Genomic DNA, 144,179 nt, shown 5'->3' on the forward strand with positions numbered 1-144,179 from the left:
ATATATATATATATCTATATATATATATATCTATATATATGTATGTATGGACAGCACCTCATTCCCAGCAGCTCGATTATATCTGCCCCTGTGTACGGATACAATTGCATATACAATAAAGAACAAAAAATGCCAGCTTAATACAAGCTTTTTGACACAAGACCCTTGGTGCTGGCATTTTTTGTTCTTTATATATATACTGTTTCAAAAAAGCACTCTATCGTAGTTTAGTGGTGGGTGCTTGGTCAAGGGTTTAGCATACAAAGTTTAGATTGGACCAGCACTCCATTTGTATTTTTAAAATGATTTTATTGAATTTTCACACGTATTTTCCAACGGGGGGCCCAAGGGGGGCCAAAACGTTGGAAAATACGTGTGAAGATTCAATAAAATCATTTTAAAAATACAAATGGAGTGCTGGTCCAGTCTGAAATCACAAGACCGCTGGCGGGGACTGTCCTCAGAAGGCTCCCCATGCAAGGCCAAATACCACTATTTGAGGCATTATATATATATATATATATATATATATATATATATATATATATATATATATATATATATATAGAGTAGACAAGAAAAAAGGCAGCACTCGTTGTATCAAAAAGTGAAAAAAGTGTATTAAGTTAAAAGTTCATTACATGACCTGTTAATGGCAGAACATCTTTCCGCCTGCACAGTGAGTGCTGCTAAATACTTGTCTTTTATATATATATATATATATATATATATACAGTGGCGTAACTACCGGGGGAGCAGGGGGTGCGATTGGGCCAGGGCCCGCACCCCATGAGGGCCCCCCGGCAGCTCACGCGCCACTGAGTTCTTCAGTTATTGCGGCCGTTTCTGGGTGTGCGGAGGGGGGCGGGGGCCCGGCTGCACGTCCCGCGCCAGGGCCCGCCCCCCTCTAGTTATGTTTCTGTATATATATGAGGCAGTGGATTGTTGTTTAAAGTTAAAAGAATTGTCATGGTTTAGGCTGTAATGCATTATGCCTATCTGGACAAGTTATTATTGCCTTCTGCTTATACAACCAAACATGCAGTTCAGAAATATGTGTCTTGCTATAGTACCATCTCTAACCGGTGTTCCAAGATCAAGATATAAAGAAGAAATATTTTAGAACACACATTGAAAAAATCCTATGGTATGTCCCGGTTGGTTATAGATTTGTCTGTGGTTATTTGCAATGCTTGTGCTAAAATAAAGTATATACTTTTACGTCTGATTTTTCTTTAATATTTAAAGTAGAATCCCATGTTGTTGATTTAGTGAAGAATGTCTGATATTCCGCACAGCAGAAAGAGCATTTTGTAATAGACAAAAGCCATTCATAGTTATAGGAAATTTGCTGTAATAAAAAGCATTTTGTCATATGAAAGCCTTCACACACAATATCTGTTAATGCTGATTCCTGTTCTGTAATTGTTTTCTAGACATGCCTCCAATGCTGAAGGAAATCCTGAAGATTAAGAACTACACTTTTTACTGCCAGTCATGTGGAGAGCTCATAATCAAAGAACAGTAAGACATTCTAATGTACTATTCACAGAATATAATGTTCAAGATTCCTGCTAAAATTGAGCATGCTGTGATACAAAATGGTACATGCCTTCAACTGTCTGATGCTCCTCAGTGTGTGAAGGCTCCAGCCCTACAGCAAGGCTCAAAATGTCATTGTGTCAAATTTTGATTTATGTGGTGCCAATTATGAATGTAGCCTTTTTCTCAGAGCAGAAATACAAAAGGGAGTACATGATATTATAGCATAACAGCACGAGTAGGATTCTATGACTTGTGTGAGTATGGGCTGACTGGAAGGGTAGATAGATAGATGTATCTTAAATCACCATGGAGCAAGTTGTATACTATATCTGCACTAAGTTCTCTGGGAATGCAACCTACATTTGCTGGCAAAATTTGGGTGGATGAGAATAATGGAAGCAACAGCTATGAACAAGGCTTGATGGGCGATGCAATATTTGCAGTTATCCTAAGCTGAAAAGCTATCCATGCTATCAATTAGCTGTTGCAAACAGACTATGATCTCCTGAGAACCAAGGGCCATTTGGAGGTTGGAGGTTGATCTGTCTTTTTTTAGACCTGCGGCCAACTCGTACCCACTTACCCTAAGCCTGACCCAGATCTGCTTGCCTACCTTCGAAACCACATGGATTTCCACCCAACTCGCCCCCCAAAGTCACCGATCGCACCGTCTGATATTTACTTTAGGAAGCCTAGACTTTCATCTGTTACCCCTGGAATTGTTGCATGTAGCCCACCCCACTGCAATGGATCAGGTACCTGTAGGCCACCATAAATCTAAAGCCTAGACTTTCATCTGTTACCCCTGGAATTGTTGCATGTAGCCCACCCCACTGCAATGGATCGAGTACCTGTAGGCCAGCCATATATTGGGCACATGAAGTATAATCCGGCTTTATCACATTGTGGTTATTCTGTGGGTACCCAACCTGCTGCAGGACTCTACTTCAAACTACATGACCACAATGATATAAAAAAGGGTATTTCAGCTGCATTTATGTGAAGCATAAGCTCAATAATGAAGATGCATTTTGGTATGGAAGGAATGCCCATTGTTGCTCTGGTGAAGTAACCTCATCTTTAGACTTGAATGGTGCCCTCCATGACCAAGTTATCATTAAAAATCAAACAATTCCCTGGTTTGTCAAGCAGTAACTTTTGAACAAAGTGGCTCTGATAATTTATAGATTTATAATACACAAAAGCCATGAATATCCTGTTAATTATATCCTTATAAATGGTGAGTTCTGATGTCATCAGTTATAAACGGTGAGTTCTGATGTAATTTTAGTCACATGGCTCACTAAAACTTGTGTATTATAATAAATAAAGTACCCCAGTTGCAAAATATGAGGTTATTAGAAGTTATATTAGAAGATATTAGGAGTTCCATGACCTGTATATGGTCATGAAACATGTAACTTGTAATATCATTATATTTTACAATATGGGGTACTTTATTCACTATATATACAACATAGTATGGGAAATATAACCATATTATAAGTGCAGAACCAGTGAAGAATTCAAGAGCGTGCTGTTTAATTTTGGAATACCATCCAAACCTTGGGCTGTAAGTAGACGCTGGCAGTTCTTTGTTAATAAGGGTTAACAGGTGTAGGTATGTGCTGAGGCTAGTGAGTGGGGAGAATGAATTACCCAGTGAGCAGGAATCCAAAAAGTACATTCTCTCTGTCAGTGTCAATTCTGCTGCTTGATCTGATAGTTTAACATAATCCAGTTTGTAAAACTTCCTCAGATATGTTGATTTATGGCCGGTGTGGGAGTAATTGAATCATCACTTCATTGCCATTTCAGAAGGAATGTGGTGTTGTTTGTTACACTGGAGGTTTTGTTTTGATTAAGGACGTTTCAGTTACTGTACAGTACTGACAGATGTTGTGCCTGCCTGATATATGGGAGGAAAAGAATGAAGAGGCAGCACTTCTACTGCTATACATAACGAGAAGTGTTTATTAATAATAACCGCAGCATGCCTTCCTGCTAAACAGAGGGCCTTCTGTGTAGAGCATTAATCAGTACCCTATGGCTTTACATCTCATGCTGAACTACAATACTCAGCATCCAACAACAGCAGTATCTGATGGTGCTGACATTCATAGTTCTGAGTCAGTTGGAGGGTGGCAAGCTTCTGAACAGGGACGTAAACTAATACTTTATAATGCAAAAGAAACATGCACAATATAGTACTAAATATGTACATAGCAGGTTTACTTTAAATATTGTAATGTTAAAGCTAGCAATGATTATCCGAAATTTGTGCTATTATATGCCTGTACAACTGATGAATAAGCACTTATTGTGACCGATTCTGCAATTTTTCTTATGTTTCATGTTGTTTTGTTTATGACTTAAAGAGATGACCTAAATGTTTAGTCTGTTTTCATTGTATGGAATTATTTTCAGGCTGCTGAATAAATATAACTTGTTGTACATAAAACAGAAATGGCCCAGCAAAAAGGGACTCCTATGGGTGCACAGCAGCTGATGTGACCAGGCCATGCTGTAGAGAATTTTCAGGGACCTCAATTGGGTATTGTGACTGATTTTTAATAATAAAGGAAACCTAATGTTGGTGCACAATAAATACCTATCCTCTTAATTGCTCCAGCACATGATTTCCTTCTCTCCTCTTGAAGCAAATGCTATTAGGACAAAGAAAGTGGTATTCTATGGGGTGCTGTTTGTCCCAAATACATTCCCAAATACATTCTGTATAAAAATATCACTATTACAGAAAATGAATGGTCTCACATGGTATATAAGTATTTGTGACCATATACACAGCTACAAAAATATTCAAAAGACTCATGTTGTGTGGCGTAACTAGAGTGCGCCGGGCCCCCCTTCAAAAAATCTTCAGAGGGTCCCAGCGCACACCTAACCCCCCCCCCACCCACTTCCTGTCCTGCCTCGGCCCTGCCCACATCCCACCACGACTCCGCCCACTCCTGCCCCAACTTGCTTCCCCCTTCCTCACAGATAAGACAGTGGCTGGCGAGGAGGTTTTTTTTTATTAGCAAACCCTACAGTCCGGACCCCCCTGCGACTGCGGGGTCTGCTTCCTGTATAGTTACAACACTGCTTATGCCTATTAAAGAATGAGAACAAAATCTGGTTTGTGCACAAAAGAATATCATTACATTACAAGATACATTCTGTACTCTTTATTAACAAGTAATCTTCCTCAGATACGTATAACCTCCATGTAACAGCCGCAGTTATGAGTAAAGTTACTTACAGAATGATTTATGTAAAAAAAAACTTGGACAGAATATATAATGCTGTAACTTACTAGTGCATGCCAAGCTAGATTTTAATCACAAAATAAATGCTTGTGACAGAAAGCAAGATTTTATAGTATAGGATTCATTCTATCAACAAAATAAATCTCAGTTTCACAAAACAGATAAAGTATCCATTCTGTGAAGCAATACTGTCAGTTTACTGAATCAATAAGAACAAAGCTTATAGCCCTATAAAGCAACAAGATAAAAAGTTGCCAGCTCTATTCCACATGGCTGCATCATCCCTAAGGCAAAGGATACTATCTGGGCTGCTATAGATGGTGCCCTGTGCTGCATAGTAATAAACATGAACAAAGAACAAAGTGCTATTAAACACTACGGGGCAGATTTACTAAGCTTGAGGGAATAATTCGAAATGAAAAAAATTCAAATTTCGAAGTATTTTTTTGGGTACTTTCGACCATCGAATTTGATCGAATCAAATGATTTGAACGTTTCAAAGTAAAAAATCGTTTGACTATTCGACCATTCGATAGTCGAAGTACTGTCTCTTTAAAAAATACTTAGACTTCATACTTCGCCACTTTAAACCTACCGAGGTTCAATGTTAGCCTATGTGGACCTTCCCCAGCACTTTTCTAAGGTTTTTGTGGTCGAATAAAAATCTTTCGGTTGATCATTGATCGCTTAAAATCATTCAAATTCAATTTTTATTTGATCGTTCGATCAAAGTATTTGCGGTAAATCCTTCGAATTCGGTATTCGAATTCGAAGGATTTTACTTCGAGGGTCGAATTCGAGGGTTTTTTAACCATCAAAATTCGACCCTTGATAAATCTGCCCCTACATGTCCTTAAATGGAAGTTCTTACAAATGGCTGAGAAATATAATGCTGCCCTGATAATGATTCTAGAGAATGAAAAGTATGCAAAACATAAATATGATCATTTTAGGTGATATGGCTATTCTTATTGTTGTAACATGTTTATATGGGCATTTTGGTTAAGGATATTAATGCTGTTTTGCCATTGTCTTTTGATTGATATGCCTGTTTCCCTCATCCTGTCTAAGCTGAGAAGAAGCATGGGGCAGGCGAGATGTACCTGCCATGTTATAATAAATGCGACAAAAGTCCCGTGAAAAACGGGACAGTTGGGAGGTATGAAATAGACATGTCTTTTGTATATTTTTTTTATCTCTGTGTATGGTCACAAATACTTACCTGCTAAGTCAATAGGGCCGCGGCGCATGCGCAGATGGTACTGCGCAGCGCTTAAAAAAAAACTTTTTTCCCCCCCCGAATTTAATCGGGAGAGGGGACTGTCCAACACTGTTTGGGACAAACGGCACCACATAGTATTCACAAGGGGTGCTGATTTCTAAGTTAACCCCAGTGAATGCAATACCCTATTTTCCCCTGGTCTGGTCTTAACAAATTGGCACCCAGGGCATACCATTTTACTTGTTTGTCTATATACAAATTTTGGAGTCACATATACTGTTAAATATACCACTCCCACCTTTTATCTAACTCCCCTTCCCCTTTAGGACAATCCCAATGTATATCTTTATACCTAGGGTTGCCACCTGTTCGGTTTTTCTAAGGCCTGTTTGGGTCTCAAGTTTCGACCTTGTGAAAACTGAACAATAATCTGGCCAATAAAGGAATTATCAAGCGAGGTTAATTTTTTATTACAGAAACAAAAAAAAACAAATCAATCAATCAAAAATAATAAATTGTTTTTCCAAATCAGCATTGCTGTATTTCAGAGCTTTCTGGAAAATTGATTTCTGTATAATAGATCCCATACCTGTAATTAAAGCATTGGGGTTACTCATCAGGCAGAGTATAGACAAGAGGTTGCCAGCAGTGTGGTTTTGATCTGGACATCAAAACTTTCTTTCCGGTTCACAACACTGAGAAAACGGGATGGAAATCCAGCCAGTGGCGTCTAAGTGATGCGATAACCCCACCCTGATGTCATTACTCCATCTAATTCATTGTGCCTGTGTCGTTACTGCTCTACCTTCAAGGTTTGAAGATTTTGCTGAGGTTTGCGATCTTGCCATGGCCATTGAGTACAGAAAAGATTGAAATTTTACCTGCATGGCCTTGATAAAGGGCCATACGGCTTGAAACGTTGTTACATTTGTCCAGATGATTAAGCCGTGAAGTTACAATAAAGGCTTTTTTAAATAATATTCATGATTGGTGCTGTCTACTACAAATTCCCAGTTTATCATTGCATTTTAAAGACTCTAAACAGCCTTCAGAATAGCATACCTTCCTATCTGCATTCAGTTGCTTGTGCCTCATGTTCAAATGGAAATCAATCTGGCATAAACAGTAGGTATCTATTTGAAAGTATTCACAGTCAAACGAGCTGCAGATTTCATTTTGTGATTTAGGGAGAAAACTATGAGTAATTTTCGAGATTAAAAAAGGTATGTTTTTACCTTTTCTAATCCAAGGAGTCGCAATTTGGGTTAGACAGACTTGGGGGCAAATCCACTAAGATCCAAAGTTGCGCCAGAGACAGCTTTGCCGCACTTCGCCAGGCGTAGTTTCGCCAGCGCTACGCAAATTCACTAAAATATGAAGTTGCACTCAGGGAGGCAACAGTAGCGAGGTTGCGCTACTGTTACTTCGTCAGGCAAAGCAAAGTTACGCTAGCGATGCCTAATTTGCATACGGTGCGAAATTAAAATATAATGGACGTACATTCTGCAGCAACTACATTACACTACACAAGCCCAGGAAACCTTTAAAAAATAGAATAAAGGTGTTCTATTGCCCTACACATGTGCCCACTGTATCGTTGAGGAAATGTAGGGGGGAAGGAGGGTACCCCCAAAAAATTTACGCTAATTTTTATACTATCACCCTTAAAAAAGTAAATGAGCCAGAGTTTTTTGGGACTTTCAACTATTTAAACTATTTTTGGACAAACTCCTATCTATTGTATTGAACTTCGCCTGGTCCGTCTGACCTGGCAAAGTAAAGTCTGGCGCAAGAGGTAATGTTCAGAAAAATTCGCAAATAAGTGCATTAGCGTAGTTACGTCCCTTTGCCATAGCGCAACTTCGCCTGGCGTAAGGGTGCGAAGTAGCGCTAGAGTATGTCCACTTAGCTAGTGAATTTACGCCAGCACCGTTAGTAGGCGAAGTAACAAAATGACGTCACGCTGGCGAATTTGCGCTAGCGTTAGCCACAGTTTTACTATTGAGTGCTATTCTCATATCTAGCTCTAGGTGGGGCAACGGAGCATTTTAGCAGGGAGCTGTTATCTGGGTACCTTCCCATTCACAGAGATGAATTTTTCTTTATACTATTATTATTTATACTGTTATTATGATTCTACAGATTGTGCGCGTGACGTCATTGCATTGTGTGCGTGACGTCAGCATGTCGTGTGTGTGACGTTGGCGCATGACGTCACTTTGCGTGCTTCCTCTGCACCCTACCCCTCACCCCCTCAGCTCTGTCAACAGATTTCCTATGGAACTCCTTGGTGGAGTGGTTAAAAAAAAAAAAAAAAGTGTAAAAAATAGGCACCCCGAGGGCCGCCCCAAAACCATGCCACCCCAGGCACATGCCTTCGGGGGCCTTAATATGAATTCGGCCCTTGGTATGCCTGTGTACAAAAAAATATATATTTTTTGACAGTTTAGAACAATCTTTAAGAAAATGTGTTGCCTTCATTTGCACTTTTCGCTTCAAGTGACTTTAGGGTTTAGATAAAAAATACAGATCCACATCTTGCAGAATTCAGAACCAGATTTACTTCCCTTTTTCTCATAGCCTGAGCCCACAAAGAGTATCTCACACAAACCAGTGACAAGGGCTTGTTTCTATTGAAGAAAAATCTATACTTATCTAGGTGCAGCAGAATAACTGGACCCTGTGCTTTGGAACAGTATTAGCATTTTGGAATTTACAAAGCAAGTAAATACGGAAAGTCAGCCTGCTATTTGTAGGAAAGTAAACTCTATACCTGGAAGAGCTTCAAACAACTTAATGATTTTCACAAGATGCCAGCTTTATTCAGTAGTACGTTTTGAATAAAAATGGTTTATGCTATTAGCATATTGAATCTGTGAAGCCATAGAAGCAAACTCCAGCGATTCCTAATAGAGCTAGCATTTTCCACTAGACTTTAACAAAGTCAAGAATGTGTTGAAATTGCTGCTTTTCTATAGCTCTTGTACTCATTATACACTCCTGGAATATTTTATATACTTGCAGCTCACCTAGGGAGAGAAAAAAACCTTGTCTTAGAAAATTAACTGCACACCAAATAGAAGGAACTACATAACTATTCAAAGAACTTTCAATGCACTATATAATGTTTAAACAAAAGATTCTCCTAATCATTTTTTGTTTCTCTATATGATGTCTGTGTGTGTGTGTTCCCTATCTGACAGTGCACTGTGATTTACTTACAATGCATTGCTTTGTTCTGTTTACTTTGAGAAATAACAGCTGTAAGTAAAATAGTACATGCATTCTTTTAGTGTTAATTATGCACTCTGAAGGGTAAAATCACATAACTATTACAAGTAAGGACAATTTTTGCAATGGTTATGTGATTAAGTTCTTCCTCTGAAAGCCCATTAAAGGAACATTCTGCAAAACAGTTCGTTGGTTAATTTACTTTGGCAGTAATGTAAGGTGCATATTACAAAGTAAGTTATTAAGTGTTCATTTCAGAGAAGGTATGGCTCGTATAGTCCCTTAGATGACTTTTAGAGGACAAAAAATGCTCATCTAAAATTAATGATTTTGCTAAAAACAAAAAAAACACTTGTCAGCATTATATGTTGAAATAATCTCAGCCTTAATAACTGCAGCCCAGTGTGATTACTATTAATATTTTGACATATTGCTACAGGATTGTGTAGGTAAACATCTTTGTCAGTGCATCTGCTGGTGTATGACTCAGTTGTGCTCCTTGTGGAGCAGTTGTACTGATGACAGCATATAGCTAACTAGATCAAAGCAGTGGGCCTGCTGCGATTAACTGTGTCCATTGGACTTTTCAGTAATGTAACCTTGCTCACCGCTCTGTTAAGACAAGAATTTCCCAAAATGGCTGGTGCAAAACCTCTATTAGTATCTACTGTACAGAAATAAATGAATGAGGCATGGCTATTTTAGGCACAAATAATGGTTACTTATTAATTTGACTATCCATTTGAGATGCAGTAGTCAAGCAAATCTGTCAGATTATGGGAAAGTTAGTTCAATATGTTCAAGTACTTTAGCGTAATGGTAATTACAATTCTTGGAGGCAACAGTAAAGTGGTTGGAAATTATTTTTGTGGTATTAGTGTTAAACATTTATTCAGGGTTAAAATGGATTACTAACTAGAAGATCTACTTCACCACATGCATAATATCATTATATATATCATTATATATTATTCTTCCAGAAATATACTGCTGTTTTGGGTGGGGGAGGGTGTCTGTGTATGCCGAAATAATCCGAAAGACCTGGAAAAATACATCTACATTAAATTCTCTTTTCTCTGTAAGAGAATCAACAGTGTCAGTGACAGATTGTTGTCTGAATGGTCTGCTCCGCCCTCTACTAATAATGGGGAGAAGTACACCTTAAGGTTTTCTGAGGAAAACATTTTCCATTCCCAAAGCTGTGGGGTGCAGGGTGTGTGAGTGCAGGGTGCGTGAGAGGGATATAGTGAGAACAGTGGAAAGAAAAGAGGGGCACACAGCCTCCCACATATTTTAAAGGCTTAAATTCAAGGTGTTTGTTGAACCTGATCTGCCTGTCCAAAACCATTCTTTGCTTGCACTGGTGGGCAAAAATGATCTTTTGGTGTGCAGAGAGGTGGGTGGGTCAGAATAATAACTAAATGATGTATTTTTACACAAAAATTGTATGAAATTTGTATGTGTCACACTGAAAATGTGCTCAATAGAAGTTTGTAACAAAATAACTATTCGCCATGCACGTTTTTATACTCTTTGCAACTTTTATTACATTTCCCCCTCTTAGAGTTCACTTTGGGTGGTTCTCTTCTTTACCAGTCATATGTGGAGTTCATTTTCAAGAAAGCCTATTGAAAGCCTATATGTGTGAGATGGCAAACTACTAAATATAAACCTTCTGTTATACAGTAAGTATTATAAGTAGGCAAGAAAGAACAGAATACACCATTGGAACTGTTACTGAATTACCTGCTGGCGCATAGTTAAAGCCAGTTTTAGTAAGCCTCACCAACCAGACGGAAGATAGCATTTAGTGCTGTTTGAAGCAAGCATCTGACTGGTTGGTTTTGGTTATAAGACCACTAGCAAATTTATTTTATTATATTACCCCCATGGTTATTTAGTGATGGTTTAGAACTATTTTGGCACAATCTGTCAACTTGGCTAGTGTGAAACTCACATTGCAAGCAGCCTGTGCTACCCACTGAATTTACATTATTTTTTCCTGGTTCCCTGAAAAACGTAAAATGGCAGTTCTACTGCACTAAAAATGATGGCTAGACAACATAAAGACTTGCAGAGTAAGGGGCCTAAAAAAAAAACCTTCACCAGTGATGTTGCTTATAGCAACCAATCTGATTTTTGTTTTCTTTTCTACCTCTTGGGTGACTGTTGAAATCTAATTGCTGATTGGTTGGTATGGACAACATCACCGGTGTTTTTCTCCAATGTTTTACACAGCATGATAAATAGGTCCCTGAGTGTAGGTTACTGAGCAAAGTATCTTTGTACTATGCACATGGGCAAGCTCTTTGCTGTTATGTGTGTTGTAAATGAGACCTTGTAATGCCCCAAGAGATGCCTTGATGCACAAAATAATTTGCTATAGGGAGGCAGTAAAAGAATTATCTTGAGTACAGGTGAATGTTATCCCCCAGAAAAGTTGAACTGCATTGGCTCAGTAAAAATGGCTAAAGGGCAGTTTCACACAGGGGGCCATAACAACCTGCTGAAAAATACTCATGCCAGTTTCAGCCCCTATGCAGGCAGTAGCCTCCTCTCCTTTTCGTATTTGGAACCATTGTGTTGGCTACAGAGTGAACTCACTCATCAGATTTTGGCACGAAATGCAAAGTCTAATGTATAGGTCTCTACCACATTTTAAGCTGCAGCAATGCTACCTTCTTTTAGAAGCCGTCGTTTGACTAGGGGACATCGCCCACTGCTTCTTCTCTCTATCTGCCTTGGCTTGCACATGGTAAGCCTGTCTTTGAATATGTGTATAGTCAGTGATGGAGCAGTGCAGTAATAAAAGGATATATGGAGTTGTGTGTGTAAATGCCAGGGAGAGGCCAGGGAGTACTTCACATTTTGCGAAATGTATTTTGTAATTTTTAATTTAAGGCCTGATGAGTTCTAAAAAGGCCTGCATGTCTGGCTCTGCTTCTGCAGGAGATTATTTACTGTATATAAAGTTGCAGCTTCTACAGCACATCATATTTACAAGTGTGGGGTAATGGCACATTAAGGGACACATTTACAAAAGTTCAGGCCTTTTCTCCTTTGCAAATATGAGTAAAATGTTTTTTTCCCATTGATAAAGTCAAATTATGCATGAGAATTTTTCACACAGTTCCTTATTTGCACATTTTAGGAGTTCTTATCATGGCAGTCTATGGCTTAATTGTATGGGGAATAAATTGTCAGCAGTAATAGGTAGAAAATATGTTAGTTCCCTGGCAAGATAAAGTAAAGATTTTAGTTAGTGAACCATAGTAAATGTTCCTTAATATGTTAATGTGTCTAAAGCATTATAATTTTTGCTGTTTCTAGACCTTTAACAAAATATTTTGTCATTTATATGTTATAATATATTATAGAACACTTCTTTGCTGCTTATAGAAATGTGATATGTAGTATAAATGTAGTATTAATTTCACATCAGGTGCTTAGTTAAATTGGTGCATGTTTTACTCCATAGTCCCTAGTGTCTCTTACAAACTAAGGGGCACATTTACTATTGGTCGAATATCGAAGGTTAATTAACCCTCGATATTCGACCGTCAAAGTAAAATCCTTCGATTTTGAATATCGAAGTTGAAGGATTTACCGAATTCCCTTCGATCGAACGTTCAAAGGATTTTAATCCTCGAACGATTTTCCTTCAATCAAAAAAAGCTAGTAAAGCCTATGGGGACCTTCCCCATAGGCTAACATTGGTGCTTGGTAGGTTTTAGGTGGCGAAGTAGGTGGTCAAAGTTTTTTTTAAAGAGACAGTACTTCGACTATCGAATAGTCGAACAGTCGAACAATTTTTAGTTCGAAGTGTTCGATTCGAAGTTGAAGTCGTAGTCGAAGTAGCCAATTCGATGGTCAAAGTAGCCAAAAAATACTTCGAAATTCGAAGTATTTTTTATTCTAATCCTTCACTCGAGCTAAGTAAATGTGCCCCTAAATGTGTCAAATATAAATTATGTGATTATTTCATTTTTATGTTCTTAATTGTATTCTCAGCAATAAAGAGCACACAAAACCATATTTAGTTCTGGAAGCTTTTTATGTGTTATTTGTGTGTTCCTTTTCCCAACAAATCTAGTATACTTTAATAATTATTATTAGTTGCTTGCCCAAGGTTTAAGGAGAACTCCCCCCCCCCTGTTTCCCCTACATAAGTGTTAATACCTGTAAATTCCCCATAGTCTTTAATTACCCCTTTGATGCAGTGTCAGTGCAGGGCAGCTCATGTGCGTCATCTTCACCGATTCCGGAATCTTCGGGTCCCTTCGGCAATTCCCGCGGCTGTCAACTCATGCGCAGTTGTTTGGGACTGTAAAAACAGGGAGGGGGGTCTATGAAGGGTAGGGGTTTTCATTCGTTTGGGGGTTTAGTTCTCCTTTAAAGAATGTTTTCTGGGAGACACTTTCCTTTTGTTGAATAAAGAATATATTTCAGACCCCCTTGTAGAGAATAATGAGAAGTCATCAGTTCCTCGTTTGGCTGATGCTAATGCCTTGGTAAGTTATTAACACTAATGACATAAACTAATTGGAACATCCATATTGCCCAGTATAACTTTATTATTCTAAATGAGATTTATTTTAAATGGAATAGAACAGTGTAATCTTTCTCACTTAGTGTTTCCAAGTTTTTTGTCAGATATCATGTGAAATGGATTAGGGGAAAATAAGGTTGTAGTTAGTTATTAATTATCTTGATTATATATTGCTTCCCATCCATGCATGTCATCACAGGAGTGTAAGGAAAGTAAAGGAGATTGGTTACTTTCAACCCTTTCACTCCTTTCATCCCTTTGTTTAACACGTTTCCTCCAGTATCTTAAATCTGTAGAATTTTTAGATTTTTAAATTAGAGGAACAACAGATGCATATCTGTATAGCATAACTGCTATATTTTTTGCACCTTGCACCCTGCCCTGCACTTGGGTGTTAATTCTTCAGAACGAAGCCCCCCAAAACCTTTGTTGATGAATGCTGTATTTATCGGAGAAGCAATGTATTAATGGATTAATGAAGGGTAGGCTGGAAAACATATTTGGGAAACCCTCCTCGCTTGTAGTAGATGGTGCCAATGGCTGTAAAATACAGAGAGGCTGGATTTAGTGCAAGGTGCAAAGCACAGGCCTTAGGTTTTTTAATACCCTATTCATAGGAATAATACACCCCACCACACATTTCCTGGAACCATATGTTGCTAGGGTTTCCTACCAGGGACACTGCTATCCTTATAATTTACAACAAGGGTACATTATACATTTTATAAGACTCAAGTCATAGATACCCTGTAAATTATATCCTTGTAAACGGTGATTAGTGATGTCATCAGTTATAATCTGAGTTTAGTGATGTAATTTCTGTAACGTGACTCACTGAAACTTGTGTATTTTAAAATAGGAGGATATTAGAAGTCTCTTTGAAGTTCCATGATCTGCATAAAAACATTCAGCCTTCAGCCGGGGAGGTTAACAGTCTCATTGCAATTAAATCCCCCTAAGTTGGCTTCCCTGTGAAATGGAAGGAAGACCTACTGTCCTTAGATGAAGATAATTGTTGATGAAGTCAAGTAACGTGTAACGTTCCTCATTTCTACAATGGATTGTCAAATGCAATGCAAAATACTACATCAACTGGCTAAGATTTCCCTTATCTCAGTCAAAGATAAGCTAATTCAATACAAAACCTTTAAAACCTTTAACCATCTATATATTACCCCTAATAAGTACGGGTTCCTAATGATACTTGTCCCAAATGCAGAACTGCATCGGCAGGTTTCTTCCTCATGATTTGGAATCTTGTCTCGAGATTCTACGTGTTTGGAGCCTTTCCTAAAGTAGTTGCTCCTGTAACTTTCCTACTGGGAGTGCTAGATGATATTATTCCTCTAAAATATTCCAGGCTAAGGATCAGAATACTAGTGTTCTATGCAAAAAAAACCCCATACCTATGCATTGTATGACAATAGCACCTCCTACACCCAAAGCTTAAATATGATCCCACTATGAAAACTGAAGTATGTATATAAAGGTAAGTCCACTAAATCTAACAAGATATGGGTCCCTGGTGTGAGGAGATGCATTGGCCGACCAGTTGCCTTTGTGATTTGTCACAAGCTCATACCCTCAGATGTACCTCGGTTGTTGTATTATTAATATTTTTTTTAATAGATTTTATTCATGCATTTTCAATTGTAGCATAGTACAAATTTTGAAAAGAAACAGAGACGTCATTGTTAAAATTACATCTACTGGATAACTGAGCTTTCTATTCAGGTTGTAAATATTTTGAGGGCAGCAGAAGAGCACATGGTTTTGGTACATTGGGTATTGTAGTGTAGAATTATCTAAAGAAGTACTATTGGCATCCAATTAACATTCAACCAGGGCTTCTGGATTGGCATGCAGCCATGGGACCCAAATTTTATCAAATTTACAGAGACACCCAAATTTAATAAAATATTGTAAGCCTGCATGATTATCCGCAGACAATTTTCCAGGGGGGGGGGAATGGGCAAGTTAGCTAATATCACATAGGGTAGCATCCCACTGAAGATGAACCTATTTATGACAATGCAGAAGATTACCTATTTAAGGCTTGCCTTAGGTTAGGAAGTATAAAAAACTTTTTGTGTTGTTGGGAATTAAATTTACAAAAGTTCCTGGAACTAGCTGGAGATATCAGCAGTAACGTAACTAGGGGGCGTGCCATGCCACCCTCCAGAAGAGATCTTTTTCAGCAGTACGTGTGCACCGTTGGCGGGCCTGAGGGGGTGCAGACCCTGGTGTGATCACACCCACTGCACCCCCAGTAGTTCCACCACTGGATATCAGGGTGGGACAACTGCCCCCTCTTGTCCCCTTCTGTGGACACCCATGGAAGCCTGAACTGAGGCCACACACAATGTATCAGATATTTTCAGCACCTTGGCTTTTAACATATTTCTTAATGGAAAACCTGCCTGTGTTTAATATGTAAATGCAAAATAAAAATTTGTCTTTAAAAAAAAAACTGAATATGTTTGGAGAAAAAAAAAAATAGGCTACCCATTTGTGTCAAATTGCTTGAATCTTAATAATTGATTTGCCCTTGAAAAAATATATACATACTTTTTTATTTTTTGGTAAAGTAGGCCAGTGCTATCAATAACAATTGCTTTTCTTCCTATTGTGCTATTGATGATTATGCAGTTTGCTGTACTTTTGCACAACTTATTAAAAACGGTGTAAAATCACACAAGAAAAAGCTGACTTGTCAGCTGAGCTAGTAATAACCTGATCCCATGTGGTGGGTGGCAGAAATCTGCTAACGTTTCTGTGCTATAATTTGAAATGTTTAAATGGAACGGACATTACATTTCTGTTATAAATACACATGCCATTATGCCTGTGATTAAATGATAGAACCAGGGCTAGCAGTCACTAAATTATCCTCTGCCCCTCATCCCATTGCATTGCATCTCTTTCAAACAGGAGAGAAGACTGGCTGTATCTTATATCAGGCACTGTGGAATTGGAATTCAATTTAATATACTGAAAATAGTGGAAGGTATTTTGGAATGAGTTGAGTGGAATGAAGATTATTTTATACTTACGTATGAGACAGCATGGTGGTGCAATGGTTAGTACTGCTCAAGCCTGGACTGCCAATCTGTAGATTTTCTCAAATGCCAGAGGGGCTGCTTTAAGATGCCATAGACAGTCACTATTTATTTTTCTGGTGGGGAGCCATTTGAGCCTGTGAGTACTTGAAATGCCAGTGTGAGGCAGCCGGGACACCTGCTGCCTCGTCTGCAGAGACGCCTGCATCCGTCTTCCAAGGTGGTTTGCAGTCCTTCTTCCAGGCGTGCGTTCGTTCGGCGCGCATGACGTCATTGCGTTTTGTGTGTAATTCAAATATTTAAAGGTGCCACGTAGGTCTATAGTACATAGTTCCTGGGTGCACTTCTAGACTGTATCTTTGTTCCTTGACCCTTGCCTCTCCTTCACCACTATTGTATTGCTGCCTGAACTGACCTTTGTCTGTTACTAACTACTGACTTTGTACCTGGCTGACTGGTTTTGACCCCAGTCTTAGCTCTAACCCCATCCGTCCTGTCACACAGTTCTCTTGTCTGCCAAAAACTCTTGCCTTGGTTCTCTCACTTTAAGACCTATTGGCATCCGAGTAGCGGAGGGCAGGGTTGGACTGGGCTGGCAGGACACCCGTAAAAAGACCTGGTGGCCCCCGGGCTCTTGTGGGCCTCTCCGGACCAGATCCGCACCCAGATAAGAAGGCTTCTTCCTGCCTCGACCTCCCTTTTTCAGGAGGTAGTGGGAAAAAGATTGTTGTATGCGTATGCGCACAGGCACGTCGGCACATGTGCACACACACATCAGCTTGTCAAAAAACCTAAAGTCTACATCATAATACCCCTTTGATAAGTAGATTATACTATACATTTATTCTATTCATTTTCCTATACTGGAGTTCTGTAACAGGTTAAACTTTAGCAGAGTTAGATCTATAATTCACTTTACAAATATGTTTTCAAAAATTCAATTAAATTCTAAAAGTAAAAACTGGCTCTATATTGGACATTAAAGGGGTTGTTCAGCTTAAAATGAACTTTTAGTATGATGTAGAGAGTGATATTCTGAGGCAAATTGCAATTGGTTTTAGTTTTTATTTGTGGTTTTTGAGTTATTTGGCTTTTTATTCAGAAGCTCTCCAGCAATTTCAGCAATCTGGTTGCTAGGGTCCAAATTACCCTAGCAACCATGCATTGATTTGAATAAGAGACTGAATATGAATTGGGGTGGGACTGAATAGAATGAAGTAGCAATAACAATACATGTGTAGCCTTATGGAGAATTTGTTATTTTCAGATGGGGTCACTGAAGTCAGGAAAGCTAAATAATTCAAAAACTATACAAAAAAATCTGATGATCATTTGGAAAGGTGCTTTGAATTGGCCAGTGCAAATTACCCTAGTAACCATTCATTGATTTGAATAAGAGACTGGAATATGAATAGGAGAGGCCTGAATAGAAAGATGAGGAATAAAAAGTAGCAATAACAATACATTTGTAGCCTTACAGAGCATTTGTTTTTAGATGGGGTCAGTGAGCCCCATTTGAAAGCTGGAAAGAGTTAGATGAAGGAAAAAATTGAAATACTAAAAATAAAAAAATAAAATAAATAATGAAGACCAATTGAAAAGTTGCTTAGAATTGATTATCCCTATAACATATTAAAAGGTGAAGGTGAACCACCTCTTTAAAATGTTATTGAGCACACGTGCTAGAAATGTGCAAACATAATATGGAACATGTTATCCAGAATTCTTGGAACCTGAGGATTTCTGAATAAGGAATATTTCTGTAATTTGGACCCCTATACCATAAACCTGGTAAAAAATGTATGGAACATTAATTATTATTATTATTATTATTATTATTAACATGTATTTATATAGCGCTAACATATTGCACTGTAAAGTAAATGTGATTATACAACTAAATCACATGAATTATATACATAGAACATATGGAGTTACATACATCACAATCAATACAGGTACAAAAAGGTGAGGAAGGCCCTATGCAAAAGAGCATACACTCTACAGGGAAGGGAGTAATACACAAGGTGTGGGAGTGGGCAAGATCGAATTAAGTGGGTGAGAAATGTGGTGCTGTATGTGGTGTTGTGTTTGGTAGTTAAGCAGAGTGAGGGTAGGCTTCTCGAAAGAAGTGCGTTTTAAGAGATTTCTTGAAAGCAGAAAGGTTGGGAGAAAGTCGGACAGACCGTGGGAGAGTGTTCCAGAGGAGGGGTGCTGCCCTTGCAAAGTCTTGAATGCAAGCATGTAAAGGAGGTAATGAGAGAAGAGTTGAGTAGCAGGTCAGTAGAGGAGCTTAGTAAGTGGTTGGGTGAGTATATAGAGATGAGTTCAGAGATGTAGGGTGGGGCAGAGTTATGAAGTGCTTTGAAAGTCAGTGTCATTAATTAGAACTTGATTCTGAAAGGTAACGGAAGCCAGTGCAGGGATTGACAGAATGGCTAAGCAGAGGAGGAGCGGTTGCTGAGGTGTATGAGCCTCGCAGCAGTGTTCATTATGGACTGGAGAGGTGACAGTCTTTGGAGGGGAGGCCAATTTAAAGAGAGTTACAGTAGCTGTGATATGATGAGAGAGTGAATAAGAATTTTGGCAGCATCTTGGGTGATAAATGATCGTATTTTGCATATGTTCCTTAGTTGGAAGTGACATGATTTAATAAGTGATTGAATATGAAGAGTGAATGACAGGGCAGTATCTAGGATAACCCCAAATCCAAATGGATTGTTTTGCTTCCAAAAAAGTGGTGGCTCACCTTTGTTAACTTTTAGTATGTTATAGAATGGCTAATTTTAAGCAACCTTTCCATTGGTCTTATTTTTTTTAAAGTTTTTGAATGATTTGCCTTCTTCTACTGGCTCTTTCTTGCTTTGAAACAGTGACCCCATATAAAAATAAATGGTCTGTAACATTTATTGTTATTGCTACTTATTATTACTCATCTTTCTGTTTAGACCCTCCCCATTCATATTTTAGTTTCTCGTTTAAATCAATGCATGGTTGCTAAGGTAATTTGGAGCCTAGCAACCATAATGCTGATATTGCAAACTGGAGAGCTACTGAATAAAATGCAGAATAACTCAAAAACCATAAATAATAAAACATGAAAACCAATTGAAAATCGTCTCAGAATATCACTATTTACGTCATACTAAAGTTTAAATTAAAGGTGAACAACCCCTATAAGGATTTATTATATCTTCAAGTACAAGGTATTGTTTTATAATTAAATATACCAGTAAACCCTAGCGCTGCAGCTGCTATCCTAAAAAACAGAGAGCTTCTAGAGCTTTTTACTCTATTGACAATAAAATGCCTCCTTAGCTTTTCTTCTCCTTTAAAGCAGAGCAAGCTAAAGTTCAGCCTGGGCTGCAGATAGAAAAGAGAAACATACTATATTCTTTTTCTAAAGGTGTTAAATGACATTTAAGTGGCATTTCTCAGCCTTCCAGATATCAAAGGAAAATACCAAAGTCATTTGCAGACGATGCAAGGCAATGCTGGGAGAGAAAGTGTCATCAGGTACATTACATAACACTTATTCAAAGCTGAAAATAAAAATATTCATTAGTAACGTGCCATTTGTACATTCAGAAAAAGAAATTAATAATCTTTCACACTTTGTTGCTGAAATTGAACTATAGAGAATGATAATTCACCATCCCTTCAACTGTGATGAACTTATAACTTCAATAGCAGATTAGTAGTCAGCACAACTGCAACTCACTTCTTTGGCTGGGTGCATGTCCTCCAATGGCCACCTCCCACTGGTAATATTAGCGAAAAAAGTTAGTCCAGCACCCACTGTTTAGTGAATAAAACGGCCTTTATTGGACCAAGGGCATTACAGCAACGTTTCAGACCTACTGGTCTTTTATCAAGCTTGATAAAAGACCAGTTGGTCTGAAACGTTGCTGTAATGCCCTTGGTCCAATAAAGGCCGTTTTGATAAAAGACCAGTTGGTCTGAAACGTTGCTGTAATGCCCTTGGTCCAATAAAGGCCGTTTTATTCACTAAACAGTGGGTGCTGGACTAACTTTTTTCGAACTTATAACTTCAACCAGCCTGGCTGAGAATAGAGGGACAGTTGGCTATGTATTGTTTTTCAACAGCAAGGTCATACTGGGATATATATATATATATATATATATATATATCATTCTCTCTCTCTCTCTCTCTCTCTCTCTCTCTCTCTCTCTCTCTCTCTCTCTCTCTCTCTCTCTCTCTCTCTCTCTCTCTCTCTCTCTCTCTCTCTCTCTCTCTCTCTCTCTCTCTCTCTATATATTATATATATGGAATTTATTTCAATAAAACTTGATTTTTCAGAAGTATTCCTGTTAAGTGCAGGGCTACTCAATAAATCCACCTATGATAATGTCCGTGATTGCTACAACCAGTATCTCCCTGGCTCTTTTCTGGACTCTTGTAACAATGAACTAGATACCAACTGATTGAAAGACCTGGAGGAGACCCAATACATCTTACATTGTTTCACAAGTGATCTATCCAGAAAACAGAAAAGGATAAACAAACATTGCTTCTAATTGCAATTACATTTATAAATAACTTCAATTAAAAACATAGAATTCTTTTAGATTATTATCTAGAATAACATTTTCATTAATTATGGGGAAAACAAAATCAGTTTTGGGTAGAGGACGTTTGGAAAAAACTTAAAAAAAAACCCTAGCAGTTGAAGACTAGCAAACTATTCTAAACCTTGACTCATTTTTGCATATTAAAAATTTAACAAATGAAACATTGCCAAATGAGTGGATCTTGCCCTTATTTGGCCCAAACATGGTCACCTTAACATTGCATGGAATATAAATGTGTAAAAGAACAAGTTATATTATTTATTCATTTTGCTTGCTTTGTGCACTAAACAGTTTTTACTGCAAGATCAAGTGGCAATTGTTTTCTATTTGTAGATACTATCAAGTACTATATCACAGAAATAATGATTCAGCCATCAAGTCAAGGTTATTACACTAGCTCAAGGTAAGTGAAAGCCAAACAACACTTCAAAACATATGGGTTCTTCATAATTCAGTATTGCAAAATGTCTGATTTGATCAGTATCTTTGCATGGTCATTTTGTCAATGTGCCAGTGTTTGTGTTACAACTTTGTTGAAAAGGGCATATTCAGCCGCTGCTATGGTTTTTCTGCTGCTCACTTTGACAGATCACATAAACACCCACAGACAACAACTGACTCTTAAACCTTTGAATACAGTCTCACAGAACTCAATACTCCATGAGTAGTGGAATAGACCCCACTTGGCTTTGTGCATCTACCTAACACTATGGGGCCCATTTACTTAGCTCCAGTGAAGGAATAGAAGAAAAAAACTTTGAATTTCAAATTTTTTTTGGCTACTTCGACCATTGAATGGGCTACTTCGACCTTCGATTACGACTTTGAATCAAACGATTCAAACTAAAAATCGTTCGACTATTCGACCATTCGATAGTCGAAGTACTGTCTCTTTAAAAAAAAACTTTGACCCCCTAGTTCGCCACCTAAAACCTACCGAAGTCAATGTTAGCCTATTGGGAAGGTCCCCATAGGCTTTGCTAACTTTTTTAGGTCGAAGAAAAATCGTTCGATCAATGGATTAAAATCCGTCAAATCGAATTATTCGAAGGATTTAATCGTTGCGGTAAATCCTTCGACTTCAATATTCGAAGTCGAAGGATTTCAATTCGGCAGTCGAATGTCAAGGGTTAATTAACCCTCGATATTCGACCATAAGTAAATTTGCCCCTAAATGTATCTCCTAAATTACCCCTCTAGCAAAATTATCATAATAGAGGCTTGGTGGCAGATTTACTAAAGAGTGAAGTGGCTAACGCTAGCAACTTTTCGCCAGCGTTGCCACCCACAGGGACATCGCCAATTCACTAACAGGTTCAGGCGCCAAATCGCTAGCGAACGGGACCATCGCTAGCGGCCATTTGCACTCTATCGCCAAGCAACTTTTTGTTCTGACGAACAGTCGTTACTCCGCAAATTCACTAAAATGTGGATTTTACTTAACGTTACTTCTTTCATCAGAGTTGCCTTCGCCTCCTCAGACCAGAAAGTGCAATGGAGTAAATAGATCTTCCGCAATCTTTCACATTGTATTTTGTAAAAAGCATCAAAGTCCAAAAAACGCTTGTAACTTTTTTTTTTTTTTTTAGTAACCGGCCTCCCCCATGCATTTTGCAACATATGGAATATTAACTTTACAGTGGGCTCATGCGTAGGGCAATAAAATAACTCTATTGTCTTTAAAATGGTTCCCTGGACATGTGGTTTAACAGTGAAAATGTTAAGTATTTGAACCAACAAATACAGCTATAAATAATATAAACAGCCCGCCCTATGCAAATTGACCTGATTGCAAGATCACTAGCAAATTTTCGCATTTCGGCAGAAATGAACGCTAGAGCATCTTCGCTTTAAAATGCTCACATTAGCAAAAGACCGCTAGCGAAAAGTCGCCAGCGTTCAGCGCCCAGAATGGAACGCCGCATATTAGGGAATTAGCGTTGTCTGAGCGTATATATGCGCCTGGCAAAGTGTTGCGCTGGGTGCGAATCGGGCGCTGGTGAATTTTCGCTGGTTAGTGAATCTGCCCCTTGGAATTTTCCAAATTTGAGCTTATCTGTAATTTGGAGCTTTGGAGATATTTACATTTTTATCAGGATTGTTTTTGTCATCCACATGAATTTATGTTTCCTTAGTTATCATCAATTACTGTCTAATTATTACAGAGAAAAAATCTGTAAAAAAAAACCCTGATTGCTTATAGAAATAGGATTCTATGGGAATGGTTTTCCAGATAATACATCCCATCTGTTTTCCTCAGCCTAGTTATAAGGTCCAGACACAGACCCTTACACACAAGTTACCCTTCAGTCTGTGTATTTACTATTGTATTTTATTGTAAATAAAAATATACATTTACCCGTCCTCCTAGTGAGACTTAAGGGGTTACTTACGCAGTCTAGTAATGATGGGCAAACTGGTTGCAAGCTGCTGTGTAATGCAGGAAATAGTTTTGTTTGTTGTGCAACATGGCTCCAAATTTGTGAATTACTGTTGGAAAGGCATGAAATGATTTAGAACATGGTTACTTTCCTGACTGTTAACAATCCCCATCCATGGAAAGTCTTAGATCTATACAGTAGGGTGCTGACAGCACATAAAGGAAATGGATAATACAACACATTTTGTTTCTCTTAATGAGGATTTACTTTTAGCAGCTTGTTTGTATCTGTGATAGTTATTGTGGCTACACACTGCGAAGACTAATTTTTGTTTCTGCAGAAACATAAAAAGCATTATATTGCAGCTTTTTATGGAACACTCTACCTGTAGGAGTACTTTTAGGTTCTGCCTTCAGAATTCAGATTGCAAGCTCTTTCTTTTGGTAAGACATGGTTTTATGTTTACATTATGCTGGCAAGGGTAGGATAACATTTTAGAATCCACAAATATCCAGGTCACTGGAAAGAGGTAGGAAAGCAAAACAGATAAAAAAAAACACACATGCACATAGTAAAAATCTTCACCATATTCTGTTTCATCACATAACCCAGCATACCCCTGTCAAAGCATCCTGGGCAATTTGGTTTAACAAAACTTAAAAGCCAAAGGTTGAAGATTCTTAGGATATATATTACTGAATTAAATAAATTGTTACTTTCTACTTTCCATCTAATGGGGAATGAAGGCAATTTATATAAATGAGGTACCCAGCAGAGCCCCCCCTCCTGAACCAGACCATGCAGAACCCCCATACTTCCCCATTAGCTTAAAGAGAGGCTATATCTCTAAATATTGCAGGTCGTTCTAAAATGATATCATGCATAACATTCAATATCGAAAACACATGTATAAATAAAGCCTTTTTATGCTAATTCATTAACTGAATTTATTGAGGGGAATGATCCAAAGTTACATATTTGTTGGTGGCGATAGTATGTGAACTTGTAACTAAAATTTACTCTTTTGGGCAGCAATAACTGAAATTATGCAATGCTGATACCTGTTGAATCAGTCCTGCACATCAACTTTGAGGAATTTTAGGTCTTTACACAACAGCTTTAACTAAGAAATGTTGGTGGATGCCTTCACGTGAACTGTCAACTTCAAGTCCTTCCTCGTCATTTTTATGGGATTACAGTCAGGCCTTTAACCATGATACTGCCACCATCATGTTCTTCTGCTTCATGGTAAGGTTAACAGTGAATTGTTTCCATTTGTTTTTTATATATATATATATATATATATATATATATATATATATATATATATATATATATATATATATATATATATTAGGAAATATTTCAGATTAGTGGTACATGGCAGTTGAGAAACTAGCACAATTAGCACCAGCATTTAATAATTAGCCCTTTAGCATCAGGGTATATTACAGACAAACCCCATTTTCTGCTTGATGATTTGGGATGACCCTTTAAGCTTACAGTAGATTCTGATCAGCAGCTCAGAACACAATTAACATGTACATGTCACAGTCACTCCTAACAAAATCCAAGATGGGTAACTCCTGTGACGGCCTGAATCATTGCTACTATTGAGTTGCTTAAAATTTTGACTGGTTCATTAATTTCAGTATATAAAATATGGCATTTCTAGCCATATTTCTAGTGTTTAGTTCTCATTTAATGAATCTCAATAAACTTATAGCCAGAGAGTTTTAACAATTGGGCAAAATTAAATGCAGTGAGTCAGGGAAGCTTATTCTCCTGACATCTTATACAAGTTGAAGAATTCAATAGTCCCTTTTTGAACTGGCTCAGTGTAAGTAAGTAAGACTAATCTAAGATCTGTTGAGCCATTATGTGATTGGCTAGAGGGGATGATTCTCATGGCAATGTTCCAATGAGTTTGTAGCTGCATGCAGTAGAGTGTATTATACTGATTCCTTTCCATATGTGGTTCAAGGGATTAAATGCAGTGAAGATATAAGGAGAAGTTATGGGTAGTTATAGTTTTCCACTAGTGGGTTGTGTCAACTGTCTTACACAAAGAAATTGTTATTGTTATTAACATCACAGGCATTGACACACTGGAAGTGAAGCCAACTGGCGTGCATTTGTGAAGGCTGCTTTTACTGTTACATTCTGGGAAAATACTGCGTAATGTGTAAAAACATAATCATTTACATTGCCTTTGCACCATGCCCCATGTTTATAAATGATGCATGTTACAGTATATAATATATAATGTTATAATAGCACACATCCCCACTGCTACTGCTAATGGGTTTTTAACCTTGGTTTCCAACTGTGAATGCAGGAGATTCTCATTTATTGTTTACTTGACCCTTATAGTCCAAATATCGGGGTGACCAAATGCAACAACAATAATTTATAATCAGTATCAGAAGTATGTGATCAGTGTCATTAGTACTTTTGGGCACAATATATTTTATGATTCCCTATGGAATAGTTGTCTTATGATTGTAGGGGCCATAGCATGCTTTATTTACTGTACAAGAGAAACTTGTATGGTACCCATTTAATGTAGTTAATATTACATGGACAACAATAGTATTAAAGGAGAAGGAAAGCTCCAAGACAGTTTATTGCCAACAGATTAGCCACAATAGTGCAAGCTATAACACTATATTTATTCTGCAGAATGCTTTACCATAACTGAGTAAACAGCTCTAGACACTGTCTCTGTTTGTTTAGGATAGAAGCTGCCATATAAGTGTGGTGTGACATCACTTCCTGCCTGAGTCTCTCCCTGCACACATACAGCTCTGAGCTCAGATTACAGCAGGGATGGGAGGGGGAGAGGGAGAGGAGCAAACTGAGCATGCTCAAGCCCTGCCCTGGAGGTTTATGCTGAAAACAGGAAGTCTGATACAGAAGCTCACGTGTACACAATAGAAGGAAAGAAATGCAGTGTTTCCTTTGAGAGAAGACTCATAGCAGCATTACTTTGAGGATTTACTGGCATATTTATATAGACCTTTTTGATAAAGCTTACTTAATTTTAGCCTTTCCTTCTCCTTTAAAGGTTTATAGGGAATGTACATCTTCCTTAATATCGGCTTGCAGCTTTCAGCAAGAAGGTGGATAAGCTCTGTATAACAGGTATCAATACAAACGAATAAAATATATGTTTCACTTTTCCAAAAATATATAGCGCTGCATTGTTCCACATTGCCGCAGTGTCTATTAATCTGTCATTCTCAATGACATTGCAACAAAACAAATCTTATATTTTCAGATAATGTGTTATATTGAAGATGCTGACTTGTTCTCCCCCAATAAATTTACTTACAACCTAACTACAACTCTCAGTTCTTATGTTTAGAATTGAAGATTAATTGCAAGTATTATTTCAGTGCAGAAGTGCAATAAAAGAGTATTAAACTCTCTGCCTGTTTATGATGAAAATATTCATTGTCTCTCTTTGAAATTAGAGACTCTTTTTGGTACAACGAATGGGGCATTTTAAGAGTCCCCAGTAGTACAACAGTTCTGGAGTGTGATGGATGGGCTCTGGAGGGTACTGATATATTAAGCAGGGCTTTGTTCACAGTTAATTTGGTGCGAGTTACCAGTTTTATTAAAAACAAGTATTCTTAATAGTAAGTTTAAGCATATGTTAGTTAGTAATTAGTTTTGTTGTTTCCATGCCTTATTATATAGTGCCTTTCACGTAATTTGATTTCTAAATCAAAGCAAAGAATTCTTTTTATGTGTTAATTTTTTGAGGCAAGAGTTCATGGCATAAGGCTATGCACATATTGTGTAAAACTTGTATATAAATGCTGGTTGAATGGAAAGTATTTATATGAGGCACCCACAGTGATTGTAATCACTCACCTGATTCCCTGAGCCAGTGCTCCTATTAACAGAAAACTCCTCCGGCCCACAATATTTTTGGAGGAGCACCCCAGAGTGAACCTTTTACTGATTCTTCCTTTTCTGTGTGGGTGCACATGCACAGTAGAGTGAAAAGCTAAACTTTAGGAAAAAAGGCAGAAAATGTGCTTGCCTGTGCTCAGAGGAAAGACAGAAAATGAAGAAGATTGCTGCGGATCAGTTTATACAGAAGTACCCTGGGCCGGTGCAGTTTTCTGCTAACAGGAGCACCAGAAGCAGAGAAGTCCCGGGTTATCTGGTAAGTGATTACAGTCACTGGAGGTGCCTAACATTTGCCAACCTCAGTGATTAATACTTTCAATCTCCTTAAAAATTGGCAGCGCAATGTTACAGAAACCACATGTGTAAAAAAGTCCAACACAATTATTGAAAAAATATTAGAACTGTCATATATATATATATATACTATATATAGTACCGCACTCAACTGGGAATACTTTGGAAAAGAATACAAGATTTCTTGAAAAAAATTTTTTCACGAGTATTCCCGTTGAGTGCGGTACTATGTTACTTTATTTACCTTATTTACCAGCACTCCATGTTATATATATATTTAACTGTTCTGTATTAATTAAATACATTTTTTTCTGCCCTATTTAGTCCTGACTTTTGAATATCGATACATTATAAGTGGAATCATCAAGAAACATTAAGGGGCAGATTTATCAAAGGTCGAGGTGAATTTTCGAATGAAAAAAAAATCGAATTTCAAGCCATTTTATGTGTACTTCGACTAGGGAATAGTCCAAATTCGAGTTGAATTTGAAAAGAATTAAAAAATCTGAATATTTAAATTTATCATGTACTGTCTCTTTAAAAACTCAACTTCAACCATTCACCATCTAAAACCTGCCGAATTGCTATTTTAGCCTGTTGGGGAGCTCCTAGAACCTATTTGGAGTCATTTGGTGGACTTTGAAAAATCAAGGTTTTTTTGGGAAAAACTTTGAATCAAATTCGATCGAATGCCCTATTCCTTCGATTCGTACGATTCGAATTCGGCTGAATACGGACCCATTCAATCGAAAAAGGACCTATTCGACCAAAAAAAACATTCAACTTAATTTCGGTTGTTTTTTTTTTTTTATTCGAATTGCAAAGTTTTTTCAATTCGAAATTTGACCCTTGATAAATATGCCCCTTACAGTTGGATCACTATGACAGAAAAGTAGTAAGTAAAAACTCAGTTACCTCTGTACAATTACATTAAGCAAGTGCCCTTACATATTTTAAACATAGATTCTTCTTGGCATAAATAAACACACCACTCTCCTGCTTCTTCTGTGCCAAATGTCTCCTGATACGAAAATTGCTAGATTGGGGCTTCCTGGCAAATCTGTTATTTCCTGATCTGATTATGCAGATATAGGCTGACCTATTTTTTAGAAACTGCTACTGACTAGAGTTATTTTAGCACTGTACTTTTTTTGCTTACAATGCTTAGACAAACAAATTCCAAGTCAACTGAGATTCCAAGTAATCAACATTATACCTAAATTAAGAAGCAGTGATGACAAGTTGAAATAGTTAAGAAAGATGGAAATGCAGTAGACCAATAAGATAAGGCTAAACTCTTTGGTCAAGAGGATAGGAAATTGTATTTATATGAGCAGGGTTACACTGTTTTCTAATTAGGTCATTGAACACACCTAAAGTCTGTTAAATGCAGGAGTTTATGCTATGATTGTTTTGACATTATGTTTTAGTTATTTTTCAAGGTTAGGCAGTATTAAGGGCAGAATAAGCCCCAAAATGTTGCCTGGTCTTTGACTTTGTTATCCAACTCCATCTTCAACCTATCTAATGTATAGCATATATAATATGTATAGTCAGTGCTGGAATTGGGGCGGGATGCAGCGGGATGGGATCCCGCTACTTTTTTTTTTCACTAAATAGCATCCCGTCAGGCGGGATGCTACTGTTCAGAATACCGGAGCTTTTTTTTTGCGACTCCAGAGCAGGCAGAGTGGTGGGAGGAGGGACTGTTAATAAAAAAAAGGCTTAATCTTGTCTCAGCATAAATCCGAATTGTATCTGTCTCAGTGCCCCGTGAATAACTTCTTCACAGAGCAGCCGGTAACAGTGTGCACATAGTAGGAGGATTGTCCAACTTGGGCGTCTGTACTTCTTATCTTGCGCATGCGCTGTATTGGGAGACGTGTACAGGGCATGCGCAAGATAAGAAGTACAGACGCCCAAGTTGGACGATTGGGAGACCTGTACAGCGCATGCGCAAGATAAGAAGTACAGACGCCGAAGTTGGACGATCCTCCCACTATGTGCGCACTGTTACCGGCTGCTCTGTAAAGAAGTTATTCACGGGGCACTGAGACAGATAAAGTTCGGATTTATGCTGAGACAAGCTTTATGTCTCCCAGGACAAGGTTAAGCCCTTTATTTTATGCTGAGACAAGATTTATGCTGGGAGTGGGACACGATGTATGCCTCTGTTTAAAGAAGTTAAACAAAAGTGGGAGTGCTGTGGCAGAATGGGATCACACTGATGATGGTTATGGGGAAAGATTTATATTTCCAGGGGTAAGATTAGGATAGTAAAGTATGTGTATATTTATTTCATGGCTGTGAAAAGAGGATAAATACAGGAAAGAAAAGTAGCAAAGTATTTTAAGAACATAGTAAAAGAAAACCCCTGTCAGGCAAAAATTTAAAAACAGAAAAGTGGGGTGCCAGGCTGCTAGCAAAAGAACAGCAAGAGGTAGAACAATATGTTAAAAAGTTAAGAAATGGTGGAAGAAAGAAACACAAACAGAGAAATAGCAGAGGAGCAGGATCACAAACTGATGTATAAGAAAATAAAAGAGAAAGAAAAGCAGAACAGGGGAAAAAAGAAAAGCAGAACAGGGGGGAAAAAAAGGTTAGTAGTACAGGTATGGGATCCCTTCTCCAGAAACCCGTTATCCAGAAAGCTCAGAATTACGAAATGGCCATCTCCCATATACTCCATTTTATCCAAATATTTCCCTTTTCTGTGTAATAATAAAACAGTCGCTTGTACTTGATCCCAACTAAGATATAATTAATCCTTATTGGAGGCAACCCCAGCCTATTGGGTTTATTTAATGTTTACATGATTTTCTAGTAGAATTCAGCTATGAATATCCAAATTATAGAAAGATCCGTTATCCAGAAAACCCCAGGTTCCAAGCATTCTGGATAGCAGGTCCCATACCTGTATCTTGCTTTTACAAAACTTATGTTTATATGCACGTATAATAACTTTGCACTGGGTGACTTCTGGTCATAGCAAATGTGCTTGATTCAGTTAGTGTCAGCTGTTTGTGTTGTCTTGTGGTTCCAGTCACAGTATAATACACACTGTATCTCACCTTTATACAATTTAATGTATGTGGGGTGTGGCTATTCACTGTTGCTAATTGTAAATGATACTCTTCTTGGGGTGCCAGTTTTTTACCTATTAGTGTCTTCTCTGCATCATATATTTCTGTCATGTCAGGGCTTAATGCCTCTATTTGTTATATACTGCAATGAGTTCTGGCATGCCTAGTGATTAATGTGATTATTGGCATTTCTTGGGTTAATTACATCCATTTTCTATTGTGGTTGCTAGCATTTCTGGTGTTAAAGCTGATAATTTTCTACAGTGACTACTAGCATAATGGATCACTATTTGAGTTGCAAATAGCTGTGGTGATGCTGCACTAGTAAATCTAACACAGTCCAACAGCAATCAACATGTCACATTTAAACCAAAAAGGGATGTATGTAAAAATAAAGGCATTGATTATAAAATGTTTTCCAGGTTAGCGTTAATGTGACCTGTTGCTTGCTGTTGGACTAAGTTGTTGTATTGTTAATAAACATGGAAATAGCAAAATGTTTTTTAAAGTGGCCGAAACAAGAAAGTATTGGTGGGTGTGGCTTATTATGATGGTGGGTGTGGCTTGTTTGTGGGCGTGGCTTAAAAAAATTCTGCCGGTGTGCTACGCACACCGCACATACCATCCCTCTGCTTTTTTGATCCCAATTCAAGCACTGTGTATAGTATGGCAGATTCATGGAGAGAATTCCACAACTTTATATCTCTCACTGAAAAAAACCCTTTCTGAATATTTACATGGAACTTCCTTTCTTTCAATTGGAATGGAGCCATTGTGTCTGCTGGAAGAACATATCAGTAATTTAGATCTCTATTATATGATCCCATTACACATAGTTATCATATCCCCCGTAAACTCCAATGAAAAAACCCAAAATGGTAAGTCTTTCCATACCCTTTACCTGCTTAGTTGACCTAATTTAAACTCTAATTCAATAATATCCTGTTTCAGCACTGGAGACTAAACTGTGTTGCATATTCTAGATGAGGCATTACCAGACTGACATTGCTGGTTACATCATAGTTTATTATCTACAAGAACTCCAAGGTCCTTCTCCAATATGGATTTGCCTAGTGCAGTCCTATTAAGGGTATAAGTAGCTTGCATATCTTTACATTTTAGGTGCATAACCTTACATTTATCAACATTGAATCTCATTTACCATCTGCTGCCCAGATTGCCAGTTTGTCAATATTTTGCTGCACGGATGCCACATCCTGAATGGAATTAATTAGGCTACATAGTTTTGTGTCTGTGACCACTGATACATTACTTACAATAATCTTCTCTGAGTCATTAATGAACAAGATAAACAGAAGTGGACACAATACAAAACTCTGCTGGGTGCTGCTAAGAACCTTACTCCAAGTAGAGAATGGACCATTAACAACCACCCACTGTACAAGATCCTGTAGCCAGTTTCCTATCCACGTGCAAACGACTTCATTAAGCCCAACAGACCTTAGTTTAGAAAGCAGTCGTTTGTGGGGCACTGTATCAAATGCTTTGGCAAAGTCCAAATAGATCATATCTATTGAAACCGCATTGTTCAAATTCTTACTAACCTCATAATAAAAAGCAATCAAATTCGTCTGACATGACCTATCCTTCATAAAGCCATGCTGATTGTTGCTCATAATGCCATTCACCAGAACATAATTTTGAATATGATCCCTTAACAAGCTTTCAAATAATTTGCCCACCACAGATGTCAAATTTACTGGCCCATAATTACCAAACTGATTTTTCCCTCCAAACCATAGGTACTGTACCATACCAAATAAATGCAAGTCTGAGAAAATAGAGGTCTGTCTAAAACCAAACTGATGTCAGTGGCATATCTTGGGGAATTTTTTCTTCACTTTTTCAATCACTTTGACTATGAATCTTTGTTAATCTTTGAAATTAAACCTTATGTGCCGTAAAATATATATTAGTAGGTTGCTTGCTAGCTACTAAAATCAATGTATACAAAACATTCAATTCCAATAAATAGGAAATGAAGATATACTGTACGGTATGGCAGTGGGAGGTTCCTTTTAGCTTCTTTTTTTTTTTTATTTCATGTAATGTATCCCCCAAACAAAAAATTACTGAATGGCCAATTTACAACAGGAAAAATGAGCACTTATACTTATAACTTATACTTATAACTACATTTTGCAAGACTAGGATCTGTAGAATCTTCCAGAGAAGAAAAGGTTTATTTGTTAGATAAATACAAACTTTCTAAGTTATGTATGAAAATTGTGAAAATGTTGCTGAAGGGCAATAGTGGAATCCCTCAAGTGAACATTCTTCCTTAGAGACATTTTTAGTAATCGGACATTACCATCTGTGGTACATGTTCCAGTATAGTAGTATAATAGAGAATTTACACATCCTGCCTTCATGTTTGCATTTCTTTATCTTTCCTTGGCTGATTTCATAGCTTATAGACACTGCTGTTTGGCGGCAGCATTGTAATGCACAGTTACAAAACTCCAAATGCATTTAGAATAGCTTAAGCAAGCAAGTAAACAGTGGGTTTCTCATAAATGGGTTTTCTTTTCTTCTTTACTTTTCTTTAAATTACCATTTGAATGGCTCTGCTCACAATTCATTTCTTGCTATCAATTTTCAAGAGATCTATTTTGGGTCATTGACTACCAGCTTGGCAAAAAAAAACCCCTTATTCTGATAATTTGCTAAAAATGTATGCATTTTCAGAATCGGTTTATTTTTGTTTCTGAAGAATCTTTCATTTGACAACCCTCACAATGATTTATCACAATATGCTGCTTAAAACTGGTTGGAATAATGAGCAACACGAATTTCAATACTTCCTTAAGGCTAAACGAGTCAGCAGCAGCCCAAGTTGCAAGGTAGACACTTTTATTTAAGCTCATACACAAGTGGAAACTTATATGAGGCTACTATAACGAGACCATTGGGGATTTGGAATTACTTATTTAAAGCTTTATGAAGCAAAAAAAAAAATAAAACGGCCCCTCCCCATTTGTTTAGCAGTGCAAAGAGAACATTAACATAACAAAGTCTCTATATATAGTAAACTAAGAATATTTAAAAAGGCCACTTTTTGTCAGTCCTAATTGGAATAAAGTGCATTCAGGCATTCTCGGATACAGATCTATTTTGCATTCTACTAATAATAGGGATTATCCTGCTTTAGCATCACACTCATAGCTGATGCAAATATTAAGATTTCCAGGCAGTATTTTAGATCAATGCGAGACAGCATTATCTTTCCTCCCTAAATCCCAATTGCATGAAGGTTATTGCTTTCCAAACAGCCTCAGATTTCATAGCTATCCCAGAATATCTTAGCCATTTTTATCTAATGAGAAATTGAGATTCTTGATACTGTATCTTGCTTTTCAAAAAATTTTAATCTTACCCATGCCCCCAATGTATTACAAGTAATAGTATTAAATGTGGGTTACATAATTTGTTGACATATTTACGGCTTCATTTTTTTCTTAAAGGAGAAGGAAAGGTTAAAACTAAGTAAGTTTATCAGAAAGGTCCACCTAAATATACCAGTAAACTCTCAAAGAAGTGCTCTGAGTGCTCAAAAAGAAACACTGCATTTCTTTCCTTCTATTGTGTACACATGGGCTTCAGACCTCCTGCCTTCAGGTTAAACCTCCTTGCCCTGGGTGTGAGCATGCTCAGTTTGTTCCTCTTCCCCCCTCCCTAATCTATTGTAATTAGAGCTATGAGTGAGCAGGGAGAGACTCAGGCAGGAAGTGATGTCACACCAAGCTAATATGACAGCTGCTTTCCTAAACAAATATAGAGAGCTTCTGGAGCTTTTACTCAGGTATGATAAAACATTCTACAGAATAAATATAGCATTCTAGTTTGCACTGTTGCAGCTAATCTATTGGCAATAAAATACCTCCGTAGCTTTCCTTCTCCTTTTACATTTTAAAGGAACAGTTCAGTGTAAAAAGAAAAACTGGCTAAATAGATTGTCTGTGCAAAATAAAAAATGTTTCTAATATAGTTAGCCAAAAATGTAATGTATAAAGGCTGGAGTGACTGGATGTCTAAAATAATAGCCAGAATCCACCTTCAAGCTTTTTAGCTCTTAAAGAGGGGCCACATGGGACATAGGTATTCAGTTTGCAATTGATCCTCAGCATTCAGCTCAGATTCAAAAGTTACAGTTATGGTCCATGTGGCCCCCCCTCAAGTCACTGATTGGTTACTGCTTGGTGTCACCAGCGTAACCCATCAGTGGAAACCAAGAGAGCTGAAAAGCAGGAAGTAGTGTCCTGGCTATTATGTTAGACATCCAGTCACTCCAGCCTTTATACATTTTTGGCTAACTAACTATATTAGAAATATTTTTTATTTTGCACAGCCTATCTATTTACCCAGTTTTTATTTTAATACTGGACAATTCCTTTAAAAGCTATCTTTGTATCTTACTTGAAATAGCCGTCCCCGCCTCACCACTGGACCACCAGGTACAATTTTTATTACAATTAGTAACCATGGGCTTTTTTCTATAACTTAGGTTTTCTATAGCCCATTGTTGATTTTGCATTATGAAGACCACATTCTAGACAGAGGTAGTATCTGTGTGATACCCTGGTTAATATGCATAGTACCAGGCCACTGAGATTGAAGGCCTATTTATTAAACCTCAAATTTTTCTGGTCGAGTTCTAAAAGGGGAAAACTTTTACAGATTTGTTATACCCCAAATATACTAAAAACCCAAATAAGAAAATAGTCTTCTCAAACCTTGAGATTTTGCTGCAACAATTCCAAGTTGACTTTTCAGAGCCTCAGTCGTAAGATTTGAATTGGCGCATGAATTTGTTGCAACATTTTTTCACTCCACCTTTTTCGATAAAAATGATTGATAAATTAGTTCAGTTCATGGATGGGAGTAAGGTTGCCTTCGTTTTAATAAAAAAATGAGATTAATTTGAGTTTTAGTAACCCCCCATAACTGTCAGTATACATATCAGCCTATATTTACCACAGGCTAAAACCTATTTGGACATTTCTGCAGTGAATGAAAGAAATTATCAGATATACTATTCAACATGTGAGATTTACTGATGTAGAAATACTCATTTCTGTGACCAGACCCAAGAGATAAATACATTCAGTAGACCTGCAGTCTTGAAAGGCATGCATGCTATCTATGTATATTGGCTTACAATTGTCTACTGAAAATTTTCATTTGAGAAGTGCCTATTTACAGCAAATATGTTTAAATATAGATGATTAAACTACTGAATGCTTGAAATGAAAAGGGGGGTACTAAGAGGGACTAAGTTTTACCTGCAACTTACTAGCTGCTTTCAAAGTAAAACTCCCAAACGTGGCTGCCCTTAATTAGACACCAGTGGGATCACCTGACTATAGCTGGGAGGGGTGGGAGCTACAATATGGAGCTGCTCACTGCTCCTGTATAAATAGAACAAACAAGGAAAAGTTATATATATATATATATATATATATATATATATATATATATATAAATAAACTATAGTAATCTTTCTAAAGCAAAAATACGGCTTTTGTCAGTGCATACTATCAGTATATTAATGGGCCCGTTATTAAATATCAGTTTTTTCTGGTTGAGTTCTTAAAGGGGAAAACTAACATTTTTAGAGAAAATACTCCAGCTAAAACCTGTAGAAGTCAATGGCAGATGTCCCCGAAGTTGTTTCTGGACATCGTGTTCTGCGCTGGGTTTCATTCAATAATGTGAAAAAGTTGCGGTTTTTTGAGCGTTCAAGTCAAAGGACTTGAATCAGCATCTTAAATCTACCCATCTATGGACACCTTTAGAGTTGCAGTTTTGTTACAGCAGGTTGGCAATGTCTGTTTCAGAGACACTGAATGAAATTTACAGAAGTGATTTTCCAGTATATGTCCCATGTCACTGGTATTGCTTTTTAGCGTAGAGCAGAAATATGGCACCTGCTCTACTTTGCTGCATAGTATCTGTCTGAATCAGAAACCCCATATCTTTGAAACCCCTACTGAAATAAAACTCCAATCCTGGGGGCCTTTTTAACAGAGCTTTTAGCTGCACTACCGATGAAAAAAAGCTAATATTTCAGCTGTTCAAAAGAAGCCACTTTAAGAAATACTCTGTTGGTGTGCATTATAAGCCTAGGAAAGTAGTGTTTGTGTAACACCTGCAGCAGTTTTTGATGGATTGTGTTAATAACCACAATATAAGAGACTCAACCTTTTGTGCCAGAACATGCCTGCTCATAACTAGCCATCGCAATAATACAACACAAAAGTAAGCTGTTTTCAGAAAGCGCCCACTTAACTGTTACATGAATAATTTTGTTCAACTTTTAATAGCAAGGAATATTGGTTTACTGCTGGGACTCCTTCAAATTATATCACAGAGCAGAATTACACCCATAACTTGTTCTTGGCATTCCAAGATGGTAATGAGGAGTAACAAAAGATATTCTGAGGTTTTATCCTAGCAGGAGCACACCAAATAATTCTTCTAGGAGAAGATGTAATGTTGGAAGGGAGGGGGACATGTCCCTCGCTATTATTACTGTGAATGCAAATTGTACAAGTGAAATAATAAACATGATCTGTACCTGAATGTCCATTCTGTTGCTTTGTAGCTGTAGATGATTACAGTGGAATTCTACTGACTGTGAAGATAGAAGTTGTAGTTGAACAACAACTGGACTGCCTTTGGTTTGAATTACTTACAAAAGTGATTTTACAGTGTGAAGATCAAAAATCTCAAAATATTTATAACTTGATACCTTATGTGCCAAATAGCACAAGTGCAGTAACCAATAGCAACCTATCAGATATTATATTTCATTTTCTAAATGAGCCCAACTGCAGTTATATATCAACAGTGTTCTTCTCTTGTAATATATATTGATATTAGAAGTCACTGAGAAGTTCCCATATGTGTTTTTACAGAACCTCGATGAAACCTCTAAAAAGCCTCCTTTTTACAACTGTCGGTACTTTCTATTTTAATAATACACCAGTAATAGTTAGTTATATGACACAGTAATATCACCAAGCATCGATGACACATAACTGAGCACTAAGATATTTTACAGGTTCTTCATGGCTGAGATGACCTGAGACACGATATTAGGGTAGAATTGTGGCATTCCATTAGTTGAAAAGTCAGTAAAGAGTTTTGTGGAAATGATTAAATTACTAGATTTGTACTATTGTCTTGCATATTTACCAAATAATTTCTTTGAAGGGTTAGTAATCTTAGTTTAGAAGAAATGTTTTTAATTGCTGAATGTTGCATAATTTACCGCACAGGTATTTGGCGGAATTTGGTAAATAAGCACAAAAATTAGAGAAAAAGATAGGTAATAAAAATAAAGAAATCGTTCATGTCATTAATAGAGCAGGAAATAAATCCAATATGGAGCAGCATAATAGGAAACCGATGAGGGAAAAAATCACAAAATCTGATCATTAAGTGTTTTGCACAGAGAAAGCTGAAAGTATTGTTCAATGAATAGTGAAGGTCATTTATCCACAATTGGTTTTCTTTCTCACCATAATGACAAAATAAAGGAGTTAGAGATCATTACATAAGTTAATTTATGTAATATTATCCTATGGGACTTCACCCATTAGATCTGTTTTTATAAATGATACAAATCTCTTATGCAGGGTCGTTATGTTTTTCTATTGCAATAATAATTGAATTGATAAGTCCTACAGAGCAATAAATCCTGGCAACATCAATGAAATAACATTTCACCTAGTCTCAGAGTCATCTATAATAGCTGCTGCTTATTTTGGTAACATTAAATAAGCAAAGTTGTAGATCTTCAAAATATGTGGATCTGCTGCTCTCTTCCAGTAGGACTGACAGGGTGTGGCCACGTGTAGGGACCTATTTATGAGGCCTCGATTTTTTATGGTCAAGTGTTTTAGGGGGAAAACTCAAATTTAGATTTATTGTACTGCAAAGCTGCTAAAGATCTGAAAATACTCCAGCTAAAACCTGTCAAGGTCATGTAGAAGCCAATGGCATTTCCCTTTTACAATTTAAAGAAGTTTCTTGACATCGTGATATGCACTGGTTTACATAAGATAATCATACGTCAAAAAAAATTATACGATTCCCCGTCGAACTTGAAAAATTTCCCGCACCGACTTTTTGTTTTGATAAATGAGTTAAATTCATGGATGGGAGTTAGGTAAGCTTTGTTTTAATAAAAAACAATTAGGTAAATTAGAGTTTTAGGAAATACTCCCCATTAATTGTGTCTCTTCGTACCCCTAAGTTCATAGTAATAAGAGAATTTAAAGGGGAACTCCACAAAAACATAACTTAAACTTTTGGAAAAGTATGCATAAATTCAAGCAACTTTGCAATATACATCAATTAAAAAATATGCAGACTTTTCATGATTTTTAATGGTTTCTGAAAGTACCCTAAGCCTAGCTCCTGCTCTTCTGCTGATCTTTCTGACTACTTTGCTGAACTGGCTGACTACTGTTACTTTGTATCAACAGCCATCTGTCCTTAGCCTGCATCCTCCAAACCCCACAATTCCATACACATGTGATTTCAATAAGGAACTGAACATCACAGTGCAATGCATTGTGGGTTATGTAGCTCCTATATGATGTCTGTAAGTTGTGGAGAAGTTGTTACAATTTGTAACATCAGTGTTTTAGTCCCTCCTTCCCTGCCAGGATTTCAAATGATGCAGAAAGAGAAGAACTGTTAACCAGCTGGATTGTAGCATAGAAAATGGCATTTATTCATACTTTTTGAAGAAACAGGTAACTGTGGTGAGTATATTAGGGGTTTCTGTGTTATATGAGCCTCTTTATCAAATTTTGGTTTGGAAGCCGGAGTTCCCCTTTAAAAATAGGTCTAGGCCAAATAAACAAAAAATGTTTTTAAGGTAACCATGCATTTAGATCCTCACTTCCTCACTCTACTTTTTGACTGTCTGGCCTTTTGATATTAATTAATTAAAGGAGAACTAAAGTTTAACTAAGAAGTAGACTAGATTTTGTAGCATAATCTTTACCTTTAGCAGTGAAGATCTGTGTCTCCAAAAATGCCTTTAGTAGCTGCCTATCTTCTTTTCTGCTGATTTACTGCACATGCTCTGTGCTACTGTCGGTTATTGCGCTTAGGGACCAGCTCACAATTTAATTTACATATAGATTATAAAATCCACAATGCAAGGTTGATCAGTATCACATTTTCATTACATTGCAGCCCAGAAAATATCACAATTTATACCAAAGTTTAATGATAAATCCTGTAACATCAGCTTTTGTGACACGTGAACCTTATTTTCTGCTTGATAATTTGCACTGAGAATATGTAAATTGAGCAGGTAGAGGTGGCTGTCCAGGTGAAAACTACCTGTCTGTATTTCCAAATTAGGAAATCCGGACAGGGCTTTAAAGTGAAGGGCACTGTGATCAGCCAATCGGTGATGGTCACGTCATCTTGCCTGCCCCCGGCATCATCAGGCCGGCCCCTGAAACCGCCCCCTGTCCGGTCTGCCACTTGGCAAAAGGTGCCAACCCTAGGTGTTTGGGTGAATCAGGAAGGGATTTGGGACAGAGCACGAAGAGATTTCTAGGCGCATCGGAGGCCTGTTAGGGTTGGAGGATTAGTCAGTACAAATTTACCAGCTAGTACGTTCATAATTTCATAATACTGGCCCTGGCTGGTATTTTATCAGCTAGGTTTCTTTGATCTTTCAATGCTGTTTGTTGCCAGACTACTTTCAGAACAGGATGGATAAAAGATGAAACCAGCAATGTAAAATCTATATCCTTATCATTCAGGTAAATGAAGGTCAGCCCTGCAGATTTACCATCTACACAGTTAAGCAGTTCTCTACTCATGAGTAATCTAGCTGAAACTTGCTCACAATGTGTGCACCTGCTTTTTTATGGGGAGGAAAATGAGGATTTTCTTAGGAAATAAAGGTTGAGAAAGAGATGTTATAGCAAAAAGAGAAAAAAAAATGAGACAGAAGTGGAAGATTCTGGTACACCAGTGTGCAATGTGCAATGTGCAATTTGGTGAACCATTTGGAATAAAATACACACTTTGTGGTGAAACACTTCTATGATAACATTAGTATTTAGACTTAACTGGGCATATTACGTGTGGCTGAGCAGTTACAGGATAAAGGAAAAAGGCATTTTGAACTCTGATATTTGGGGTTTTGTTCTGGCCTTTCTTCCAAAGTCTGCTGAATATTTTATCTGCTCAGGCTTTAAAAGGGTCTTAGAAAAGACAACATTTTATTTTTAGCTTGTAAAGTGGGATGTGCTTTTCCAAATCAATAGGTGGCTTTGATGAAGAAATTTCATTATAATTTATTTATGCTAAGGTTCAGCGCATTATTATACCTGTACACAAAGCTGAACAATAGTATTGCCTAATAAAATCTCCCTGTATTTGTTGTTATGATCTTACTTGATTATTTACAAAGCTGTATACAAAATAATTGTTTTGTATTGCTATCTGTAAGTACAAATAATTACACATGTGTACAGCACAGGGGATGTGCTTCATGTGCACACACCCAAGTCAAAGGAAATCTCTACAAGCCGATTCCATAAATTGAAATTAAGGTTGTAAATCCAAGGACAAAGGGGGGGGGGGTGGTATAGTGGATTGAAATAAGGAGGATTATGTCAATAAAGTAATGTGTCAGCCAACACTGTAAATTGGATGAATACCCCACAGAAAAGTAAAAGACTGAAATTAAATATTTTTTGGGTAAAGCATGCCTATGTGGTACTATTACACCTGAAATTGAGGGTCTTCTGTTAAAAAAAAACCAAGGGTCCCTGTGTTTTATCCATTACAGAAAATTCATTAAACATTAAAAAATCCCCCGGGAAGACCCATTGTGTCAGGGATAGCTTCATTGTTACAACCATTGGCAGTTCATGTGAAGACATTTTTGCAAGAAATGTTACCAGTGCTTGACAGGTGTCTTAAGCATACTACACAGTTTACATTTACTTAAGAACATTGCTGTTATGACACAATCTCCAGTACTGTGCACTACTGATGTTCACCTCCATAAGACATGATGAAGGTATTGAATGCTGTAGGGAATACCTAATGAGGCATGAGGTCAATTTCTTATGTGAGTGTTCAGATTTTATTTGAAAAAGAAACTACTTTCGTTTTGTCTCTGACTTTTATCTACAGGTACGAGGTACCAGTATGGGGGCGAATATGGCACATGCATATGCAAACATCTTTATGTGCCAATTTGAACATAAACACATTTTAAATCATCCAAAATATAAACAACATCTTGTGTTGTGGCACCAATATGTGGATCATATTTTTATGGTATGGACTGGTTCTACTGAGCTGTTGTCTGAATTTTTTGACTATTTGAATAATGTACACAATACCATACAATTTACATTGAGTATTTGTCTACAAATTGTTAATTACGTGGATGTACAGTTAACTTTTTCTGATGGTTGCTTTATAACTGATTTGAACAAAAAACCTACAGATAGAAACAAAGATAGTTTTCACCCAGCAGGGGTCACTAGAGAGCTTCCCAAAAACCAGTTCATAAGGGCAATAAGGGTCACTTCATCTGACAAAAAGCAAGCTGGTGAGTTGGTCCAAAAATTCTGCAACAGGGGTTACAACAAGGTAGAATTACAGTCCACCAAAAATGAGGTATTACAACTAAAAAGAGAAGAAACCCTATATCCCCCACCCCCCTTTAACCTACCCACTCTGCCCAACCTGTACTCCCCGATACGCCTTCCCTAATTATCCACAACCTTTCCCACAACTTCAATAAAAGTTATAAAAAACAAAATACACATGTTGAAAGACTCGTTATCACTTATCACAACCAAGGAGCCTATTTATCATGCTGTGTAAAATATTTGACAGCAATTAAATGTCAACAGGCACCTTCAAGTTGGAAAACAAAACCAAAGATCTGATGGATTGCTATGACTGAGCAACATCACCAGTGATGTATTTCTCCACTGTTTTACACAGCATGATAAATAGGTGCCTAAACGTATTAATAATCTTGTAATCCTTATACTTGTGGGGAATTTCTCAATTGTAAAATGGTTTCTATTAGTTGTGGGTTGGACTATTGTGGTTTCCTTGCAAACTGTGGCGAATCATGTATGTCGGTGAAAAAACCCCACATTTTTACTTGTAAGGGACTGATAAATGTATCCCCTTTTACTTTGCATTCCCCACAGATTGTGCCCAAAGGGGTAAGAAGTAATTCCCCATTTCCTGAGACACAGTATGACCCCTAGCTATGCCAAGGTTGACTATAGTATAAAAGCTGTATCACACATACTGTATGTTAAGGGTCCGTTTTTTTAAACCCCTTAAGCAGGCATGAAGGATGACTTGAAACCTAGACAAGGTCAGGTCTAGTAAGGATAGGCTAACTCACTTTCATAGGTCACGCTATCTGAGGCTCCACCAGGGAGTGTGAGTGGGATTATGATCCCGGGTACCAATTTCCCAGAAGTAGGGACTAAGTGTTAGAGTGTGTTCCACTTAGAGTAAAGGCTGAAAGCTGGGTGTACCTTAGTAGACACTGTATATGCAACCCCAATAATATGCTGGAGCATATTATTGGGGTAAGGTGCATAGTTATATAGGCTTACATACTTATTTTTGGAAGTTGAGATAGAAATCTATCTTTTATATAAGACAAACTTAATGAGTTCATATTAAAAAATATTTTACTTTCATCTCTGTAAAAGTATTTGTGCCAATGGGCCCCCTTAGGTGCCATAGCTCTGGTATGGCACAAAGGAGGAAGTGCTTCAGGTATGAACAGATAACACAGTTCGCAATCTGAGCAATGACAGCACACATTGTTAATGTTTGTTTTTTAGTGGTTACTGGTGATCTAATCCACCTGTTTATGGATTCACGCATAGGGGCAAATTTACTAAAGGGTGAAATGACTAACGCTGGCGAAAATTTGCCAGCGTGACATCATTTCGGATCTTTGACGATTTACTAACAGTCACTGGCTTAACTTCGCTAGTTGAAGGAGATAGACCCTAGTGGTACTTCGCTCCCTAACGCCAGGCGAATTTGCGCTCTGGCGAATGGACCTAACTACACAAATTCACTAAGATGCGTATTTTACTGAACGTTACCTCTTGTGCCAGACTTGCCTTCGCCACCTCAGACCAGGCGAAGTGCAATAGAGTTGATAGGAGTTCCTAAAAAAATAGTTGAAAATGTTTCTAAGTCCCAAAAAACGATGGCGTCTTTTTCTTTTTTCAGGGTGATAGGCTGCAAAAGAGCGTAATTTTTTTTGGGGTAACCTGCTTCCCCCCTACATTTCCTAACATATGGCACATAAACCATACACTGGGCTCGTGTATAGGGCAATATAACAGCTCTATTTTCTTTTATTAAGGTTTCCTGGGCTTGTGTAGTGTAATGTATTTGCTGCAACATATACAAATGGTTTTGTCTATGTTGCAATATTTTGAATAAAGAAATCTCCACTTGATGTGGCTCTGAAGGGAAGGAATTATTAAGGTTTATTATATGGTATGCCATTATGTGAATTTAACCAGAACAGTGGTTAAATAGTAATGGTCTTTTGCTTTTTTTATGTTCTATTTATTTATTTTATGTCCTGTTGGAGATGCACTCACAGTAGCCTTGAATGCTTCATTCTTATTTTAGTAGACCAAAAAATGATTATGGAACGATTGATGTTTCGTTAATTAGTCTAATATTGGGGATACCCCCTTAAAATTATCTTGTAGTATAACGTGTACAAATATATTTAGAATATTAGCATATAGTCTTTACAATAAATTGAACATCTCTACCATTTAATTTCAACAAAGATTACATCTTTACAGAGGTACTATCTGTTTGTTCTTAGGTTTTATTTTTTAAATGATAAAGAAATCCACTACAATGTGGTTACTACAGAAAAACCACCATTCTAATTTGGGCCTGTTCTTCATTTAGTTCAGCAATGGCATCAGTAGTTTCATTGACTATGGCATTTAAACAGTGGCTAATTGTCTTAATTATTCTGGGTGTGCCATACATAGGAAAGAAAGTTGACAGGAGAGTATCATATGTAGATAGGTCCCATACTTCGGGGACATTTGGGACTTCATGTTTGGTGCGGAAAGAGTGGGGTTGTGGTTTAGTTAGGTAAACTCTCAGGGCTGGGATAACTTGGCCAATTATTCATCTACCTTTAGCCTTTAGTGGGAGCGAAGCATAAGCTTTCATTCCACAGATAAGATAAAATTCACAAGGCATAAAGAATGAGATAGTCTTCTCTGAATAAGTTTGGTGCCTAATTGTGGAAAACTGAGTAGGCCATCTTCAATCTTAGAGCTTAACCTAAATGTACCATTTTATCGAGTAGTAGTATTGGCACTCTTTACCCAAGTTTTTTCTGATACACCAAAAGTGGTTTTATTCTCACTCGGGTCAGATCCAGGAAGTTTATTTTGAGAACCATAAGAATTAATGATCCGATTCTTATAATTACTTAAAGAGGATTCCCAAGGGCAAAGGTAGTATCCAACATCACCAACAAATGGACCTGTGCCATGGAAGGAAAAACATACACTTACATGGCCAACGTTTTGGGAAACTATGATAGGGAATGTTCCTCTTTTTACAATTCCTTTTTGGGGTTCACTTGAATTAACTTTGGGAAAAGTGATATTTTCCAAAATGGTGTAATTAACAAATAAGCCAACAAGATTTGGAGCACTGCCATGATTGGGAAATGGGGAGCAAATCCAGCAGTTAATAGCATTTACTGCCTCTGAAACTTTATGGTGTAGCTGTATAACCAAATTGTTTTCGAACATGGTTACTTTTGGGTAGAGCACAGTGCTGAAATACAGAATGAAAAATAGGGCAATCATGGTGAATTTTGGAAGGAGACAATAACTCTCAGAACAGCCACCTGTAAAGGAAAAATGATACCGTACACACTCTTACTACAATGTCTCACTAGGCAAATCACTAAAGCCAGTCAATGCACCACTTGATCAGATGGAGGTACTGATGATTTGCAGTGGGATGACTGCACCCAGTATGACTTGGCGTCCAATTTTACTGACATTGGTGATGTGAGTAACACTTGAAAAAGTCCTTTCCACCTTGGTTCCAGAGGGGATTTCCTGATATGGTTAAGGTAATAAACCCAGTCTCCTGGTTGTAGTCGATGAGGCTGTCGGTGGTATGGGCATCTGCTTTTACCACTGGGAAGGCTTCCGGCCAATTTGAGAACATATCAATGCATACCAAAACATATTTATATCTTTTGCAAAGTGGCATTTCTATGTAATCTATCTGAATGATTTGAAAGGGACCTTCTTTGTTGGGAAGGTGAACCATGGGGGTGGCAATGGGGCAGCCCACATTGTTTTCTTGACATATTTGGCAACAGTGGAGAATCCCGGGGCAAGCCAGAATTTACATATGGCTCTTTTCACCCCCCCCTTTTCCTAAGTGTGAAGCACTATGAGAAATTAAGGTCAGATGGGGAAGTAGTGATTTTGGGGCAACTAGTAAATTGCCACGGACATAAGGGCCTTCTGGGCTCTTTGTGCAACCTTGTCTAATCCAAACTGCAATTTCATTTGTAGGTGAATTTTGTTGTAAAGCGATTACTTGACCATTAGATAAGGCAGATAGATTAGACAACACAGATAGATGCAAGGATTACGGGTGGAGTGTAGGATTGAATCTAAAGGTCCCTGGTGGTCTAGCGGTTAGGGTTCGGTGCTCTCACCGCAGCAACCCTGGTTTGAATGCGAGTCATAGCTATATCACTTTCCAAAGATTTTTTTCTAGCCTCATTAAAAAGGTAAGATAAAAAAAAAGATAAGATCAACAAGGGCAAATCATGCATTTTTATGGAAGTGCAGGTTGGTATATGGAAAAGGCAAATATTGCTTTAAAATATAATATTGTGCTTAGTGTTCAGGATCTGAATATAGAAAGGCCACTGTAAAGATGTTTTCCTTTTATTAAATCAATCAAAAATAAAAAGATTACTTTGCATGTTATACCCACAGGGATTCCTTCATGGAAGCCAAAATGAAGAAAATTCTAATGCATGATTTTTAAAACCGGATCAAATGATCAGCTATTCATTTCAGCTTTAGACAAATACAGAAATCATCATCTTTCATTTGAACTAAAATCAATGTCTTTACCAAGTGAGATGTTCCTAGGTTGTCAAGATATATCATGTACAATAACGGTTCTGGATAAACACAGGACATAACAATCTTTCTTTAAATATGTCATATATAACATTGTGTTATGATATATGATGACTGAGGGCTTATGACTGCGGCAGGACAAAACTGCCAGGCAGGGGTTAGTAGATGGGCTTAGTTACGTAGTGTTGGGGGTTGGAGCTTAGTTATTTTGACTCAATAGCAGCTAGGGAGGTCATCCATTTTGGATAGAGCAAACAGAGTTCCACCTGCCCTCCCCTGGGTTAACCCTTTGTTCTTGTCACAATTGTGGCCGTGTTAGTGGGATACAGTTTAAGTCAACATGGAAAGGTGAGTATTTGAGGCTTGTGGTTAGAATAAAGTTTCAAGGATAATAGCCTGTTGGCACAGCTGAGCAGCCGTTCCCTGGCAATGGTGATAGTTTACAGTGTAAGGTTTACCAAGTCCCAAGTTGTCAGTGGGACATGGTTGTTTGTTTTCCTCTCTATGGGGCAAATTTACTAAATGGCAAATTGTCCGGTGCTAGTGAAAATTCGCCAAAACTATACTTTGCAGGGACATTGCCAATTTACTAACAGGCGTAGAGGACAATTCGCTAGAGAAAGAGCTCAGTACTAACGAAGTTTGGAGCCGTTTTGCCTGGCGAATTTTTGCTCAGGCAATCGATCATTACTTTGCAAATTCATCGAAGTGCGAATTTTCCACTACGTTACCCTTATTATAGCTGGCGAGTTTATGAGATAAAGCTACATCCTCCACGATCTTATGTAAGTGACATCATATCCTGTATGGCGAAAAGTCATAAAAAAGACAAAAAGCTGACGTTTTTTCACATTTTAAAGTGGGATTATCTTTAAAAGTTGTAACTGTTAAATATTTTTTCTAACCATTTGAGGGGCATGCCACATTTGTTTTAGGGTGGGCTCATGTCTAGGACAATAGAGGAGCTCTTTTGTCTTTATTTTGCTTCTTTGGACATTTTTAATAATAAGCGGCCACTTCAAGCAATTTCCCCAACGTCTCTAATAAAGACATATATATGACCTATATGTACCGGCCCTGTTCAAACTGACCTAAATGTAAGTGCATTAACAAAGTTTTTGATAGGTAGAAAATAACAATAGCGAAAGTTCACTATGAAATGCTGGTGCTGACAAATTTTCACTGGCAACACTTTGCCGGTGTTCTTCTGCCTAGACACAGTTTTGAATTTAGATGAATAAGCGTATGCGATGCAAATTGTGTGTGTGGCAGAGCCTACCCAGGAGAAAATTGCCCTTAAGTAAATTTCCACCTAAGAGCGTTGGTCTCTGGGAGGTGTTATGTTACATTGGTTGAAGCATGCAACCTGGTGTACCCACCATGCTGGATGACTGGTGCCCTGGTATGATGTTACGGTTATATTACCGTCAATATTTATTGTTATAACACTGTTACTGTTACTATGTACTTGTTATTTCTAGTTATGTTATGTATTGTTATGTATAATAAAGCTGTGCCGAAAAAAATTCCAACGTACGAGAAGGGGTAAGTTGTGTTTATTTCTAGGTAAGTTGTTGGGGAAATGTGGCAGTATTTGGTTCTGCCCACATCAGGTTGGCAGCACAATGGCAGTTTTACAATGTTTCTACCACACATGTGTCACTGTATACAGTGGCCATAGCTAATAATTTTGCAAAGTGAGTTCACTGATCTCCTGAAAATGTTATCCGACAATAATAGAAATCACCGGTAGGAAAACATACATGAACTTAATTTTTCCAAATTAGCCCGAAGTTGCCTCGTCTCAGTTCTCACTGTGAAAAATCCCTTCTGAATATTTAGGCGGAACCTCTTTTCTCCTAATTGTAATGGGTGACCTCGTGTCAGCTGGACCTACTGGTAAATAAAGCATTAGAGGGATTATTATATGATCCCCTTATATATTTATACATAGTTATCATATCACCCCTTAAGCGCCTCTTCTCCAGTGTAAACAACCCCAATTTGGCCAGTCTTTTAGCTAAGATTTTCCATATCTTTCACCAGCTTAGTTGCCCTTCTCTGGACCCTCTCTACAATAATGTCCTGTTTGAGCACTGGAAACCAAAACTGTACGGCATATTCTAGATGGGGTCCTCTATAAAGTGGAAGAATGACCCCCTCCTCCTGTGAATCTATGCCCCTTTTAATACAGCTCAAGACCTTATTTGCCCTTGATGCTGCTGACTGACATTGCTTGCTACAGTCAAGTTTATTATCTAGAAGGACTCCAAGGTCTTTTTCCATAATGGATTTTCCTAGTGCAGTCCCATTAAGGGTATAAGTGGCTTGGATATTTTTACATCCCAGGTGACCTTACATTTATCAACATTGAATATCATTTGGCACTTAGCTGCTCAGACTGTTAGTTTGTCAAGATCCTGTTGCAAGGATGCCACATCCTGGATGGAATTAATTGGGCTGGATAGTTTTGTGTCATCTGCAAACACTGATACATTACTTACAATACCCTCCCCCCTAAGTCATTAATGAACAAGTTAAATAAAAGTGGACCCAATTTTGTCTGACATGAACTATCCTTCATAAACCTATGCTGATTGTTGCTCATAATGCCATTCACTAGGACAACATTTTGAATGTAATCCTTTAACAAGCCTTCAGAAAATTTTTCCACCACAGTCAAGTTTACTGGCCTATAATTGTCAGGCTGAGATTGTAATCCCTTTTTAAATATTAGAATGCCATCATCTTTTCTCCAATCCATAGTTATCATACCAAATGAAAGTGAATCTGAGAAAATCAGAAATAGTGGGCGGTCTAAAACTGAACTAAGCTCTTAAAACCCGGGGGTGTATGCCATCAGGCCCTGGAGCCTTGTTTACATTAATTTTTATTAAAGCTTTATGAATCATATTCTGAGTCTGATTAGATTGAGCTGAGCCATCAGTGCAGCTATGAAGTGAGCCTGGTAACTCAGACTCATCTATTATTTACACTGAAGAAAAGAACTGATTTGGTACATTTGCCTTATATGTATTTGTTACAACCATACCGGTACCATTATTTAAAGGAGCAACACTCTCAACCCGCATCTTTTTACTATACGGGAAAATGTTTTTCGGGATAGTCTTAGCCTCTGCCACTATGCACTCTTCCTTTACTTTCTTTGCCTTCCAGATTGCTGTTTTACAACATTTACTAAAGTGTTTATATTCATTAAATACAGCTTCTGTCCCAACAGACTTGTAGTTTTTAAATGCCTTTCTCTTCTTTCCTATTAACTTCTTTACTTCTATATTATACTTCTATATTAAGCCACATAGGGTGATTCTTAGTGCTTTTACATTTACTCCTTAAGGGAATAAATTGAGACCAGTAGCGATTTAATATAATTTTAAATGACAACCATTTCTGTTCTGTTTTTTTTAGCTGAAAACATAATGCCCCAATCAATGCTCTGAAGGGCAGCCCTCAAAGCACTTAAATTAGCTTTTCTGAAATTTATGGTTTTTGTTGCCCCAGTGTATATTTGTTTTTTGCACCAGACATTATGGGGCAGATTTATCAAAGCTCGAGGTGAATTTTCAAATTCAGAAAATTTGTGCCATAAAAATGTCATGCAACAAGTTTATAAACTTGTTCCCAATCACTGATCTGGCAGTACTGGTGGTCCAGTCAATATCTGGGTAATTAAAATACCCCATTATCATTACTTATGATAAACTAGCAGCCTTTTCTATTTGCATCTGGAGCTTAGCCTCCTCCTCACTTACATTAGGGGGTCTATAGCATACTCCTACAATTAATTTGCTGGACTCTTTACAATTGGTAAATATCTCCACTCATAAGACTTCTGCCCCCTCATTTTCTAACATCACCTCCTCCTTTATATAAGCTTTTAACTCCTTTTTTTAACTCCAGACATAACCCTTCTCCTTTTCTATTGACTCTGTCCCTCCGAAACAAAATATAGACACTGATATTAACTGCCCATTCATTCATTCAGCCATGTTTCGGCCACACCAATCACATCATATTTTCCCTCCAGCACCAGCACCAGCACCTCCAACTCTTCAATTTTACCAGTCAAACTCCTTGCATTTGCAAACATACATTTAATACTGGTACCATATTGAACATATGACGTGGTCCTGACCCCAGGAAAAGGCTAGCAAGCTTGTAAGTGGGTGACATGTGAATTGTTAAGTAAGGGTTAAGGTATAATTAACTTGGCCACTAGGTGACAATGTGTCCTATGTAAACTGTGAAGTATAAATTTGTTGGTAGTGAAAAGTGAATAAATGTGGTGGACATTTTGGCAGTGATAGAGCAAGGGACAGCAGTCTATGTCAGGGAAAGGTGAGGAAGAAGAATTGTGCCACAAATTATCTGTCAAGAAGAAGTCACCACAATATACCTCAACTGTATATGAGAATGTTTTCCCTCATGTTCCAAGGTCACAAGCTTGTGAGCAAAACCTCCAGTTAAAACGAAAATTAACGCTTAGGGGCAAATTTACTTAAAGGGATACTGTCATGGGAAAAAATAATTTTTCAAAATGAATCAGTTAATAGTGCTGCTCCAGCAGAATTCTGCACTGAAATCCATTTCTCAAAAGAGCAAACAGATTTTTTTATATTCAATTTTGAAATCTGACATGGGACTAGACATATTGTCAATTAACCCTCGATATTCGACTGTCGAAGTTAAATCCTTCGACTTCGAATATCGAAGTCAAAGGATTTAGCGCTATTTGTTTGATCGAACGAAAAATCGTTCGATCAAACGATTAAATTCTTCGAATCTTTCGATTCAAAGGATTTTAATCCATCGATCGAAGGATTTTTGTTCGACCAAAAAAAGATTGCTAAGCCTATGTGGACCTTCCCCATAGGCTAACATTGACTTCGGTAGATTTTAGGTGGCGAACTAGGGTGTTGAAGTTTTTTCTTATAGAGACAGTACTTTGACTATCGAATGGTCGAATAGTCGAGCGATTTTTAGTTTCGAATCGTTCGATTCGATGTCGTAGTCGAAGGTCGAAGTAGCCCATTCGATGGTCGAAGTTTTTTTTCTTCTATTCCTTCAGTCGAACTAAGTAAATGGGCCCCTTAGAGTTGCTTATCACAGGGAAGGATGATTCTTAAAACATAAAAAGGGCACAAAAACAAGTTGATTTTTATTTTCATGATAGTGGGCTTTTAAAAAAATCCCCTTGTTAATTCTTGGGCTAAACAGTGCAAACAGATATTGAAACTAGTTGCAGTGTTCAATTTCCTGGTTCTTGTGAATTAGCTCAGATTAACAGTGCACAGATAAATCCCCTGTAAAATGGACTTGCTGATCTGTAAACTGCAACAAACTAGGTACGGGAAGGGGTGCTAAGAGAGCACTCTATACCCCCAGGGTTTTTAAATCACCCCACCCATAATTTAAGGGTAGTTCACCTTTAAGTTCACTTTCAGTATGTTATAAAATATCCTATTCTTATAGCTCTCTTCTTCTGCCTCTTTTAAGCTTTCAAATGACCCCTGCAGCCAAACTGTTGCTGTGTGAGGGTCATTGCTATACAGGTATCTGTTATCTAGAAAATATGAATTACGGGTCATCTCACATATACTTCATTTAATCAAATAATTCTACATTTTTAAGCAGATTTCCTTTTTCTCTGTAATAATAAAACACCTTGATTCCACCTAAGATATAGTTAATACTTATTGGAGGCAAAACAATCCTATTTTGTTTGTTTAACAAACAAAATTTACTACTTATCTTTCAATTGGTTTGTCACTTTCGGTGTCTGGTAATATATGGGTCAAGTACCATCAGCATTCTAAGTGTGTGCAAAATGTATATTATGACATGCATGACAGAAAATATTGATAGGCAGATGTAATTTGTAAATATACTTTGCTTTTATGGTCAAAATATTGTATATTTTAGTATGACTTTGCTTTTATAAATCTGGTAGCTTGATACTCCTCTTCCAGAGCAGATGCTAAAAATAAGATTATCTCCATTTTCTCAAATATATTTGCTGAAAGCTTTTAGCATAGCTGGTATGTCCCCAGTGGGAACTTGTTTTTTTTTAACTGAGGTCTAAGATTTTGACTGATGGTATAAATATGGTATTAGATTCAGGCTAAATGTAACACTGATGGCAGGGTAACATAGCTTTGAAGGGTTAATACATTCAACCCTCTCTTTTTATAGATGCCAATGTATCTTCCAGGTACTAAATTGATATATTTAATACTGTGAGTACTAGATAATAAAATACATATTTAGGCATAGACACTTACAAAATGTTAATTTCATGTCCTTTCTCTTGGTAATAAACCTACCATGGTCACCTTCACTACTAGGAAGCAATAATCACTGTAAGTTCCTTCATAATCTACTTAGTATATTGAAATTAGATTAAAGGGAAAAATAAAATGCTAACTTTCCTCAGTACCCTATTCATTCCAGTAGCCAATTTCTGAAAATAATGCAGATAAAAGATAAATTAACGTCTATAAAGATAATAATAATGTTATAATATCTATATAATATAAATATAGTTTTCTGTAAATGATTACGTTATTAAACAGGTAATAGTTTTATTTTTGGAATGCACAGGCTGGAAACAAAGTAAAATATGGACTGATGTGCTGCTATTTGTTGCCGCTTAACCCATAGACACAGAGCTTATGGTTGTTGTGCTTTTTATTCTGTTTGGGTAGTGAAATTCTATATACTTTGGAAAATTTGCGATGTTATCATTAACTGTTCAGGCATCGCATTTGTTTCTCAAAATGTGTCTTGACACCAATACTGCAATTTTTGTGTTTGCCAACATCACAAAATTGTTCAGTGTTAGAAATACTTTAAAGTGACACCTAATCTCTGTTATATTTTGTTAGCCTCATTTGGCTTTGCTTTGTTGGCTAGTACACAGCTTTTCCGCAACTACTCTGGTTTTAGGATGATATATGGGACTATTAGCTGGAGAATTTTAGAACATTTCCATTTGATTGCTGCAGTTATTACTGAAATGTCAGATGTTCCATTTTAATGTTGTCTATTGACTTTTAAGGTCGTAGAGTTTGAATTATAGTTCTTTGAGTCTTAATATTTAAAGGAAAAAAATGAAACATGGTACCTTTTAGTCAATCACTTTTTCAGCAAATGGAAAACATGTTATATAAATGATGGCTAATTTATGTTTGTATGTATAATCTTATGTACACAGAGCTTACAAGCAGTGCTTTAAAGGAAAAGTTCAGTGTAAAAATAAAAACTGGGTAAATAGATAGGCTGTGCAAAATGAAAAATGTTTCCAATATGGTTAGTTAGCCAAAAATGTCATCTATAAAGGCTGGAGTAAGTTGATGTCTAACATAAAAGAACACGTCTGTGACTCTGAGTTAGTCAGTGACTTAAAGGAGGGCTGCATGGGACATAATTGTTCAGTGAATTTGCACTGATTGGTTACTGACTGGTAACCAATAAGTGGAAACCAAGAGAGCTGCAAAGCAGGAAGTATTGTCCTGTTCTGTTATCTCCAGCCTTTATATATTATATGGCTAACTAACTATATTAGAAACATTCTTTATATTGCACCCAGTTTTTATTTTTACACTAAACAATTTCTTTAAGTGCAATCAATTTTCAGACATTTGGTGAAGAGGACTCTATCACTGTCAGACAGAAATCAATCTTTTTTTCTGTCGAGAACCCGATTTTTATTGTTACAAGTTATCAAGTTCCCTTCTGTCTGTTGTTGAGCAGATTTAAGAGCATAATAAGATACCAAAGTAAGTTTCATATCATCTAGAGTCCAACTAGGTCTTTATAAATATCTAATATCTGCTCTCGTAGTCCTGCCCACAAAACAATTATAACCCTTTTAATTTTACTTTTAAGATTTGCCTTATAGATTGTGTCTCCTGGAGATAAAGTACACTGATAAAAAGTGAGTTATAAAAGCTTAACTTTTTAGGTTTAGAAGGGGATTTAAGCTCTGCACATTGTGAGATAATGTTTTCAAACCCAATTGTAGTTATACATGAGACTATATTTATAGCAGACAATAAAGTGAGGCCCTGGAAGTCAATGAAAGGAGAGTCTAGTAAGCATTAAAACAAGTAAAATATATGCCATAACCATAATTACAAGACACAGTAATAATATAAAGCATCGTTTTAAAACAAGTACGTTAAATAGTGAGCTTCATCTGGAGATCTTCAAAACTCTCAAGGGATGGAGGTGGAAAACTCATTAGTTAACAGTGATCCAAAATACAAAGAGTATAACTAAGTTTACTTAATGGTGAAATGTCTACCAATGCAACCAAGATAATGTATCTAGTTGCCAGAGATACTTATATCAACAATCAGGAAAGATTGCTTATAAGCAGCAGTACAGAAGGAGAAAATCAGTGATGGAATCAACAAGTAGTCAAACTTTTACACCACTCCTGCCCACCAGAGCCTACAACATAAAGCCTGGAATTGGAGAAGAGTGGGTGTCATAACCCACCATCACCCTTAAAGGAACAGGTAGCCAGCATACAGATGACTAGACACAATACGCATCAGAATGCATGGTGCACACTATCTGTGGTTTCCTATTCATATTAAATACTGTATTATAAAGGTGGAAATCCTTAAATATGCCCTTAAATTGTAGTACATTTCAGACTGACAAAAAAGATTTGCTTCTAAGATCATTACGTATTCATTGTAGGAATTTGATAACATACAATTAGTGATCGGTGAATTTATTCGCCAGGCACGAACTCACAGCGAATTTCTGCGTTTTACCGTCCACTAATAAATTTGGGAATTTGACGGCATCAAAATTCAGCTAAGCAAAACGGGACAAATTCGCCCATAACTACGTACAATGCTTCTCACAGCAAATCTTACTAGTGCCTTTGTTATTCACACTTGGTAGAAATGGTCTCTCCCTGCTCATATAATTTGGGCTGATCAATGTTGAAATCATGCTTTTTGGAAACCCTTTATCTTCTTCAACAATTTTTTAATTGGGGTTCCCAAGGAATTATTACTATATGGCTCATATGGCAAACTACTGGGAGCAGTAGCTCACTGATGTCTACTCTTGATATAACAAATTATGATTGAATTATAAAGCGCTCATATGAAATTTCTGAATAAACCCCTTGAAACCATTACGTTATTGTTATATTAATGATTTTTTTGTATGCACTGCAGGTAACCAATATTCCAGTTGTGCACATTTATGATGATGATGATGTCCTTTATAATTACAATGTGAACTTTTTATGTTACAAATATTTATATTTTCCTAGTATTTTTATCTTGAAAATAGGAATAAATACCCCACTCATAATTACCCCTCCATTGTTATTTAAATTATGTTAAGGCATGTGCAGCTTATCTGACTTTAGTTCCAGTAGTCTTTCCAGTCAATATATGGGAACAGTAGTCACTTACACAAAAGTAGATTGTGTTGTGGGCGCTGGCCTCAACATTTGTGTTCCCTTAGAGGTAAAATTGCCAATAACTGAACTGAATGTTTTATGAATTTGACAGGGATATGCAGGCTACAGCTTCCAGCTGACAAGTATTGATAGTTTTAGGGGCCTTTTTATTAAAACTCGTTTTTTTCTGGTCAAGTTTTTAAAGGGGAAAATTTAAATTTTTAGGTTTATTATACCCCAAGGCTGCTAAAAATTCAAATATGAAAATACTCCAGCTAAAACCTGTCAAGGTCATGTAGAAGTCAATGGCAGATGTCCCTTTTACAATGTGAAGATGTCGTGATCTGCACTGGCTTTCATACAGTAATCTGTAAAAGTCTAAAAGAAGGTTTTCAAAAAGTCATACGATTTGGGCATCAAACTCTAAAAATTCATACGATTGGAATTGTTGCATGATGTTGTCAAGACTTTTCCCACACTGACTTTTTTGAGCTGATTTTTGAGTTAAATTTGTGGATGGGATTTAGGTCGACTTTGTTTTAATAAAAAAAATTGGATAAATTTGAGTTTTAGTAAATACCCTCCTTAATATCATAGGTGCCTGCACTCCTCAATCTGTTACTGATCTATAAACATTAGCATGTTGATTTCATTGCATCATATTGATTTTATTATTAAGTCTAAAAGGTGCATAAGTTGTATCAAAGATGATATTTTTTTAAGAGTGGTTATTTTTGATATAGGTATTGGAAGCCGTCTAAATCCCCAAATCAGATCCAAAATGTAGTGCATCCATCATCCTCTATAACAGCATCATTATTACCTTACATAATTATCCTGTGCCCTTTTGTTTATTGGTTCAAATATTTATTTCTTTAGCAGTATAAGTAATAACTGTAACCAAAATGTCAGCATTCTTATGTATGAATTGATTTCCAATGTTAAAATGAATAATTGTATGGATTTCCAAAATAGGGAAGAGCTGCACAGAGCTGCACAGAAGTTGATGCTTTCTGCTCTGAACCAACGCTGTTATGTATTCATATAGAAATTTGCTTGAAAAACTGTTTCTGTCAGTTTGGGAACATAACAGGAATCAGTGACTGTGTGTTCTTGTGCTGAGCTAGCAGAATCTCTTCATGCCCAGAGGAGAACAGAAACAGATAGTCATGGGTGAGCAGGGCTCATTTTTGCTTCCTTTCCCAGAGTGCTGTCATTAAATATTTCATTTTCCATTAAATCCCAACATAGAAACAAGTTGGGTGAACTGGAACAATATGTGAAGATTGTTTTCTTTGGTTGCTTAACCCTTACATTACATAAGCTTCTATGAAAGAAAGGAAAGATTATTTATCATATATAAATGTACATAATCTTACTGACTTAAATGCAGTAAATTCATACAGGTATAGGATCCGTTATCTGGAAACCCATTATCCAGAAAGCTCTGACCTATGGGAAGGCCATCTCCCATAGACTCCATTTTATCCAAACAATTCTCATTTTTACAAATTTCCTTTTCTCTGTAATAATAAAACGACACCTTGTACTTGAATCCAAGCCTATTGTTTAACTGATTTTTTTGTAGACTTAAGGTATGAAGACCCATATTACAGAAAGATCCATTATCCATTATCTGAGCATTCTGTATTATGCTTTCGACCTGGGGTTTTTCAGATAAGGGGTTTTCCATCATTTCAATAACCATAACCTGTGTACTAAAAAACATTTTAAAGCTTAAATAAACCCATTTGGATTTTTGAGCCATCAATATGGATACATGCAGTATAGTTAGGATTAAGTATGATGCACTGTTTTATTATCACAGAGAGATTATTTCTTAAAATGGACTCTGTGCGAGATGGCCTTTCTGTAATTGGAGATATCTAAATGTTGGTTTTCCGAATGTTGGTTTTCCGAATAAGAGATCAAATACCTAATATGTTATTGCAACGCTAATCTGACTAGGCAGACCAAAAAGTGGTTAATGTCCAGCTAGTTGTTAGAGCATGGGTTACATGCGACTTAAAACACTTCAGGCTAGGGCCTTCGCTACATGGAAGATTTCCCAGGTGCAGTAGTTTAACTATAACTCTCACGCTACTTTGCTACACCAAATAGAAATAATGGGCGCCAGGGGATTCTTGTGATAAACCAAACGAATAACTGTTTATTTGTACAAGACAAATGAGCCGAGTGTTTACTTACAGAGGTACAAGGCATACAGGTTACAGCATAAAGCAGAGACAGTTACTCCCATCAGGCAAGGTAGTAAGGTACAGTGTCGGACTGGTCCACAGGGATACCAGGAAAACTCCTGGTGGGCCCAGGTGTCAGTGGGCCCTCCTGCTTGAAAACATTTGGCATATTTCATGGCAATTACCTATTTGTATGAGAACAGAGACTAAATAGATTGAATAATAGATTATATCATGTAAAGAAAAGAGACTAGCAGAATAGAGGTTGCGTGAGGAGAGCAATTATACTAGTACTGAGAGTGGGCTCCTGATCTAAGGTCTTTTTGTGGGCCCCTGGTCTAGGGTTTTTGGGTGGGTCCCTGGTGTCCCAGTCCGACACTGGTCAGTTAGTACATCCATTTTCTTCTGCAATATACCTCAGAGTGGTACGGCTCCCACCCTGTGGAGTGGTCGGGACTCGGGAGAACACCTTTCTAATCCTAACACCCTATCCACTGTGGCCCCTTCACTCCAGTCAATTCAAACGCCTTGGAAGCTACTCCCTACAACAATCCTCGATGTAGCTCCATCTGCTCTTACTACCTGTCCTCTCTACCTTACTCTCTTAGAGAGTCTATGATAGAACTAACCCTGTTTAGCTAACCTCATTCACGGCGTTCCCTGCTCCCCAACTTAGACACTAGAAGACCCAGTCCCTCTAGGGCACATGGCTTTCTGGGCCTTGCTGTACCCAGGCTTTCCTGGGCACACCCAGCTGGATCAGCATCAGCAAGAGGAAGATCCACCCCTTGTCACTCACTATACCAGAGTGTGACAGGACGTGGTCACAGCGCCTCCTGGCCCATAGCATTGTTTTGTGTCATTGAAAAATGTCCATAACTTTAAAAATTACAAAATAAATGTTTAGAAGCAGTGCAGGTTAATATAAAATATACTTTTTCATCTTCATTCAGTAGCATAGTTTTCTGTAAGAGCACATAAAGGGGTTGTTCAGCTTTAAATTAGCTGTTATTAATGTAGAGAGTGACATTCTGAGACAAGTTGCAATCGGTTTTCATTTTTTATTGTTTGTGGTTTTTGAGTTATTTAGCTTTTTATTCAGCAGCTCTCCAGTTTGCTATTTCAGCAGTCTGGTTGCTTGGGTCAAAATTACCATAGCAACCATGCATTGATATGAATAAGAGACCGGAATATGAATAGAGAGGCCTGAATAGAAAGGTGAGGATTAAAAAGTAGCAATAACAATACATTTGTAGCCTTACAGAGCATTTGTTTTTTTGATGGGGTCAGTGACCCCAATTTGAAAGCTGGAAAGAGTCAGCAGAAGAGGACAAATAATTAAAAAATGATGAAAAATAAATAAGGAAGGCTAATTGAAAAGTTGCATATAATTCGCCATTCTATAATGTACTAAAAGTTAACGTAAAGGTGAACCACCCCTTTAATGTTAGATAAATTCAATGCTTACAGCTAGCTCACACTCAGCTCCCAGTATGTCATTTTTTTTTTACCCCACAGATCATCTCTCTTAGCAGGACCAGCCCTCGCATCAGCTATATTTGCTGCAGTTACAAAACTTTTTAAGCCCCCCAAAATAACACCAGTGTCTGGTTAAAAAAATACATTTAAAATACAAAGTTTAACTCTTACATTGCATAATTAAAAAAAAAATATTAGTAATTTGATTTAAAATTACATTTCTCTGTGAAATTATACTAAATTATACTAAATTTATTTCTGCTTGTATACATAAGCATGCATGACAATAAGGCATTTGGAATTTGAAAGCACATAAGGGGCAGATTTATCAAGGGTCGAATTAAAAAAAAGACCAACCAAAATGTATTGAATAAAAAATCAAAGTTTTTTTTTTCCGGTGAATAGGCCGTTTTCGCTTGAATCCGAATTGTACGAATCGAAGTAACATCGTATTCGATTCAATGTTTTTCTAAAAAAAAAATTTTTCAAAGTCCACCAATTGACTCCAAATGGGTTCTAGGAGGTGCCCCATAGGCTAAAACAGCAATTTGGCAGGTTTTAGATGGTGAATGGTCGAAGTCAATTTTTTAAAGACAGTACGTGATAATTTTGGCTATTCTAATTTTCGGGTTTTTTTCAAATTCAAATCCAATTTAGACTATTCCCTAGTCGAAGTACACAAAAAATAGCTTGTAATTCAAATTTTTTTATTAGAATTTTCACTTCGATCCTTGATAAATCTGCCCCTTAGGCAGGCTTTTTTATAGCTGCAGAATCTGCCACTAAGAGTCAATGAGATCTCCGCCATTCCCTAACTGAATGATAAATAATTTAGCAGGCGGGAGGTAGAAATGCATATGTGCCTCACCCCTACTGTCCCTCACCAATACAGCACTAAGACAATCAGCATTATAGTTGTAGAGGAAGCTGAAACTAAGCACAGAGCCCTATTTTGGCTTGGAAAGTCAATTACCAACTAGATGGGCCTTCTCTAAGAGGATGGAGCACCTGATGGTGTTGTTGAACTACACCTCTATGCTGCCAAAGATGTAAAATAAAAGAAAATGGATGCAAAACAGTAACAGAACAGGCTTTATTCAATATAGAGCGCCACAGGGTTATGAATACTCACAGCACATGAGGTACAGTAGATGAATAATGCCAGGTACAATCACAGGTGTAGCATATACAGACAGAATGGCACCACTGAAGAAATAGCAGGGGGAGTTGAAATTATTCACCTTCCAGGTTGTCAGTACCTCATATGATCTGATCCCTACAATAGACGTGGAACAGGGATAGAACACTAACCTTGTCAGTATTGCAGTTCCTTCACTACAGGCCAGCAGAGCTACTCCCTTCTATCCTCCTTGATGGAGCTTAAAGCTACTCTTGCTAGCTAATGCTCACTGACTAACTCTCCTATAGAGTGCTATAACAGTGGCTATCCTACACACTAGCTATTGTTCCCCGACTTATCTAAAGGGGTTGTCACTTTAAGGCCTAACACTTCTGGAGCCTTGCTGACTCCAGGATCAGTGGAGGATCAACTGGTGCAGGCCAAAGAGGAAGGACATCCCCCTGCAAAGCACTATGTTAGCAGTGATACAGAAAATGGTCATGAACCTGAGGGCCAATGAACTGGGTATGTAAATAAGTTCAAATGGTTACATGGGGTCTAACCTAGCAACAAGGAAATGAGGCAATGCTAGGGCATGAAGCCAAAGGGGACATTAACCTATGAGACACATTAACTTATATAAGCTTAACCTATAGTTGGGCACTTTATGTTCAACTGTCATATGTTTTTTCCTAATAACTGTATTGGATCAATGTATTCTCATTCCTTAATTTGTTTAAAAGAACAGTTCAGTGTAAAAATAAAAACTAGGGACTGGTGACTGGATGTGTAACATAATAGCCAGAACACTACTTCCTGCTTTGCAGCTCTTTTGGTTTCCACTGATTGATTACCAGGCAGTAACCAAGGTGCCATATGGGTCAAAACTGTTTGCTTTTGAATCTGTCCTGCATGGATCAAAAGCAAACTCACTGAACAGTTATGTCCCATGTGGCCCCCTTTCAAGTTGCTAATTAACTCAGAATTAGAGATGGCGCGAACTGTTCGCCGGCGAACTTGTTCGCGCGAACATCGGGTGTTCGCGCTCGCCGGAAGTTCGCGAACGTCGCGCGACGTTCGCCATTTTGGGTTCGCCATTGTTGGCGCTTTTTTTTGCCCTCTCACCCCAGACCAGCAGGTACATGGCAGCCAATCAGGAAGCTCTCCCCTGGACCACTCCCCTTCCCTATAAAAACCGAAGCCCTGCAGCGTTTTTTCACTCTGCCTGTGTGTGCTGAAGAGATAGTGTAGGGAGAGAGCTGCTGCCTGTTAGTGATTTCAGGGACAGTTGAAAGTTTGCTGGCTAGTAATCGTTTTGATACTGCTCTGTTATTGGAGGGACAGAAGTCTGCAGGGGTTTGAGGGACATTTAAGCTTAGGTAGCTTTGCTGGCTAGTAATCTACCTTCTACTGCAGTGCTCTGTATGTAGCTGCAGTGGGCAGCTGTCCTGCTTCTGATCTCATCTGCTGACTGCTGCAATAACAGTAGTCCTTGTAAGGACTGCTTTTATTTATTTTTTTGTTGTTTTACTACTACTACTACTACTACTATAAGAGCCCAGTGCTATTAGTCTAGCAGTGTTGGGGAGTGGGACTGGTGTGCTAATCTGCTGCTCCTAGTAGTTCAGCAGCACCAACTTTAATTTTTTTTTTTAATATTCATTTTTTTTTTATTTTACTTTTTTTTATTTTACTACCGCTGTAGTAGTGTATAAGTTGACCTTTTAGGCATTATTTGCCCTGTAGGCATTTTTTGCCCAGTGTGTTATTCAACCAACTGCCATCTAGCTGTGTGACCTTGTTCACATTCTGTCTAAATATCCATAATATTACCGTCTCCAGAAAAAACACCGGAGTGACTTTTTTCAAGCAGCCATAATATATTTTACGTAATCCGTATCCATCGCTGTAGTAGTGTATAAGTTGACCTTTTAGGCATTATTTGCCCTGTAGGCATTTTTTGCCCAGTGTGTTATTCAACCAACTGCCATCTAGCTGTGTGACCTTGTTCACATTCTGTCTAAATATCCATAATATTACCGTCTCCAGAAAAAACACCGGAGTGACTTTTTTCAAGCAGCCATAATATATTTTACGTAATCCGTATCCATCGCTGTATTAGTGTATAAATTGACCTTTTAGGCATTATTTGCCCTGTAGGCATTTTTTGCCCAGTGTGTTATTCAACCAACTGCCATCTAGCTGTGTGACCTTGTTCACATTCTGTCTAAATATCCATAATATTACCGTCTCCAGAAAAAACACCGGAGTGACTTTTTTCAAGCAGCCATAATATATTTTACGTAATCCGTATCCATCGCTGTATTAGTGTATAAATTGACCTTTTAGGCATTATTTGCCCTGTAGGCATTTTTTGCCTAGTGTGTTATTCAACCAACTGCCATCTAGCTGTGTGACCTTGTTCACATTCTGTCTAAATATCCATAATATTACCGTCTCCAGAAAAAACACCGGAGTGACTTTTTTCAAGCAGCCATAATATATTTTACGTAATCCGTATCCATCGCTGTAGTAGTGTATAAGTTGACCTTTTAGGCATTATTTGCCCTGTAGGCATTTTTTGCCCAGTGTGTTATTCAACCAACTGCCATCTAGCTGTGTGACCTTGTTCACATTCTGTCTAAATATCCATAATATTACCGTCTCCAGAAAAAAGACCGGAGTGACTTTTTTCAAGCAGCCATAATAAATTTTACGAGATCCGTATCCACCGCTGTAGTAGTGTATACGTTGATCTTGTGGGCAGTATTTGCACAGTGTTTTCTTCAAACCGCCATCTAGCTGTGTGAGCTTGTTCACATTTTGTCTAAATATTGATAATATTATCGTCTCTAGAAAAACCACTTGAGTTACTTTTTTTCAAGCAGCATTCATATATTTTACGTAATCCGTATCCACCGCTGTAGTAGTGTATACGTTGATCTTGTAGGCATTATTTGCACACTGTTTTCTTCAAACTGCCATCTAGCTGTGTGTATTATCGTTTCCAGAAAAACCAACTGAGTTTTTGTTGTTGTTGTTTTTTTAAAAATAATGCCAGGCAAAGGCAGGCCGCCACGCAGAGGCCGTGCTAGGGGCCGTGCTGCTATGCAATCCTGTGGCCCTAGCAAATTGCCCAGTTTTAAAAAGCCAATGACCCTGAACTCCCAAAATGCTGAAGAGGTAGTTGACTGGCTTACACAGCACACCCCATCCTCTACCGTTTCTAACTTTACCACAACATCCTCCTCATCCTCCACTGCTATGGCCACCCCACGTAACACTTCCTCCACCACCGGTGCCCCTTCTTCACTGGAGTCAGAGGAGTTATTTTCCCATGAGTTTCTTGAACTGAGTAATGCGCAACCATTATTGCCAGAAGAAGATGAAGGAGATGAGGACGTTACACCAGATTTAATTCTGGCAGAGAACACGACAGAGATGGACATAATGAGTGATGAGGAGGAGGTCCCCGCTGCTGCTTCCTTCTGTGATGTGTCAGAAGAAATTGATGCATCTGAGGAGAATGATGATGAGGAGATTGATGTTTTGTGGGTGCCTAGTAGAAGAGAGCAAGAGGAGGGTAGTTCAGATGGAGAGACGGAGAGTCAGAGAGGCAGTAGGAGAATAAGACTTAGAAGAAGCAGGGAGGACAGCCCGCAGGGATCAGTAGGGCAACAACATGTATCGGCACCTGTGTTCAGCCGGCCAACGCACCCGCCATTGCCGCCAATGCCGCCAACTTCTACTGTTACCGCCAGATCGCACACTTCCAAAAAGTCAGCAGTGTGGGATTTTTTTAATGTGTGTGCCTCTGACAAAAGCATTGTAATTTGCAATGAGTGCAGTCAGAAACTGAGCCTTGGTAAGCCCAACAGCCACATAGGTACAACTTCTATGCGAAGGCACATGAGCGGCAAGCACAAAGCACTTTGGGAGCAACACCTCAAAGGCAACAGGCAAACTAAAAGCCACACTCCTTCTGGTCCAGCATCTTACTGCTCTACCTCTGCTCTCCTTGACCCGTCTGAACCACCCTCCACTCCGCCTTCCACCTTGACCACCTGTTCCCATTCCCAGTCATCTGCCACCAGCCAAGTTTCTGTGAAGGCCATGTTTGAGCGTAAGAAGCCAATGTCTGACTGTCACCCCCTTGCCCGGCGTCTGACAGCTGGCTTGTCTGCACTCTTAGCCCGCCAGCTTTTACCATACCAGCTGGTGGACTCTGAGGCCTTCCGCAAATTTGTAGCAATTGGGACACCGCAGTGGAAGGTACCCAGCCGCAATTTTTTTTCTAAAAAGGGAATACCACACCTGTACCAACATGTGCAGAGCCAAGTTACCGCATCTCTGTCACTTAGTGTTGGGCCAAAGGTCCATATGACTACTGACGCATGGTCCTCCAAGCATGGTCAGGGCAGGTATGTCACCTACACTGCCCACTGGGTGAACTTGGTAATGGCTGGGAAGCAGGGAATGGGTAGCTCAACAACAACAGTGGAGTTGGTGTCACCGCCACGGATTGCACGCGGTTCTGCCACCACCTCTACTCCTCCATCGCTCTCTACCTCGTCTTCTTCCTCTTCTTCTTCTTACTCTGCTGCTGGGTCCTCCTTCTCCTCCTCCACACCTGTGCACCCCCAGCTCCCCCTAGGCTATTCGACGTGCCAGGTACGCTGTTGTCACGCTGTCTTGGGGATGACGTGCCTGGAAAGCAAAAACCATACCGGATCTGTACTCCTGTCATCTCTGCAGTCACAGGCCGATCGGTGGCTGACCCCACACCAACTGCAGATCGGAAAAGTGGTGTGTGACAATGGAAGCAATCTGTTGGCAGCGTTGAGACTGGGCAATTTAACACATGTGCCCTGCATGGCACATGTGTTAAATTTAATAGTCCAACGTTTTGTCTCCAAGTACCCAGGATTCCAGGACGTTCTCACCCAGTCCAGAAAGGTGTCGGCCCATTTCAGACGTTCCTACACAGCCATGGCACGCCTTGCTGACATTCAGCAGCGCTACAACATGCCAGTCAGGCGTTTGATTTCTGACAGCCAGACTCGCTGGAATTCAACGCTCCTTATGTTGGAACGTCTGCTGCAACAACAAAGGGCCGTCAACGAGTACCTTTTTGAACTGGGTGGTAGGACTGGATCTGCAGAGCTGGGGATTTTTTTCCCCCGTTACTGGGTGCTTATGCGCGATGCCTGCAGGCTCATGCGACCTTTTGAAGAGGTGACAAATATGGTCAGTCGCACCGAAGGCACCATCAGCGACCTAATACCCTTCGCTTTCTTCCTGGAGCGTGCCGTGCGACGAGTGACAGATGAGGCTGTAGACCAGCGTGACGAGGAGCTGGAAGCGCACGATTTCTGGTCGGAATCACCAGAACGAACCCAGGCACCTGCTGCAACGCAGGGAGAGGTGCCAGAAGTGGAGTCAGAGGAGGAAGGTGGCTTTGTGGAGGAGGAGGAGGAGGACCAACAGGAGCAGGCTTCCCAGGGGGCTAGTGGTGACCTTTTGGGGACCCCTGGTCTTGTACGTGGCTGGGGGGAGGAGACCGTGGATGATGCAGTCCTTGATAATGAGGAAGCGGAGATGGATAGCTCTGCATCCAACCTTGTGAGAATGGGGTCTTTCATGCTGTCATGCCTGTTGAAGGACCCCCGTATCAAGAGGCTTAAGGAGAAGGACCTGTACTGGGTCGCAACGCTACTAGACCCTCGGTACAAGCATAAAGTGTCAGAAATGTTACCAACATACCACAAGTCCGAAAAGATGCGGCATTTACAAACCAGCCTGCAAAACATGTTGTACAATGCTTTTAAGGGTGATGTCACTTCAGGAACTCATCAACATTCCAGGGGCAGAGGTGCCAGTAATCCTGCCACGAGCACACCTGCAAGGACAAAGCCCTTTGGCCAGTCTGTAACGTCAGACATGCAAATGTTTTTCTGTCCAAGGCAGCGCCACAACCCTTCTGGATCCACCCTCAAAGAACGCCTCGACCGGCAGGTAGCGGACTACCTGGCATTAACTGCAGATATCGACACTCTGAGGAGCGATGAACCCCTGGACTACTGGGTGCGCAGGCTTGATCTGTGGCCAGAGCTGTCACAATTTGCCATGAACCTCTTGTCTTGCCCAGCCTCAAGTGTGCTCTCAGAAAGGACCTTCAGTGCAGCAGGAGGGATTGTAACTGAGAAGAGAACTCGCCTAGGTCACAAAAGTGTCGATTACCTGACCTTTATTAAAATGAATGAGGGGTGGATCTCGGAGGGTTACTGCACGCCGGAAGACTTGTTCTGACTTCTATGCAGCTGTCCTTCTCTTCAAGCCTCATGACTCCACACACAGCTGTCCTTTAGCGTCCTCCTCCCTCCGCCACCGTTACAAACTAGGGTGCAAACCCTACTGGTTTAATTTTTTCTGGCCTCTGTGCTTCAGTGGCTGCAACCAAAAAAACTGGGCAAACAATGTCTACAAGGTCAACGTATGGCAAAAAATGACTATTTTCAGCATTTATATGGCATATTTTTTCTGGCAACTGTGCTTCAGTGGCTGCGTCCAAAAAAATGCATATTTTCTGCATTTATATGGCATAATTTTTCTGGCCTCTGTGCTTCAGTGGCTGCAACCAAAAAAATGCATATTTTCTGCATTTATATGGCATAATTTTTCTGGCCTCTGTGCTTCAGTGGCTGCAACCAAAAAATGCATATTTTCAGCATTTATATGGCATAATTTTTCTGGTCTCTGTGCTTCAGTGGCTGCAACCAAAAAAATTTATATTTTCAGCATTTATATGGCATAATTTTTCTGGCAACTGTGCTTCAGTGGCTGCGACCAAAAAAATGCATATTTTCTGCATTTATATGGCATAATTTTTCTGGCCTCTGTGCTTCAGTGGCTGCAACCAAAAAAATGCATATTTTCAGCATTTATATGGCATAATTTTTCTGGCCTCTGTGCTTCAGTGGCTGCAACCAAAAAAATTTATATTTTCAGCATTTATATGGCATAATTTTTCTGGCAACTGTGCTTCAGTGGCTGCGACCAAAAAAATGACTATTTTCAGCATTTATATGGCATATTTTTTCTGGCCTCTGTGCTTCAGTGTCTGCGGCCAAAAAAACTGGGCAAACAATGCCTACAAGGTCAACGACGTTGACCTTGTAGGCATTGTTTGCCCAGTTTTTTTGGCCGCAGCCACTGAAGCACAGAGGCCAGAAAAAATATGCCATATAAATGCTGAAAATAGTCATTTTTTGCCATACGTTGACTCAACGTATATGGCAAAAAATTACTATTTTCAGCATTTATATGGCATATTTTTTCTGGCAACTGTGCTTCAGTGGCTGCGACCAAAAAAACTGGGCAAACAATGCCTACAAGGTCAACGTATGGCAAAAAATGACTATTTTCAGCATTTATATGGCATATTTTTTCTGGCAACTGTGCTTCAGTGGCTGCGTCCAAAAAAAACTGGGCAAACAATGCCTACAAGGTCAACGTATGGCAGTTGTTTAAAGAGAACAGTAGATTACTAGCCAGCAAAGCTACCTAAGCTAAAATGTCCCTCAAATCCCTGCAGACTTCTGTCCCTCCAATACAGAGCAGTATCAAGCAGATTACTAGCCAGCAAACTTACTATCATCTGTCCCTGAAATCACTAACAGCTCTCCCCCTACACTATCTCTTCCAAGCACACACAGGCAGATTTTTCAGATACATTTTTGCCCTTGATCCCCCTCTGGCATGCCACTGTCCAGGTCGTTGCACCCTTTAAACAACTTTAAAATCATTTTTCTGGCCAGAAATGTCTTTTTTAGATGTTAAAGTTCGCCTTCCCATTGAAGTCTATGGGGTTCGCGAACCGTTCGCGAACCGCTCGCATTTTTGCGCAAGTTCGCGAATATGTTCGCGAACTTTTTTTCCGACGTTCGCTACATCCCTACTCAGAATTCGAGATGTATAAAGCAGGCAGGTCCTAGCTATTATAGTATACATCAGTTCACCCTAGCCTATAAAGATTACATTTGTAGCTAACTAGCTATATCAGAAACATTTTTTATTTTACCCAGTTTTTATTTTTACACTGAACAATTCCTTTAACATGATGTTTTCCCTTTTGATCACATTTCTATTCAGTAAATTATTTTCAGACCGCCAGGGGCGATCCTGGCCCCTCCGCCGCTTGCTGTTGCTGCTGCCCCCTTCTCCGTTTGCTCACCTTTTTCACACCGGAAGGGTCCACGAGGGCAGCGGAGAGGGCCAGAATGCTAGAGCACAATTGCTCTCTCTGCACTAGAAGAGCCAAATTCCGGAATATCTCATCTTGCCACATTGGTGCTGCATCCCTGCAGACCGCTAAACTGATTTTTGGTTTCTTTAGACTTATGATGCACAATTCTCACTGTTTTATCTGTGTATATCTAAATATAGGAGGGCATGTGGGTAAAAACATTTCTGTAAAGAAAAACCTAAAAACTGTGCACCTGTATAAAAATGATTTGTCAGATATAATTTAGGCGTCTTATTGTGACATGTTATTGAAGTTTTACAATAAAACATGCAAGGTTACATGTTTTCAGACATAAGCGTAAGAACAAGAGCAACCTTGCCCTTAAAAACTGAGGACAGAGTAAAAGAAAATTATGAATACAATTAACAAATGAACCAAACAGGTAGGTTAACATACCAAACTGAATTAAACAGAATTAAGCCCAGTGGATGAAAAAGGAAATTAAAATAATGAACTATTGTTTCCTGAAGAAACACTAACTTGGTTGGCTTAAATAGGAGAAATCAAACATATCTGTTTTAATATGTTTTAAAAAATCTGATCTTTATTTGTAGAGTCTATAAAATCAAAATAAAGTGACCATGTTTTTTTAAACATCAGTTTGAATGTTGCTTTGCTTGTTTTTGCTTTAATAGCTTCCTGCAAGCTAATTTGATTAAGGTAAGAAATTCTATCAGTTATAGAGGGCCACTCTTTTTTTTTAACCAGTTCTAAAATAAAGCTTTTTTGGAGGCAGCCATAAATAAAAACAACAACTTGTTCATTTGTTTTGCTGAAGAATCAGACAGGGGGGCTAGAAAATAACTCACCAATGTTAATATGTAATAAAGCAAAACTTGGAGATACATTGACTAAATGTTATTTGTATAACAAGAAAGACACATCTGCAGATAGTTTAGAAGTGATATATAAAGGATTTGCCCTACCAGCAAAGCTCAAGTTTTTCCCCACTTCAACTCCCTGGAGCCCTTACTGCCATGCCTAACCATCTCTAATGTAATGCCTCCCCAGATTTGACAGAGCCTGTTTAGCTTTAATACACCATAGTTTCTTAACAATTCCCAGTTTAGAAATGTGGGCCAGGGGTTACCCAATTACTGCTTGCTTCACAGCTTTTCCACATTGTGTGCACTGTTGTAGCTTTCTACCCTTATATGTTATGCTACTTAAGAGGGTCCAACATTCAGGTAATTTAACCCAAAGGAATACACGTGTTTGCTAATTGATATAAATATCATTGTTAAGAAGAAAAAAATATTATTGAACAGTTTCTTCAGCCTTACTAGTAATGAGTAGCAAAATCTCTGTACCTCGTACACTGCTAAAAATGTACCCTAGAGGTATAGGAACACTTATGTCAGGTATCTGAAAGAATTAGACTAACAAGCCTAAGAGGTGGAAGTCAGTACAATAAGGAATCCCTGAGCGACAAACCACCAAGCTGCAGACATCAGCAAACTAAAATAACTCAATGTCCCTCAGATATATTAGTAAATACCTATTACCAGCAAAATCATCTATATCATATAATATCATCTGCAAGCCCATGGATAGATGGCTTCTGTCAGCACTCAGAATCATTGCAACACTCCAGTGCTATAGCAACATTTCCTTAATCAAATGGCACAGATAGAAGATGGCCTGTGTTGTTAAAAGATGTTGAAACTCAGGTTAATTACTGTATAATAGTAACAGGTTGCTTACTTCTAAAGTTTTTGAAATTTAAAATTTGGAAAATGATCTTTGTTTCCATGTAACTTAAGTTTCTGTATTCTGATTGCATTTCGGATTTCAGCTTAGCGTTTGTTAGCAGAGTTTTTGAATGTTACTGCTAGAACCACATGCAAGAAGTGTTGACACAGATGTTACAATTACATTTATTGTGTTACGCTACATAAAGAATCAATTAAATCTTAGCATTTAATACTGGCACATCCTTAAGACAAGAGGTGGCATTGCTGTGTAATACACTGCTATATACTGTACATATCAATTTCCATTAGTTATCTTATAAACTAAGCAGAGTTTGTTCTTTAAAAACTTTCAGATCATAACTACATGTCTAAAATACTAGGGAAAAGTGGGCAGTGAGGGCATAACGAGCAGAAAGTAACATTTATTATAGTATTCTCCAGTGGCAGGTAAAATAGAAAATAGCTAGATGTTAAATACGATTGTAGAAATGTACAATTAAAGCAGAAGGAAAGCTACCGAAGCAGTTTATTGCAAATAGATTAGCCACAATAGTGCAAGCTAGAACGCTATATATATTCTGCAGAATGCTTTACCATACCTGAGTAAACAACTCTACAAACGCTCTCTGTTTAGGATAGCAGCTGCCATATTAAATTGGTGTGACATCACTTCCTGCCTGAGTCTCTCCTTGCTCACTTATAGCTCTGGGCTCAGATTACAGCAGAGAAGGGAGGGGGAAGAGCAAACTGAGCATGCTCAAGCCCTAGCCCTGGAGGTTTATGCTGAAAACAGGAAGTCAGATACAGAAGTCCATGTATACACAATAGAAGGAAAGAAATGTGGTGTTTCTTTTGACAGAGTAGCAGCATTACTTTGAGTGTTTGCTGGTGTATTTATATAGACCTTTCTGATAAATCTTACTTAGTTTTAACCTTTTCTTCTCCTTTAATCGAGGGGACAGGGATATGAGAATAAATGTGCAGTCGGGCTATAACTATCTGTGGGTGCCCTTTTTCTTAGTTCTTAAGAGTAATAAGCTGCCTAAATGAATACTATGGTTGAACTTTGGGTGTTGATTAATGACTGTGCACTGATTTTTACCAAGTAGATTTTTAACTCCTTTTCATTTGTATTGGGGATAAATGATTTAAAGGGGTTTTAAAGATCAGCACTGCTGCTTGGCTCAAACACCATATACAACCTTATATATCAGATTGGTGTTCAACTGCTGAAAAAAGTTTCCAAACAGGGAACTGTCTGTGACAGTTAAGGAAGTGTTAATAAATGTAATTGCTAGAAAACTATCAGGGTTTTAATGAGTAACTCAGCAGTTCTTATAGTTGTGGCTCACACAGGGTCTGACCTTTATTAAAGGGATGATGGAAGGGTGTTTGCAACTTTTCACTGCAATTACTAATACTTTTGTCAACATGAAATAGTGATTACTAATGCAATTTCTATAAATGTAATATATAAAATATAATCTATTTTCCTGTAAAAATGTTTCAAACAATATGTAGGACAGACATGCCTACAATAGGATAGGATGAGGGGATATATTAATATGAAATATACTAAAAGTGAAACCACTGTTGTAAAACATTGTTCAAAATGCATTAATAGATTTACTTGGGGACTAGGCAACCCGAATATTTCATTTTTTGTTTGTACTGCATATTTATGTGCAAAATAGTGTTGTTATGCTATTAGGAAACATCCCAAGCCAGTCTGCTGTTTCTGACAAAATATGGCTTAACAGCCCTTAAAGGAGAAGGAAAGTCAAAAATAAAATAAAGCTTCGATTATTGGCCATAAAATGTATATATACTTACCAGCAGGCATTTCTTCATTCAGTTTTCCATTAATTCTTGCGCTGTAATCCATTTTCAAATAAGTGGCAAGCTGCACAGAAACGGATTTCAATGCTGCAGTCTAAAAAACCTTCTAATCAGGGCACATGCATGCGCAATTCAGCTGAGAGGTGCCCTGCGCATGCACACTCATCTCCTGTCTTCCCTGAGAAGAGATTAAGTTTGGGTCACGTGGTCTACACATTCGTCATCCCTGACCTCTCTGCCCCCCCTGCATCTACTTCCCCACCAATCGTATTTTATGTTCCCCATTGCCTAATATTCATATTCATGCTCATTGTTTAATGCTGGTAAAGTTTGGATATCAATTTTAAAGGGGTTGTTCACCTTTAAATTAACTTATAAGCCATGTATCTTAAGATGTTTTGTCTTTAAATAAACTTTTAAGAACATGTATCAACTAAATCATAATGGTCCAGTTTGTGCCAGCCTGCTGTTTCTGACAAAAGTATACCTTAACTCCTTTAAAGGACAACTAAACCCCCAAACGAATGAAAACCCCTACCCTCCATAGCCCCCTTCCCTGTCCCCCCTGCGCACAGGTGTTAATACGTGTAAATGCCCCTTTAATTACCCCTCGATGCAGAGTCAGCACAATGGAGCTCACGGGCAACATATTCACTGCTTCGGGAGTCTTCAGTAAGTAAGCGGCATATTGGCGCATGCGCAGTTGTAGAAATTTTCAGTTTCCGAACAACTGTGCATGCGTCGAAAGTCACGGAAATTGCCTAAGTGACCCAAGGATTCCCAAAGCAGTGAAGATGACGCTCGTGAACCCTGCTGCATTAACCAGGCCCGGATTTGTGGGGAGGCCACAAAGGCCCGGGCCTAGGGCGGCAGAATTTGAGGGGCAGCATGCCGTCCAGCCGCATCAAAGTCAAAAAAGCTATTAGCACTGGAGCCGCACGTCAATCTCCAGTGCTGTGCCCAATTAAGAAGACTTGTGCGTGCGTGCCTGAGAGTGCACGAACACAGAGGAAGGGGACGGTGCATGGCAAGGATGAAGGGGACAGGACGGCGTCTGGCACGGGGGAAGGAGAGAGGAGAGGAAGCCGCCTGTAAGGGGAAAGGGGGGCAAAACCGGAAGGGGAGGGGTGAAGAGCAGAGCTGGCCTAGGGGGGACAGGTATTTAAATCTGGGCCTGGTGAGCTGACTCTGCATCGAGGGGTCATTAAAGACTTATGAGCATTTACAGGTAAAACCTGTGCGGGGAGAACAGGGAGAGGGGACTATGGAGGGTAGGGGTTTTTATTAGTTTGGGGTTTCGTTCTCTTTTAAGCCAATGGAGCATGTGCATGTAGTCCTCAAGTGGTTTGAAAGAGAGACTGGAATATGAATAGGAGAGGGACTGAATGGAAAGGAATAAAATTAACAATTATATTGTTAGTTTACAGGGCAACAGTTCTTGGCTGCTGGGGTCAATGGAAGGCAGGAATGCAAGGGACAAGGAGACCTTTCCATTTTAGAAGGCAGCTAAGGGCAGTACCAAAGGCTGTTGTACCTCTTCTTACAGACAGCTGCCTTGTTAAAGGGAATGTAAACCGAAAAAAAAATTGTGCCTAATAAAAGAAAACATTATTCTAAGCATCTTTGCAGCATAAATTCTTACCATTCGATTGTTTTTAAGTTATGTGTATATGTATTGCTATTGAAAGCAATGTTTGCTTGTCCCTGTCTGTTCTCTGTACCGGTGGCTCAGAAACAATGTAAGATAAGCCAGCTAATTAACAGACCTGTCTTTGCTGGGGAACTAAAACTTTTGCAACATTGTTTAAAAAGTAACAACCAAGAGTTAAGCAAATGTGGCTTTCAATAGCAATTGTCTTTACAAATAACTTTAAAGCATAATCTGAGAACAGATAGGGACAAATGCTGGTTTCATCTGCAATTACATTAAAATAACTTTCAAGGGGTAGTTCACCTTTAAGTTAACTTTTAGTATGCTATAGAATGGTTGATTCTAATCAACTTCTCCATTGGTCTTCATTATTTATTTTGTATAGTTTTTAAATTATTTTTCCATCTTCTTCTGACTCTTTTAAATTTTCAGTTGGGGGTCACTGACCCCATCTAAAAACAAATGCTCTGTAAGGCTACACATGTATTGTTACTGCTACTTTTTATTACTCATCTTTCTATTCAGGCCTCTCCTATTCATATTGCAGTGTCTCATTCATATCAATGCATGGTTGCTGGTTTGATTTTCAACTAGATTGCTGAAGTTGCAAGAGCTGCTGAATAAAAAGCTAAATTACTCAAAATCCACAAATAAAAAAAATTATGATCAATTGCAAATTGTCATAGAATATCACTCTCTACATCCTACTAAAAACAAACTCAAAGGCTAACAACCATTTTAATACGAATGAAAATATTTAATACAATTATATTTCTAATTTACTGTACAGCTACATTTTGTATCATTATAACAAATGATGAAATTCATGTCTAAATAAAGGGATCACAGACTATTGGCTAAACTAGGCTCTTAAAGTTAAACTATATGTAGGTCTCTATTAAAAGATATTGCATAAAACAGCTCATATGTAAAACCCTGCTTCATGTAAATAAACCATTTTCATAATAATATACTTTTTTTAGGAGTATATGCCATTGGGTAATCATAAATAGAAAATTGCCATTTTAAAAAATAAGGGCCGCCCCTGGCATCATACTGTGCACACAAACTTACCAAAAAAACTATACTTGTTAGGTCACATGAGCCAATTAACAGACAGAGAGTTCTGTCTTTTGCTTCCACACTTCCTGTTACAGTTAGAGTTGTAGTATTTCTGGTCAGGTGATCTCTGAGGCAGCACACAGACCATCACGAAATGGTGGTTCAAGGCAAGAGATGTAAAAGGGCAATATTTACTTAAATATATATATACCTGTTTGGTAAGATTCTTTAATATGCCACTTAATATGATGTAAACTATCTGTTGCTTAAGTGTTTATTTTGAGGATATAGTTTTCCTTTAAGTATTTGGGTGTGTTGTGACTGACACTGATGTTTTAAGATAGTGTTTTGGAGATATGGGTGGGCTGGGGGTTGTGTAATTTCCCTTTTGCAATAGCTATGTATATTTTTTTTTTTATAAATATTTCCATCACAACTTTTTTTTTAAATAGTGAATGTACTTACTGATAAAGATGTCAAGCTGAGCTTTCAGTTTTAACTTCAGAACCAGTTTCGCATCCTTAAGTTTACCCACATAATCAAACACAAAGTTTGTGCCTGGAGTTAAACTTGTTGATGTGCTACACTGAGCTTCAATTTTTCAGAGATTATTTCTGCTCTGGTGCTCTTTTGATCCCCATGTACTATACAGCCTACATATGCAGCATAGTTTCTCTGTGTTTTCTGACTTTGTGTTTATAAATTCCCTTAGTGTTCGGGTATTCTGAAGCCCTCTTTTCATGCTCTAGTCCTGAAACTGGCCGTAGCCGTTGTCTTTCTAGAATATGCTGTTTATAGTAGCTTCCCACTGATAATCTGTTTGCAAATTCCATCTCAAGCTAAAAGCAACATCGAGCTTTTAAATCATACTTCTCACAGTGGGAATGCACTTTTATCAAAAATCAGATTGGTGTGGTTTTAGAAACCACAAATAAACGTATTTTCTCTAAAACCATGAATGTCATAAAGGTTATAAAAAGATCCAATTATCAAAAGCACAAACCAAAAAAATACAGCGAACGATCCAAATAAAAATATGAAAACATCAAAATGTTATGTATCCTGCAACTTTTTCAATTTCAACGCAATCATTCAATTAGAAACAAACTGAACCCCGAAATCCACTTAAACCATGAAGCAAAGGTAGAGAAGAAGGGCAGCTCCCATTGACTTGTACCTGACCTTGTACTTTTGTATTTGTGTTTTTTATGGTTTTAACACTTACTCAATATGGTATCCATGAAGTTGTTGTCATATTAACATGTTCCGGTTTCCTATTCAGCTGCTCAATAGTTTGAATCAAATACAGTATTATAGACCTGCACTTCTACTTGCACCCCAGATTATTGCAGGGACATTGCCTTCTCTCTTTTTTTCTCCAGGTATATGTAGTAGCCTATAAAGGTTTTTGGCTTGTACTGAAGAACAGACAAGACTACATTCTCATGCCGATGACCACAGAACAATTTTTTATTAATTAAGGCAAATTTAGAAACCTAATAATTGCTTTTACGCATTGACATTTTAATTTGGTGATCCAGGAATTTCTTTAAGCTGTATCAGTTAAGGAAATATCTACTCCTAGAGCACCCTTTGTTGTGAAGAAAACAAATGTCAATAATATCTGGGTGAGCATTGCAGTTTGTTACTTAGTAGTTTCATAACAGTGCCATACCTGCGAGTGCCTTCATCATTAGATTAAAGGTTATTAACCCTTATAACAACAGCTCATTTTCTGTGACTTACAGCGCTGAATTGGAGCTATAGATTTTTTTGAGTCATTGAGTACAACAGAATTTTTAAGGATTGTTACACAACTACTATATTTTTAAGGATTGTTACACAACTACTACATTCTCATGCAGATGACCACAGAACAATTTTTTATTAATTAAGGCAAATTTGGAAACTTAATAATTGCTTTTACTCATTGACATTTTAATTTGGTGATCCAGGAATTTCTTTAAACTGTATCAGTTAAGGAAATATCTACACCCTTTGTTGTGAAGAAAACAAATGTCAATAATATCTGGGTGAGCATTGCAGTTTGTTACTTAGTAGTTTCATAACAGTGCCATACCTGCGAGTGCCTTCATCATTAGATTAAAGGTTATTAAACCTTATAACAACAGCTCATTTTCTGTGACTTACTGCGCGGAATTGAAGATATAGATTTTTTTGAGTCATTGAGTACAACAGAATTTTTAAGGATTGTTACACAACTTTTTTATCTCATATCATTGAGATATAGGAATTCTGAAGCCGTTCTGCAGATTGAATCTGATAAACAGAGGGATCATTACCGCTAGTTTCAAGTGAATACCAGCACTTGGAACAAGTGGCCAGGTCGATAAATCCCTAAATTTGGATATTTAGTACAGATAATTGACTCATTGTCATTATTACTTGATGTTGTCTCATCTTCATGGACTTTCATGGTTGGACTTGTGTACATAGTCTTTTTTTTAATTGTTTTCTTATGGAGACTGATAGGAATGTGTTCTATCCTAATAAGCAACTGTATTTAAGGGTTGTTATGGATCTGTTACCATCTGATGGAGGAGACTGTTTGGCGAAAGAACCCCTACTCCTTAAGTGCCGGTATTCACTCCATTTTCTTGGATTATTACATGCCATTATTACTAAACATGGTTATTATGAAATTCCAGTACCATTGTTTAATGGCCTTTGTTTATGTCCCCATATTCATTGTAGGCATTGTAGTGTGAGTCAATACCGATATAAAGGCACAATGATGAATGACGAAGATCAAATTGACGTTACGTTGCTTTGGTTTGTGAGAAACATGAATTATTAAAAAGGGTTGTAGGAGAAGAATGAAAAATGGGTAATTTAGAAATACCTGTGGCTGATATATACAGATAAAACCGCTAGTATTTTTCAAAGGTGTTTTTAAGTTGCATTATTAATCTGTAAAAACGCCACTTGTGACAAAGTGCTAAAAGTGTTCTGTTTAAAACTGCAAAGAAATGGTGAAAGATACACAATATAATACACTCTGATTTCTGCCACACCCCAAAAACAGGTAGGTAAACTGGTATCTGATGAAATTGGCTCTAGTGTGTGTGTGTGTGAATAGGATAAGGACTGAGACTGACGTTCCATTGGGGCAGGGACTGATGTATGGTCTCTGTAAAGAATATATTGGTGCTATATATAAAGCTTATAATATAATACTACTGCTTCTAATACTATAATAATAATAAAATGATCAGCAGCAGAGATGATGCCAAGTATGCAAGCTACTTACCTCAGCTGTACTATTATTTATTCCCTGTTTGTTCCTTGAAACCAAGAAATACCAGCCTGATAGATATCATTAACTCCTTTTATAAAGCTAATGGTTTCTAACATAACACGTTTCTTTTGCACACAACAGAGAGCTACAATCATAATGGCTTTCCACTTCCCATACCTATGTCATGGATCACCCAAATCTGCTGTAATTTATCTTCCTGTCTCTGGGTACAGCGTTGTGTTCTCAGCCAATCCTCTGGCTTTCAGCATCATTTCCTGCTCTTTTGTCTTTGAAAGGCAAATGTGTAAGATATTTTCTACTCCCATATGAACAAATACAGCTCTTTAGTGCTTGTTACAGCAAAGGCAAAGTGAACATGATAAAAATGCTGTTATTCCTTGTTACCTTCTGAATGTATTATGCATGACTTCAAGAATACAAATGTGTTCTGAATAAAATGTTGCCATGTGCAAAATTTAATTGTATGTTAACAATTTTGGTTCCCTTAGTGCTGAACCAGCAACCGTGAATTAAATGAAAAGATGCAAAAAAACACTAGGTTGGCTATAGATTCATGCTGTGGGCAATAATCCTTATATGGATGTTAAATCTCAGCAAACTGCCTCACATCAGTACAGAATAACATAGCCACTAAAAAGCCAATATAGCTAGAAACTCTGTATTATACTGTATATAAGAATTTGCCATACCAACTGAAAGTTTCAGCAGCCCTAAGCATAAAAGTAGTGATCCATTTTCTGTCTGGAGCAGCTCCCCATCTTGGATCTTGTTAGGCTCCTTAACATGCTGAGTGTGATCATGGCTGTTGTTGAGGTTAAAGTGATTCTGACACTAAAATATGTATTTTCAAAATATTATTAGATATTAATCTATATCAAAAGTTACCTATAGGTCATGTTGATCGTTTTTCGCTGATACATACAGTAGTTCTTTTGTAAGTAATTGTCACTTGAAGTTCCTAAACCTGACTGTTTTGCCAACCTGACTGTCCCATCTCAACCTGTGAGTTAGAGTTTCTAATGCTATCCGACTACTGCTGCCTAGAGGAACAGGGTAGTAAGAAAGGTAATGTAAAAGCATCAGGCAAATACTTTTATGCCAAAAATATAAATAGCATTCAAAGACAATTGTAACAACTTACCCTGGTGATCCAGTGGTGCGGCGGGGACTCCCGCCACGCCACTCCGTTTCTTCCTCCTCGCCGCTATCTTAGGGCGCTCGCCGTATGCACTCTTCTTATGTGTTGACGCCAGCGCGCAATGGTGTGAAGTTTGAAAGTATTTAAAGGGCCATTAATCAGTATATCGTTGCCTGGTGCTTCTGTGCTATTTTGAGCTTCTGATAATCTGTGATTTGACTACCTGTTATGACCCCTGCCTGATTCGGACGATCCTGACTTCTGTATCTTGACCCCTGCCTGGTAACCGACTCCGCTTATTCTGTATCCCTTCTGATTAATCTCCTGGTTTGACCCTTGCCTGCCTGACTCCGTTTGTACTCTGCCTGCCCCGACCCGGCCTGATCTGACGACGTTATCTGTCTACGCCTTGTACCGTGACCATCTGCCCAAAAGACTTTGCTTTACCGTTGTGCCCCTGTGCTCATTCAGAACCCTTCGCTTTGCACCTCTCTTATTAAGACCTGGCGGCATCCAACTAGCCGAGGGCTCCTCCCAAGGTGAAAGGTGGCTGTTAAAGGAGGAAGCAAGAGCCAAGAACAGGGTGCTTAGCATTGGTTCTGAATTTAGGGTGCCAACTGTGACAACAATGTTATGATAGTTAATAAAAAAGCTCATTTTCTGATGTCAGGGCTTGCTGGAAACCATCGAAATATTATTAGGGGCTTATTCTGAAGCCCATAACTTAACAATGGCCATTAATGTAGCCCCAGAAGTCCTAGAGCAGTTAAGGGGGGCGAAATCATGCTCCATCTGGACCATACCTGCGCTCTGCACCTAACAACAAATTGAAAATGTAGATAAAGTGCCTGTTTGTGAACATGGTAAACATTACAATTAACCACTACTAAAGTACTTTAAAGCCCTTTCTTCTTCCTTTAGTGGCAATGAAAAACAGGTCTGCTTCAAGATTCAAATCTGTTCTAGGTAAAATGTGCAAAAAGCAGACACAAAGATCTCTCGTTTTTGCTATTGCGCCCAGCAGATACCGATCTTACACCTATATGCGCAACTCTGTAAGTCCACAAAATTCGGAAAATAGATAATAAATGCTTCTGGATTCCCCAGTTTGAACTTTTAAATATCTTCTCCTACAGGCATAAACTTTGGTACAATTAATATCATTCAAACTAATGACAATAATTAAAAGGGTTATTCACTTTCCAAGCAGATTTTTTTTTTGTTCAGTTGTTTTCAGATTGTTCAGCAGAAATAAAACCTTGTTTTGATTGCTTTCCATTTTTTATTTTTGACCATTTTCCCAAAATTGTCTGTAGTTTAACATTCCTGTCTCTGGTGTTTCAGTCTGGCAGCTCAGTAATCCAGGTGCAGATTCTGAACGGTTACAATTTGCTACATTGTTTTATAAATTTCTCAGCAGCATCTGTGGAATATCAGCAACTATTGTATCAATTGTAACAGCTGCCTTTAATGAAACGCAGGGATTCTGCTCAGCTGGGACAAAGATACGAAACGTATTAACTACTGTAAATGTATAATTATTATGTATAATAATTTAGAATATTTAGTCAGTGACCCCTCCTCACAGAGCTGCTTCAGAAAGACATAAAACTGTGAAAAACTAAACTTTGAACTTCAATATCAAAATAACAGTCACAAATTTAAAATTGAAATAGAGATTGCAAAAAGTCTGGTGAACTGTCTGAAAACAACCAAAAAAAGTGCTGGAAGGTGAACAATTCCTTTAAATACATAAGTGCTGGCAATGTCTGCCTCCAGATGTTGCTATTTTGAAATTTGCACCTGCATGCCCCTCCCCTTTTGTGACATCAGACATGGGCAGGTTGGATGCGGGTCTATAAACACCAAGGCTTGCCAGGTTAGGGTCAGATGCAGATGAGAAATGGGCAGGTTATGGTTGGGTGTCATCTTTTTGTCAATTGTACATCACTAGCAGTAGCATATCTATTACCCTACAGGCCCTGGTGCAAAATTAGGATCAGGTCCCCCTTTGCACCTCCTCTCATTCTACTTAACTCATAAAACACTTCTGGGTACCACAGCCGCTAGACTGACAGTTTCCCTGTTGGCCCCATGACGAATTGCAAGCCGTATTTCAATTACTGATAAGCTCACAAGGTAGTTATTGATAACATTTGCCCAGATATAATATTTTGTTATAAATTAATCACACTGGCTAGATATTAGAGCAGGGGTCCCCAACCTTTTTTACCTCTGAGCCACATTCAAATGTAAAAAAAAGTTGGGGAGCAACACAAGCATAAAAAAAGTCCCTTGCGGTGCAAAATAAGCCTGTCATTGGCTATTTGGTAGCCCCTATGTGGACTGGTAGCCTACAGGAGGCTCTATTTGGCACTATACTTAGTTTTTATGCAACCAAAACTTGCTTTCAAGCTTGAAATTCAAAAATAAGCACCTGCTTTAAGGACCCTGAGAGCAACATCCAAGGAGTTGGAGAGCAACATGTTGCTCGCGAGCTACTGGTTGGGGATCACTGTATTAGAGAGTACAATTAGCAGTTACAGGAAAAATGCTCATGAATATACACAAATAAATTCTAAAAACAGCATTAAATTACACTAGACAACCAGTGTAACATGCTGATTATGATCACGAGATGAAGTAAGGACACAACATAAAATGAGTAATGTTCTCAAAAACTAAAGCATAACTTAATTTGTTTATGGCTCAATTTCTTTAGCCTTGTTCAGCTAGATTTCCAGATTAAAGGCTGTCTCATTAAACAGGCATTTCAGGACAATCACATCTCCTTTTGGGTCTCTTATAAATCAAAGTTTGCTTTATTAGCTGTACATTTTTGCCCTGCACAGAGTTTATACTTACTGCTTTTTCTAATGGGAAATATTTACTTTACAAATTGGAACATGCTGTCATCATCGCCATATCTTGTTTTTTATTGATAAGAGCAGCCATGAATAACGCATCGTTGGTTGTGATGGATAACAGTGCCACTTTCCCATTTGTAATTATTTAATTATCATTATTGTTCATTTATGCAGCGCCAACATTTTTTAACCATTGTACAGTATATTAACAGGGAATGAGCAATAAGGAAAAATGAGACAAGGTCAGGCCTCTGCTCCTGGGAACATGGGTAAAGAATAAAGCAGGCCGGGCAGCTTATTCAAAGTGTTGAGTGGAAGAATGAGAAAATGTTAGACTGTGCAAATTTACTGAGTGGCAAATTAACTAAAGGTCGAAGTGACTAGCGCTGGCGAAAATTCGCCAGTGTGATGTAATTTCAGTACTTTGCTGGCTTAACTTCGCTAGCGAAGGAGATAGACTCTAGCGCTACTTTGCACTCTTACACCAGGCGAAATTTCGCTCTGGCGAAAGAGCGTTACTTCGCAAATTCACTAAGATGTGGATTTTACTGAACGTTACCTCTTGTGCCATAAGTGTTTCGATGTGAGCGAATTATGGGCAAATTCAATAACCTCCGTAAATTTGCCAGCGACGGCTTCGCTCACATCGCAACACTTTGCCAGGCATAGCTTCGCCAGGACAACGCTAATTCACTAAAATCCGAAGTTGTGTCCGGGGTGCCTGGCAAAGTTGAGCTAGCGTTACTGCGCCAAGCAAAGCGTAGTTGCACTAGCATTGGCTAATTTGTGTACAGCGGGAAGTTAAAGTTGAATGGACATATATGTTGCAGAAAATACATTACACTGCACAAGCCCAGGGAACCTTAATAAAAAGAAATAGAGTTGTTATAATGCCTACACATGTGCCCAGTGTATAGTTTATATGCCATATGGTAGGAAATGTAGGGGGGAGCCTGGGTACCCAATTTTACAGACTTTTGCAGCCTATCACCCTGAAAAAACTAAAAGATGCCAGCATTTTTTGGGAAAATTTATCAACTAAAAATTGAAGAAGCCCTATACATTCCATTGCACTTCGCCTGGTCTGAGCAAGTCTGGCGGAACAGGTAATGTTGAGTAAAAGGTGCATCTTAGTGAATTAGCGAAATAATGCTCTTTCGCCAGAGCAAAACTTCGCCTGGCGTAAGAGTGCGAAGTAGCGCTATAGTCTATCTCCTTCTCTAGCAAAGTTACGCCAATTTTCGCTAACGTTAGTCACTTCGCCCTTTAGTAAATCTGCCCTTCTTAGTGTTTGTAACACTAAACGCGTGAGCCGGGGACACAATAAACTCTTTTATTTTGCTTCAACAACCTGGTGGAAGACCGCTTTCATTTGAGTGCCTGCTCCATAATATTTTCGGTACATCCATTGACTTAACCTTACTCCTGTACAAATTTTCTTGTGTGAATAATTTTATACATATAGAGATAGAATTATACAGACATTTCTAATCCACTGTTCAATTGCATAAAAAGAGGTAAATGCAAGCAGTATTCTCAACTTTAATTTCAATGTATTTTTCCAGCTTCTTAATTAACTTTTCTTCTTTCTTTATATTATCATGAGATGTAACATTAAGGCTTATGTGAAAAAGTTGTCTAAAAATATCAGAGCCTAATTAAAGGAAAGCAATTTCAGTAAAATATTAATAGGAACCTTAAAATGATCTCAAATGACAGAGCGGACACCAAAGAACACCCAAGAACACCCAATTCAAATATTACTGAAAAATATTCATTGGTTTTAATTCAATAGAAACAAAAGATCATATTTTATGTCACATACATTGGTAAATAATGAAAATACATGTTAAAACAATTACAGGTAAGGGACCTGTTATCCAGAATGGTCTGGTTACCCACATAAGAGATCTTTCTGCAATTTGGATCTTCATACCTTAAGTCTGCTAGATCATTTAAACATTAAATGAACTCAATAGGCTGATTTTGCCTCCAATAAGGATTCATTTTAACATAGTTTGGATCAAGTACAAGGAACTGCTTTATTTTTACAGAGAAAAAGAAAACATTTTTTTAAAATGTGGATAAAATGTAGTCTATGGGAACAGGTCTTCCCTCAATTCAGAACTTTCTGGATAATGGATCCCATACCTGTACAAACTGTCATTTAAATTAAACATATACCTGAATGGAAGGACAAACAAAATAATAATTCTGAACCTGCTAAGCATCCCTTAGGCCAAAAACACACACACACATATATATATATATATATACTGCTTTTCATGCACCTTGCTTTACAACAGTCCATGTTATCTGCTCATTTCTTCTCTACCTGCTCCAATAGTCTCACTCTGTCGCATTTGGTCAGTGATTAAATAACAGCTGGGTTTTTTTTTTTTAGCCCCCATATAGCAACATGTGGTGCATTTAAATAAATGCGTGAGGTTCTCTATAAACTGTGGGGAATGATTTCATTAAAATCTGTTATGGAAAATAAATGAATGATAAAAAAAGGTTTTTCTCTGATGCATGTTGAGAGTAAAACAGTTGTGGAATACGTTATGCAATCATTTAGTAATACAGGTATGGGATCCATTATCCATTAACCCATTATCCAGAAAGCTCTGAATTAAGGCCATCTCCCATAGACTCAATTTTATCCAAATATCTAAAATAAAATGACTCCTTATTGGAAGAAATAACAGCTTATTGGGTTTATTTATTTTTGACATGATTTTCTAGTAGACTTTTGGTATGAAGATCCAAATTACGGAAAGACCCATTATCCAGAAAACGCCAGGTCCCAACCTGAATAACAGGTCCCATACCAGTACTAGGAAACATGGATCGCAGGTTGTTGAATAGTATTTATTGTTCCTCTAAAATGTGTTCATGTAATTCATTTCATGGCCAAAATAAAGAGCTAAAATACATTTTTAGGGATAAATATCAAAACCATAGTTATATAAACTGCACATTCACTGATAAGTAACTCACACATAGTACATTGTGTATATTAACTGTGCTTTGCGCTAGGTCTTTTATCTTAGTACTGTACCTTCCTGTGGGTGATTTGATCTACTGTCTTGCAAAATAACTTTGCTCAAAATGTAGCAAAATGTTATTTCTCATTTTTTCTTATATGGATCAATGTATGCATCTGACGAAAAAATATGAATGTGTCACAAGAAAAGTACCATACAGTAGGACTGAATATTTTCCCTTTATTATTTTAAGATCTTTAGTACTATAATTTCAAATATTTCTGCTTGCTCAGTTTTTTTTACAGTGTTCTTCAAGATTTAATATAAAAATGTTGTTCTCCAGGCAGAGAAGCAGGAATAAACAGAGCACATTTCTGCTACACTGTATGATTAAAAAAAAAAAAGAAAGAACAAGAAACAACTATTTTACCTTGGTTTTACAGTGCACCTGTAGAAAAAGGCTTACAATTAAATTATATACACAATTTTTATACATACTGTATTAGATACAAAAACAAAGTAATATTGCAGATATGGAATCCATTATCTGGAAACCAGTTATCCAGAATGCTCAGAATTACAGAAAGGCCATCTCCTATAGACTCCATTTTATCCAAATAATCTAAATAGAACACTATCTTGTACTTGATCCAAACTACCATACAATTAATCTTAATAAATAAATGTAATCCTTAAAACCGGGCAAAACCATCTTTTCAGGTTTCTTTAATGTTTACATGATTTTCTAGTCGACTTAAGGTATTAAGATCCAAATTATGCAAAGATCCACTATCCGGACATTCTAGATAACAGGTCCCAAACCTGTACAGAGTCAAGGTATTAAGAACCAAATTATGGAAAGATCCACTATCCGGACATTCTAGATAACAGGTCCCATACCTGTACAGAGTCAACTTTTGTGAAAGGGGTGGTTCACCTTTAAATTAACTTTTAGTTTACTTTTATTGTTTTTTTAATTATTTGGCTTCTGACTCTTTCCAGCTTTCAAATGGGGGTCACTGACCCTTTCTAAAAACAACAGGTTCAATTCAGTATATGACCTAAGTTGTCTTGTATGTTGTATTTGTTTAAAAATTATTTTATTGGTCTGATTGAGTAGGAATTTTTAGGAGATGATTTTACCGTGTGTGCTAGTTCAGACCTCATTAATTAGAGTATGACACTTGCAGTGGAAGCGGAATACATGGTTTCAGGCAGTATCTCACTGCTGTCAAACAGCTTTTTTTATAAGCAGTAAGATGCTTGGCTATGCTAGTAAATAGAGTCCATTGTTCTGTGTAGAGCTGAGCATTCTTGAGCTGGCCATAGATACACAGATTTTATTCTTTGTGCAATGAACGATCGTCGTATCAGTCTATCGATCTACCATTAACCATTCCGATTAAATAAAGTAGTAAAAATACCAAATCAGACCATGTTCTGGCCATGAATTGACAGACAGCAATCATAGGAAAGTCTCCCATTGATATCGTCAGATATACATGCAGAGACATTATCGTTAGCCGACAGAAATCTTTTAACCTGTCCGATCACCATGGTACGAAAAATGTCAGGAGACTGCACACAGGGTCTGAAAATCGTACGAATCTTCGTTTCATATGACTACATCTTTGGCCAGCTTAACACAGATAGTATTTGCCAGCATTCACAGACCTACAGGTATTTGAATGAGAAAATGTCCCCTATTTTTATATTATTTTGCCATTTGTGTAAATGCAAACAATGCAATGCAACTTCATCTAAAGTGAGTGTTACAGCAACAAGGCAGGTGAAATGCCAGGCTGCAATACAAGTGCAAATACGGATGTAATGTTACACAAATGTTCTGACCCTGTTCTGACCAGTTTCATGGGTGATTGAATGAAAGTGATCTCTTATTATAAAAAGGTTATATTTTCCGAAGGATCGCAAATGCCAAATAAACCATAATTGTTTCAGTCTCTTATATTGTCATAAGAGTGCAGGTCTTAGCAGCGTCCACTTCTTTCAATACAGTCAATATTACTTTATACGACAGCACACCTCTGATTGGTTAAACACCGTTATTTTCCAATGGCAGCTTGGCAATTGTTGTGCTGCTGTGGAATAAGAATGTTGTTTTACCAAGTTGCAGGTAATATATTTTCAGAAGGTACAGTTTAATTCAAGATGAAAACAGTCTGCATAAATTTCCACTGAAATTTAAAATAAGGATTCTGTTTATATTATTTATAAAGACTATTACTAGTCTGGTAACAATCGCTCATATGCAGCATGGTAACAACTTTAAGAGCAGTGATCCCCAACCAGTAGCTCGTGTGCAACATGTTACTCTCCAACCCCTTGGATGTTGCTCCCAGTGGCCTCAAAGCAGGTGATTATTTTTGAATTCCAGGCTTGGAGGCAAGTTTTGGTTGCATAAAACACAGGTGCCAAACAGAGCCTCAATGTAGGTTGACAATCCACATAGGGGATAACAAATGGCCAGTCACAGCACTTATTTGGTTGTCCAACTCCTTTTACTTCTGAATGTTGCACACAGGTTCAAAAGGTTGGGGATCCCTGTTTTAGAGTATACTTCAGCTTAACTCGTCCAGTGGGCAGGAGATGTAGGACTCACTCACTCACACCCGAAAAGTGACTCGGGCATCACTATAACCTAATGACTAGAACCATCACCATTAATGCTTATTCTACTTAACTTAAGCACAGTAAAGGGGTTAATGATGAAAGGCAGGGATGTGTGCATACAGTACCATGTGCAACCAGGGTTTCAGTTTTATAGAAACCTCAGTTTTAGGGGCATATTCATCAAAGGTTGAATAGGTCCGTTTTTTCATTCGAAAATTCACCTCGACCTTTGATAAATCTGCCCCCTAATCTTCTACTTAGCAGCAGTTTCATGAATCTTAAAACATGTAAGATATTTTGAAATAATCAAAAATCTAGATTGTTCTTGGAAATTCTTTATATACTTAGATAAATAACTGACTGGAGGCTTACATTGTCATAATTGCCAAAGCTAGTTCTCTAAAATATGAACTCTTGAATACAGAACGCTGCCCATTCCCTTATGTGTAGTGATGGGCGAATTTGTGGCGAATTTGCGTGATTCGCGAAACGCCCGTGAAAATTTGCGTCAAAAACGGGGGCGCCGGCGTCAAAAAAACGAGACGCCGGCGCCGTTTCGCAAATTTTTCACCATTTAGCGAATTTCGCAAGAAATTCGCAAATTTTTTGGCGAAGCGAAACAGCGCAAATTCGCCCATCACTACTTATGTGTGTTTTAATTTAATTCTTGTTTGAAAAGCACTCAGGAGTACATTTACATCACTTGCAATACAATTTTGTAGCGGAGTGGGCCAGGTATTCTAGAAAATTCATATTTGAGGGTCAGATTAAATGAAAATTCAGATTTCTTAGGTGGTTCATGGATCTCCTGTTCAAAAAACCCTGTATTCAATGGATTTGGTTGTAGGAACAAACTTCAACAGCTAAAGGCAGCAAACACGTTATATATTATATATTGCTACATGTACCAGAGGGGTAAGGGTTATTCTCTATCTGATCGGTCGTGTTGCCTGGAGTTTTTTGTATTTGTAAATGTTTTGAGCCCTATTTAGTTATTGTAGGAAATCTGAAACATGATATTTGTACAGTACCTGTATATGATTTCCACTCTCATTATCTGCAAAGCAAAATGTTATTGGTGGGATTCTGAAGTACAGAATATCAACATACTAAATAAGCTAACTTGGTAATTTGTTAAAAAAAAAACAAGATGACATTTTTTTTTACTCATTTCTGTACAGACAGTTCCCTTGTTTGTACTCTTTCCAGTCTGTAAAGCCTATGGTGTATGGACAAAGATTTGATCCTACAAAGAGAAAAGACAAGGTAAACAAGAGCTCTGTGTAACTGGATGAAAAGAAATGGATGTTTTGTCAATTATTTAGATGGAAAGCAGCTGTTAGCAGAATTAGATGTGAGGTCCTTTTATATCCTGTTACACTTGTTCTCTTTACTGTTGTTTCATTTTTAGTAAATAAAGTTATTAAAGTAAATAAAACAAGGTGGATGTGCATTTTCAAATATTTCTAAAATGTAATTACTTGATACTTATGTGTAACCTGTGCAGTTTTACTTTACATTACACAAATTTGTACACACTTTTTACATATTCCATTAGGAATATATGTTTTTTTGTGGCAATTTTTTTTAAAAAATTTTGTTTTTTTTTATATAGATTAACTATAAGTATTGTACATATTCCTTAAAGATTTGGTTCACCGTTAAGTTAACTTTTAGTATGTAAGCAACTTTTCAATTGGCAGTTTTTTGAATAGTTTTTTTTTATTATTTGCTTTCTTCTCCTGACTCTTTCCAGCTCTTTAATTGACTAACCCCAGCTGTCCATAAACTACTGCTCTCTAAGGCTACTATTGTATTGCTATTGTTCATTTTTATAACTTGCCTGTTTATTCAGGCCCTCTACTTTTCATTCTCCAGTCTCGCAATCACACCACTGTGTGGTGTAATTTGGACCCTACCAATGCATGCATGTTGCGGTTGCCCGTGCTTTGACGCATTCTTGCATGCATTCTGACCCATGCACACAGAGCATTGATAGACAACGAGGCCCTCATTACAGTATGAGGTGGTCGTCTCCTGATCAATATTGAGAGTCCTTCTGTGACTTGATTCCTGGTTCTGATATTCGGCTTGCTTGTGACTATTCTTCAGATTCCCTTTGTAAAGCTGTTGCTCATTCTGGTTTGACTTCTGCCTGGCTTGACTATGAGTTGTTTAATCTGCTTCAGATATTCACCTACAATTTCAGTTAAAGGAGAACTAAACTCTAAAAATGCCATATTGTATATACTGAATTTATTGCAGCAGCCTAAAGCTTCAGCTTCTCAATAGCAGCAATGATCCAGGACTTCAAACTTGTCACAGGGGGTCACCATCTTGGAAAGTGTCTGTGACACTCACATAAGATTTTTAGCTCCACGGGAAACTACTTGTTGGTATGTATGTGTGTATAACAAAACATCCAAAGAGTCTAGTCAGTAATAAAGAGAATGTGACACATAGAAAAAAAAAAGATCCCTTGCTGTCATCCATAACTCTTTTATAAAGGGTCTTAACACATCTTCCCTTAGATCCCTTAGTTTATTACATGTAAACCAAATGAAATATCTGGAACCAAATTAGGAGATCTTTTTCTTATTAAATTAAATTTTGCTCTTTGCAAGCTATTTAGAATACCCTTCCTTTAAAAAAAAGTATGTCTGTAATATATTTAAGCTGACCAGCTATGTGAAATTGTAAGGGAATGTGGTCAAACCCTTATTGCACCCTACATTGTACATGGACCAGGGAAATTAAAAGCACACAGGATAACTTAGATGTGAACGCATTTCTATAATTCCTATAGCACTGTCAAATGTCTGATTGCTATGCAAACAGACCAGAGAAAAGTAGAAAATTAGACCAGAGGATGCATTATTTTAATGGATGACGCCTTATGTATGAAATGTATCTTAGTAGAAAAATGTGACAATTTGGTTAAGTTTGGCTTCTACTGATGTTAATTAAATGTGAGTGTATTATATTTCTTTCCAGATTAATTATATTCAAACGCAATTTTCTCTGAATAATGCCGTCTGTGAATGATAACATAAATGGAGTGTGCCCCCCTGGTACAAATGCATATGGTTAAATTCTTGCCATATCCATCATTTGTGACATGTTGCATGTACAGTAAATTAATATAGACATGCGTTCTAGAAATGTTCACCACTTATAATGAAGGTAATGACGCTATGCATCAAGCATGAAGCTCAATATAAAATTGGCCATACAGTTTGAGGCAGCCAAGTGTGAACTCACGTCACTGATTGGACATCAAACACTAGGAAATATGCAAAGGGCAAACATTGCTGCGTGAAACCATTAAGTCTTTTCTTGATGAAATCTGTAGGGTGTTATTGTGTTTGACAATGCAGGATTGATGGGTATTTAAGTCTGATAATTATAAAATGCTATTTTACAAATTAAACAAGATCCACAACTATCACCTTGGTCTCCTGGTATAAGTGCAGTATTTACAGCAGCAATACAGACACACAAGAATGAGAAAATATATTTTAAACTAGAGTCTGTGTGAAATGAAATTATTTGCAGCCACTGTTTTAGTTCAGAACAATAAGCTTGTATTTATGCTATTATGTTACTGATCTTCACACAATCTACAGATACAGTATTATATGACAGTATAGTAGATACTGCATCTAGGCTCGGACTTGACCAGCGGGACACCGGGGAAAAAAACTAGTGAGCCGCTCTCTGACCTCCCCCACTGACCCCAATCGCATAAAGAATGGAAAAAGGTACACTTGGGGGGGGGGGCTGGTGGAGGGGTGCTACAACTGCTAGGGCCCCAGACCCCAATTCCCATGCTGACTGCATTTACAATTATGTTTAAGTGTGCTCATATATTTGCATGTTTATGTATGTGCGGTAAACATATAAAAAAATTCACTACTGGAGTTACAGATGAAAAATCTCTGTGGTAGAAGAAAATCATACATTAATCTTTTAAAACAATTTTTCATGTGTGTATATGTAGGGACCTTGAGGTTTAGGTATGGTTTGCTCAGGCAGTTCCCTTACATAGTTAGGTCTGTCTGTCTTCCTGTCTGTCTATCTACAGTATATGTCTGTCTGTCTCTTTCTATCTATCATCTATCTATCTATCATCTATCTTCTATCTATCTATCTATCTATCTATCTATCATCTATCTATCATCTATCTACATCTACACACTCAAGACACACTTGTCTCCTGGGAGGGGTTTCTCTTTTCCTCTCCAGTCCTTTAGAGCTCTCTCTTGAACACAGGTCAGCAGGGAATCGCTCTCCTTCCAAGCTACACACAGGCACCTTCCTTAACTCAAGAAGGTCCTCACATGGCCCCACACCCTCCTCCAGCTCCAGGAGATATCCAGGGGAAGAAGCCCTGAGATGTTGCTCCACACCTCCTTTTAACTACAGCTCACCTGTAGCTTAATTAGTTAACTGCCTCTAGCCCTTACTGAATCAAGGAATGGAAGCCCACCCTGCTCTCTTCCATTCACTCCAGGGACACACTATCCAGCTTTTCCTAAGCCAGAATAGAATTAACAGCATTATTTGCTGCAGCCGCACAGACTTTTCCCTGGAGTTTATACTTCACCAGCCTAATGCTGGTAAAATACACACAATATCGGGCCCTTTTGACACCCATATCCTACAATATATATATATATATATATATATATATATATATATATATATATATATATATATATATATATATATATATATGTAGATAGATATCATGTCTGTCTGTCTGTCTCTCACTCTTTATCTATTATCTATCTATTTATCTATCTCTCACTGTCTATCTATCTTTTTTCTATCTATCATCTATCTATCAACATATTGTCAGTTTTACAGGAGCCCCCAGTCATGTGACTTGTGCTCTGATAAACTTCAGTCAATCTTTACTGCTGTACTGCAAGTTAGAGCGATATCACCCTTCCCTTTCCCCCTAGCGGCCTAACAATGGGAAGGCAACCAGATAGCAGCTCATTTATATTTTCTCAAAAAAAAGTCACAACAAAATTGAGCGTCAATTTGTATCATGCAATTGAGTCTCCAAAAATTTGATTGACTTAAATTTCCGCTGAGAAAACTTGACTTTTTTGGATTATTGGGTGAAACCCGACTTTTTCTGATTATCCAAAGCAGATCACGATGTCAAGAAACAACTTCAGGAACATTTGCCATTGACTTTTACATGACAGGTTTAAGATGACGTATTTTCAGATTCTTAGTTTTAGCAGCAAAAAAAATGTGGTTTTCCCACATAAAACCTTGCCCAGAAAAAAAATCGAGGTTTAATAAATGGGCCCCTAAGTCTGCTAAAATTTCAATTTAACATCAGACAAACCCATTAAGCTTGTTTTGCCTCCAATGAGGATTAATTATCTTAGTTAGAAACACATATTAGGTACTGTTTTATTATTGCAGAGAAAAGGGCAATAATTAAAGTAAAACTGAATTATTTGATTAAAATGGAGTCTATGTGAGATGTCCTTTCCATCCAGGTTTCCAGATAACAGATCCCATACCTGTATTGGAAGTTTTGCATGATCTTGAAGGTGATGACAGGGTGCTGCTTGTGCATCTTAGTAGGTGCTTTTGTTTTACCTTTTAACTTGTATTTTCTCATAAATTGAAAGTTGTTGATTTTAATGATTATGCTATCTTCTCAATGTATACACGAATAAATTGTTTATATACAGTATGTTGCTCAACTCTTTCAATATAATTCCCTCATACTTAAATTAAATTTATTCTCATTTCTCATTTATTCTCATTTATTAACACATCTGCTAAATGCATTAATTTTTCTGTATTCCAGCCTAGTAAGTCTGGATAAAACTCTTTAAGTACAAAATCAGCTATACAGAAAAGTATTAAACTATTAGCAACTAAGCCTCCAGTTAAAAGTATAATCAGATTAATTAGAAAATGATTGTGTCTTTGGTTGACTAGTAAAACAAGCAGGAAATTACAAATGTGTAATAACCATGCCAATAAACCGCCCATCCATCTTCCCCAGAGCTGTATTTTTTATTTATAGTGCAACTAAATAACCCCAAATTATTTTACAAGTCAAATATTTGTCTTGTCTGCACTACACAGTGTTTTTTGCAAAGCCAGATTCAGCCTCATCTATTTTCTGATGTATTTCAGAGTTTAGATATAAAAACAGTCTGTTTCAGGAACACAGTTAAAAGGAAATATTTAAAGCCTGACCATATTATTAGAGTAATTACAAAAAATGTTCAAGACCTCACTGACTGAAAACATTGTTCTACTCCTACATTATTCACAGAGAAAATGTGGCCGTGGTACGTTGTAAATAACATAACAGATTTAAAGGGTCTGTTCACCTTTGAATTAACTTGTAATATGACGTAGAGTGTGATATTCTGAGATAATTTGCAATTGGTTTCCATTTTTATCTGTGGTTTTGAGTTAGTTTTTATTCAGCAGTACTCCAGTTTGCAATTTCAGCAATCTAGTTGCTAGGGTCCAAATTACCCTAGCAACCAGTCATTGATTAGAATGAGAGACTGAAATATGAATAGAAAAGGGCCTTTATGAAAGATAAATAATGAATACCAATTGAAAAGTTTCTTAGAATAAGCCATTCTGTAATATACTAAAAGTTAATCTAAAGGTGTACCACCCCTTTAAAGGGCATGTAAAGTCTAAAATAGAATTAGGCTAAAAATGCTGTATTTTGTATACTAAATATTAACATGAACTTACTGCATCACAAGCCTAATCAAACAAATGATTTATGCTTTCAAAGTTGGCCACAGGGGGGGTCACCATCTTGTAACTTTGTTAAACATCTTTGCAAGACCAAGACTGTGCACATGCTCAGTGTGGTCTGGGCTGCTTAGGGATCGTCAAAAACAAAGCTGCTTGAGTTATGCATGGCTGGGAAGTAAGGCAAGGGCTCCCCCTGCTGTTCATAAGTATGATTGTTTTCCTGCTCAGCAGTTAGGGACCGTCTGACAATTCCTATCCACAGCAGTAAATGAAGGGAGAATTTACTGCATACAGTCAGGTTTCTTATAAAAACGGTACACATTTTTTAATTAACGTATATTGGAGATGGGTTTCTTTCTTATTAAAGAAAGTAAAAATGGGATTTTATTTTTTTGCCTTTGCATGCCCTTTAATAACAATGTATGTTTTAGTCATAAAAAGATATACTGCATTCTTTATGCAAAAGGATAAGAGCAAGTAAGAGTTGTAACTGCACTAGAAAATTTTAAAAAAAGAGTTAGAAATGTAAAGTGACAAAATGCCACACAAGCATACTTTCTTTTATAATATTTATAATATTTATAGTAAATATATTATTAATATATATTTATAACATAATATTTTACGGTCCACGTGAATTTGTCAGAGCAGTCATGGAATCAAGCAGACAAATCAACTTAAAGGGACAATATGCCCCCTTGTTCAAAATGACTTTAGTGATAGGGCTTGTGCTGAATATACTGTACGTTTTGCCTCTTGTTTTGATTTTAAAATTACTTATTGTTTTTTTTCTTGAGCTAAACAGGACAAACTGAAGCTACTACATGTTTTACCCTTATGAGGTCGATAATTGACTCCTGCTGAGAAAACAGATAGCAAGGACCAAACATGTAGCTTCAGTTTCCTGTTCAGCTCAAGAAACAACAAAAAACTTGGAATTTTCATGATTAAAACAATAGGCAAAATATATGTTACGCACAAGACCAAATAACTGTATCAAGTTTAACAAGGGGGTATACTGACCTTTTAATGTCACACAGGACTGAAACTTGGCCTGTTGATAAACAAAGGCTGAGAATCAGCCCTTATTAGATCCATTGCATTGGCCCAGGTGCAGGCACATGTCACAGATTCAGGTGCCAAAATGAGAAAGTTTGCATTTTTGGTGTCTGCACCTGGGTCAACACAATGCTTCCAGGTGTAGGCAAGGTAAGGTTCCAGTGTAGGAGCTGATTCTCTGCTTGCATTTTTCAGCAGGCCAAGTTTCACCCCTGTGTGACATTAGCCTTAAGGAAGCAGCAGAGTGAAGAGGGAGAGTCAAGCAAAATCAGAGGATACTTATATTAACTCATGATACAAGATCTAGACGCTTACATTAACAAGGCATTGCCAAATATGTTTGAGTGTACTATGGGCCAGATTCAATTCAGTGAGAAAAAATCTCATGGTTTATCACAAGAAAACTCACAGATGAGATTCGAATCAAGAAAAAGAAACTGCCTTGCACACACTATGTAGGAGTGTGTCAGAGCAGTGTCATCAAATCTCTCAGCCTATCACTGTAAAGGTTATTTTGTAACAGGGATTCTAACCAATAACCCAAGGAAATGGTGAAAAGATTAACTCTATAGGGCCTGTATCCCTATAGGGCCCTACAGTAGTTTGCAATTTGTCATCAGCATTCATTAGTACTATTTTATTAGTTCCATGGGGGATGAGAATAAACAATCGGTGTATATACTTAGGTTGACTTAGGTTGACAACCTGGGATGTTTCTATCAGTGTTGGCTTTAAAATATATTCTTCCTTCACATTGTATTGCCACATATTTTTAAATCAACAGAAAGATTGTTAGCGCTTTATACCTAAGGGTGGTGGCAGATGGGCCCAGCGACAAATCTTATCTACTTTGGGCGACTAATCTCCCCAAAATGCTGGCAAGAATACGAATCACCGGCGGGATGGCATATTAATCGCTCCTCGTGAGCCAACTTCTGGCAAAAGCTATTTGTATACTATCCTGCCGTCAATTTGTATTCTTGTCAGTAGGAAGGCATTTCTGGGAGATTAGTCGCCCGAAGTAGAGAAGATTTGTTACTGGGAGACTAATCTCCCCGTCTGCCAACACCGTAAGACCACCAGCTCGCACCCAGTATTCCACCAGATGGAACATACTGTATATGGTCCCAGTTTATGTTTAGTAGGATGAATTACTTTAGTAAATTTGGTTAATACTTTTGTGGAAAAGTGTATCTTTGCTAGAAATGTTTCCTCTTGGTACATCTTAGATACATCAACCATTTTTTACTCTTGCCCTAGATATAAAGAATTTTGATACTGACCTTCCCAAAATAGCAAGTAAAATTACTTTACCAGCATAGACGTGACAAAATCCTATTATTTCTTGTGGGAGGATGAAAAATGTCTTTTGAGCAAAATGGCAGAAGAAATCAACAATATTTTACTGGCCATCGATAAAATTGTCATGGTCATTGAAATACTATTGAAATAATGGGACTTCAGGAACATTTACTACTTTGACAAAATATCCATTGCTACATTGCCAAGGACTTCAGCATCTCCCCTACTTTACCAGAAACATTTTGAAGTTTTAGAAAACAGCAATTACAACATCAGTGGAAAATGGCAAAGTGTGTCAAAGCTGTAAATTTCACTACTGCAGGAGTTGTATGAGATGTATTTTTAAAGCAATACTGACACCAGAAATGAAACCTCTTTTTACGTGTACAGTATCATAACACTGACTTTATTTGCAATTTATAATTTTTCTATAAAATTATTTGACCAATGTTTTTACACTACCTATCTGATCTCCAACATAACCTATACATATAGGGGCTAAAATTTGAATTTCAAGGTATTTTTCAGATTTATCAAAGGTCGAAGTTAAAATTTGAATTAAAAAAATTCAACTTCGTTGTGTACTTCGACTAGGGAATGGTCCAAATTTGATTAAAATTCGAAAGAAATTCGAAAATTGTAATTTCGAAGATTTTTTTGGGAAATGCGCTATTACTTAGATTCGTACGATTCAAATTCAATCAAAAACTGACCTATGCGATCGAAAATGGACCTATTCAGCAAAAAAAACCTTTGATTTAATTTCGGTTGGTCTTTTTTAATTCAAATTTCAAAGTTTTTCAAATTCGAAATTCGTCTCCTGATAAATCTGCCCTTTAGTGTACTTCGACTAGGGAATAGTCCAAATTCGATTCGAATTTTTTTTAAATTCGAATCGAATTTGAACTATTCCCTAGTCGAAGTACATTATTAAAATTTATTGTGTACTATCTCTTTGAAAATTCTGCTTTGACTATTCGCCATCTAAAATCTGCCGAATTGCTGTTTTAGCCTCCTAGAACCTATTTTGAGTCATTTGGTGGACTTTGAAAAATTAAAGTTATTTTATCAAAATACTTTGAATCTAATTCGATCGAATACGAACCGAATTCGATTTGAACGATCGAATACAGTTAAAAAATTTGATTCTTTTAATAAATTTCGGTTGGTCTTTTTTATTCGAATTTCAAGTTGGTGGGAGTTTAAAAGAACTCCCATTACCTCGGAATTCGACCCTTGATAAATCTGCCCCATAATGTACATTAATATTTTGATGATTGTTATGTGACCCTGATGACAGCAATATAAAGATATGTTTGTAAGGTATTTATGACTTTTCTGTATTCTACTACAAATAAAATGGATTCATTTTTAGGGAACGTCAATTTTTAGGCAGGCACAATTTTGCTCCCCAAAAATTTGCACATTGCATTTCAACTTAAAACAAGCCAGGTTAAAATTATTTGTGAGGAAAAAAGGCAGCTTTGAAACTTTACTTAGAAGCTTAACAATAAAAAAATGTTTCAAGCACAAAATATCTCATGACAAAAAAACCCTTTTTATCCTTTGAGCATTAGAGATGTGATATAGAATCCAATCATGGCTTATCACTTCAGATGTCACTGACTTGTGAAAAAGAAGAACAGGTTCTGTTAGCTAATTCATGACATACTGTATCATAGCTTCTTACTGCTCTCCTTTTATCAGTGGCTAATGTGCATAGTGACACACAATGATTTCTTTGTGTCCTTCCTGAAACCTGGTTTTCCTGATTAGCAGTGTGCCCTTTGAAAGACTTTGATTTGTGTACAAGTTATACAATATCCCCATATTTAGCTCTGTGTTTCTCAGGGTGCTTACAATATAATTTATAGCTGGTGTATCTCTGAAAGATAAAGGCATATTATCTCAGTGAAACAAACACACCAAAGCCAATGGTCGAGATGAACAAAGCCCAGTAAAACACTTTTTCCATGGAGTTTATTGGCCTGTGTTAAAGTTAGGTGTAGTAATTGAAGTTGCTGTGACAAAGCTATAGATGGCATGCTGAGCCATATACACTTGCCATTAGGGTAAGGTCACACTAGGCAATTCGGGAAGATTTAGTCGCCTGGCGACTAATCGCCTCGTCTTTGCGGCGACCAATCTCCCCGAACGCCTTCCCTCACTCTGCGCTGGCTAAAATGAAAAACCACCGGTGCTAATCACACGTGGCGATTCGTTTTCTGAAGTTGCCCGAACTTCGGGAGACTTCGGAAAACAAATCGCCGCGTGTGATTAGCACCGGCGATTTTTCATTTTAGCCAGCATTACTGTATATGATTCAAAATATTGCAGGGTATTTTCTCCTGGAAACTGGTAGTACATGTAAGATACGCAACATTCTAATACAGATCTTGTACCGTATATACAAGTACAATGAGATGCAAAATTCAATCTGAGAGCAACATACAAATAATCTGGATTTAGACAATAGATATTCTTTTGTAGTTGCCATTATTCACTCTTTCCTTCAGGTATTAATGGGGAGAAAGCCAATGTTTTTCAGATTTTTAAGGTTCCCCTTATCAAACAGATTTTAGTTTCTAATGCTATAAGGTAATAGTTATATTTAATGTTATTGTCAGAAGAAGTTCTGTCCAAATAGATTTGTCTAAACATTGATATATATGATTTAATACAGCTTTATCCCTCCTGATTAATAACACTGCTTATAATTTATTAAAGACCATAATAGTTTCAAGTCATGAATATGCAGAAAATATGCACATATTTCTTCTTCTCGTGTCTTCTGATCCATACTACAGCCATACTACTGACATTAATTTTAATTTACATATGCCACATTATCTACAAAAGAAAATACATTACAAACACTATAAAATTATGTTAGGAAGTCTGTTGTGTACTCTACTATAATAATTTTGTATTGAATTGCTGGGTATCTTCTCCTGAAAACCCAATATTTTAGTTTACAGTATGTACATTCAGAATAGCATCTGTAAATTGGATGACGCCAATATAAAACTATATCCTTCATAGAGTACTATAATTCTTTTGTAAGACATGAGTTGTCAATATCATTGAAATTCCTTCATGCATTTAGAAGGTCCAACTGAACTTTAAAATTATTAATCAAATTGGACACTTACTGACTATTTGAACAAGGATAAACAGGTGAATTAGAATTTCAATTTGACGTTCTATCTAATCCTGAGTAAGATTAAAGTTATCAGCCATAACAATTTAATATCCTTCACAGGACAGTAAAATTGAAATGATTGGCATGAAAAATGACCTGCCAAATGTGCAAAAATTTTGTTGAGAATAAACGTACCAAGTCTGATATTAAATTGGCAATAGCTTAAAGATGAAAACATATTCCTTAAACACTTCTCCTTTTGAATTTTTTTAAATTGAATTATAATTTTATTTTCACTTTGTGAGGGGTCGTTAAAATGTGTTAGCTGGAAGTATTTATAGCAATATATCTCATTGACCAAAGCAAGCAGGTCTGGATGCAAAGCAGGGATGCATGACTAACATACCCGTTTTTACTAATCCAATATAGATATTATGACATAAATACATAAATAACCTAGGTGGCTTACAGTTTTAAGGTTGCCTACAAAACCTTCTCAGGCTCACTAATCACAAGTTTATTTATTACCTATGATGACCCTCCATGTGTGTAATAATGTCCTTATAAAAACCTGACAATTGTACGGCCAAGGGACATTTTTTGATTGGCGACGTGGTCAGTCAAAAAGGAACACAAATGACAATATCCTGGGGAACTTCAGAGCAAAATGAGAATCTTTTACAAGGGGTGCCCTAAATCAAACCAAGGGTACTGCTCAGGGCTACTATTGTAGGTGTAATTAACAAAGGCTTTTGTTAGTTTTAAGATGTGAAACTACATAATGCTGGATTTTACCATTTATAGTGTATAGGTTGGAGTACGCATCCTGTTTTGCTAATCATATTTATGTAGCACACCATTGGGTGAAGCTAATATGTATGAATATGTATGAATATGTATGAATATGTATGAATAGGTAACACCAGCACACTCAGTGGCACCCCGTATCTTTCCCAGATTAACCACAGCAAGGTAAATGGTGTTTAAACAAGAAGATCCCTTATTATTTAAGAGAAGCTAATGGCAGGGATCTGAATATAACCAGCAATATTAAACAAACAGCATATTATAAAAGGTTAGCAGTTTAACACTATCATATACTGTATACTGTATAAAGCAACTGTAATGCTGTATGAACTCCCCTGTCATAGTCGTAATTGATTTGTGCAAGTTGGGCCCTTGTGAATTAATCCTCTCCAAATCAGTGGCTGTTTCTTTAGTTTGCTGGTCAGCTGTATAACTCCCACCACTTAGTGAGAATCTCAATCCTTCCTGGTGAAGACTCACTTAGCAGAGGGTATAGTTTGGCAACAGCTAGGTTACCTCCTATGGGTTAATAATTACGCAGTTCTCCCATAGGATATGGTGTTGGCAGTTTACTCACAGTTTGTGCTCCTAAATCAATGGATCACTTTAGTAGCAGATATGAGCAGATATTGAGATGATGCAGGCAGCTCTGTCCTCCAGCAGGGTAATCACCTGGACCTCTGAGCAGCCTTCCAGCCTGGGACTTTCTCAGCAAACAGCCAGACAGCTTCCCTGGGTTCAGGATCTCTGCAGTTGGCTTTCTCTCTCTCTGGCGGATCTCTCTCCCCAAAGCAGGAGACAAACAGCAGTCAGAAGTTCCCTGTGGTTCAGGATCTCTGCAGTTGGCTTTCTCTCTCTCTGGCGGATCTCTCTCCCCAAAGCAGGAGACACACAGCAGTCAGAAGTTCCCTGCTGTCCCATAGCTCTCTCCTTTACCCCAAAGTCAGAGGGCAGTCCCTCCACCAAAGCATTTTGCGCCCTTTATTATGATTGGTAGCCCCAAGGCCCATGCAGGGTCCTGAGCTCTGCTGCATGCTGAGAAATGTAGTTATGTTACAGTCCCTGCAACTCTATAGAAATCCAGGCTCTTTGTTGTGGTGAGTTGCTGATTATATTTATTGCATAATTAGGGGTGTTACACTTATAGTGAATAAAGTACCCACTCTTGTAAATTATAAGAATATTTTAAGTTACTGAGGTTTCATGAAGTTTCATGACCATATAAAAACATGTGGCCGAAGGTCGAGTGTTTTTATACAGGACATGGGACTCAGAGGTGACTTCTAATATCCTCATATTTTGCAACAAAGGGTACTTTATTTATTATAATACACAAGATTCAGTGAGTCATGTGACAGAAATGACATCACTACTTACCGTTTATAACTGATGACATCAGTACTCACCGTTTATAAGGATATAATTTACAAGATTTTCATGGATTTTGTGTATTATAAAGCTCGTCCTGGGGGTTGGCCAGGTGACTTCTGCCTGGACTTGAAAGTGCCTGGTTATGTTGCAATCACTGCTGAGCCACTGTGTAGGGAGTCCTTCAGATTTTGGGCTAAGTATCAATAAATCACTTACCTGTTTTATCTAAATGTATGTGTGGTCAGTTTCAATCATTCTACAGAACCCAAAAGAATCCTTATCAACGCAGCTATTATTAACAGAACCATGACATGCAGAGCCAAATCACCTAAAAGAGCTCAGCATAGACGCTAATGCAAAGCACTCAGATTCTTTTCATTTTGATGTCAATAGCAAGGGTGCACTTAAAATCATACTGTCACTAAAAAAAAATAACGGCAGCGAATAAATTCGCGAAACGCCAGCGAAAATTCGACGGCGGCGAAAAAAAAATTTTCGGCAAAAACGCCCGCCGGCGTCAAAAACGGGCGCCGGCGTCAAAAATGAGACGCCGGCGTCAAAAACGGGCGCCGGCGTCAAAAATGAGACGCCGGCACTGATTCACGAATTTTCCGGCGAATCGAAACGGCGCAAATTCGCCCATCACTAATTAACATTAAAAGTTACCCATAGCTCATGTTGACAATTTTTCACTGATAGTTCTGCTTTTGTAAGTAATTGTTACTTGAAGTTCCTTAAGCTGACTGTTTTGTCAAACTGACTGTCCCTTCTCAACGAGTTTCTAATCCTAACAGACTACTGTTGCACAAATATGGCAGCCCCCTCATAGAGGAACATGGGGGTAAGAAAGGTAATGTAAAAGCATTTGTATACTATTTATATACTATAAATAGTATACAAAGACAATATTATGATAGATATATAAAAAAAAAAAAAGGTTATTTTCTGGTTTCAATAACTCTTTAAGGCACTGAAACATGCAGTATTTATTGTTTTAAAGTGTCAGTCTCTTGACAAAATAGTGCAACCATGGTCCAGGCAACTGCCATTACTGAGATGGGTGTTGCTTGCCCACTGGGTCATAAAACACAAGAATAACAAAGTAGCCTGAATCACTGTGTGTGCCATTCATTGCCTACAGTGTATTATTATCAAATAGTGAAACGTCAATCATCAACACATGTACTGTTATATTAATTTGTTCATTCAAAATATAAATCACCATTTCAGATTGGTGTGGAAGGCTACAAATTCCCATCAAGGAAAGAAACAAGTGTATGTATTTATTTATGTATGTATGTATCTATAAATGTATTTCTTTATTTAAAAACGTGCAGCGGTGTACATTTTTTACCATATCGAAAATTAGACACTGGGAGGACAAGCATTATAAACAAGTATAAATATACAGAAATTGGGCCTGATTCAATTCAGTGAGAAAAGAGTTTATCACATGAAGATTCAATTTGAGATGAAATTCAATTCAGAAAAACTTATTTCAAGGTTCACTCTATTGAAGTATTTGGGGAAATAACTGGAACTGAATTTGGAGAAAAGTTTTTTCTCCTCGAATTGAATCTTGTCCATGAATTTTCACATGATAAACCATGAGATAACTTTTTCTCACTGAATTGAATATGGCCCATTATGTGCAATATGGTAAGAGACAGTAGAATAGAGGTCCCTGTCCTGTACAGTTTATAATCAAAGTGGGTGGATAGCATGCAGGTACAATTATAGGATTGAGTGAGTGTTCCCTACATCGGAGTTCAGGGATATAATTCCAGAAGTAAGGAGCAGGAAGATAGAAAAGAAAGTGGATAGATGACAAGTGGGGGGAGGGGTGAAAATGGTGGCTTCAAGAGGAACAAAAGAAACAGTCAGGAACATAAGTGAAGAAAAGTAGTAAGAACCATAGGAATGAAAGGTTTTGATTGTCAGCAGTAGGCTTTTGTATACTTTCCTTTGCTTAAAAGGCCGTCATGATAAAGATTTTACCAGGGGATGAACATGCTCCCTCTAGGGAGAGAGAAGAAGGATTTTAGCTATTTAAGACTGAGAAGAAGGGCCAGATTTGGGTGGAAAGATGAACTCTGTTCAGTTTGATGGGTATTGATTCATTCAGGAGGAAATAGCTAGGAGGCAGTAAGATATCTGGGTCTGAATGGCAGTGGTAAATGAAGGGGTGTCTTAAATATATCTGGATATCATGCTCATACAAGTGATATTGAACATCAAATGATGCAATCAATTTTTTAACCAGCATCGGCTTATGGCCAGCTCTTAGCAATTTAGCAGATGTAGATCTACCCAATTATCGGGTTCTAAGTGAAAATATTTTAAAAATAAAGAAAAACTCCTTTTTTGAGAATTCTTATTTCAATATGGTTTTCTGACAATACTTCACTATTTAACTTTTCCTTTATTTATTTTTTTCCAGCATATAATGCTTGCATAATGGCCTTTTGTTTTTATTACAGGTATGGCAAGAATGCTTGGATAAGATGTTTTATGGATAAGAGGTCTTTCTAAAATTTGGTTCACCATGTCTTAAATCTGCTAAAACATATTTATGTAACAGTAAATAGATCTAAAAGGATTGTTTAGCTGCCAATATTGGTTCATGCAGCTTAGTCACCATCAAGTACAAGGTACTGTTTTATTATTAGAGAGAAAAAGAAAATCATTTTTGAATATTAGAAATATTTAGTTAAAATATATATAAAATATATGGTTAAAATGGACTCTATGAGAGATGACCTGTAATTCAGAGCTTTAAGAATAACAAGTTTCCGGATAAGGGATCTCATGCCTGAATATGTACATAGTAAAAAAAAAGAACAGAAAACTTATTCAAGAAAGCATTGTTCTACTTCTATCCAGTGTAAGTGGTATGCTGGGAGACATAGAGAAACACCAGGTATTTTGTTAAGTACATCAAATAATCAGTGCATGAGCAATAATGAAGTCTCTGTTCTGCAGCATGTAGTTTGCATTAAACAAAAAGCAAAAGTAGAGATAAAAAAGTGCTCAATACATAAAGGAAAAGGGAGTAAGTAAAAAAACACTGGTACATTTAACTCTGCCCTTACAAAAACATTAAATGAATTGACCCAATTCAGGATACTGGCCAGGACATCTAAGCATGCCCACTTTACCTTTTTTTTTTTTTTATAACATTTGTGTTTTATTAGATTTTCATCACATTTGCATAATGCATATACAGTAGGAAAACAGCATTTACATTAATGATATTTGTTGCATTACAGTTTATAAAATATATGTAATCAAATAGCCTACTACAGTATATCAGAACATACACGTAGGGGCCCATTTACTTAGCTCGAGTGAAGGAATATAATAAATAAAACTTCAAATTTCAATTATTTTTTTGGCTACTTCGACCATCGAATGGGCTACTTCGACCTTCGACTACGACTTCGACTTCGAATTGAACAATTCGAACTAAAAATCGTTAGACTATTCGACTATTCGATAGTCGAAGTACTGTCTCTTTAAAAAAAACTTCGACCCCCTAGTTCGCCACCTAAAACCTACCGAAGTCAATGTTAGCCTATGGGGAAGGTGGGGTACAGGCTGGTACCATGTACCATCTACTCAGTACCTTGTAAGAGGTTTCCTTAGCATATATGTTGATAGAACAGCAGTTTGATCGTTCTATTGCTTGAATCCAGTCCGCTTCTTCCATATCTAGTTGGAATTTCTGGGTCCAGTCTTGAATGTATTTAAGTTCCATTATAGGGGTGGTGTTGGTTAAATAGTTATATAGTGGGCCTATCAGTCTCTGTGATTTTGGGTATTTTAAACAGTAAGTTTCATATATGGTGTTAGGTTGCAGAGAGCCTCTGGTATAGGTGGACTTTATATAATGTTGTATTTGATAAAATCTAAATATTTCGTTTGCAGGAGTTTGATATTTGTTTTGGAACATAGGCCAATCTTTGATGACATCCAGGTGTAGATGAAATGATTTAGTAAATCCATTGTCTATCCACCATTGAAATTGTAAGGGGTTCATCCCTGGTGGAAATTTGGGATTGTTAAAAAGCGGGGAAGCTGGATTATGAGATATAATGGCGTGTTGTCATCTGATTTTGTCCCAAGTTCGTAGTGCAAATTGTATTCCTGGTGCAGTGACATTGGGTCGAGAATTTTTTTCCATCCATATAGTAGGTGTTGTAAATCCAAAGTCGGGCAGGTTGCACTTTCTATCTCCATCCAGGCTGGAGGGCTGGTTTTTACATGCCATTTGGTAAGTTGTGCTAATACAGCTGCATATAAATAATTTATATAATTTGGGACTCCCAATCCTCCTTGGGTTCGATGTCGAAAGACGATAGCTTTGGCAATCCGTGGTTTGATGTTACCCCCTAGGAACTTCTGACTGGCACGTTGTAGCTGGATTATCAGCCCTGCAGGCAGGGTGACTAGAATGACTTGGAACAAGTATAGGAGACGCGGCAAAATTGACCCTACCAAACCATGAAATATTATATTTTCCCCAGGTTTCAAGATCTTTGAGGAGAGATTTAATGAGCTGCTGGTAGTTTAGTTTGGGCCAAAGTAGAGTATTCCCGGTGTGATTTTGACTCCCAGGTAGTCCATGTATTTTGTTTTTGAAATCAAAATTTAACTGTAACAGTTACATCGCTACCATCTTGGTGGGGTTGATAGTAAGACCCCAGATGCTATCAAAGAGATTTAAAATGCGGTATAAGTTGGGTAACAATGTCATGGGTTTGGATATTGTAAGTAATATATCGTCAGCATATTGGCAGCATTTGTATTCCTCATTTGCAAGTGTTAAGCCGGATATGTCCGGGTATTGCCTGATCGCTTGACTGAGGGGTTCCATGCATAGGGCAAACAGAATCGGGGAAAGGGGGTAACCCTGCCTCGTTCCCTTTTGTATAAAAACTGGTTCAGATGTAAAGTATATTTGACCTTGGCAGTTGGATTTTGATACATTGCAAAGAAATATTTTAGGAAGCTCACGGGAAATTTGTAGTGAAGTAATGTCTCATGTAAATACACCCAAGATATGGTAGCAAATGTGCCCACTTTACCTTTTACCTTTAATTGCTTATATACAGGTAGATGTGTGTTTTATTTAGTTATTTATTTTTTAATTTTTTCGATTATTTCTTTTACCATACTTCTCTCCTGGCAAAGAAACATACTAATGAATTAGTGAAAAGCACATATATGTATGTAATCAAAGTAGATAAAATCATGGAATTAAATGGCCTATTCATTTTCATCTGTGAGAGAGAGAATAACATTCTGTGTATGCAGATTTTCCCATGAGCATCTTTACTTGGATGGATTCTGTTCTCAAGCTAGCCTTGGTCCTTGAGTCAGAACCACCTTTTTGGCTGTAAGAGCAGTTCTTAGTTTTTCTATGCTGTTAAGAGATATCTCTATATTCTCTCACGAGTAACTCCATTTCACTCCCGTACTGTTACGTTTTATACCAACGTCATAGGTTCTCTCTTTGTTTTGGGTTCTGACTCTTTGTGAGTTCAGAATCAACAGAACTTGTGTCAAACAAACTTTGTATTTCATCCCAAGTGGTCTACAGTACCTGAATTTCCGTGACAATAACACACAATTGTGTTGTAAATGGTTTACTACTGTAGTAATGTTTGGTGGATTTCACTAGGGCATCTGTAAATTCATATTATGAAAAAGGAAAACTCTGTGTAGACCAATATGACACAATATTCTCTACGACGCTAAATAATTCAAATGCAAAATTTGAGAGTGGCTAGATTCATTCTCAGCACTAAATATTCACAAAGGTTTATTAACACGGAGGAAGTGTTTAGTGGGTCTTTAACAGTGTGGTTTCAAGAGATAAAGCAGGCCATTATAATATTAATTGTCTTCCATTGTTTCCACAAATTCATAATTCAGACTAATTAATTATTCTCCTGTGTTATTGTCTGACTTTGTTTTAACCAGAAAGAGATGAGGACGGGCAATTCTCAGAAATGCAGCCAACTCAAGGGCTAAATGATCTTCATTCTGTTGCTTTTGGTTACTCGATCAGACGTATTTCTTCTCATTTTAAGGCTCATCTTTGTGCCTGTCAAAATGAATGTTGTGCGTATTTGAATTAACTATTGTACAGACGGCAAAGTTATCTCACCTTGAAATGTTTAACAATTTCTACTTTTTTTTAAATTTCCCTGACATGCAAAAAAATTGTTGACATATTGATGCCTACACTTAATTCTAAGCATTTCTAACAATGCATAAAGAATTGAGAGGGTCCGAAAAAGGGGAAACTGTACCAGTTTAGTATAACAATTGCAAGTGGTATTATTTAAATATGTTCCTGCCAAACTAATACCGTAATAACACTTTAAAAAAAAATTGTATTCATCGTACCTTAGAATACAGGGATTATTTATCAAAGTCTGAATTTATCTCAATATTTTCTGCTACAAACTCCATCAAATCCGCTCAGGTTTTTTTACGCTTATTTATTATCACATTTTCCCGAAAATTTGCTTTGCTGGACAAAAATAAGATTTTCCTATTTTTTACCCGAAAACTCAGAAAACTTCGGGGTATTGCACGAAACCCAGTGCACATCAAAAAATCATTGACTTATATGCAACCTCAACAGGTCTGACATGCTGGATTTTCAGATTTGGACTTTTCCATTCTCGGGGTTTAATAAATTCCTAAAAATTCGTGATTTTTTTAAAAGTCCGATTTTATAAAAAAGAAATCACGAATTATTCGTGATTTTTGCATTTGGCATTTAATAAATAACCCCCTTCATGTCAGATTGTCAATAAAATCAATAAAAAATAATGATTTTAGGATGGTCTTTTTAGGACACACCAGATTATTTTAGACGGGGGGAATTACCTGCAGTGTGCATGAAAACTAAGAGAGTAAAACTACAGTATGTATCAGTGGAAAAGCTGGGTCACTGCTAAAAAAGATGTATACATGTACGAGGTGTATAATGTGTCCCCCCAGTGTGTTCATACCTGCTGCTGAGCTCAATTTAAGGTTTGTTTGAAATCAAAACATTATACGAAAGATAGGTTATATTTGGCATAGAAGCTGATGCTGCAGGGCTGATTTGTTATCAATTCTATTGCAGAATGCATTGGTTCCTATTCTGACAAGTTCCGTGAAACCTCCTAGCTCACTTCTCCAGCCTAGTGAAAATCTCAGACAGTCCCATTTTAGCCAAGATCATAATCACCGAGAAACAATGGGAAAGTAACAGCAACACTTTACATTTGTCTCTTATGCACTGCTGTCCTTTCCTTTACCTCCGTTTCTAAAACATATACAAAACTGCAAATCAGATCCAAAATCTGGCAGTTCTACAATTAAAAAAAAAGGTACAGAAGAGACTGATGGACACATTCATAATTTAAAGTGTCAGCAGGGACCAGATCAAGAAAGATTTATGAAAGATTATTGTTCAAATGCGACTGGGCAAGTATACCGCAGTCTAAAGTAACGAGATTGAAGAGTTGGGAGAAATATTGCTGTTCCACAGAGATATCGTTTCATCGGAGTCAATCATTCATACTAGATCAGATTAAAGTGAAGGAAACAAGAATGGGTTTTGTCAATTTTAAAAGAGATGTTTTATCAAAGCTAAGAAAGTTAAAGAAATTCTCTCAGAAGGTACAAAACCAACTCAAAAGCTTTTGGTATCTTTCCAACACGAGTTCAAATCTAACAGTGATGATTCCTTTGATTAAGGAGCATATTCATAAGGCTTTGTACAAAACTGAATGCCAGGAGAGGTTTAAAAAAATAATAAATTTATGTATATTTATACATACATTTTCACCAGGCATCACAATTACAGAAATAATTAGTGATGGGCAAATATGCCCGGTTTCACTTTGCCAAAAATTTGCGAAACTGCAAAAATTCACCGAAATGGATGTTTATAGCGACAAAATGTTTTTGACCCGGGAGGCGTTGCAACAAATTTCTTTTGTTGCGCGACAATTTTATCACCCATTGGAGTCTACGGGCGTCATTTTAGCAGCAAAACTCAAAGAAAAAATGTTCTTATCACTACAAATAATCCATTTTCTGAACGCACTACTTCTAAAGGTTTTGTTTTTTAATGCCAACTCAAACTTGGTGTAACCTTTTGAAATTAAATTTTTCAATAATATTCTCATGTTAAAAGCTGAAAAACAAATGGCAAAAAATGGCATAGAGTACCATAGCATTTTTTTCAGTGGGGCTAATTCACGTAACAGTACAAGTGGCAATATTTGGGCACTTTTCTCATGATTTTATGCCTTCAAATGCTTTTTTTATGTCAAGTTTATCATCAGCATCTTCATTTATTTATATACAGCAGGTTATGCAGCATTTGCCAGGCTTTTAGTTCATCTGCAACTCAACTTAATTGAATTGAGGAAGTGCATAGAAAACGCATAAACAGTTATTGTACCTGATAGTTATTGCGCCTGCTGGGCTGAAGCCTACCTATCAGTATACAATTGTCTAAAACTGCAAATATCTTGTTAAAAATACAATATGAATGTAAATGGCAAAAGTGCTCAAACACTAAGTTAGTTTACATAATTTTTTTTAGCTTTGATCCCTTTTAAAAGGGTTGTTCACCTTTAAATGAACTTTTAGTATACGATAAAGTCAGAATTGATGGAATAAACAGCTTCAAAGCAGTAATTTCAAACTGCATGTGTTTTTATTGTGCAGTGCAACACACTACATGTTTCGGGTAAAACCCTTTTTCAAGTGTAATAGGAAGTGCAATTAAACATGAGGTTAAATACCCTCCTTCCCTCCAGGAACCTCCCCGAATCAAGATGTAAAAAAGATGTAAAAAACTCCGCTGTTTGGAACAATAAATATTGAATAAATATTGGGTAAAAATCGATCTAAAAGTCCAAATGAACAGATCCAAAGTGTCCAAGTGTCATTCCAAAGTGTAAGTGAAATCCATAAGTCCAGTGTATAGTAATTTTGTACGTCTATGAACTTTTAGTATGATATAGATATAAAGGTATTCTGAGACATTATTTGCGGTTTTTGGATTATTTTGCTTTTGGTGCAGCAGCTCTCCAGTTTGCAGTTTCAGCAGTTATGTATCTGGTTGCTAAGGTACAATTTAACCTAGCAACCAGGCAGGGGTTTGAAAGCGAGACAGAAATATGAGAGATAAGTAATAAAAATGAACAATAACAATAAAATTGTAGCTTCAATGAGTAACCGTTCTTTTGGCTGCTGGGGTCAGTGACCTCCCATTCGAAAGTTGGAAATTATCAGAAGAGGAAGGCAAATACTTTACAAGTTTTAAAAAAAAAAATGAAGACCAATTAAAAAATTGCTTTTAATAGGCCATTCTATAACTTACAAAAAGTTAACCTGAACCAGCCCTTTAAAGGTCAATGAGGAAGAGAAACACAGTGAAAATGTATTCCTAGATATTCTTGAAATGGTGGCTGAATGACTGGTACAATAATGTTATTCTATATCTATAACCATGTTTTTAACTCATAGGGCCCTGACCAATAAAGGTGTAATTTTCAAGTTTTATCAGAGAAAAGTATTGATAAATGAGTTCAATTTGTGGAAGGGAGTATGGTCGACGTTTTTCATGAAAAAAAAAAAAAAGATTAATTAGAGTTTTAGTAAATAACCCACAAGTTAGAAACAGACCTACTACTTAAAAATAAATAACCTAAACCTTTGTATGCCTAAATATATGCGGATATGCCAGGTATTTCCAGCTGTTCTCGTTGTACTGACTGATATTTGTAACCGCAGCAGAAATTCCAGGTACTGAGAAAGAATATTCTTTGATGAATACAGGCATTCCTGTGATTTACACTCAAAGCTGAAATATATCCACACATACAGTATCAGTGACACTTAAGATCTTCCTATTTTTCAGCATCACTTTCCCAAATACACAGCTTTCATATTTTTTGCATGAGCTGTGCTCTACAATGCTTAAAAAAAAATCAGATTCAGAAAGCACTAATTGGAGAAACTGAAATATTGCAAAAGGCCTTTGCTTCTGCCTATTACATATAGATCCATTCATTATTTCACCTGCACTCATTTTTATGACCAAATGCTGATATGCTGAGATCACAGCAGGTGTTTGTATGCAGATAACACGAATAGAACATTTTTTTAAGCAGCTGCACACTGGAAATTATATTGCAATACAGCTGAACGTTGAATATTGGCATTATGGATAAAACAAAGTTTGTCCTATTAAAGGCTTTAAAGTAAACCCAACTTGAGCAAAATGGCGCTTTTGGCAACTGTATTCCCGCATACGCTGATAAAGTTAAAACATTTGGCAGGACCAGCAGGGAGCTGAAGATGAAGTAGTGAAAAATGGACTCCATCAGAGAAAACTGATTTGTAATCATAAAAATGCACACCGGGCTGTGTGGCGTGCAGTCTGTTAGTTGTCCATTTGCCGCTATACCTGCCATCCCAAAGGAGAGGCTTCTGATGAAATAAATCCGGGAGCTTTCAGCTGTCAGCTATTCCTCCATGGAAATTCACTTTGGAGCAATTTCTGTCATAAATGATATCTACAGTTACTATGTGATTATAAATCTTGCACAATAAAGCCAAGAATGTTCTTGTCCTTTTTATGCTCTAGTTTATAAATGCACATCATTGTTTTATCCTGTTATACATGCAGCATAATGGAAAATGTTTCAGTTTTAAAAATGAACCATATTAATTAAAATGATAAAATACTTGCATTTCGGAAATCTTTGTTATAAAGAAACATTATTATCCCAATAACCAAAACATTTTTTTTTACAGTTTTTTTTTTCACTTCTGCCATTGTTGCACAGCATAAAGCATGCTGTTTTAAAAATGAACCAGATAAATTAATAATGAATTCAGTGATAAATTCTGCATTTTTGAAAGTCCTTTTTTTAATTAAAGAAACATTTTCATCCAAATAACCAACAGGATGATTATTTTACAATGGGATTTTCATTGCTGCCTCGTAAAAAGATTCTGCTGGCTGTGATAACAGATATTTTGTAGAAGAAAAAAATGGTAATTAATATCCAGGTTAATTTATGACTCCACTAAAATTTTATTGAGCATGTAGTTACCTTATAAATCACTTCATTTTATTCTGCCATATTTAGCTTAATACAACTTTGTACTCAAAATGTATTCATGTTGCCCAGAGTAGTGGATTTTGTATCAAATAAATATATTTTCTGTAGTACCCAGGCACTTTCTGCCTTGGTCTGCACTTTTCTGAATTGCCGCAAATACCAAAATGGAGCCAGAGACCTGTGTACCTGTGTTCGGCAGCGTTGTATTTATGAGGGGTGGGCTGGGGAGGCTACTGTATGTCCCTTAACTGGCATAAACTGAAGCACTGCACTCTGCACCTAGCACCGGATTTCCAGCAAACAGCAAAGAGGTTTAAAGCAAGGTCTGAGAATAAAATAAACTTATCATGCTGTGTGTAAAGAGGTAATTAAACACAGTGGTGTAGTAAAATTATTGAATTATAAATGACTTGGTTTTGTCTTAAATCCCATGGTGTAATTAAAGGTATTAAATAATTTTCTATCATTATATAAGATCTAAGAGAACCAATGAGTTGAATCCCGATTAAGGTTATCCAGTCCAATGCATATTGTGTCCAAAAGGAGATCAATGTGATCATCTGGGTTACTCATTGCAAGTGTGAAAGTTAAAGAGCTCCAGTTATGGTATCCTTTTGTCAAAGAACAAGCCTGCTAGTGTACTATCATAGGTGAATATTAAGCCTCACTGCGTCACTTGCTAGCATATCCTCTAGAATGCGGCAAAAGTTGAGGAGCATCCAAGGCAGACACTGGCTATCATCTTCCCTTCACACCTTCCCCCCATACAATCAGCAACTTCTTCCCCTCTATAATCACCAACTTTCACTTCTCTCCCAGTTGTGCAAAAGTTACCTGCATTGCACGTGTGGGGTTTTACCTTGACGTGGTATGGTGGCTTATCAATATTATGATCATAACTTTGTAACAAAAAAACCCTGTTTCAAAATTGCACGCACTTGCATTTTTACTTGAATCATTTAGACAGGGCTCTAAATGTTTTGAAATTGGCCTCAGGTGTGCACCCACAACCCCCCATTTTTGTATTTGTAGTTACCTGCATTGCACGACCAGAATTAGAGGAGGCAGAAAAGCTATGTAACTAGGATCCTAGCACCCCTTCAACATTGCATCCTAGTGTTAAAGTAATGAAAATATCATGTAATGTTGCCCTGCACTGGTAAAACTGCTGTGTTTGCTTCATAAACACTACTCTAGTTCATATAAACAAGCTGCTGTGTAGCAATGGCGGAAATTGGAAAAAAAGGCTATATGGCACAGGTTAAATAGTGGATAACAGATAACACCATTATGTTCTACAGAGCTTATCTGCTCTGTAACCTGAGACTTTTCTTCTTTGAAAGGCTGACCCCATTGCTACACAGCAGATTATTTATATAAACAATATTAGTGTTTCTTAAGCAAACACGTAATTTTTACCAGTTGTGTTAGTATGGTCTCCTCATGCTTATACTGTATATTGAATTACTCTCACTAGCTTCTGTTTTATTGTACATGGGGCATTAGTGGCATATTAAGAAAAGCATTCTACTATATAGTAATTTAAGTGCAAGTAATTTAATATAAGTATCTTTTTTCATAATTAATACAATTTAGAACTGTGATTAGTCATTTATTGAATTTCGACATGCCTCAGTATCCTCAAGCAGCCATTACAGCTTAATAGTATAATATAAGTGCCATATTTGAATGAGAGTCATTTGTGAAATTATTTACTTTTATTCTAAGAATGTAATGCATTATTCTGTTACTGATTTATTTCTGGTTTGATTTGAAGCTTTTAAAAAAATGATCACAAATGATGCTTTTGTGGGTAGTATATTTTATAATACAATTTCTCTTAAATACAGTATACCTCTTTACTCTTGCATGGGTTACACAGATTATACACATATGATGCCTTTATGGTGTCCTGGGGGCAGACTCAGTAAGTTAGTAGGTTTTATAATCTTTTTCTGTAGCAGGTTTATTTGTCCATAATTGTACTAATGTATGTGCTACCTTTGCAACTGTCCCTGCACCTAAATAAGTTCTTCAGACAGGTATGCAAAGCTTGCACATTGAATGAAGGATATGCCTGAACATATCTCTAGTGTACAGAGAATTAGGGATCCTGATTTGACGAGAATTTGTCTTACTGGTGACAAAAATAAGGGTGATCTATCCCACTATACAGAGGTTATTTATACAGTGTATTTCAGCACAAGCTGTTCCTTAATGTAGGTAAGTCCAGAGGCCAACTAAACATTTTTAGCTTTATGGGTTTTAACATATTCATTTGTATTCTGCTTGTCTTAAGAAAAACAAAATCTGAACAGCACAGACTATACCAAGGAATTATGGGAGGTACTATGTGAATCTCACCTTGTTTGCCTTTGGGCCTGGTACTTGAGCCAGTTTTATTAGTTCTCCTTGGAATGAAATATGTATTTGACTTTTGATGCAGAAGCCTTTAGAGACCTGCAGAGGAACAGCTATTTTTCCTCACTGAATCTTGTATTTATGCTAAATGTACCATTCAAAAACAACAGTGATTTTAGGCACAATTCCAAAAACTGAATACTTGGTGAGCAATGGGTGCATTTCTGAAGTGTTTCAAATTATTATGATGCGGTAAACCCAATTAAATTGATTAATATTTGGAGGAAAGCAAATTAATTTAACCAGCAATACATATTGCTACTGTATAATATAGCACACTATAACATAGCTTAATTGTTAGGAGAACGTTATAATAAAATATCGCAAAACATCATAAGATAGTATGAAACAGTTTTACTAAAAAAGGGTAGTTTTGGAACATGGAATAAAAAAGCAAGGAAAACTCTGTTATCCCACTAGATGTGGTTTGGTCTGCTGTATTGAGCCATTGCATCTGTATCTTGGGAAGTTTAGTGTAAAGAGAATGTTTAGTAAAGAGAAATTGCCATACAGTTAAGAAAAAACTCATAGATTATACTGCAGATTACTGCTAGAGTTTAATAAAACTAACATTAATGGACCATTTATCAGCAAACATATGACAAATTGCTTTTAGGAATAAGGGTCTTGAAAATTTGTCTAGTTACCATTTTTAATTCCAGGAAATGAGTCCACTTTACTAAATAGGTTGCAAGATATTTGCATAATTCTCTGACCTTCACCCAATTTATCCATGTGATAAATGGTACTAGAGTAACTTATTAATGCAATACATATACTGGAGATTCAGGGTATACTTATAAAGCTGTGTAATATAATTCATTACAAAGAAACAGTATTAATGTTTGTGTAAAGAACGTGGAGTTTTTATAAAGCTCTTTATACATTAATTCAAGCCATATTTTGTTGCTGTTTCTATAGAAATTGAAGGAAAGTGTATTTCAAGCAACTTTTTTTTTTTTTTAAAAAAAAAGTTTTTGGTATATGCATGGGCGACCTAATGATCCCGAACCAAATCCACTAGTCCTCCTGGCTGCAGTTCTGATAAATCGAGCTGTCAGCCCAAAATAACAAAAGAATAGAAAGACAGCCATACAGTGTCCAAAGCAGACACTGATTGGAACAGAAATGTACGAATTTACTTTCTAAACATTCTACAAAAGTGATAATGTTCTTGTCATGTTATATAAAGATCAATTTGCCATTCTGTATCTTCATCCAAAACACAATTTTATTTCTATAAATAAGCATAGTAAGGCCACTCTGGTGTAAATACAGTAGGTATTGATGCTTTGTGTAAAGTTTCTGAGCTGAACGGATGCAGTAAGGATTGGAAACAAGGTGTTATTCCTTATAAATACAGCTTTAAAACAAATTTACTTAGACTGGCAATTCATCTTCCAAAAAACCTAACATTAGGGGATAGCAGTTCCTTTTGTGTTATGTATATAGAGACAAATAGTTCCCTTCTTTATTTCTAAACTTACACTGCACTAGAAAATGCCTAGTTCTGAATAACAGATGAATCTAGCACATAAAAGCAAAATGACAAGGGAGAAATAGAAAAATAAATTGCCCATATAATTGTTTAAAGGGATTCTATCATGGGAAAACATGTTTTTTTTCCAAAAGGCATCAGTTAATAGGGTTGCTAGAGCAGATTTTGGTACTAAAATCCATTTTTCGAAAGAGCAAACAGATTTTTTTTATATTTCATTTTGAAATCTGACATGAGCTAGACATGTCAGTTTCCCAGGTGCTCCAGTCATGTGACATGCTCTGATAAATTTCAGTCACACTTTATTGCTCCACTGCAAGTTGGCTTTCGCCCCCTCAGCAGCCCATCAGTAGAGCAATAAATGGTACCCGGGTAAGAGCTCCCTGACACAAGATAACAGCTCCCTGGTAGATACGAGAATAGCACTAAATAGTAAAAATCTAAGTCCCGCTGGCTCCTTCTGCAAGCACAGGATCAGGCATAATGACTTGCGATGGCTGCCTACACACCAATATTACAGCTACAAAAACAAACTTGTTGGTTCAGATATACAATTTTATATTGTATATGTAATATTTAATATGGTCCAGTGAATTATTTGCGGTGTAACCAGTGCAATTTACGAATAATAACACCACCAAAAAGCATGACAGAATCCCTTCAAAGATACTGGTGTTTTTTTACATATGTTGAAAATTGAATTAAAATAATATCACTCAGGGAACCATATAACTGACTTAACACCAAATTAATTAATTAATTAATTAATTAATTAATTAATACCTCAATATAAAAAAGTAAATACACATACACAAATACACAAGAAATGATCCCATACATTTCATAGTTCACTATTGAAAAAAAAAGGTATGTCTTACTGTGTTAAGAAGAGTTTATGAAAATAAGAGTCACAAATGGCAGATTATAATGGAATGAGATGGAATAAGGTGACATTCTCTCAAATGGGTTTCTGAGTCCAGATTCACAATTTCTACATATTAATATCTAAAGACCATCAGTTACTCTTCATATATTTAGCAGTCACTCATAGACATAATGGCAATGGAATGGAATAAAAATTAAAACACTCAGATCCCTCAACTGCTTCTGTACTCTTGCACTGCAGATTTCGTCACACACATATATAATCTGCAAAACCCAAACCACAGCTGTGTCACTCTGAAGTACAGCAGTGAGTTTAAATAACCATCAAATTTAACCAAATTCTAATTACTTCACACTCACTGACACAAGCAAATGTTTCAAGAAGAAACCAATAGAAGGGAAAAAGAAATAGTCCAACTATTGGCAGCTGGTCAATAACATATTACTTGCAAAGGAATCAAAAAATGACTGATGGCCCAGAATGCAAATAGTCATTTAAACACTACGTCCAATGATATAAATATATACTCAAATTTATTAATACACATTATAAAAAAACCTTCCCCAACATCATAAAATCAATAAATCTGCTCAGTAACTTGGCATGCGCAGTGGTCACCTGTTAGCATTAGGAGGGTCACTGTAAATGAGCTTATATGTAAGTCATTTTATTGTGGGCTAGTAGTCCGAGGCCGCTAAAAGATTGTATACTATATAGAAAGTATTAAAAGTGAGCACAAGCAAGTCTTACGTATCCATCCCAGCGAAACCACTGCTCCATCAATACTCACATCTACAGTGTCTATATGGATTGCCTCAGCAGTCCACACCACTTATTGAAGAATATGAAACTGGTGTGGGGAAAGAGCTACAAATTACTCAGGGAGCTGTCACTTTATCTAGATCCCAGGGTGCTACTTTATTAACTTTCATATGTTCATTCGCCTGATAGTACAACTCACGATCTGCCTTCAATCCAAGATGCCCTCTAGTCATGGCGGGCACCACAGTTACTGGTCTCAATCAGAGAAGATAAAGCAACGACTCTGCGAGCAGTTGTTGAGAGCCTTTGTAATTTCATCCAAGGCCGCTCCTTGCATTTGCACATAATGCCAATCACATGAAAAAGTTTGGGAACCCCTCTTAATTCTTTTGAGTTTGTTTATCATTGGCTGAGCTTTCAAAGTAGCAACTTCCTTTTAATATTTAACATGCCTTATGGAAACAGTAGTATTTCAGCAGTGACATAAAGTTTATTGGATTAACAGAAAATATGCAATATGCATCATAACAAAATTAGACAGGTGCATAAATTTGGGCACCCCAACAGAGATATTACATTAGTTGAGCCTCCTTTTTCAAATGTAACAGCCTCTAGACGCCTCCTATAGCCTTTGATGAGTGTCTGGATTCTGGATTTTGGTATTTTTGACCATTCGCCCATACAAAATCTCTCCAGTTCAGTTAAATTTGATGACTGCTGAGCATGGACAACCTGCTTCAAATCATCCCATAGATTTTCGATGATATTCAAGTCGGGGGACTGTGACAGGCATCCCAGAATATTGTACTTCTCCCTCTGCATAAATGCCTTTGTAGATTTCCAAGTGTGTTTAGGTACATTGTCTTGTTGGAATATCCAACCCCTGCGTAACTTCAACTTTGTGACTGATGCTTGAACATTATCCTGAAGAATTTGTTGTTATTGGGTTGAATTTATCCGACCCTCGACCTTTAACAAGGGCCCCAGTCCCTGAACTAGCCCCACAGCCCCACAGCATGATGCAACCTCCACCAAATTTGGAATGCGGTGTTCTTCTTCCGCAATGCAAAGTGCTTTTTTTGTTATGACCAAATAACTAAATTTTTGTCTCATCAGTCCAAAATGTTCCAAAATGACTGTGGCTTGTCTAAATGAGCTTTTTCATACAACAAGCGACTCTGTTTGTGGTTGCTTGAGTGCATAAATGGCTTCTTACTCATTACCCTGCCATACAGATGTGCTTTGTGCAAATTGCTCTGAATTGTAGAACAATGTACAGATACACCATCTGCAGCAAGATGTTCTTGCAGGTCTTTGGAGGTGATCTTTGGGTTGTCTGTAACCATTCTCACAATCTTCTGCATATGCCACTCCTGTATTTTTCTTGACCTGCCAGACCTGGGTTTTATAGCAACTGTGCCTGTGGCCTTCCATTTCCTGATTACATTCCTTACAGTTGAAACTGACAGTTTAAACCTCTGAGATAGCTTTTTGTAGCCTTCCCCTAAACCATGTGTGGCAAGCTGGCAGCTTGAACACGTAACTTTTTGGGGGATTAGTCAATGGTAGGCAGGCAGCATAGGACAAAGGAGCATAAAGACAGGGACACACAGCTTCTTCCAGGAAAACAGCAGTTTATTTTCCCACTTTAAACAAACACAGTGAATTATTCACAGACACAGGGGTGACCATTGTATCATACAAACAAATCATAAAATAAAACCTAGCCCACTGGGCACTACCTTCCAACTTTGGAGCAGTCCCTGACTAGGCTGGGCCCCTTGTGGACTACCAGCAAACAAAACAATGTTGTGGCTCACCCCTGTACTCACAGTCTTTGAGTGAACTTTTTAGCCTCCTGGCTTTTCCTCAATGTCCCACACAGACAACAAATCTGGCTTTTAGTCACAGCCATGGGCTCCCTCTGCTTCATGCAGTATCAGGCGCCACTCCCAGCTCCTCTGGGAGTTCTTTAAACAGCCAGGTCTCCTACCTGCTGTGCCCTGCTGAGAGACACACTCTCCCATTCCAATTAACTTTAAATAGCCTTTCCACAGGACAGCTTTCCTGTGGAAGGTGAACTCCAATCTCTGCACTGGATCTGCAGAATGGAGTCCCTGGCTTCTTTAAACAGAGCGCAGTCTTTAAACAGAGCGCTGATTCTCTGTTTAATAACTCCCTTCCTGGAGCCTCTCTCAGTACCTGGGGAGAAATTAAAGGCTAGAGTGACCTTTTTCCACCTTTTCCTAGTCACTCTACCACACATGATACTGAACAATCTTTGTTTTCAGATCTTTTGAGAGTTGCTTTGAGGATCCCATGCTGTCACTCTTCAGAGGAGAGTCAAACAGCAGCACAACTTGCAATTGGCCAATGTTAATACCTTTTCTCATGGTTGGAGACACCTGCCTATGAAGTTCAAGGCTTAACAAGTTAATCCAACCAATTTAGTGTTGCCAGTAATCAATATTGAGCAGTTACATGTATTCAAATTAGCAAAACTACAAGGGTACCACAATTTTTGCACAGCCAGTTTTTCACATTGATTTTATTTCATACAACTGAATACTGCTTTACTAAAAATCTTTGTTCAGAAAACGGTAAGCTGACTGGGAGATCGGCAATTTCTGTGTAATTCCGCACATGCGCATTTGTCGCAAACCGGCAAACTGCTCCAACTGAGCATGCACAGAAATACCAATCTCCTAGTCAGCTTACCGAGGACATGGAAGATGGATGCGTGGAACTCCGCTGGAAGAATCTGCGCCGAGGGGTAAGTATGGAGTATGGGGGCATTTCCCGGGGGGGTAGTTAGCCTGGGCTGAGGGGGTACGGGGTTTTTGCAAAAGGGTTTCCTTCTCCTTTAAGCCTCTTGGCAAAAAACAGGAAGTGCTGACATTTTTTGACACACTCCTCAGGGTTCTTCACAAGAAATTCAGATGAAAACGTTCTCAAGGTTTATAGTTTTTTTGCCCAGCTGACTTAGCTAATATCTGTAACATGCTGCACAATATCTCTTGAAACTTGGTGTATTTGCATCAGGCACAGCACAGTTGTGTCTTTTGCAACACCCACTTGCAACCTCAATGATGCTGAAATTCTGAGGGGGAAAAGAACATGCTGATGTGCTTGAACTTGCACTTTGCTCACTGCACTTGTGGACTTATATGACCCCTATTATCTATTATTTTGGTTACTCTTTAATGGTATTACTGTAAACAGAATGAAACATAAATGATGGGCAACAAATGTTCCCTCTAAGCTGTGCACTTGTGTGTACGCACACAAATTTTGAGGACAACGCACACAAATTGTGGTGCGCACACAACAAAATTGTGGTGCGCACACAACAAAATTGTGTTGTGCACAAAGAATTTTGTGTGAAAACATAAAATGTTGCATCCGCTCTGACCTAGGCACACTGTTTTTAAAAATGTGCATACAATATTAATTTGTGCGCACAAAAGAATTCGATGAACCACGTTAGAGCTAATTCACCAATAGTGCTCAAGGACTCAGGGCTTACCAGAGATATTTGATGGTTATTGGGGGTCAGTACTACTATAAGCACACAACAAACTGTCGCTCACAAAATTGATGCACAGTTATTGAGTCTGTTATACTGTACAGTATGACATGCACATCAGTATAAGATCCCAATCACATACTTTCTATGTAGAAGGTTGGAAACCCACCAATTAGAGCTTATAACTACACAAAGCAGGCATTGCTTCTCATTATCATGTATCTTTTCTCTTCTGGCCCTATCTTTAAATCCCTTGAAAGGCATCACAGTTTTAATAGCATGGTAAATTAGCTTCCCTAATAGTGCTGTACATTAGAAATGTTTTCAAGTTTCTACATTTGCTGTGATGTCTGTGATCATACTGACCAGGACAAAATCTGATAACCTGAGAATTTAATAGCTGGCATAACAGACAGCATATTTCTATAAAAGTATTGGAACAAAAAGCATATACAGGTATAGGATCCCTTATCTGGAAACCAGATATCCAGAAATCTCCGAATTACAGAATGTCTCCCATAGACTCTATTTTATCCAAATAATCCAAATTTTTTAAAATTATTTCCTTTTTCTCTGTAATAATAAAACAGTAGCTTGTACTTGATCCCAACTAAGATATAATTAATCCTTATTGGAAGCAAAACCAGCCTATTGGGTTTATTTAATGTTTAAATGAATTTCTAATAGACATAAGGCATGAAGACCCAAATCACAGAAAGATACGTTATCCGGAAAACCACAGGTCCTGAGCATTCTGGATAACAGGTCCCATACCTGTACCAAATTTCTGGAGAAATCTGTATTTTAAACGGCTATTATATATTTATTTTCCCGTTGTGGACAAACTGTGAAAATAAAACCAAATTGTCTTAACAGCAATAAAGATAAATGTCCTACAATGACCCAGTCTCAATACAGCTGAGAATCTGTGAAACTATTTGAAAATTGAGGTGAAAAAGCATCATCTAACTAACCTGAACAGCGTGAAGCAAATCTGCCTGGAAGGCCAGGTTAAACACACTCCTAAACCCTGTACTTACACCAAAAAAATTCTGAAAAAGAAGGCTCTACAACAAGTAGTAAAGTGTGAGGAATTGATACTTGTGTAAGCAGAATCTTTAATTTTCAGTGTCACATTTTAAAATACATTTTGAGTTTGTTTCCTTTAAAGGAGAAGGAAAGGCTTCATACACTTGGGGTGCCAAATGGTAGGCACCCCAAGTGATTGTATATACTTACCTGAAACCCTGGGCCAGTGCTTCTATCAGCAGAAAACTGCACCGGCCTGGGGTTATTCCAGCGAGCACCACGAAACAATCCTCTTCCAGCGTCTTGTTTCTTCAAATTTCCCAGGGGAAACAAATGTTGAACAAAATAGTCGACTTTTTAGTTACATTTCGGCCTTTCATTCTACTGCACATGTGCAGCTGCGTGAAGAAAGAAGAAGAAGGAAGAGGATGGCTCTATGGTGCTCACTAAAATAACCCCAGGGTTTCAGGTAAGTCAATACAATAACTTGGGGTGCCTAGTTACACCCCCAAGTGTACGAAGACTTTCCTTCTCCTTTAAAATAAAAATATAAAGAGAACAACATTTCAGTGCAGGATTTATTTAGTAAAATTAGAGAATATATATTTTTTTCAATTGTATAAACATGCACATATTTAAAATGTTAAAAAGTTATTTGACCTATAAGTTTCAAAACACATTTATTTTATAAAATAGAAAGCTCGTGGAGAAAACCATTACAATATTTTTATGCTACACCACTCATTTCTAATAAAAGTCCAAATAAGCAAATATTAAATGATTAATGAACACTTCCCGCAGTGGAATTTGCACTGCCTGTTCCCATTTACTTTTGTGTTCCACTGTAATGGGAATTTTCATTAAAAAATAAGCAGAACCTTAATGGAAAGCAACTCAAAACGCGCAATACCCCTGGTGTGCACTCCTATACGTCTTTTTAATTAGGGAGCAAACTAAAAGTGACTAACCTCTCTTTTTCAGATATTCACAGCACTAGCAACTGCTGATGGGATGACTAATACAATTAATCAGAACAGAAGGTATTTATTTTAATTAAATTACATTACAGTAATTAAATCATTTTTATTCTTTAACAAAACCATAGTATATACCTATAAATAGAGGTACACGGTGCTAGGTTACAAGTATTATATTATGTGATGGTCTTTCTGAATGAATGTGCATCAGGACACTGGAGTGTTAAAATATTGTTAATACATAGACATAATGCTTTTACTGAAAAATATATTATAGTGCATATGCATACACTGATGTAAGTGAAATGGTGCTTATACACAGAACAAGATTTTGCATATACACTTATGTAAGTGGGATTATAAATATACAATGGTGTACCCAATATGGTGTCTATACACTGTTTGTAAGTAATGATGGGCGAATTTATGGGCGTCACAAAAAAAAATGTACGGAGGTGTCCGTTTTTTTGGACGCCGGTGCATTTTTGCCGGCGAATGTGCCCAAAAAACGGATGCCAGCACCAAAAACAGACGCCGTTTCGCGCGAAACGCCCCAAATTCGCCTATCACTAGTTGTAAGTAAATGGAGCTTTCTTGGGTATGGTAATTATGCTCTGTGCTTAACATTGACTAGATCTAGCTTTATCTAACAATAAGGGACCGATTCACTAATGATTCACTAATGTATTTTTTGTTTCCAATTTTATTTTTTATCTCAAAAAAAAAAGTGTGGTTTATACAAATTACTTGCCATGTAGACGTGGTAAAAAACACGTCTACATGCCAAGGTCATGTAGAAGTCAATGGAAGCTGTCCTTTTCCAATCGTAAAATCTTTTTTACTTTATGGTTTTAGAGGTTTTTTGACTTGACACTTGTAATCGCAAAAAAATTCTTACGAAACTAGAATTTCAAGGTTTTTGGATTCTTTATTTGAATTCTTTTTACTATTTTCATTTGTGAAAACTAAAAAGATTGTTTTAGTTTTAGTTTTAGTGAAAATGTTTTTTTTCATGGTTTCAAAAACCTATAAAACAACAAAAATCTGAATTTTGTGAAATGGGCCTTCATATCTATTTTTGTTTTGATAATATATGTGCAATTTCCTTTCCCATTTATAATTCGCATTGATTGAATGATCATATAATTAGATTGTCTGGTCTTAATAAGGAGATTCTATGTGCAGCTATACTTACTTTGTTGTTATTTGGTTTATAATACACAAAAGCCATGAATATCTTGTAAATTATATCCTTATAAACGGTGAGTTCTGATGTCATCAGTTATATGGTGAGTTCTGATGTCATTTCAGTCACATGACTCACTGAAACTTGTGTATTATAATAAATAAAGTACCCCCAGTTGCAAAATGAGGATATTAGAAGTTACCTCATAGTTCCATGACCTGTATAAAAACACTCGGCTTTTGGCCTCGTGTTTTTATAAGGTCATGAAACTCCTCGGTGACTTATAATATCCTTATATTTTACAAGAGGGGGTTCTTTATTCACTATACCATTAATACTCTCCTGTTTTGAGAAAATATATTACATAGGAGAATAGTTACTAAACGGAAATTCCATAACAAGACACCTTTTAGGGTGTGATTCAAAAGGTATTTTTGTTTGCAACTACTTATTGGTAGAGTCTCTGTGTGTCACCTGTCAGGGCAAATAGTCTTTGCTAGTACATAGCTTGTGTTTGTCCTATGGGGATGATATGCCATCAGTCAAAAACAGTGACATTTATAATGACATTTATGAACAAGTTATGGACCCTTAATCTTTCCCACTGTACCTTGTAAATCCTTAGTATCTCTATGTTGTATATTCTGCAGGTAAGCTATGGTGGCCCAGGAGGGGCAAATCATGGTCTACTGATAACAGAGAATGACTGGAAAGGTACTAGGGCACATTAGCGGTTCAGAATTAACATGGCACAGGGCTTTTGTACCTCTGGGCTGAAGGCAATTTGCCATTACATCTCTGAGCTTTTTTAGTTTTTGTGTTGCACAGGGAAAAGCTCTTTGAATACAAATGCACCTCTTTATTCTTAGAACGAAGATAAAAAAAGACCATAAGCTATAAACAGCTCCTTCACTTTGACGTAACAATCATACCATGTTAATTACCTCTAAAAGATAAGGAATTTCTGAAGATCAAATGGAAAAGTCACCAGCAAATGATTAGACTCATAACCCAAAAAAGTGACTTCTTTCGTAGCTTCCAGAAGATACTTTACATGTAACACGGAACAATGACAAACAATGATTAATTACTGGTTTGCAAACCAATTTGTTTTAAATAGTGCTAACACTTTGAATTCCATTTCTTTCACATTTGCTGTTATAGAAGTATGGCCTTATCTATTAATATAGCAAATATTCTTTTTCCCACAGCTTTGCATTTGACTTGAGATACACTACACTACCATCCATTTTATCTCTGTCTTCTGTAAAAATAAATTGGGAACGTCACATGTTTCCAATACAGGATTTCTCCAAGGTTGTTCATAATAAAATACAAAGAGAGTGTATTAATTGAATACCAGACTGACCTTAAGCAAGCATTACTGGACAGGAATCGAGTTATACATTGTATAATTGCCAACTTCTTGTGCCCCAGTGCTATTAGAGTTGCTCATAAATAACATAGATTACTAGAGTTAATGGTTTAATGCTCCATAATAGCACAGGGTACACGGCAATTAACCATTTTGCACAACAGATGGGTATTGCAGCACCCAGGGATATATTTGTATTGAGCTTACTATCATGATATCATTTTAGCTCTTTTTTTTCTGTACTCCCAAAACCCCAATACTGTACTTACAGAAAAATGGAGATTTATTTGCCCAATATGAAAATGCTATTTCATTTCCCTTTTTTAATTACAGGGGGGATTTACATCTTTTATATACTATTTCTTTAAATAAAAAAAGAAATATAGTTTAACTGTGTTGTTAAAAGACATTATATTATATAATAGTGGGAATTTATTTAATGAAAAGTAAACTTTACTGGTCCGCTGCCATGATAGTCTGCCCTCTGTCACGAGTGCCCTTGTAGTCTCACAGCTCCCAGGCAATGATGTGCAGGCCAAGGATTATAGAATTCATTTTAGCTGTCACACATCCCAGAGCAGGTGAGATCCTGTTTCTGGTCCTCATCCAAAACTGAAAATGAAAAATCAAGCACTTAGAATTTATTTAACAGCTTCAGGAAAATGATACAAGGTAACCAAACAACTGAAAGAGTCTGAGAAGACAGCTAGTTAAATACAGAATGTTTAAGAACACTTATGTTTCCAGTGCAAAGATAGAGACCTGCAACCCAATTTCAACCCCAAATTGGGAACCAAATTTTCTGCCTGCATCAAGTTTTTAAGAATTTGGAGGAGGGGAAATGCTTGTTGATGTCACAGTGTCATTGGAAACAATATTAGCTCTTCATCTGTATAAAGAAATTTTAGCTCAACAGCAGCTGGCCTGACAGCCCTGCATTATACCTTAACAAAAGGGATAAAACAATCTTGGTGCCAGCTCACCTGCAGGACTAATAAAAGCCTTAACAGTCAATCAATAATATGGGAAGTGATTACATGATCTGAGAAGTTTATCATGAGATTTGCATATTTAAACAGAGCTCATTAGGGACATTAGTGCAGCTTGACATTGCCCATCAAGAACTATTCCTGCATCTCGGGTGTAAAATCTGTAATACAGGTTGACATTACAATGAAATGCGTTTTTGAGAAATGAATTTATATAATACAGCAATCTGTGTGAACAGCTGTAGCATAATTTCATTCTCCAATTTATTCCGTGGTGCATCTACTTAAAAGGTGGCGAGGGTATTGAGCTTGATGCTAATATGTGATTTTGCTTTTGGGGTATTACTGTTAATGGTTTCTTGCCGTTGTTTTTTTTTTTAAATAGACAAAATTTTCAGATTTTAAGTACATTTTCCTTGTACATATTGAGCATGACTTGTTATGCATGTATGTTTTTGTAAGTTAAAATATATAATGATTTATGAAAGGCAACACCCATCTTCAGATAGAAATGAATGACACCGTGTGCTTTGTATAAAGTTTTCTCCATAATGCAACATTTTTCACCAGAAGGCACCAACTTTGTTATGCTCATCAGGGGGAGTTACAAAGATGCAAATGTAGGCGATGAGTCAAAATTAATGCAATTGCTCTTGCACTTCATTGTAAACTGTACACAATTTTGCTGGTCAGTGTAATTTCCAGTGTTCAATGTGAAAGTGACATGTGCACCTGCAAGTGAGCTGTGATTATTGACACAGGATGCCATTGGAACCGTGGAGCTACTGCCCTAAGGCCCTTTGATAGAAAAGACTGATTCACTTAGTCCTTGTTTATTACCTGCAGGTTCCACCAACATTGTGTTTAAATAAGACATGAATAGACTAGAGGAGCTCATTTACAATGGCAGAGCAATGATCAGTGATGGGACACCCTATATTCCCTGTGTTTTTTTGCCAAATTATTAAAGCACTCTGGGGGTGCAAATTAGCACTCTAGCACATCTTCACATCACAAGGTCCCACTTTGTATCTTAGATATAAAGTTCAGACTGGATAACCGAGGTAACCCAGCTCTTTATTAGTCATCAATACACCTTCACAGAATTACTTGCAATGCACATCTTCCCAATAGAATACAACCAAAACTCAGAATCCCAATTTCTAAGCCCTGCTGGCCTATCTACTAAAGATACTAGGCCCTATCTGTCCTAGTCCATCTCCTTCTTGGGTCCCAACCTTGACAAGATACCATCAAGACACTGGCCATTCTCTTTCTCCTCGTTGGAGCTCAGCTGCTCACCTACATAACGTACACCTGACTGCCTGCAGCAAGCTCAACCAAGCTACTCTTACAATACCAAGCCTCTCGGCTTACTCCTCTTCTACCACAGGCATCAGGCTGTTCAGCGTCCTACCCTTGATTTTCTTATCAGCTCTCCCCCTTATAGAACCACTAGATGGGACTTCCCCATACCCAATAATTGGTCATCACCAATTGGAAATAGCAGCACTAACATAACATAATATATCTACTCCTTACAAGCCTAAGCCTAGTAATTAGTTTGCTACTTGTGAACAAAAAGGAACAGCTTGAGTTGCTATAACAACTATTTAGCTTGGCTCAAATCAATATACTAGACTTCTATAGCAAACTGTATGATAAAAAAATAGTTTTCATGTCAAAATCATATTTCTAAAGGCATAAAGCTATCATAGTCAATCTACAAAACTTCACTGGGGTAACCAAACAAAGCCTAGTATGTTTAAAATATGTCATCACCGTTTCTTATAAGAGAAAATCAATACCTCCGGTCACAGTGGATTACATTTTTCTGTCCATATGTATCTTGAAAGTTCAGTGGTCATCTAACTCTTCTCAACAGTCCCTCATCTGTCTCAAAATTTAAGTGAGTACCATCATCTTATTGCACCTGGTTAAACCATTTTAAAATCAAAAATATACAACTGCCTATTAAGTTAAACCTATATTAACCTTGCCTTAGGTGGCACTTAACCATGGGGCTATTAGTCACACATACATACACACACAGACATACATAGATCTAATTAAATACACACAACTATCTGTAGCCCTGCATATTTTGTCTATCCAAGAAGACACCCTAGCCACTTCTAAAGACAAATGAAGGGAATTTGCTGTCACATCTACTGGCAGGGTATTCAACATCCTGGCAGTAAAAGACAAATTAAACTGCTACAGATATAAATCCTTTTTGCAGAATTCAGACTTTTTTAGAATTTATTATGTGGCTAAAAAGTCGATGTCATGTAGAAGTCAATGGCAGATGTCCCTTTTACAGTTAGAAGATGTTTCTTGCCTTCATGATCTTCGAGGGTTTTAGGCATTTTGACAATCCAAAAAAGTTGTGGATTTTGAGTGACATTTTGAAAAAGTCCCACAATTCGAATTGTGGCATGATTTTGTTGCGACTTTTCCCGCACGTGCTTTAGTCATTTGGATTTTTAGGCCATTGTGGTTGGGAGATTGGTTGAATTTTTTTTTAAATAAAAATGAGAAAAATTCGTTTTAATAAATAGCCCCCTTAATGTACTCGAAATTTTTATCAAACTTTTTGCTTATGTGTTTTAAAAATTTGTTTAAATAAAATCTTAAAACAAAAATTTTTATACCACAAATCTGTATTCTATTTATTCCTTCCTATGGCTTGAAAAATTCTAAAAACTCGTAATGAATAAACACTTTGAATTTTTCATTGACAGCTACCCATTTACTGTACTTCTACGTGAAGTCTGCAGCTTTTAGAAGTTTTACATTAAAAACATTTTTCGCACTTTTGTACTTTTGAGTTTTTGATAGCATAATTTGAATTCTGATGGGTTTTTTTTTTAAGGTTTTATTTTATTGCATTTTCTTAACAAAAACAAGAACACATTAACAAGAGTAAGAAAGATGGTGTGCATCTGGTTTTCTTCTCATACAGCAATATTTATTGCAGCAGCCAATTCTTTACATACATAGTTAAAACAAGTTTCTATTCTGCCTGTGGAATGCCAGGGATCGTTTAAGATTTACTGATGATTTACGTTATCTGTTGGGTGTATATCTAGCCAAGGGGACCATAGCATTTCAAATTTGGCTGGGCAGCCTCTAATTTCTTAGGTGAATCTAATGGCAGGAAGGATTTTATTGACAAGGTTAACCCACTGGACCACTGTGGGCACATTGTTGCCCATCCAGTTCATTATAATTAATTTTTTTGCATATAATAGTAGTACTCTGGCCAAGGACCTAGTTTTATTTAGTGGGGAGTAGTTCTCTACCAGGCCTAGTAAACAAGTTTCAGGAATATGTAAATTTGGAAAATCTAGGCTATTCTCCAGGTATTGAATAATATCCCTCCAAAACAAATTCTGATGTTTTAGTTCAAAAAATTGATTTTGAGACAAAAATTTTAATTCAAACATTGATAAATCTCTCCCTAAGTGTATGCTCGAACAATACATTCCATAACCATGACATATTATTTTTCAGCTTTTATTACTTTGCCTATATTTCTATTTCACATTGATCAAAATGATGTGTACACTGTATACAGTGTTGGGTCAGGCATGCAATAAACCTATATAGTTCGGTCAGGCATACAATAAACATTCTTGGTGTCACATGACATAACATTGTTCTCACAGGTTGCAGACCTGTAAGAATTTTATTATGATTTTTTTGGCTATGCACAAATAATATGGAAAGTGATTAAATGCTGGAAAACTGCACAGTCTATTAGCTTTAAAATGCTTTTGAATCACAAGGGACTTTATTAAGGTTTTGAAATACAAGGGACTCTATTAATAGGATGCAATTAAAACAGTACTTGCCGTTTACATAGATTTTTTTCCTCTCATTCCTTTCTAATATATTCATAAGGGAATTTACTAGATATTTTAATTATTAGAACTACTTAACTTTATTTGGTCTGTTTTCAGAACATGCACAAGGTTCAGCGAGATATACTGTACTAGTGAGATGCTGGATTTTCAGTCTTGCATCTGAGGCCAAATCACTTTCCATATATAAATTCCACTAAATGTGTACACCTGCGCATGATTTATTTAGTTCTGCATCTCTATTGTCTCCTTAATGCACTGGAGTATCTAAAATCTATTACGCTGGATACTAAAACCATATTAAAATGAAATATGGGAATCAGATTTCTCCAATGACTATAAATCATGGCCTATTGTCAAAGGAAGTCAAATCTGAGACTGTATTCCTTTGAGATAGAGAATGAAAATCCAAGGCAGACAGGAAATGTACACAAATGAAGCACGCAGAGTTTCCATTTCATTTCTCGTTGTCAGAAATAGAAGTCCTTGGTGACAGAGTGGCTTGTGCGCCCCTGGTTTACTGCTCTGTTTTTTAAAGCCTAATTTTATTATAAATCACGAAAAGTCATTGACACCTTTGCGTCCCAAGAGGTTATGCAGAGGCTGAAATCTTTCACTTGTCAAATGTAATAATGAATTTTACAGGGCTGACTTTATTTTCTATATTATAGCCTAAAGAAATGTATTTATTTATTTATTTGCGTTCCTTTTGCCTACTTTGCCTAAAAAGTGATAATGAAACTACTTTAAATCTCCTTATGAAATGCAACAAGATAGATCTATGAAAATCAGATCAGTGTGGTTTGAAATCACTGCTGCCTTCTCCACAACCTGCTATCATCAATCTAGTATGAGCCACGATCCTCCCACAGTTTACAAACGTACCATCCAGACAAAGGGCTGGATGGTACGTTTTTAGTTTTTTTTTTTTTTTTATATTTCATAGGTTTCATTTTTGGTTTTCACATAAACACGTAAAAATTTGAAAGGTGAGAGAAACAGTAAGAGATTATGGGAGAGGCTTGGGGTAAAGAAAGGGCAATGGACAAGGTACAGTATCTTCTCCATGTATTGGTCATATGTTAAAATGTCATTGGCGGTGTTGAATTTAGTTGTAGTTTCTCGGAAGCCAGTCAGTTGATCCCAAATTATATTACATTTACTAGGGCATTTTCTTCTGTTGTAGAATGTTAGCTTGTATAAATGGAGCACCTTACTGATCAGCTTTTGACAAAGATGGGGGTGGTGTTCTGGTGTGCCTTTATCTACTTTTTTAACTGCAGAGTTTCACTGTCAAAAAGATGGTGCAGATCCTTCTGGCCACCACAGTGACCCTTATAATTCAGCGCTACATAGATTTAACCTCCTAAGGAAAGTTGTAACAGACAGCAGTGGGACAATGCATATTATATTATTCAATAAAATATACACTATACTAGATGTAAATCTATTTTAATGACAAACAAATGAATAGTGTACAGTAGTAGTAGTAATGCTTATTTGGGAAGCTCTCATGCTATTTATGTTGATTGATGATGAATGATTTAGACATTGCATGTTCTATTTACTAGACACAGTGCATGGCCAAAATGATCTTTGAGTATCTATATATAAATCAATGCTGGAACAAACTGGTTGCACGGTAAGCATTTCCCACTGAGCTTGGCACAGAATATTAACTATGGATAGAGACATACTGGGTAACTAATTATGAAACCAATATGGTGGCCTACAAGGAGAACATATGCAGGCTCACTTCCAGAAATCGTGCATTTGTTTTCTATTTATTGCATTAATTAGAATGCAAAATGTTACGCTTGATAAATTGTGACCTAGTGATGTAAAGCCTTTAGACATCTGATACATCCACAGACTGCATGAAAAGTTTCTTACTGAAGTTTAGGTCCGCACCTGAATTTCTAGCATAAATAGTGGGGATAGGATTTATTCTTGTAATTATAAACACAGTTAGCACAATGGGTTTCACATCTCTTTTAAAGCAGAAAACATAGTCGATTGATACTAAGTTGTACAAAAATCTTTGCCTATTAGAAAAACATAATTTCTGGATTTAAAAATGCAGAGTAAAGTGATAACATTTAGTTGGCTGAGGTGAGTTATGTTTCGGATCTGATTATTGCAGGATTTATTGTGTTTATTCATGCATAATACAGGTATGTGATCCGTTATCCGGACATACAGAAAGCTCAGAATTTCGGAATGGCTGTCTCCCATAGACTCCATTATAATGAAATAACCCAAATGTAATAATAAAACAGTACCTTGTACTTGATCCAAACTAAGATATATTTAATCATTATTGGAGGTAAAACCAGCCTACTTGGTTTATTCAATGTTTACATGATTTTCTAGTAGACTTAAGGTATGAAGATCCAAATTACAGAAAGATCCTTTATCCGGAAAACCCCAGGTCCCTAGCATTCTGGATAATAGGTCCCATACCTGTAGTAGCAAAAAATGATAAAACAGTTGATACTTACCAACTTACTAAGAGCTCCTGCTGATTTGCAGTTGACGAGCCTCACTCATTTCTCCCTGCTGCTCCTCTCTTTCCTTTGCAGGCTTTTCTATTAGGCCAAATTTGCACCTGGGCAGAAGTAACCCATAGCAATGTATAAAATCTTAACTTTATTTAGTTAGCAGGAGAAATTGAATTGGTTATTATGGGTTAATGCACTAGTGTACATTTGCTCATGAGTGGTAATGAGTCCCAGTTGCTTTACATTCTATGAAAACTGGGTTTTGTATTTATTTTGTACACTGTCTTCTTAATATATCTAGTATAGGTCAATCTAAAAACAACTGGACTTGCTGAGTAATCAATGAAGACGTTTCACTACTCATCCGAGCAGCTTCTTCAGTTCAACTGACTGGTGTGGGAAGTTCTCGGCATATAAACTCTTCCACTAATCCATTTACAATGGCACATTGTAACAATTCAAAGAGGTGACATCTGAAGAAACTCACAGAGGTGTTGATTCTGTGTAGTTGTGATAGGATTATCCAATGTGTCATGCAACTCCTAGATACAAGTGTTACTTGTGAGAGTTGCATGAATGGATGTGTGAAGTGTTCTGAATCTGCCGGGGTACAGATGTTAGAACAGCATTGTATGTAGCAGACAGGTGGTGTCGAAGGCCCCCACCTCTGTTCAGAGATGGTCTCTCCACCTTGACATGAATCGCCTCTTTCACACCTCGTTCAAACCAGCGGTCTTCTTTATCCAAGATTTGGACCTTGCTGTCTTCAAAGGGGTAGCCCTTGTCTTTTAAGTGTAGAAAGACAGCTGAGTTTTGCCCTGTAGAGTTCTCCCTCCTGTGCTGAGCCATTCGCTTGGAGAGCAGTTGTTTTGAACATATGAACCTTTAGGGAAAGACCCAACCAGTGGTTACAAGAAAAAGTTGATAGGTTGCCTACAACAACTTGAAAAGGAGAAAGCCATTGATCGAATTTTATACCACCGTCTGTATCCCAGGGAAGCCACACCATGCTTATACGGACTCCCCAAGATACACAAAGAAGGAGCCCCACTAAGACCCATTGTCAGCAGCATAAATTCAGTGACATACAGCATTGCAAAATTCTTGGCTAACATCTTAGCCCCGTTGGTAGGCAATACAGTGCATCATATCCAGAATGCCAAAGAGTTTGTAACCAAGATTCATGGCATTACACTAGAGGCAGAAGAAACAATGGTGTCATATGATGTCACTTCATTGTTCACATGTATACCTACTACAGAGGCAATTGAGACTGTAAGAAATCGACTGCAACATGATAACACCCTCAGCAGCAGAACGAAGCTCAGTCCCAACCAAGTTTGTGTGTTGATAGATTTGTGCCTTAACACCACATACTTCAAGTACAAGAATCTTTTTTATAGACAGAAACATGGCTGTGCAATGGGTTCTCCAGTCTCTCCCTTGTACTTGTACATGGAGGAAGTGGAAAGGAGGGCCTTACTTACATTCCAGGGAACTACACCGACCCACTGGTTCAGGTATGTGGATGATACTTGGGTTAAAATCAGATCCAATGAAGTGGCGGCCTTTACAGAACACATTAACTCAGTGGACAATAACATCAAGTTCACAAGGGAAGATGTCCACGAGAACAAACTTGCTTTTTTTTGGACTGTTTGATCTGTATCCAAGAGGGGGGTAACTTGAAGACAGAAGTATACAGGAAACCCACTCATACGGATCAATATCTGTTGTTTGATTCCCACCATCCACTGGAACACAAACTGGGTGTCATTCGAACCCTGCACCACCGGGCGGAATGTGTGGCAACTGATACAGAGTCCAAAGACAAAGAGCAAAAACATCTCAGAGGAGCTTTGAAAGCATGTGGCTACCCAGACTGGGCCTTTGTCAAAACAGCAGCAACCAAGCCCAACAGGAACACCAATAGAAATAACCACCCGGAGACACATAGCAGGCGAAACATAGTCATCCCATATGTAGCTGGAGTGTCAGAGAAACTCAGGAGGATTTTCAACAAACACCATGTCCCTGTGTTTTTCAAACCTAGCAACACACTGAGACAAAAACTGGTACACCCAAAGGATCCAACACCAAAAGAAAAACAAAGCAATGTGGTATACGGAGTCCAGTGTAGCGAGGAGTGCACAGATCTATACATTGGGGAGACAAAACCGCTGTCTTTCTACACTTAAAAGACAAGGGACACTCCTTTGAAGACAGCAAGGTCCAAATCTTGGATAAAGAAGACCGCTGGTTTGAACGAGGCGTGAAAGAGGCGATTCATGTCAAGGTGGAGAGACCATCTCTGAACAGAGGTGGGGGCCTTCGACACCACCTGTCTGCTACATACAATGCTGTTCTAACATCTGTACCCCGGGGGATTCAGAACACTTCACACATCCATTCATGCAACTCTCACAAGTAACACCTGTATCTAGGAGTTGCATGACACATTGGATAATCCTATCACAACTACACAGAATCAACACCTCTGTGATTTTCTTCAGATGTCACCTCTTTGAAGAGTTACAATGTGCCATTGTAAATGGATTAGTGGAAGAGTTTATATGCTGAGAATTTACCACACCAGTCAGTTGAACTGAAGAAGATGCTCGGATGAGAAGTGAAACGTCTTCATTGATTACTCAGCAAGTCCAGTTGTTTTTAGATTGACCTATACTAGATATACTATGACCTGGATGAATGAAAATCTTCATAGTCATGTCTTCTTAATAAATGGGCAAAATGGCATTTGTACAGGTGCTATCTAATTTTACTACCAGAAACCTACACAAACACTTGGACAAATTCATTATGAGCCAACTAACTTTTTTGGACTACTGGATGAGGCATAAATAGACCTAGAAGAAATACGTGCAAACTCAAGGAAAATATAGAATTGCAACACGAATGTTGCATTGGCATTAAACCCAAGACCCCAGCAGCGAGACAGCAATGTAAAACACTGTGAATTACCTGGATTTTCTAGTAGATAGGACTAATATTCAAGATAAGCATTACTGTTGTGTCTACTAAATGAGGTAGAGTATTTTGGGGAAGGGATGGAAATACTGTACTATAAAAACAGCCTGGAATGTAGCTTGTTTTTTAATGGACCTAAAAACTACTTGGCACTAATTCCTGCGTTCTGCCACCGGCGAATAAATTTGCGAATCTCCCGTGAAAGTTTACCGGCGTCAATTTCCGATTTTCACGATTTTTTTCATGAAAACGTTTGAATTGCTAGATTTGACCATCACTACTTATGACACGATGGGCCACTTGCTATGAACACAGGTATACATATGTAAAATGTTGCTTCTTAAAAAACAAAAAGTGAATAGGTGTGTAACTGGGACACTGACAAGGAGGATGTTGCGTGAATTACATTTAAAAAGCAGTTTTATTCTATGGAACACAATAAAGCAAAATAACTTGGATCTGATACAGAGCCCAAAAGTCTGGCTATAAATAATAGTTGAAGTCATTTCCATTTGTAATATTCATGCCATGTGCAATATGACAGATGAGAGCTATTAAGACTATCTACATGAGAGAAGCTTAACAGTTCTAATTACAGGCATTTTAGCAATACTGTTACCTTGGGGAAATGAGTTTGGCCACTTAGTTATAGTAGGGCTCAGTGATGATCAGCTTTTGACTTTTTGAAATGCTTTCTGTTTTTTTCCTCAAAAAAGTATTCAGATTATTTCAGTTGGTCTTGTATAATGTGCCTGCGTACATTTCATGCCCATCTTGGTACTATATCATGGCACTTACAGGGTCAAATAAAAAGACAAAATAAAAGGACCACCAGAATCAGGGTTCAGTTCCTGGCAGTAGTAGTTCTTAGGTGCACTTTTGTTGTCTGATATTTTCATTTATTAACTCCCAGCCTGCTTCTGACAATAACCCCTGGGTATAGTCTTCCTCATTTGAGAAGGGTAGTTACCAGGAGCACCACAATTTCATTTGGCATCTGTACCCTCATATTGTTCTATGGGCCTAGAGGGATTATTTATTACTATATTTCTAATCCCCAGACACAACGGTATATGTGGTCAAGTTATGACCTTTGCCACACACAGCTATATACCATATACAGATAGTATATATTTCTTCTCAAACACTTTATGGTTTTAAGAAGTAAAACAACCAAAAATTAAACTCAATTATATTTCAAACAAATTTGACACGCGCGTAAATTTTTATACACTCGACTATTTTGTCCAAATGCATTAAAGTTAATGTCCGTCTGAATAATTTTGACGTGCAACAATTTTATGCGCACAATTATTCTGATGGTGACAATTTATTTTTGTCATGGCGGATTTTTCGCAGGTGGATTTTTGCCGCAGTTTCGCAAATGTATTCGTTGCCGGTGAAACGCAAAAATTCGTAACTAGTCGCTAGTTCACCTGACCTGCACGCTAACTGCAGCTAAACTTGTTTTCTATTATCCTCAATCACAGTTATTCACATCTGCCACTATGCAGATAGGCTGGTGTGCTTTATTATTCAGGGCATTGCATGTTGCTGTCTAATGTACTTTGACACATGTCCATCAAGTCCAATCACCTTTACATTTCCAGTAGCCACTTTTGAGATGACTAAAGCGTTCAAAGGTAGTTGATACATGCAGGTTTCCCCAGATCCCATGTGCAATACATTCTCCTATCCAACATGATTCCTAACAGTCACATTGCAGTGTAAGGTTCTGACACAGAAGACACTCATCTCTGGTCTTTAAACCTTTGTAAAGACCCAGTTTTAATAATATTGCAGTGCTATTTGAATTTATTTTTCATTAGAAGAAACAGAAATATGTTTGTAAAATGCAGTTACAAGTAAGAAAATGTCATGAGATGCATAGTAATGACTAGGAAAGGTTACCAAAGCAATAAAGCGCCACAGTGTTTGTCCTAAAAACTGTCTGTTTTGTTACCCAGCAAATCACTTTAATTGTGACTGGTGTTTTGGTAACAGCAGACTGGTCATTAACAGCACGCAATAACAAGTGTAAGGAACAACTCGTATTGTGTCTCTAATAGAAAACGTATATTTATATTATAACTTACATGGAGGACCGTGAGCCTTAAAAGGGTGGTTCCCCTTTAATTAACTTTTAGTATGTTATAAAATGGCTAATTCTAAGCATCTTTTCAATTGGTCTTCATTAGTCGTTCTTCCTATTTAGTTTTTGGACTTATTTGCCTTCTTCTTCAGACTTTTTCCAGCTAAAAGACTTATTCCAAGAAATGCTCTGTAAGGCTATAAATGTATTTTTATAGCTACTTTTAATTATTCATCATGCATGGTTGCTAGGATCATTTGGAACCTACCAACTAGATTGCTGATACTGCAAACCGGAGAGCTGCTGCATGAAAAGCTAAATAACTGAAAAACCACAAATGATAAAAAATGAAAACCAGTTGCAAATTGTCTCTCTAATTATCTCTCTCTACATCATAGCAAAAGGTGAACATCAAAGTTTACATTATATATACTGTATATAATGGTATATTTAAATATATACTGGTATATTTAGGGGTGTATGGTGCACAGGGACTATATCTGGCAGTGATTTTGTAGATCTCACTCACAGTTAACAAGATCGCCTTTCATTCCACCACACAGGCACGCTGCCTAGGAATTATCTTAGACTCTCATCTGTCTTTTTCACCACACATCCAAACACTCACAAAATCCTGTCGCATTCAGCTGTGTAACATTGCTCGAATACAACTGTATCTCAGTTCCAGAGGCATAACTCACAGTTGCAGGGGGCCTGGTGAACAGGGGAGCCTGGACTGTGGGGGCTGCTTCCTCTATAGCTAATAAAAAAACCCTCCTCCCCTGTCACTCTCGCTTTCCAGCGAGGAAGGGGGAAGCAAGTTGGCAGGAGTGGGCAGGGTTGGGACAGGGCATGGGTGGAGGCGGGGCAGGAAGTTGGCGGGAGGATGGGGATCAAAGTGTGCAGGGCCCCTCTGAAGATTTTTTTTTTTCAGATACAACAAGTCTCCTTTCACTACACCAATCTGTTCCAAATGCTGCTGCTAGACTCATCTATAATTCATCTATCTCACCACTCCCACACCACTATCTGCTCCCCTATGCACATCCTTTTACTGGCCCCCAATCTCCTCTAGAATCAAATTCAAATTACTAACACTCACATTCAAGGCACTTAACAGTGAAGCCCCTCCCTATATTTCATCTCTGGTCTAAAAAAAAAGCTCTGGTCCTGACCTTCTCCTCTCATCTACAAGACTTCTCTCGGGCTTCTTCTTTCTTCTGGAACTCTCTGCCTCGAGACTCTCTCCTTCCTTCCAATGCTCCCTATAGACCTACCTTTAGAATTTTTTTCTAAAATCCCTATGTCTCAATTGTACCCTAACTCTTGCGAGTAGGGCCCTCTAATCCTATTGTACTTTATAAACCGTGGTTTGTTATTTACTGTTTGTTATCTAATGTAAAGCACTGCATAACTTGTTGGCACTATATAAATAAATAAATGATGATGATGATTGTGTAGCTTTGATTTTAACCAGTGACAGATGTGTTGAGTCTGTGATTTCTTTGTGTTTAGGTCGTTTTTCATGGAGATGCTCCAGTCTCCACAAATATACTGGTAGATTAATTGAGCCCTGCTCAGACTAGACTTAGTGTATGTATAAATATTTGTGTATATTTGTGTGTCTAGGTATTTAAATTGCAGGCTTCATTGTGACAGAGGCGGAAAAGTACACATGTAATGAACTGCACGCAAAAAGGATGCATAACTAGTCACACAACATAGAGACTAATCATTGTCTTTCAAACACAGGTTGCAGTTTCACAAGGCCAGCTCATTAAATGAACGTACAAAGACAGAGTTAAAATTAACTATCTGATTTAGCTGACTGCATCTATTAATTATTAGGTCTTCTATTTATAACTGCAGAAATATTCCACTGGTCAAAATACTAATTATCACAGGCGGATATTTTCAGCACTGTGTGGGGAAATTAGATTTAATGGTGTCTAGTTATATATTATAATGTCAGCTATTTTGTGACAGTAAATGGATTTCCTGTAATGACCTCTAGTGGCCAAACTGGAAACAGATTTACCTGGTCTAGAATTTAGTTTGAAGTGTGTTACACATCTTCGTATATTGTGTTGTGTGCTTAAACAAAAAACTGCATGCAAGTGACTATGAGAATAGTGGTATATTTGCATGTTGTTTTAGTTTTCCTACAGATGTGTTCTTCCAGCTCAGGTTATACTGTCCCTCCTTCCAATACAAAGGATGAAGCAGCTGTGTAGAGCCTGAAGTCTGGGTCATTGCAATACATTCATACCTTTCAAGAAAGAATCTGTAGATAGTTGTTCCACCAAATTAACCACACACTTTCTTATGAGTTTTTCTTTTTAAGCAAAGCTATCATATACAGTAGCTGTGTATTTACATAGTTGGTGGATTTGTCCAACTTCAGACCGAACCATTATCTTTCACTTTTGTATGTAAATCCGACAACTCTGAGCAACAGTGCATATAAATGGCAATTTAGTCCCACAAAGGAAGAAAAGCAAGAGTTAACACCAACAAATCCATTCCCTGTCCAAAAGCAACCGGGAGTCTTTCTGTCATTTGGATCTCCATACCTTGAGTCTACTAGAAAATCATTTAAACATAATTTAAATCCAATAAATTTGCCCCCCCCTATGGATTACTTAGCTGGGATCAAGTACAAGGTACTGTTTTATTATTACTACAGAGAAAAGGGAAATCATTGTTAAAAATTTGAATTATTTGATTAAAATTGAGTCTATGGGAGATGGCCTTTCTGTAATTCGGAGCTTTCTGGATCCCATAATTGTAATAACAGAATGCTGTACAGTGTTAGCCACTGATCAAAATAGAAAAGTGTTGAGTAAGTGATGCTTTGTATTGGCTAACATACTAAATCATATAATACAAGCTTTGTGACTGTTTAGTTCTTTTCTTCGGGCATGGTATAATCATGCTGTTCACACCATGTAGTTGAAGCATAAAATATATTCTACTGGCATGAACTATTTGCATCTAAATGTGTAGGCAGAATTGTTTAGTTAGGAAAACATGGATCAGCTTTAGCACTGTAGGTGTTTCTGAGTATAGCCAGAGTCAACTGTTTTGTATCTAAAAGCAAAATATTGCCAACTGTGTTTCTTTTATACAACATAAAATAAATGTATTCCCCCAGCATACAGAAAAAAATACATTGCCCCCCAATACCTGTATCTGCAGTCTCAAGATATAAATTAGCCGATTCCTCCAGCTTCTTCTGTACCCATACTTTTGTTCAATGAAAAATGCTTCTCTGTTCCTATAAAATCAGTCCTGCATCTGTACTAATGTGCAATGAAACTGAAGAGACTTATTTGTTTTGCAGAAATTAGCACTGATAATGAACCAACAACATGCTACTAACTGTCCAGCCACATGCATAAGGCCT

General features: G+C 37.4%; 1 protein-coding gene across 1 annotated transcript; it reads left to right on the forward strand.

Annotated features, from left to right (window-relative positions):
- The first annotated feature begins 1,438 nt into the window (after positions 1-1,438).
- LOC108716174 (E3 ubiquitin-protein ligase E3D-like) lies at positions 1,439-62,150 on the forward strand. The gene is made up of 7 exons (XM_041563758.1): positions 1,439-1,524; positions 11,956-12,022; positions 13,653-13,778; positions 20,322-20,391; positions 21,802-21,871; positions 24,190-24,292; positions 61,971-62,150. Exons 1-7 carry the CDS (start codon positions 1,439-1,441, stop codon positions 62,148-62,150), a joined length of 702 nt encoding a protein of 233 aa, XP_041419692.1.
- The last annotated feature ends 82,029 nt before the right edge of the window (positions 62,151-144,179 follow it).

This window comes from Xenopus laevis, chromosome 5L (assembly GCF_017654675.1).
Source record: "Xenopus laevis strain J_2021 chromosome 5L, Xenopus_laevis_v10.1, whole genome shotgun sequence".
NCBI classification, from domain to species: Eukaryota; Metazoa; Chordata; class Amphibia; order Anura; family Pipidae; genus Xenopus; species Xenopus laevis.

Bases quoted from the DNA above. Each gene is read 5' to 3' on its own strand.
- LOC108716174 (XM_041563758.1), top strand. From the start codon at position 1,439: ATGCCTCCAATGCTGAAGGAAATCCTGAAGATTAAGAACTACACTTTT. The intron at 12,023-13,652 runs GTAAGCCTGTCT...TTGGGGGTTTAG, and splicing joins TCTGCCTTGGCTTGCACATG to TTCTCCTTTAAAGAATGTTT. The intron at 21,872-24,189 runs GTAAGTGAAAGC...TTGTTTCTGCAG, and splicing joins GGTTATTACACTAGCTCAAG to AAACATAAAAAGCATTATAT.